Source organism: Salmo salar, chromosome 10 (assembly GCF_965601325.2).
Source record: "Salmo salar chromosome 10, fSalSal1, whole genome shotgun sequence".
NCBI lineage: Eukaryota > Metazoa > Chordata > Actinopteri > Salmoniformes > Salmonidae > Salmo > Salmo salar.
In genome coordinates this window covers 32580841-32704875 of record NC_138300.1, presented here as the reverse complement: position 1 = coordinate 32704875, position 124035 = coordinate 32580841, and the positions used below count along the sequence as shown (strand labels likewise).

At 44.5% G+C, this 124035-nt stretch overlaps 2 protein-coding genes across 2 annotated transcripts; both read left to right on the top strand.

Annotated features, from left to right (window-relative positions):
• Positions 1 to 20861: 20861 nt before the first annotated feature.
• On the top strand, positions 20862 to 33717 carry LOC106560250 (protein NDNF). Its single transcript, XM_014122915.3, has 4 exons — positions 20862 to 21367; positions 27625 to 27828; positions 28542 to 28666; positions 31603 to 33717. The coding sequence occupies exons 2-4, from the start codon at positions 27629 to 27631 to the stop codon at positions 33000 to 33002; spliced, it is 1725 nt and encodes a 574-aa protein (XP_013978390.1). The 5' UTR covers positions 20862 to 21367; positions 27625 to 27628; the 3' UTR covers positions 33003 to 33717.
• A 9084-nt stretch (positions 33718 to 42801) lies between these two features.
• LOC106560247 (PR domain zinc finger protein 5) lies at positions 42802 to 93746 on the top strand. The gene is made up of 16 exons (XM_014122908.3): positions 42802 to 43044; positions 43846 to 43929; positions 46093 to 46215; positions 47405 to 47573; positions 48724 to 48901; positions 49153 to 49251; positions 49382 to 49503; positions 52253 to 52332; positions 54173 to 54257; positions 54406 to 54563; positions 56906 to 56999; positions 60218 to 60378; positions 69479 to 69572; positions 85767 to 85852; positions 91180 to 91284; positions 92671 to 93746. Exons 1-16 carry the CDS (start codon positions 42946 to 42948, stop codon positions 92833 to 92835), a joined length of 1902 nt encoding a protein of 633 aa, XP_013978383.1. The 5' UTR covers positions 42802 to 42945; the 3' UTR covers positions 92836 to 93746.
• Positions 93747 to 124035: the final 30289 nt, after the last annotated feature.

Genomic DNA, 124035 nt, shown 5'->3' with positions numbered 1-124035 from the left:
CTCTTCAGACAGCCGTTACACATGCCAATGATCTTTCCTTGGACATTGTTTATAAGCTTTCTTCGTAAATGTGTTTTTAAGTTTCTTATTTAACATCAGTTTGCAGTGTGGACATGTTACAATGCCTTTTCTTGACTTGCCAAGTATGTTGGGACCAGGTGATTTCATTATTGTAAATATTATGTGTAGGCTGTGTAGACTCGCTGTGTAACTGGGAATGGCATCAACGATACACACTTATAGTCAGCCAACCATAAGGCATACATTGAAGAAACACAGAAAATCAACATTCAAATCGATTACATAACGGTACATGTAAACCTAAGCTTACTGCTCAAGTAGGCAAATTTGTCCATAAGATTCCCTCATTGTGAGCAATTAGCTAGCTCACGTGCAAATGGGTGCTAATTAACATCGGTGTGTTAGTTACATTTTAGTCATTTAGCAGACGCTCTTATCCAGAGCGACTTACAGTAGTGAATGCATACATTTCATAATTTTTTTAATATTTTTTTTGTACTGGCCCCCCGTGGGAATCAAACCCACAACCCTGGCATTGCACACACCATGCTGGCGTTGCAAACACCATGCTCTACCAACTTAGCCACAGGGAAGACAGTTGGTCATATAAAACTATATCACTGCACTGGTATAGCATGAATATTACAAAGTACATTATGCATAATGACAGTCTCACTTACTTCCATGGTTTATAGTTTTATCCATGTAGGTTATGTTCGATTAAGATTTGCTTTTGTTGACGTTGATACCTTCGACGTTTACCTCAATTTGGGTGATCTTGAACTTGGACACCGGAAGGGTTCGGGTTAAACAGTGATAGACATTTGGGTGAGAACTAAACCAAAAATCTGACATTGTTTTTCCATTGGACTTTGGTTGTGCTTTTAGATGGTTGAAATTACACCAACTTTTGGCTGTCTTTATGAGTGGGTGAATATAGGTTGTAATCTCATTGATCAACGTCTCAACCAAATATTGCCCAATTATCCACGTTGAAATGATGTGGTGTGTGCAGTGGGATTCCCCCTGGGTGCAGCCAGTCATCCTTAGGAGGGTGCGGTCCACACCCCAAAATCACTTGGAATGTACAGTTCCAGTTACACTACAACACTACCAGGTTGTTATCTGATCAGTCGCTACTATTCATAGGCTCATACTTTTTATTCATTATGTTGGTAAATGCTGCAATAGTAACAAATCGTCTTATATTTTTGGGTGTATTTGACAATTATTCAGTAGACATCCAGTGACTTCCTGTTGGCAGCTCTTCAACAACAATGTTTTTTTGAACTTTATATCTAAATTCTGAAAAGGGTGAGTTGTGTAACCATGCTGCTGTGCTGCCAGTGCTGCAGTGTTTCTACTGAGTGTGTCCTCCTGTGGCCTAGACAAGAGGCAGAGTAGGAAGTCAAGCTCTCCTCCACTTGTCTCTCGCTCACTCACTTTCCGTGGCTGTGTTTACAATACACATACCATGCCTCTGGCTGCTGAGCTCTAGATTCAGTAAAAAGGCCTGGAATAGACTGTGTATGTGTGTGTATGTGTGTGTGTGTAGGGGCGTGTATGTGATTGTGAATCCAAACTTTGGGCTATGTTTATGTCTGCCGTCCCCTGGGGATACCACTGACATGCTGCTTCCTTATTGGATAATAAGATGAAGTCGAACGCTGACACACCGCGCTCTTATTGCATAATGAGAGGAAGTTAGACTCTATGACATTCACTCTTCACTCTTGTCTTCTTTCATCTGGCTTCAATTGTGGCATTTTGTCTTCTTCCTCCCCGTGATTGAAAGAGCTTTTTAGAGAGAAGGAGAACGGGAAAGATATACTTTTAGAAACAATGAACCCCTCATGTCACCAGAACGTCCAGTGATGTTTATCTGTGTGTATCTGAGCATCTTAAAGTGGCTCAATGCCACAGACTCTAAAAGAAAAGCCAAACCTTCCAAGGAAAGTCCCAGCCACAAGTTCGATTGTTGACAACCAGAGATACTGTATATAAAAACTGTTATTCCAACAGAGCGGGCTCTTCCACATAGTGCATGTTCATTTACAGGTGGCTTTCATGAGAGCGGTATTTACTAGAAGACAAGTTGTGTTCAGATAAGGCTTACTTACTGCTACAGCTATAGGATGCTTGATCACATTCTCTATTTCCTCTCTCTATCATCTTCCCCTCCCTCTGTCCTTACCTTGAACTGCGACCCTGTTTCTTCTCTCCCACTCTCTGCTCTGCCAAACTAGTCTCTTCAGGAATGATCAACTTTATCAGTTTTACTTCTTTGGCAACTCTGTGACAATACATTTTGCTAATGTCTTTGAATGACTGGATGAAGAAGTAGTGACAGTTGGACATCAGAGTTCAGCCATTATGCCTCTTCCTTCCCTGGTCCCTGTTGTTCTGTGACAACACAACAGGACAACAGGAAGGGGGAACTATGAATGGCGAAAGCTGTTTACACATCAACTGTTGCCATGGCACAAGCTCTGTCCAGAGTTAATGATTAGCTGAGATGTGTAGCGGAGTCAAAGATATTTATAATTAACTCAAGATAGTTAATCTGTGTTTTCAATGGGAACAAATTAAGTCATGGATTACAGGCAACATCTGCATCGAGCCAAAGGCTAGAGCTGCCGCTTTCAGGGAGCGGGACACTAATCCGGACTCTTATAAGAAATCACGCTATGCCCTCAGACGAACCATCAAACAAGCAAAGCGTCATACAGGATTACGATTGAATCCTACTACACCGGCTCTGACGCTCGTCGGATGTGGCAGGGCTTGAAAACTATTACGGACTACAAAGGGAAACCCAGACGTGAGCTGCCCAGTGACGCGAGCCTACCAGATGAGCTAAATGCCTTTTATGCTCGCTTCGAGGCAAGCAACACTGAAGCATGCACGAGAGCACCAGCTGTTCTGGATGACTGTGTGTTAACGCTCTCTGTAGCCGATGTGAGCAAGACCTCGTGAAGAGGGCACGACAAAACCTTTTCCCCCTCAAGAGACTGAAAAGATTTGGCATGGGTCCCCAGATCCTCAAAAAGTTATACAGCTGCACCATCGAGAGCATCCTGACCGGTTGCATCACCGCCTGGTATGGCAACTGCACGGCATCTGACCGTAAGGCGCTACAGAGTGTAGTGCGTATGGCCCAGTATATCACTGGGGCCAAGCTTCCTGCCATCCAGGACCTTTAAAATAGGCGGTGTCAGAGGAAAGCCCATAAAATTGTCAGAGACTCCAGCCACCCAAGTCATAGACTGTTTTCTCTGCTACCGCACGGCAAGCGGTACCGGAGCGCCAAGTCTAGGACCAAAAGGCTCCTTAACAGCTTTTACCCCCAAGCCATAAGACTGCTGAACAATTAATCAAATGGCAACCGGAATATTTACATTGACACCCCCCCATTTGTTTGTACACTGCTGCTACTCGCTGTTTATTATCTATGCATAGTCCCTTCACCCCTACCTACATGTACAAATTACCTCAACTAATCTATACCCCCACACACTGACTCGGTACCAGAACCCCCATTATTGTTATTTTATTGTGTTACTTTTTATAATTTTTTTACTTTAGTTAATCTGGTAAATATTTTAACTCTTCTTGAACTGCACTGTTGGGCTAGGGCACTTTTTCTCAATTTCCGCCTGAATGACGTGCCCAAAGTAAGCTGCCTGTTGCTCAGGCCCTGAAGCCAGGATATGCATATAATTGGTACCATTGAAAATAAAACACTTTGAAGTTTGTAGAAATCTTAAAATAATGTAGGAGAATATAACACAATAGATATGGTAGGAGAAATACCAAAGAAAAACCAACCAATTTTTTTTTTGACAGACCATTCTCTTAAAATGGCAAGTATAAATCTTCTTAAGGCTAGGGGGCAGTATTCGGAAGTTCGGATGACTGACGTGCCCAAAGTAAACTGCCTGTTACTCAGGCCCAGAAGCTAAGATATGCATATAATTGGTACCATTGGATAGAAAACACTCTGAAGTTTCTAAAACTGTTAAAGTAATGTCTGTGAGTATAACAGAACTGATATGGCAGGCGAAAACCTGAGGAGAATCCATCCGGAAATGTGTTTTTTTGAGGTCACATGCCATTCCAATGCTTGTCTATGGGATATTCAAATGAATTCCTCCCAGATTGCAGTTCCTATGGCTTCCACTAGATGTCAATAGTCTTTAGAAAGGGTTTCAGGCTTGTTTTTTGAAAAATGAGTTAGTAGTTGTAGTTTTTCAAGGTGGCTCTCATTTGGACTGTAGTCTTGTGGTGCGTGTGGATGAGGGCGCACACTTCGTTATTTATCTCCGGTATTGAACATACTACATTCAGTCTTAAATTGAATCATTTATTTACATATTAGGATACCTAAGGATTGATTAGAAACGTTGTTTGACTTGTTTGGACGAAGTTTACCAGTAACTTTTGGGATTCCTTTGTCCGCATGTTGAACGAGTGGAACGGGTGGATTTACTGAATCAAACGCGCTAACTAAACTGACTTTTTTGGGATATAAAGGACTTCATCGAACAAAACGACCATTTGTTGTGTAGCTGGGACCCTTGGGATTGCAAACAGAGGAAGATCTTCAAAGGTAAGTGATTTATTTTATTGCTATTTCTGATTTTTGTGATGCCTCTGCTGGTTTGGAAAATGTTTTTAATGCTGGTGTATGCGGGACGCTGTCCTCAGATAATCGCATGGTATGCTTTCGCCGTAAAGCCTTTTTGAAATTGGACAAAGCGGTTGGATTAACAAGAAGTTAAGCTTTTAAACGATTTAAGACACTTGTATTTTCATGAATGTTTAATATTACGATTTTTGTATTTAGAATTTTGCACACTTTAACAATGTTTTTAATTACAATTGGCTATAGGTAGTATAATGCTAAAATGTGTCTAATAGTTTACTGGAATGTGCTTGGAATGCTTTTGTCAGTGGGTGTGTGTGAAAATGAGATACACTATATATACAAAACTATGTGGACACCCCTTCAAATTAGTGGATTTGGTTTTTTCAGCCACACCAAAAACACACAAGTGTATTTTTTTTATACGACAAGGACATGAGGGGAAACAGAGGGTTAAATACACAAGTAATTAATGGGATTGGAAACAGGTGTGATGGAAGACAAGACAAAACCAATGGAAAATGAAAAACTGATCAATGATGGCTAGAAGACTGGTGACGTCGACCGTCGAGCACCACCCGTGCAAGGAGGGGCATCGACTTCGGCAGAAGTCGTGACAGTACCCCCCCGACGCGCGGCTCCAGCAGCGCGTCGACACCGGCCTCAGGGACGACCCGGAGGACGAGGTGCAGGGCGATCCGGATGGAGACGATGGAACTCTCGCAGGGAAGGATCTAACACATCCTCCACCGGAACCCAGCATCTCTCCTCCGGACCATACCCCTCCCAGTCCACGAGGTACTGAAGGCCCCTCGCCCGACGTCTCGAATCCAGGATGGATCGAACGGAGTACGCCGGGGCCCCCTCAATGTCCAGAGGGGGCGGAGGAATCTCCCGCACCTCATTCTCCTGGAGCGGATCAGCCACCACCAGACTGAGGAGAGACACATGGAACGAGGAGTTAATGCGGTAATTGGGGGGAAGCTTTAACCTATAACATACCTTGTTCACTCTCCTCAGGACTTTAAACGGCCCCACAAACCGCGGACTCAGATTCCGGCAGGGCAGGCGGAGGGTCAGGTTTCTGGTCGAGAGCCAGACCCTGTCCCCAGGTGCGAACACCGGGGCCTCACTGCGGTGACGGTCTGCGCCAATTTTCTGGCGTCGAACGGCGCGCTGAAGGTCGACGTGAGCGGCGTCCCAGGTCTCCTCCGCACGCCGGAACCAATAGTCCACCGCAGGAGCCTCGGTCTGACTCTGATGCCAAGGGCTGATACCCCAACACACACAAAAAGCGAGAGAGGTTAGTGGAGGAGTGGCGGAGCGAATTCTGAGCTATCTCTGCCCAGGGCACGAACGCTGCCCACTCCCCCGGCCGGTCCTGGCAATAAGACCTCAGAAACCTACCCACATCCTGGTTAACTATCGCCAGTTTTTGTACAGCGCGACTCAGACCAGAGCATACCGGACCTATTCTCTCTCCTTTCCCCGATTTCTACCGCAGGCTCTGGACATTTACACCTGGATCTTGCAGCTAACTAGCTGCTACCTGAGTGACTATTGGCAACGTCGGTCACGGAATTAACACACATTATTACGGAGCTAGCCAGCTAGCCAGCTGAAGAGTTCCGTCAGCCACTCCTGGGCTATTCCTGAGCTAGCCAGCTGAAGTGTCTCCTGGGCTACAACTCACCTATCCTGACCCGTTTTACTGCCGATGCGGAGCCCCATCGGGTCTTCACGACTGGACCACCGACGTTATCTGCCCGAGGGAGTTATCCAACTGGCCCCTCCGTCGCGACGTAACCTGATCGCCCATCTGCGGCCCGCTAATCGTTAGCTGTCTTTTCGGCTGCGATCTGAATAGGTCTATCGGACACTTTTCTTGGGCCACTATAACTAACTATTTTGCCAACTTGGACTGGTCCCCCCTTCCACACGGAACCCCACTAACCCACAGACGGAAACGCACGAGGTGGCTAAAAACAGACCTCCCTCCCATCTTCCACCAGCTTGCTACCTATGGCCCGGCTAGCTGTCTGAATCTCACTGGACCCTTTGATCACTCGGCTAAGCATGCCTCTCCTTAATGTCAATATGCCTTCTCCATTGCTGTTCTGGTTAGTGTTTATTGGCTTATTTCACTGTAGAGCCTCTAGCCCTGCTCATTATACCTTATCCAACCTCTCAGTTCCTCCACCCACACATGCTATGACATCTTCTGGTTTCAATGATGTTTCTAGAGACAATATCTCTCTCATAATCACTAAATGCCTAGGTTTACCTCCTCTGTACTCACATCCCACCATACCTTTGTCTGTACATTATACCTTGAAGCTATTTTTATCGCCCCCAGAAACCTGCTCCTTTTTCTCTCTATTCTGGACGTCACAGACGACCAATTCTTATAGCTTTTAGTCGTACCCTCATACTTATTCTTCTCTGCTCCTCTGGGGATGTAGAGGTGAATCCAGGCCCTGCAGTGCCTGGCTCCACTCCTACTCCCCAGGCGCTCTCTTTTGATGACTTCTGTAACCGTAATAACCTTGGTTTCATGCATGTTAACATTAGAAGCCTCCTCCCTAAGTTTGTTTTATTCACTGCTTTAGCACACTCTGCCAACCCGGATGTCCTAGCTGTGTCTGAATCTTGGCTTAGGAAGTCCACCAAAAACTCTGAAATCTTCATCCCTAACTACAACGTTTTCAGACAAGATAGAACGACCAAGGGGGGCGGTGTTGCAATCTACTGCAGAGATAGCCTGCAGAGTTCTGTCCTGCTATCCAGGTCTGTACCCAAGCAGTTTGAACTTCTACTTTTAAAAATCCACCTCTCCAAAAACAAGTCTCTCACCGTTGCCGCCTGCTATAGACCCCCCTCGGCCCCTAGTTGTGCTCTGGACACCATATGTGAACTGATTGCCCCCCATCTATCTTCAGAGCTCGTGCTACTAGGTGACCTAAACTGGGACATGCTTAACACCCCAGCCATCCTACAGTCCAAGCTTGATGCCCTCAATCTCACACAAATTATTAATGAACCCACCAGGTACAACCCCAAAGCCGCAAACACTGGCACCCTCATAGATATCATCCTGACCAACGTGCCCTCTAAATACACCTCTGCTGTTTTCAACCAAGATCTCAGCGATCACTGCCTCATTGCCTGCACCCGTAATGGGTCAGCGGTCAAACGACCTCCACTCATCACTGTCAAACGCTCCCTGAAACATTTCAACGAGCAAGCCTTTCTAATCGACCTGGCCCTGGTATCCTGGAAGGATATTGACCTCATCCCGTCAGTAGAGGATGGCTGGTTATTTTTTTTAAATGCCTTCCTCTCCATCTTAAATAAGCATGCCCCTTTCAAGAAATTTAGAACCAGGAACAGATATAGCCCTTGGTTCTCCCCAGACCTGACTGCCCTTAACCAACACAAAAATATCCTGTGGCGTTCTGCATTAGCATCGAACTGCCCCCGCGATATGCAACTTTTTAGGGAAGTTAGAAACCAATACACACAGGCAGTTAGAAACGCCAAGGCTAGCTTTTTCAAACAGAAATTCGCTTCGTGCAACTCCAACTCTAAAAAGTTCTGGGACATTGTAAAGTCCATGGAGAATAAGAACACCTCCTCCCAACTGCCCACTGCACTGAGGATAGGAAACTCTGTCACCACCGATAAGCCCACTATAATTGAGAATTTCAACAAGCATTTTTCTACGGCTGGCCATGCTTTCCACCTAACTACCCCTACTGCATTCAACAGCACTGCACCCCCCACAGCTACTCGCCCAAGCCTCCCCCATTTCTCCTTCTCCCAAATCCATTCAGCTGATGTTCTGAAAGAGCTGCAAAATCTGGACCCCTACAAATCAGCTGGGCTTGACAATCTGGACCATTTCTTTCTAAAATTATCTGCCGAAATTATTGCAACCCCTATTACTAGCCTGTTCAACCTCTCTTTCGTGTCGTCTGAGATTCCCATAGATTGGAAAGCAGCTGCTGTCATCCCCCTCTTCAAAGGAGGTGACACTCTTGACCCAAATTGCTACAGACCTATATCCATCCTACCCTGCCTTTCTAAGGTCTTCGAAAGCCAAGTTAACAAACAGATTACCGACCATTTCGAATCCCACCGCACCCTCTCCGCTATGCAATCTGGTTTCAGAGCTGGTCATGGGTGCACCTCAGCCACGCTCAAGGTCCTAAACGACATCGTAACCGCCATCGATAAGAAACAATACTGTGCTGCCGTATTCATTAACCTGGCCAAAGCTTTTGACTTTGTTAATCACCACATCCTCATCGGCAGACTCAGTAGCCTTGGTTTCTCAAACGATTGCGTCGCCTGGTTCACCAACTACTTCTCTGACAGAGTTCAGTGTGTCAAATCGGAGGGCCTACTGTCTGGACCTCTGGCAGTCTCTATGGGGGTACCACAGGGTTCAATTCTTGGGCCAACTCTTTTCTCTGTATACATAAATGATGTCGCTCTTGCTGCTGGTGAATCTCTGATCCACCTCTACGCAGACGACACCATTCTGTACACTTCTGGCCCTTCTTTGGACACTGTGTTAACAACCCTCCAGATGAGCTTCAATGCCATTCAACTCTCCTTCCGTGGTCTCCAACTGCTCCTAAACACAAGTAAAACTAAATGCATGCTCTTCAACCGATCGCTGCCTGCACCTGCCCGCCTGTCCAGCATCACTTCTCTGGACGGTTCTAGCTTAGAATTTGTGGACAACTACAGGTACCTAGGTGTCTGGTTAGCCTCTATGGGCTAGGTGGGACGCTGGCGTCCCACCTACGTAACAGCCACTTGCAGCCTGTGGTGCGATTTTCAAAATCTTCAAAATCCTATTACTTCAATTTCTCAAACATATGACTATTTTACAGCTATTTAAAGACAAGACTCTCGTTAATCTAACCACACTGTCAGATTTCAAAAAGGCTTTACAACGAAAGCAAAACATTAGATTATGTCAGCAGAGTACCAAGCCAGAAATAATCAGACACCCATTTTTCAAGCCAGCATATAATGTCACCAAAACCCAGAAGACAGCTAAATGCAGCACTCACCTTTGATGATCTTCATCAGATGACAACCCTAGGACATTATGTTATACAATACATGCATGTTTTGTTCAATCAAGTTCATATTTATATCAAAAACCAGCTTTTTACATTAGCATGTGACGTTCAGAACTAGCATACCCCCCGCAAACTTCCGGGGAATTCGCTAACATTTTACTAAATTACTCACGATAAACGTTCACAAAAAGCATAACAATTATTTTAAGAATTATAGATACATTACTCCTCTATGCACTCGATATGTCCGATTTTAAAATAGCTTTTTGGTGAAAGCACATTTTGCAATATTCTAAGTACATAGCCCGGCATCACGGGCTCGCTATTTAGACACCCGGCAAGTTTAGCACTCACCATAATCATATTTACTATTATAAAAGTTTGATTACCTTTTGTTGTCTTCGTCAGAATGCACTCCCAGGACGTCTACTTCAATAACAAATGTTGGTTTGGTCCAAAATAATCCATCGTTATATCCGAATAGCGGCGTTTTGTTCGTGCGTTCCAGACACTATCCGAAATGGTAAAGAAGTGTCGCGCGCATGGCGCAATTCGTGACAATAAAATTCTAAATATTCCATTACCGTACTTCGAAGCATGTCAACCGCTGTTTAAAATCAATTTTTACGCCATTTTTCTCGTAGAAAAGCGATAATATTCCGACAGGGAATCTCCTTTTCGGCAAACAGAGGAAAAAATCACAAAGGCGGGGGCGGTCGGGTCACGCGCATAAGCCCAGAGTCCCTTGATCGGCCACTTGAGAAAGGCGATAATGTGTTTCAGCCTGGGGCTGGAATGACGACATTCTGTTTTTTCCCGGGCTCTGAGCGCCTATGGACGACGTGGGAAGTGTCACGTTAGAGCAGAGATCCTTAGTAAAAGATAGAGATGGAAAAGAAGTTCAAGAAATGGTCAGACAGGCCACTTCCTGTAAAGGAATCTCTCAGGTTTTGACCTGCCATTTGAGTTCTGTTATACTCACAGACACCATTCAAACAGTTTTAGAAACTTTAGGGTGTTTTCTATCCATATGTAATAAGTATATGCATATTCTAGTTACTGGGTAGGAGTGGTAACCAGATTAAATCGGGTATGTTTTTTATCCAGCCGTGTCAATACTGCCCCTAGCCCTAACAGGTTAGACTGTAAACTCTCCTTCCAGACTCACATCAGTCATCTCCAATCCAAAGTGAAATCTCGAATTGGCTTCCTATTTCGCAACAAAGCATCCTTCACTCATGCTGCCAAACATACCCTCGTAAAACTGACCATCCTACCAATCCTCGACTTCGGCGATGTCATTTACAAAATAGCTTCCAATACCCTACTCAACAAGCTGGATGCAGTCTATCACAGTGCCATCCGTTTTGTCACCAAAGCCCCATATACTACCCACCACTGCGACCTGTACGCTCTCGTTGGCTGGCCTTCGCTTCATAATCGTCGCCAAACACATTGGCTCCAGGTCATCTACAAGACCCTGCTAGGTAAAGTCCCCCCTTATCTCCGCTCACTGGTCACCATAGCAGCACCCACCTGTAGCACGCGCTCCAGCAGGTATATCTCTCTGGTCACCCCTAAAGCCAACTCCTCCTTTGGTCGTCTCTCCTTCCAGTTCTCTGCTGCCAATGACTGGAACGAACTACAAAAATCTCTGAAACTGGAAACACTTATCTCCCTCACTAGCTTTAAGCACCAGCTGTCAGAGCAGCTCACAGATCACTGCACCTGTACATAGCCCATCTATAATTTAGCCCAAACTACTACCTCTTCCCCTACTGTATTTATTTATTTTATTTATTTTGCTCCTTTGCACCATATTATTTATATTTTATCTCTGAACTTTCTTCAAACTACAAATCTACCATTCCAGTGTTTTTCTTGCTATACTTTATTTACTTTGCCACCATGGCATTTGTTTGCCTTTACCTCCCTTATCTCACATCATTTGCTCACATTGTATATAATCTTATTTCTTTTTATATATATTTTTTTTGTTCTTTTTTTTTCTTCTACTGCATCATTGATTGTATGTTGTTTTACTCCATGTGTAACTCTGTGTTTTTGTATGTTGTCGAACTGCTTTGCTTTATCTTGGCCAGGTCGCAATTGTAAATGAGAACTTGTTCTCAACTTGCCTACCTGGTTAAATAAAGGTGAAATAAATAAAAAATAACTCTCTCCACCTGCCCGTTACATTCAGGGTGAAAGCCCGAGGTAAGGCTGACCGAGACCCCCAGGTGTTCCATGAACGCCTTCCAGACCCTTGACGTGAACTGGGGACCCCAATCAGACACTATATCCTCAGGCACCCCGTAGTGCCGAAAAACATGTGTAAACAGAGCCTTCGCAGTCTGTTGGGCCGTAGGGAGACCGGGCAAAGGGAGGAGACAACAGGACTTAGAAAAACAATCCACAACGACCAGGATCGTGGTGTTACCTTGTGAAGGTGGAAGATCGGTGATAAAATCCACCGACAAATGTGACCACGGCTGTTGTGGAACGGGTAAGGGTTGTAACTTACCTCTGGGTAGGTGTCTTGGAGCCTTGCACTGGGCGCACACTGAGCAGGAGGAAACATAAACCCTCACGTCCTTAGCTAAGGATGGCCACCAGTACCTCCCAGTAAAATAGCGCATAGTCCGCCCAATCCCAGGATGACCAGAGGAGGGTGACGTGTGAGCCCAGTAGATCAATCGGTCGCGGACAGCAGACGGAACGTACAGACACCCAGATGGACACTGAGGGGGAGTGGGCTCTGCACGTGACGCCTCTCAATGTCCGCGTCCAGCTCCCCTACTACCGGTGCCACTAAACACGAGGCTGGGATTATGGGAGTGGGATCCATGGACCGCTCCTCTGTCTCATACAGCCGGGACAGGGCGTCTGCCTTAACGTTCTGGGAACCTGGTCTGTAAGAGAAGGTAAACACAAAACGGATGAAAAACATGGCCCACCTTGCCTGGCGAGGGTTCAGTCTCCTCGCCTCCTGGATGTACTCCAGATTGCGGTGGTCAGTCCAGATGAGAAAAGGGTGTTTAGCCCCCTCAAGCCAATGTCTTCACACCTTCAAAGCCTTGATGACAGCTAACAGCTCCCGGTCCCCCACATCATAGTTTCGCTCCGCCGGGCTGAGCTTCTTAGAGAAGAAGGAACAGGGGCGGAGCTTAGGTGGCGTACCCGAACGCTGAGAGAGCACAGCTCCTATCCCAGCCTCCAACGCGTCCACCTCCACTATGAATTGCAAAGATGGATCTGGATGAGCCAACACAGGAACTGAGATAAACAGAGCCTTCAGTTTCCTAAAAGCCCTGTCCACCCCAGCCGACCACTGCAAGCGCACCGGACCCCCCTTCAGCAGTGAGGTAATGGGAGCAGCCACCTGACCAAAACCCCAGATAAACCTCCGGTAGTAATTGGCAAACCCTAAAAATCGCTGTACCTCCTTCACTGTGATGGGAGTCAGCCAATTACGCACGGCTGCAATACGGTCAACCTCCATCTCCACTCCTGACGTGGATAGGCGATACCCTAAGAAGGAGACGGACTGTTGAAAGAACAGGCATTTCTCAGCCTTGAAATACAGGTCATGCTCCAACAGGCGACCAAGCACTTTGCGCACCAGGGACACATGCTTGGCGCGTGTAGCGGAGTAAATCAGAATGTCATCGATATACACCACTATCCCCTGCCCGTGCACGTCCCTGAAAATGTCGTCTACAAACGATTGGAAGACTGATGGAGCATTCTTCAACCCGTACGGCATGACGAGGCACTCATAATGACCTGAGGTGGTACTAAATGTTGCCTTCCACTCGTCTCCATCTCGGATACGCACCAGATTGTACGCACTCCGGAGATCCAGTTTAGTGAAGAAGCGCGCCCAGTGTATTAACTCAATCGCCGGGGCGATCAGGGGTAGCGGGTAACTGTACCCCTCCATGATTTTATTGAGACCTCGATCATCAATGCATGGGCGCAGACCTCCATCCTTCTTCTTCACAAAAAAGAAACTCGAGATGGGTGAAATGGAGGGCCGAATGTACCCCTGACGCAGGGATTCAGAGACATATGTCTCCATAGCCACCGTCTCCGCTTGCGACAGGGATACACGTGACTCTTGGGAAGTGCAGCATCTACCATGAGATTTATTGCACAATCCCCCTGTCAATGGGGTGGTAATTGAGTCGCCTTCCTTTTACAGAAGGCGAAAGCCAAATCGGAATATTCAGGGGGGAATGCACACGGTGGAAACCTGGTCTGAAATTTCCACCGTAGTAGCACCAACGGAAACCCCTACACACCTACCTGAGCACTCTCGCGGCCACCCCGTGAGAGCCCTCTGTGGCCAAGAAAAAGTGGGGTTATGACTAGTTAACCAAGGTAGGCCCAGCACTACGGCATACGCAGGAGTGTCAATAAGGAAAATAAAATAAAAATCCTTGTGACCCCCCTGCGTCACCATACTCAAAGGAGCTGTGACCTCCTTGATCAACCCTGACCCTAATGGTCAACTATCTAAGGTGACCATTAGTCAATCACCACCTTCCGGAGACACCTGAAACCCCACCTCTTTAAGGAATACCTGGGATAGGATAAAGTAATCCTTCTAACCACTGGATATCATAAGGTGAATGCACCAATTTGTAAGTTGCTCTGGATAAGAGCGTCTGCTAAATGAAGTAAATGTAAATGTAAATGTGTGCATGGGGAAAGGCACATCCAAGGGTACAATAGGGATCCCTAAACTATTAGCAAAAGCTTGATCAATGAAATTCCCAGCCGCGCCTGAATCTACTAGCGCCTTATGCTGGGAACGCAGGGAAAAATCAGGAAAAGTAACAGACACAAATATATGTGCAACAGAGGGCTCTGGATGAGAATGGTGCCTACTCACCTGGGGTGGCGCCAGAGCGCCCTGCCTGCTACCGCGATTCCCAGAAGAACCTACCCGGCACCGACCAACAGTGTGCCCTCTGCGGCGACCGATGGTGCACGAGCGGGAACCCCCTCCGGTCTCCCTGTGCACCCTCTCTCCCGGCTCCCTGGGTATAGGAGAGGGGGTGCGGGAGGATGAGCCACCAGACCCCGATCTGGACGTCCGCAAGCAGCCAGCAAGTTGTCCAGCCGGATGGACAGATCCATCAGCTGGTCGAAGGTGGTGTCTCTGCAAGCCAGCTCCCGACGGACGTCCTCACGCAGACTGCAGCGATAATGGTCGATCAGGGCCCCGTGATTCCATCCCGCACCGGCTGCCAGGGTCCTGAACTCCAAAGCAAAATCCTGGACGCTCCTCGTCTCCTGCCTCAGATGGTAGAGAAGCTCACCCGCCGCTCTGCCCTCGGGTGGGTGGTCGAAGACTGCCCGGAAACGGCGAATGAACTCCTCATAACGGTCCAACGCCGCCTCTCCTCCGTCACACACAGCGCTGGCCCATTCCAGGGCTCTCCCGGTGAGGCACGAGACGAGGGCGAAACTCTTCTTGCGGTCTGATGGAACTGGGTGGACCGTGGCCAGATAAAGGTCTAATTGGAGGCGGAAACCCTGGCAGCCGGCAGTATTTCCATCATACCCCTAAGGCATGGATATTCAGATTCCACCGGGTTCAGGTTGAGAAGAGGCGTGCAGTATAGACCCCGCCCGGTTGGGCTGGTGGAGGCGCTGGAAGAACTCCCTGTCTCTCCCAGCGGTCCATCTTCTGGACAACGCGATCCATGGTGGCGCACAGATGGTGAAGCTTCTTCGCTTGCTCCTGGACGCGCTCCTCCACCTCCATGTCCGGGGTATCCTCTCCTGCTGACTTCAATATGTGGGTCGGTGATTCTGTCACATTCGTGTATGTAGGTAGCAGGGAAGTCAGACGCAGGAGAAATCAAGTTGGTTAATATGGAGTATTTAATGAAAAACAAACTCCAAAACCAAAGTACAAAATAAAATGGGTAAAGGATACCCGTCGCACACCGATACACAAACCCACGTAACATAACATACAAACAATCACCGACAAGGACATGAGGGGAAACAGAGGGTTAAATACACAAGTAATTAATGGGATTGGAAACAGGTGTGATGGAAGACAAGACAAAACCAATGGAAAATGAAAAACTGATCAATGATGGCTAGAAGACCGGTGACGTCGACTGCCGCGCACCACCCATGCAAGGAGGGGCATCGACTTCGGCAGAAGTCGTGACATGCGACCTGGCCAAGCAGTTCAACACATACAACAACACAGAGTTACACATGGAGTAAAACAAACATACAGTCAATAATACAGTACAAAAATAAGTCTATATACAATGTGAGCAAATGAGGTGAGATAAGGGAGGTAGAGGCAAAAAAGGCCATGGTGGCAAAGTAAATACAATATAGCAAGTAAAACACTGGAATGGTAGATTTGTAGTGGAAGAAAGTGTCAAGTAGAAATAGAAATAATAGGGTGCAAAGGAGCAAAATAAATAAATAAATAAATAAATAAATACAGTAGGGGAAGAGGTAGTTGTTTGGGCTAAATTATAGATGGGCTATGTACAGGTGCAGTGATCTGTGCGCTGCTCTGACAGTTGGTGCTTAAAGCTAGTGAGGGAGATAAGTGTTTCCAGTTTCAGAGATTTTTGTAGTTCGTTCCAGTCATTGGCAGCAGAGAACTGGAAGGAGAGACGGCCAAAGGAGGAATTGGCTTTGGAGGTGACCAGAGAGATATACCTGCTGGAGTGCGTGCTACAGTTGGGTGCTGCTATGGTGACCAGTGAGCTGAGATAAGGTGGGACTTTACCTAGCAGGGTCTTGTAGATGACCTGGAGCCAGTGGGTTTGGCGACGAGTATGAAGCGAGGGCCAGCCAACGAGAGCGTACAGGTCGCAGTGGTGGGTAGTATATGGGGCTTTGTTGACAAAACGGATGGCACTGTGATAGACTGCATCCAGTTTATTGAGTAGGGTATTGGAGGCTATTTTGTAAATGACATCGCTGAAGTAAAGGATCGGTAGGATGGTCAGTTTTACGAGGGTATGTTTGGCAGCATGAGTGAAGGATGCTTTGTTGCGAAATAGGAAGCCAATTCTAGATTTAACTTTGAATTGGAGATGTTTGATGTGAGTCTGGAAGGAGAGCTTACAGTCTAACCAGACACATAGGTATTTGTAGTTGTCCACATATTCTAAGTCAGAACCGTCCAGAGTAGTGATGCTGGATGGGCGGGCAGGTGCGGGCAGCGATCGGTTGAAGAGCATGCATTTAGTTTTACTTGTATTTAAGAGCAGTTGGAGGCCACGGAAGGAGAGTTGTATGGCATTGAAGCTCATCTGGAGGGTTGTTAACACAGTGTCCAAAGAAGGGCCAGAAGTATACAGAATGGTGTCGTCTGCGTAGAGGTGGATCAGAGACTCACCAGCAGCAAGAGCGACATCATTGATGTATACAGAGAAAAGAGTTGGCCCAAGAATTGAACCCTGTCACACCCCCATAGAGACTGCCAGAGGCCCAGACAACAGGCCCTCCGATTTGACACATTAAACTCTATCAGAGAAGTAGTTGGTGAACCAGGCGAGGCAATCATTTGAGAAACCAAGGCTATTGAGTCTGCCGATGAGGATATAAAATATATAAAGTATAAAATTGAGCACACAGATATGCAATCTCCACAGACAAACATTTGCAGTAGAATGGCCTTACTGAAGAGCTCAGTGACTTTCAACGTGGCACCATCATAGGATGCCCCCTTTCCAACAAGTCAGTTCGTCAAGTTTCTGCCATGTTTGATCTGCCCTGGTCAACTGTAAGTGCTGTTATTGTGAAGTGGAAATGTCTAAGAGCAACAGCAGCTCAGCCATGAAGTGGTAGGCCACACAAGCTCACAGAACGGGACCGCCGAGTGCTGAAATGCGTAGCACGTACAAATCGTCTGTCCTCGGTTGCAACACTCACCACCGAATTCCAAACTGCCTCTGGAAGTAACGTCAGCACAAGAACTGTTAGTCTGGAGCTTCATGAAATGGGTTTCCATGGCCGAGCAACCACACACAAGCCTAAGATCACCATGTGCAATGTCAAGTGTCGGCTGGAGTGGTGTAAAGCTTGCCGCCATTGGACTCTGGAGTAGTGGAAACGTGTTCTCTGGAGTGATGAATCCCGCCTCACTATCTGGCCGTCCGACGGACGTGCTTTGAACTTTGTGGCAACAGTTTGGGGAAGGCCCTTTCCTGTTTCAGCATTACAATGCCTCCATGCACAATGGGGGGTCCATACATAAATGGTTTGTCGAGATTGGTTTGGAAGAACTTGACTGGCTGCACAGGTCCCTGACCTCAACCCCATCGAACACCTTTGGGATGAATTGGAACGCCGACTGCAAGCCAGGCCTAATTGCCCAACATCAGTGCCCGACCTCACTAATGCTCTTGTGGCTGAAAGCAAGTTCACGCAGCAATGTTCCAACATCTAGTGGAAAGCCTTTTACAGAAGAGGGGAGGCTGTTATAGCAGCAAAGGGGGGACCAACTCCATATTAATGCCCATGATTTTGGAATGTGATGTTCGACGAGCATGTGTCTACATACTTTTGGTACTGTAGTGTACGTCTCTGCCCTGCCATGTGCTGAATTACCATGGAGAGAATTAAGCCATGAACATTTTTCACCTCATTAACCTCCTCCAGTCCTTCCCCCATTGGTAGTAAATTATCCCTAGTGTGGATGCGTTTCAAATACTGTACTTTGGCATGTAAATAGCCCCCCAAAAATCTGGGTGTTTTGTGAGAGTTAGAGGAAGAGAAAAAGTGTGTTTGAGTGTGTCCCTCCTCAGAGTGGATTCATTCCCACAGCTCTGTGGTGTAGTTGAGAGCAGATGGAATTTGGCATATATTTTAATCTAAAAAACACAAGAGTCACAGCACAGCAGTCTAATCACCGTCAGAGCCATGTATGTGTGTGTACGAGTGTGTGTGTGTGTGTGTGTGTGCGTGTGCGTGCGTGTGTGTGTGTGTGTGTGTGTGTGTGTGTGTGTGTGTAAGAGAGAGAGAAATAAGGTCAGAAAGACAGGGGTCTGGAGCTCTACATCTAGTTCAACACAGGATCTACAGGCTCAAGACAGTCCAGACCATGCGCAGAGCCATGAGTGGACATGACCTACCACTGTGGCACCATGGTCCTGGGCCGAATGACTCAAACCCATTAAACCCTGTGCGCTGACTAGACCACATAGTCATGGCGGCAGCCCTGTGCCTGGAGAACCGTTAACTTACAGTGGACATAACAAGACCCAAGTTCATAAACGTCGTGTTCTTTTTGCTTCTCCCTGGAAATATTATTGATATTCATAGTCTCTGAGCAGTCATAGAAAGTCCCTCGGTAATTCACCAGCCAGCGCGATAACCAGTGTAGGCTGGTTTGAGCGGATTTACTTCTCCAGAATGAACACTGACGCTAGATGATGCTGTTGTACCAAGGCTTCTCACTCAATAGTATTTTCTGTTACTTATGGATGTTTTTTACTGGCTAAAAGTAAGATAACATAAAGGCGAATGAATATGCTTAGGGAAAGGGGCATGTCTAGTCAGTTGTACAACTGAATGTGTCTTCCGCATCTAACCCAACCCTTCGGAATCAGAGAGGCTGCCATAATCGACATCCACGTCTTCGGCGCCTGGGGAACAGTGGGTTAACTGCCTTGCTCTGGGGCAGAACGACAGATTTTTACCTTGTCAGCTCAGGGATTCGATTAAGTTCAAAGCGTAGGGCATAATGCACAATTACGAAGTTTGTACTCTTAATTGGCTGAAACAATATCTAATAGATAGAACAGGCTAAATATTGAATTACCCTGTATTCAATTATATGATTAGGCTAGAGGTCAGACTGGAAAGGTTAGGCGCTCTTTTTAAACAGTGTTATAACATTGCCATGCTCTCTCCTATCCAACGTTGCTTTCCTCTCCCTATCCCCCTTTAATAATGTATCCCTTTATATAGCCTATGCATCATTGCTACACTTGTTCCTGCTCATGAGTCAAGGGATTGGGGGTAATGAAACAACTGTTTAAAACGGTAACTTGAAGCTCCCATCTATATCCTTTAGGGCAGGGATAACGGCATCGTTTTAATCCGGCTACCCATCATAGCTCAGCAGCCCCATCAAGTCATAAATTCCGTGCAATTCAAATAAGCAACATAATTTTGTCAATGGCCCTTATCTTGGATAATTATTTACTTCCCTGAGTTACCGCCCGGGAACAGACAAAAACATCCCTGTCCCACCGGCGTTTTCACACATTTAAACAGAATAACTTTGAGCAACAAAAACACATTGGACCCAGTGAAATTAGTTTCGGGTAAACACTACGGACAAACGAGAGCAACCAGGAGAACTCACTCTTTATTTTACACATGAATTACGCACGGCAGATAAAGCAATAAAATGGTTCAGCTACCATGACAAAACTAGCCCACACACAGATCATGTAACCCCGAGGTTTGCGTGAATTTGAAAAGGGTGGTACCCAAGCGTGCCCGTTTTCACGACGTAAACAGCTCCCAACAAGAGAACTATGAGGGGATCCCCGCGCTTAAACAAACGGAGGCGAAGACACGATATTTATGAGTTGTTTTGCTTTGCGGAACAGACACCTCTGTAAAGTACTTCGAATCAGTTCAACCTTAGTGCTCACATTTCAGGGATATTACCTTTGATTGAAAAAAGTTGTAAAAGTAATATTTTGAATTAATATATATATTTTGTAAATGTATAATGTAGGCTAAAACGTGTGTATGCCTAATTGCGATCAATTGTATATACATTAGGTCTATACTTCCCACTGGGCATAGACTTCAGTTCAACGTCTAGTTTTACATTTGGTTGAGTTGTCACCAAACCTAAATTCAACGTGAAATCAACAAAACATTTCACCATGTCATTGGATTTAGGTTAAAAGTTGGTTGAAAAAAAGACAACATTTCCTTATATTGATTACTTTTTTCAAATCCAATCAGTTTTCCACACTGATTCAACCTCACCACGTCGATTTTTTTTGTTGTTGTTGAAATGAGATGGAAATGACGTTGATTCTGCCATTTTTTGCACAGTGGATTGTCTATGGCTATAGCACTTCAAAGTAGTCCTAAAGGTGCTTTTGAAATACAGGTTTTTCATTCATAAAGTGATGTCAGTTTGAGTCCGTGTCTGTGATAGGTCCGTTGCTGGTTCTGCCTGGTCTCTGGTTGTTTTTTTACTTGTTGGGGCTGTGGTGTCCAGGGGGAGGAGTGGGCCGGTTCTCGGAGTGCTCCTAGGGAAGCGCATAGACAGAAGTTCGCATCAGTTTGTCTTCCAATTCAGTCGGTCCAATCTCAATAGCAGCCACACGGCAGGGACGGACGCGCTGCCAGAACTCAGGATACCCAGACAAGGTTCAATCCTCCAGAACTGCCAACACGCACCACAGCTGTAGTCCGATTATCACCACACCAGAACTGACTCGAGGAATCTATCGAACACTGAAAGGACACATTTATTGTATTTTTTGTTTGATTTAGTTTTTTTATTGTGTTGGTCACAGAAGTGTTGAGTTGGTTGAGAGAACGTTCCAAATTGTTTTATCATCCCTAAATCTGAAAGGTAAGACGGAGGCTCATTCACAAAACATTGTATATTTAGGCTATCCATATGATCACTGCTTTATATACATATTCCATGAAGTGAACTTATGATAAACCACATCGATAAAAAACTGTTCTATAAAGCAATAAGCTTGCGCTTTTGTAGCCTATTAAGTCTAAATGGTTTGTGGAGCGCTTTTTGGAGAGACCGTTCCATAAAAAAGAAAAACAGAGAGGGACTCTCCGAATAAAGAACGCTTGCCTTTGAAACGTCTGCCAGATAGAGGGGAAGGGGTTTTGTGGTTTACAACTCCGGGAAGTTAAGGATTTCAAAACACATTTCAATCAAGCCTGGGCTCGCATGCTCTTTTAATTTGGTTCCCTTAGTTTGGCTGTATTTCACAAGGCACGATGAATGTCGCGTGAAAAGTATGAACCTTTGAGGGAGTTGAAAAGGACACGCGGAAGGCAGTGTCCGCGCACTCGGGGTTCTGAGTCTGAGGAACCCTGCTTTGTGCCCATAACGGAGTTCCCATGCTCTCAGGGGTGACGGAGCACCCTCTAAACCCGCCAGACCCAATTCATCAATATGCGTTCTCGCCCCCTTCTATAGTACGTGGCATACGTTCTCTTCACTGGCCCTTTTTTATAGTGGTGCTGCGGATGAACATGACACAAATTTTGGGAAAATGTTAGACTGGCCTGGGGCGTCAGATTTACAATAGGAGAGTTTTCGTTTTACCAATGAGCAAGCCCGTGCACCTGCAAGTAGCCTACCGCTATCCTGCTCTGATTCCTCACCCACACACCCTCTCACATTTGGGGAGCCTACACAAAATCCCCTCTTAAAATCAGGACAAAGTGCTATTGAAATGTATGAAAAGTAGTAAACATAATTTTTTGTTGCATTTTTACAAAGTTACTTACTAATTTGTCTCTCGCGATGTTTTTAGACAGGCTACTATCTTATTGTAGATAATAACATGTATTTGAGTTGAAAAAAATATATATTATTGATAAAAAGTGTTATTCGTTTAAAAAATATATTTGTAGCCTATATAAAATATAGGCAATATATACTGTGAATTTGAATAACTGTATTTAGAAGCAGAGAGAAGCCACACTGCCACCCGTACTTTCTCAGGAGAATGAATAATGAACAAAAGTATGAAAATGGGAAGGTCTGTGTTGCATACCGTAACTAAACCGTGATTTGCATATGAAAACTCTGGGCTGAAAGAATTCCGCCAGTGTTGCTACAGCCATTTATGCCTCCGGAGAAGTGACGGGCTGCAGTGTATATACAGTCTCCTCATTGCCTTTGCTTTGTGCGGACCGCTGGAGTGGGATGTCACGTCCAGAGTCGTTGCTGGAAGATTAAGGCCATAGCGACAGGTTTTTATTCCCTTCCTTAAATTATTCATCATATCCACACCCTCTCCCAGTGTCCAGGACATTCACTCTGCAAAGCCCTCATTATGCCTCCTCAGATGGACACAAGCAGAGACAGTGCCATCAGACTGGTGGCCGTCTCTCTCCTGAAGAAGGGGTCTGTGCTCTCTGTCCAGCGGATACGTGATTGACTCATTTTCCATGATGCTGGTCTGTGCCCTTATCGTTGATATGCTGATTGGCAGAGAGTGGACGATTTCTTTCCCATTGTGCTTTTTTTGGGCTAATCTTGTGTGATCTGCCCTTCATTCCGATGACAGCAATGAATTGCACATCAGTCAGAGCTGCACCCCTAATTTGAATGGCTCATTTGTAGCGCAGTAATATAAACTGCCCCTGCGACCTGACATGCTCCACCATGCATCATTCCAGGATGCAGTGCTAACTGCAGGCCTCACTCAGAAATGGACCATAAAACAGAGAGACAGAGAGCGAAAGGCAAGGATGGAAAATACAGTAGACTACCCTTTCTGAACATGCTATTTTGCCAGGAGCAGCAGCATAGTCTTTGTGGGCTGATGATGATGTAGATGGTTTAGAGACAGAATGTGAGTGATAATGTAGATTTATACACACTCTGGGTGAGAGGAATTTGACAGTTTAGAAGACACATGCAAATAAACTCTCATTCTGCGCAGACAAAAGTTCTGCTCCTGGACAGAGGCCCTAAACCACAGTCTCTACCAATTCATTAATGAGCTGTTTGGCTCTCCTAGAGCACCAGACCTGCTCTGGGTTTGGCTGTCCATCAGCATGGGCCCAGGTTATGTGTGATTGGTTCCATCTCAGGCTCTGAGCCCTCAGCCCTGCCTGCCTGTATGTATCCCCAATGCCCCGGTTGGCACTGAAGTGACAGCACATCAGTGATGGAGTCTGCTACTGAAGACCTACTGACCATAAATCTGCCTTCAGAGAGGTTTTAAAAAAACACACAGCGGCTCCAGGTCCTGTGAGCCCTGCCAGGCGTCTCTTTGGGAGGAATCCCAAATGTCTCTTTATTTGTGTTGAAATTAGTGTCTTTTTCCCTCCCGTCCTGCTAATGAGCTCCATGTGGGAGCAGGCAGGAGGTTCACCCGTCCTAACAGAGAGACATGGAGCTGGGGCCGGCAGGCTGGAGGGAAGATGGAGCTGCAGGACTGGGGTTGGGGTTGGGGTTGGGGTTGGGGCTGAGGCTGCAGAAGGAGGGAGGCAGGGCGACCCAAAGAACACATTGGAGGGATGGAGAGATGGAGGGGGGATGTGGCAGTGTAAGGGGTGCCTAGTATACACACTTGCAGGCGCGCATGGCCGTACAGACACAGGCAGGCAAGCACACAGACATGCACACGCACAATCTTCCTTTACATACACATGCTTATACATTCACATGTGAGCACATTCATATACACATGCACGCAGAGGTCCTCACACACACTCCACATGGTTCTTTTATGTTGGACAGTTGGAGGGTAGGACTACTGTAGTGCCCTGTGAATGACAGGTGTAAGCTGCTCTGTTGTGCATACATGTTCGCTGTCACTCAGAAATGGCTCTATACACAGATTATATGTGCTAGTCATCAGTGTGTGCTGGCTTCACATTGACTGACTGCTGGAATCCCAGCTCAATCACGCACACTGACTCACCAACTGGTATCAAACAGCACACACACCAATGACCACAACAAACACCTACACCCTACAACCAAACTGACCATTCACGGGATGACTTCTTCAACATCTCAGTTGTTTGATGTATGGATTGATTGAGTATATGGTTGATTGATTAGTTGATGAGATTATTCTTCACTTTGCTTTAATCTTAGTTGATGCATTTATATGAACTAGATGATTTGGTGCTATTCCAACGACTATCCACCTGGGAGGTGATAGTATAGTTAGTGTATTGTGTTAATATTGTTATCTGGCTGAATTGTCATTCACGTAGTTCTGTTAAAGGCATGATAAAGGCACAGAGTGAACACTGCATGGTTCATGTTGTTGTTGCCATATAGGAATTCAGGTGGAACTAACTGTCATTGTAAAGTCATATCATTTAGGTGGTTATTACATAGTTATTACTACAGGTTATACAGTTAAATTGTGACAGACATACTTATATTTCTATCATTAATTATTCTTTCTGCATAAGCTGTTCAGTATTATTCACTATGAAGAAAAACAATGCACAATACAGTATTTGAGTACATTGAGACATCAAGTTGTTTATGATGAAGTGATGTTATTATGTGGCTCAGTTGCTAGGCTTGTGGGTTCGATTCCCATGGGGGACCAGTACGAAAAAGTATGAAAATGTATGCACTCACTACTGTAAGTTGCTCTGGATAAGAGCGTCTACTAAAATGGAAAAGTCATGAATAGACCATTTCAGTTTTCACATAGAAATAAGTTGCATTTGCAAAGTATTTGAAGAAACTGGAAAACATATACCAAGCAAGTATTTTTATATTCAACAAGTATGATCAGATTAACTGTTTTGTACATTATCAGACTCAAGTTACAAATACTGGTAAACACTCAAATAGGCTTACATTTAGTCCAATTTTATTCACAAAAGTAGTGTATTGTATTAGCGGACAGATATAGACGTCTTCAGCGCGGGCAATATTTGTTTTTTCTCCCCCCTTGGCAAAAGAATCGCAGCACCCCCACCCCCAAACTACTTTCCGCGGCTATGCACAACTTCACATTTATTATGCATTAGGCTTTTTTCTTTAATGACCAACAGTGTTTCAAGTTTTGAACAAAGTTCCAGTCAGAGTGAAACTGAAAAATAAATGAATATATAAATAAATAAAAAACGTCAGCAAAACAAAGTCGGCTCTGCCTTCAAATTATCCTCCCCCAAATTACGATCATACATTCTCCCTCACTCTAATTAAACATTAGGCTTTATTTGTTCCAGATGCAGCTTTTTTGAAGTTTTATTTTGGTAAAGAGAGCTAACTCCATGGCCTGAGCAGTCTCATGCATTCACAACCATTCCAGATTCCAGCCTGTCTGTGCTGCTCCACACAACCACATGGCCCAGACATTAGCACAGTCAAATCCAACTATATTAATGTGAAGGTGTCATCTTTCAGCAGTGGCTCATACATGGGATCTGAGTCTGGATGGAGGAACGTAGCATTTAGTGGTAACACTTCTCAGACTTGGGATACTGCAGCACTTTGACCAACTCTAACCAAAGCCATTGGTTTGAATCAGTATTACCACACGCGGTGGGCAAGTTGCTTACATTGGAAACAGCACATCAAGTGCATGTTGGGTTATGCTAAATATGTTGGCAAGCAAATCTGATGGACGATACCACACTAACCATTGAGAGAGCACATATCCCATATCGGATTACATCAGTCTGATAGTGTCATTGCGTGGGCTTAGTGCAGAAGGGACTGGGAGAGTCTTCTGGGAGCCTCTGTTCTGTGTATTGGGGTTCCTGTAGAGCTCTGTACATACCACCTCAGCGCTGTCTTGAGTATTAATAGACATTTCTTTGTTCCGCCCAACACGCTTCTGAAATGGAATGAGACAAGCTGAGGAGCTAAGGATCTCCTCTCTGTGAGTCAAACCTCAAAGTACCACTTAGAAGGCTTTCCTCCGCCTCTCTGAAGTCTGACAGGATGATGGGAGGCTCAGCTCAGGCACGAGGGGAGATGGATACACTGACATGAGCTGTCGAGGGCTTTTCTCTGTATTGTGTTTTAAAAGGAAGATAATGTAGTAATGAAGCCATGTTTGTAGCATGGAAGCATGACCAGCTTTGGGTTCTCTGGTTTGACTTATGTCTCTCCAGAGGGAGGGAGGAGAGGAAGGAGAGAATGTCTGTTTGACAAGGACAGAAAGAGGGTGGGATAGAGATTACTGTACATGTGTGTGCGAGAGAAGAAAAAAAAGATGAGCTATATTTGTGGGGAAAAAATACATGGAGAGCTAGGGTGGAAGACAAAGACAGAGAGAGAAAAGGAGGACAAGGAAGAGCGAGAGAGAGAGGGAAGAGGGGTCATTAAAAGGACACACTCTCACTTGCAGTAAATGGCAGTAAAGTATCTGGCTAATCTGCCATCATTACCCTGATTAAATCAGCCGGGATTTGGCTTTCCCATCAGCTGCAATCAATGTGGTCAAATCAATAGACAGAGGATATCTCTGTGTTCCTGAGCCTCAGTAAGCTGCATAGACCCATGTACTGAGCCACATCCCATAGCTGTTAGAGATATCTACTGAACAGTACACTGTAGCTACCAGTGCCAATCTTTCCTCCTCTTCTATCCCCTTAAATGTAGTTTCTTTGACCTTGGGGAACCATTCTCACACTAGCCACTGTCTTTATCTTCTCCCTCTTTCTTGTCCAAAGTGTCTTCTCTCTTTTTGTCTGCCTTCCACTCTCTTTTTGCAAGAGATGGGGCATCTATCTCTCCATCTCTGTCTCTCACTTTCCTCTCTTTGGCAGCGTGTTACTGGTTTCCCTTCCATTCTGTGACTTAACAGGCAAAATTGGAAACACATTTTCAAGTTCTTCTTCCACGTATTGATTGAAAGATTTCCAATATTCACTACACTCTTAAAAAAAGTTGCCATCTAGAACCTAAAAGGGTTATTCGGCTGTCCCCATAGGAGAACCCTTTAAAGAACCCTTTTGGTTCCAGGTGGAACCCTTTTCAGTTCCATGTAGAACCCTTTACAAAAGAGTTCTACCTGAAATCAAAAAGGGTTCTGCTATGGGGACAGCCGAAGAACCCTTTTGGAACCCTTTTTTCTAAGAGGGTACTTTGGCGTTTCTAACTGTTCTGACATTCCTGCATTACTATTTTGTGTGTTACAGGAGGATGAGGCTGTGCTTGGGACCTCAGCGCTGGCCTCTGGGCCTGGCTCTGGTGCTGGGGGTTGTAGTTGGCCAGAAGCTGCCCACGCGAGATGAGGGCCTGTTCCAGATGCAGATCAGAGACAAGACCCTGTTTCATGATTCCTCCGTCATCCCAGACGGCGCCGAGATCAGTGGATACTTGTTCAGGGACACACCTAAAAGGTAACGATTCCAGGTCTATAGCAATATGCAAGATGACGTTTATTGCCATAAGTTTTGTCCTGGAGGCAGAACTGAGCGATTTCCCTGTAGATAAGCCAGCTACAAAGTCAAAATTGGCTTTGTAAAAATTCAACAAAGCTTTTTGGTGTTCATTTAAGGTTATGGTTAGGCATTAGGGTTAGCAGTGTGGTTAAAGTTAGGGTTAAGGTTAGGGTTAGGTTTAAAATCAGATTGTATGACTTTGTGGCTGTGCTAGCTGGTGACCTCCAGAACAAGATTCATGACAAAAAACACTAACCTACTATAAATACAGCCATCACTATCAACAACCATTACCAACATGTAGGTCTACTGCTCCAAACATCTACATGTACTGTATGTCTTATCCTACCAAATACATGAGACCAGGTTGTGTTTGATCGAAAACAAACAGCGCTGTAGCCTTCCCATACTAAATAGCACTGTAGGCTCTGTATGATGACTTACTGTAAGTGGATGCATTGGGAATATGGAATACATTGTAATGGATACCAGGATGAGGAAATGCATTATAGATGAGAAAGAGATGTTCAAGTAATTGAGATAATGTCTGCTAAAAGAGACTCAGGTCATTAGCACTCGGAGACAACCATAAAGTGACCATAGATGATTTCAGTAGTTAAACCTGTAGTTAACCCTATCATTTACCTGGGCACTACTTCTTGTTCATGCAGGTACTACTTTGTGGTGGAGGAGGACAACACCCCGCTGTCTGTGACGGTGACACCATGTGATGCTCCTCTGGAGTGGAAGCTCACCCTGCAGGAGCTGCCTGATGAGGCCAGCGGAGAAGGATCAGGTAAACACCAATTAGACTATATATACAAAAGTATGTGAACACCCCTTAAAATTAGTGGATTCGGCTATTTCAGCCACACCTGTTGTTGACTGGTGTATAAAATTGAGCACACAGCCATGCAATCTTCATTGATGAACATTGGCAGTAGACTTTCAACATGGCACCGGCATAGGATGCCACCTTTCCAAGTCAGTTCTTCAAATTTCTGCCATGCTAGAGCTGCCCCGGTCAACTGTAAGTGCTGTTATTGTGAAGTGGAAAAGTATAGGAGCAAAAACTGCTCAGCCGCGAAGTGGTAGGCCGCACAAGCTCACAGAATGGGACCGCCGAGTGCTGAAGTGCATAGTGCGTAAAAATCGTCTGTCCTCAGTTGCAACACTCACTACTGAGTTCCAAACTGCCTCTGGAAGCAACGTCAGCACAATAACTGTTTGTCGGGAGCTTCATGAAATGGGTTTCCATGGCTGAGCAGCCGCACACAAGACTAAGATCACCTTGTGCAATGCCAAGGGTCGACTGGAGTGGTGTAAAGCTCACCACCATTGGACTCTGGAGCAGTGGAAACTCGTTCTCTGGAGTGATGAATCATGCTTCACCATCTGGCAGTCCTGATGGACGAATCTGGGGTTGGCGGATGCCAGGAGAACGCTACCTGCCCCAATGCAAAGTGCCAACTTTAAAGTTTGGTGGAGGAGGAATAATGGTCTTGGGCTGGTTTTCATGGTTCGGGCTTGGCCCCGTAGTTCCAGTGAAGGAAAATCTTAACGCTACAGCATACAATGACATTCTAGACGATTCTATGCTTCCAACTTTGTAGCAACAGTTTGGGAAAGGGCCTTTCCTGTTTCAGCATGACAATGCCCCCGTGTACAAAGCGAGGTCCATACAGAAGTGGTTTGTCGAGATCGGTGTGGAAGAACTTGACTGGCCTGCACAGAGCCATGACCTCTATCCCATCGAACACCTCTAACCCATCAGTGCCCGACCTCACTAATGCTTTTGTGGCTGAATGGAAACAAGTCCCTGCAGCAATGTTCCAAGATCTAGTAGAATGCCTACCCAGAAGAGTGGAGGCTGTTATAGCAGCATAGGGGGGGACCAACTCCATATTAATGCCCATGATTTTGGAATGAGATGTTCAATGAGCAGGTGTCCACATACCTTTGGTAATGTAGTGTATATGGGAATTCACATAGATATGATTTATGGAACTATTCGCTAATGTAAATGGGACTATTACAATGTAATTAAGTTGTAAAACGTGCAATATATGATTAAGGTACAACAAATACATAAACAATAATTTCAGAAGTATATCAGGATCAACAATAACTAACATTAACATTTGATTGATGTGGTTTTGAATAAAATTGGAAAGACACTCTACATTTTGTTGTGTTTGGGCAGCGTTGGTGGTCTGCTTTTTTGGTGTGGTTGTGGTATGGTTATTAACTTACACAGTGTATGAACTGACCACACTTGATGTCTGGATTGACCACACCTGATTTCTGTAGTCTGTGAAAAGAGCACAGAGCTCTGAGTAGAACAGACTGCCCTTGGCTGATTGGTTGGCTGGTTGGCTCATTGGCTGGTTGGCTGGTTGGTTGGCTGGCAGACAAATACAGTGTATAAGTAAAGAGTTTAGAATGTGATTAAGCCTTCTACATTAATCCCCCATAAACATCTTTAGATAGCTAGGTACAATAATCCCCTTGTCCACTACTGACATATACTCCTTTTGCCCTTCAAATTGAATACTCCCCCCCCTCTCTCACTCTCTCTCTCTCTCTCTCTCTCTCTCTCTCTCTCTCTCTCTCTCTCTATCTCTCTCCTCTCATTCACACACATTCAGACACTCTCTCTCTCTCTCCCTCCCCTCTCATTCACACACACTCGGACTCTCTCTCTCTCTCTCTCTCTCTCTCTCTCTCTCTCTCCCTCCCCTCTCATTCACACACACTCGGACTCTCGCTCTCTCTCTCTCTCTCTCCCTCCCCTCTCATTCACACACTCGGACTCTCTCTCTCTCTCTCTCTCTCTCTCTCTCTCTTTCTCCCTCCCCTCTCATTCACACACACTCGGACTCTCTCTCTCCATCTGGACAGTGTTTTTGAAACACAAAAATGTGATCAACTCCCTCAAGCCCAGTCCCATTAGAGCACATACATGGACTGCAGTGGTGGTTTTAGAGTGTACATATGTGAGGGTGTGAAAGTACATGTGTACACGTGTATGACTATATGCATGCACATGTGTCTCTGCCAATTAATAAATGGGCTTTTTGCCTGATACTGACTACTTTTTTGATGTTCACTGTCCTAATATATTACAGAATAGAGACTAAATACTGTAACACAGTAATGTGCTACATGTGCTACACATGGCATCTTAACATAGACCAAGGAACCATTCACATATAGGTAGAAGGCGATGTGTGTGCACGAGTTTCCAGTGAACACTGTAAATATACAAATGCACAACTTCTCTATCTATTCATTTGTTTACTCCTCTGTTTGCTGAATGTCTCAGGCTCAGATTGGATCTTTTAGCATTTCTTTAGAACACCGTTGAGCCCACTCTCTGGATGACAAAGATAATATTATGGTTCTAAGCACAACTGAAATAAGGAAGGGCCAAGTGAATATTGGCCTGTGATCTTTTGGGATGTTTAGAGATGTTTAGAGTGAAAGCATGGCTGCTGGTTTGTGAGGGGCTAATTGTCTGCCTCGGAGAGAGCTTCACCATGACTTCACTAGGATCAACACTTTAAATGGGTAATTATTTACCACCTATGGAAATTATTTTACTTCAGGGCCAAACATAAAAAACAAAAACATTAGGGGATGTTAGAAAAACATATCTCAGGAGAGGATGTGGTTGCTGTGATATGAAAAGAAGTAATGTTAAGTCTTCCTGTGTCTCTGTGTGCTTTCCAGGTAAGCCGGAGCCCCTGGACCAGCAGAAGCAGCAGCAGGTGACAGTGGATGAGGGCACAGAGCTCTTCTCCTACAAGGGGAATGATGTGGAGTCTTACGTGGCTACCAGCTCTCCCTCCGGCCTCTACCAACTGGAGATGCTCTCCACAGAGAAGGACAGCAACTTCAAGGTGTACGCCACCACCACCCCAGAGTCTGACCAGCCCTACCCCGAGCTGCCCTACGATCCCCGGGTGGACGTCACCGCCCTGGGCCGGACCACTGTCACTCTGGCCTGGAAGCCCACCCCCACGGGCGTTCTGATGGGCCAGCCCGTCCAGTACTGTGTGGTCATCAACAAGGAGCACAACTTCAAAAGTCTGTGTGCTGCCGAGGCTAAGATCAGCGCTGACGATGCCTTCATGGCCGTTCCAAAGCCAGGCCGGGACTTCAGCCCCTTTGACTTTGCCCACTTTGGCTTTGTCCGCTCAGACAATGACTTTAACAAGGACCGAGGTCTCACCAGCAACAAGATCTCCCGCTCCTACACAGCCAAGCCCAAGGCCTCGGACATACAAAAAGTCTGCATCGGCAACAAGAACATCTTCACCGTGTCGGACCTGAAGCCGGACACTCAGTACTACTTTGACGTATTTGCTGTGAACTCTGCCACCAACACCAGCACCGCCTATGTGGGCACGTTCGCCCGCACTAAGGAGGAGGCTCGGCAGAAAACAGTGGAGCTGAAGGATGGCAAGGTATCTGATGTCTTCATCAAGAGGAAGGGCAGTAAGTTCCTACGCTTCGCCCCGGTCTCCTCTCATCAGAGTGTGACTCTGTTCGTGCACGCCTGTCTGGACTCTGTCCAGGTGCAGGTGAGGCGTGACGGCAAGTTGCTGCTCTCCCAGAATGTGGAAGGGGTACGACAGTTCCAGCTGCGAGGGAAGCCTAAGGCCAAGTACCTGATCCGTCTGCGAGGCAGCAGGAAGGGAGCGTCCACCCTGAAGGTGCTGGCCACCACAAAGCCCAGCAGCAAGCAGCCCTTCCCCTCGCTTCCAGAGGACACGCGCATCAAGGCTTTTGACAAGCTGCGTACCTGCTCCACTGCCACTGTGGCCTGGCTGGGAACGCAGGACCGCAACAAGTACTGTGTCTACAAAAAAGAGGTGGCCGAGAGCTATGGCGAGGAGCAGCGGCGGCGTGAGCAGAACCAGTGTGCCGGGCCCGAGACACGGAGGAAGTCAGAGAAGGTCCTCTGCAAGTACTTCCACAGCCCCAACCTGCAGAAGGCCGTTACCACGGAAACCATCACAGGGCTGGAGCCGGGCAAGACCTACCTGCTGGACGTTTATGTTGTGGGCCACAGCGGTCACTCAGTCAAATACCAGAGCAAACTGGTGAAAACAAGGAAATACTGCTAAAAGACTGCATAGAATAAATCTATTATAAATATATATATTAAAAAAGTTTTATTTAACTCTAAGTGATATTCTACTAAGGAGTGAATACAGACTGACTACTCACACAGCTGATGGGCCTGTGGCAGAGACTGAACTGTTTGTAGAGAGAGATATCAACCTGTATATTTATGTTTACATTTCATTGTTGGCACGTTTTTGGGCGATCCATAGCGAGGTGCTCTGTCGCCTTTGCTTGGGGACCTAGCATCTCGTTGCCAACAGGGAGACCTCCAAGCGTCAGAAAAGAGACTGTTTCATCTTGTGTGTTTCTTTGTTGCTGCATGACTCTTGCGTTTGTCAAAATGGTTTGTTCCTTCAGTTTCAATTCACGTTGACCTGCAGAGATACAATAGCTACCGGCCTTGTATAGTTCTCTCAGTGCATTATTCACATTTAGGATAGTTTTAAATTATTTTATACTTCTTTGCCTCTTTTGGTTTGATTGTTTGATTTATTGGTGATGATGACTATTACATTTATGAAGAAATAATTCAAAATCTATGAGGAAATTGTCGTTGTGGAGACATTCCCTTGTGCATCTCAGCCAGGGTGCGCTCTAGAGCCCGTCTGTAAATGTGTTCTGTGCTGGAGGTCTGTGTTATCACTGTGTTTGTCACATGTACAGATTTGTCCTGCCAATATTCATGTACATAAACACTAAATATAGAACAAGTAATCCCTGTGTCACCCTGGGTGTCATGTTCTTCTGTGGGCTAGTTAACATCACATAGATAGACGCAGGGTGTCAGACAGCAGTGTATCAGCAGAAAGGAGGGTATATAGTGTTTATAGATTTTACATTAGTCCTGCGGTATGTCCTTGTAAGCATAACATGATCATTGACATAAACGATTACTGACATGTAAGAACATTTTAGTATGGACATAATGCATCAGATTAATGGGACTGACGGAGTGAATTATTTGGAGGAACGTATTTGAATGATGGTAAATGTTGTTATATTGCCAGTGTCAAAAGTTATAAAAGGTACAGGTGTAGGATCGTAATTTGATCAACCTGTTGCCGGAGAACTTTCCTGCAATGCAGTGTATTTGAAGTTTAAAAAGGCTTCTGTAGTTTGTAATTTCCACTTAGAAATTTCAGACTTGATTTTCCCTTACAATTTTTTTTATCAGCCCCTACAAAAATGTCCATTAATTATAATCCACATAATAATTTTGTATTTATTTTATTTCACCTTTATTTAACCAGGTAGGCCAGTTGAGAACAAGTTCTCATTTACAACTGCGACCTGGCCATGATAAAGCAAAGCAGTGCGACAAAAACAACAACAAAGAGTTACACATGGGATAAACAAACGTACAGTCAATAACACAATAGGAAATCTGTATACAGTGTGCAAAGTAAGGAAGTAAGGCAATAAATAGGCCATAGTTTATCTGTTGTTAAACTGTCTCAAATTAAGACCCTACATCTGTAGTGTCTACACAGGTACAATGTAGAACTTATGTCACATTAGTGTCTGCAATCGTTTAGTTTTCATGTGTTTTACGATATAGGGTAACACAGTTTTAACCACACTTACAGTATACTTGCCACATGTAAGAGACGAATAGGAGTTCAACATGCACTGACTGACACAGACCTGATTCCACACACATCCACACGTTTTAATTAAGAATGGTCACAAGTGAGTGGAGAAATCGTCTCTGTTGTGGCCAAGTCAAACAGCTGTTCCTTGTGAGTCTCCATGTTTCCATCACAACCTGATCCTGAGCAGCAACGCTCCGATTCACTACCACAACTCCCTGTCAATCAAACGACCTCATTCAGAGGAAGCGCGGGGGAGGCTCCACCTGGCTTACATTAACCTGCTGTTGCCCTGGAATAATGTGGAGGAGCTCCCAGAGAGCTGTGGGAATGTCATGGACAGGCCTGTAAACTCCTACTAATAAAGCCAGTAGGTAGGGACTGCTAGAGCTATGCTCTGGGGGTCAACACAGTCATGAATAAGGTCTGAATGGGAGTAGATGGGTTTTTAATGAAGCCAAGGCACTCCTTCATTCTTTCTGTACTAGTCACTCAGGAGGTATAAGCCTGAAACAAATATAAACCCTCACACTTTGTTCTTGATATACACACAGATACATGCAGGCACAAACCACAAAGTAAGATACACAGGCACATGCAGGCACAAACCACAAAGTAAGACACACAGACACATGCAGGCACAAACCACAAAGTAAGACACACAGACACATGCAGGCACAAACCACAAAGTAAGACACACAGACACATGCACGCACAAACCACAAAGTAAGACACACAGACACATGCAGGCACAAACCACAAAGTAAGACACACAGACACATGCAGGCACAAACCACAAAGTAAGACACACAGACACATGCAGGCACAAACCACAAAGTAAGACACACAGACACATGCAGGCACAAACCACAAAGTAAGACACACAGACACATGCAGGCACAAACCACAAAGTAAGACACACAGACACATGCAGGCACAAACCACAAAGTAAGACACACAGACACATGCAGGCACAAACCACAAAGTAAGACACACAGACACATGCACGCACAAACCACAAAGTAAGACACACAGACACATGCACGCACAAACCACAAAGTAAGACACACAGACACATGCAGGCACAAACCACAAAGTAAGACACACAGAAAAGCCTCTGTTCTGGAGCTCACCCTCTGGTGGGCTGTGTGTGTTTGTTTTCTAACACGGTAATGATCGTGGAGCTTTGATCTGTGCGTTACGTATATATACAGCTGAATGAAGAGTGGAGACAGACATCCATGACCCTGCAGGAGTGGTGGAATGGCGAGACTTGTTCGCCAGAGACCCAGCTTTGATCACTGGCCAGGGTTAGCATGACTCGCCTGCCCCTCAAATTCACTATGCTGGTATGGGAAGTTTGCTTGTCCAGTGTGAACCATCGCAAACTGCTCTGGAGCAACAGTCAGAGTAACGACCACCGGACTGCTAGTTGAGCACAAATGCAGCAGGGACAGACACTATAATATATTGTCAGAGCCACAATTGCTATGGGATGTATTATGCTAGATGTACAGTGCATCCTGCTACTGACCTCAGAGCTCAGTGACACTTGGAAAGAGTTTGTGAGGAAGAAACAGTCGCTAGTGTGGCAGGCATGCATACAGGCCCAGAGAGACAGACACCCATGCACCACACACGTACATAGACACACTAACACACAGCCTCTGTTCATGACACTCTCATGAGATTTGAAAGTAAAGAAGACCACAGAGCGCATCTCAGAGATGATAATCCCTTTGGCAGAGAAAGCAGTGAAACGGTAGACACTGATGACTATCACACACTTTGTGGAGCAGAATGAGGCTAAGGCACCTTGGCTACTATGGGAAAAAAAGATGTGGACGGAGTATGGATTTAGTCAGACATTTCAGCTCCACACAACCTTCATCTACAAACCCCAGCTGAAGGACTCAACCAACGTGGCTGCTGTGATAATACACTAACACTGAATTCACTGTTTAACTGCCAGTAATTTACCATCTAGGAGTGTGTGTGTGTTTTAGTGTGTCTATGTATGTGTGCAATGTGTACTAAGTCTATGTTGGTTTTGTGTATACGTATGAATGCACATGATTTTTCCTTGTTGTGTATGATTGTGTGTGTGTGTGTGATTGTAATACACGAACATGAAAGGCAACATGTGAATGTATACGCTTATTACAGTATGAATGCCCTGTCCCCAGTAGGACCCTCGTAGGGGTGGTCCCTCAGTTCTCTGGTGCTCATAAAATCACTCCTAAGTGCCTGTAATTTCTCACGCTTCATCAGTACTGTAATCTCTGTAGACTCCCTCAGAAGAACATGCTATAACAGGGTACATTGGGGACCAGGGGCTGGCAAACAAAAACATCATTAATCCAGTGACCTCGTAGCTGCAGGAACTGGTTTGCTGGCTGTTTGATGACAGACTTGAAATAGGGGGTTGGGCTGGTGGGGGGACTGGGGAGGGTTGTGAAACAGGAAACAAAAGGTGGCCTGGTCCCTAAACCTACAGTATCAGGTTTAGGTATTTCAACAAATGCACAGACATTTGGAAAATCCTGTATGGAACCATTTGTGTGTTTGCCAAACTGAGGTTTCCCTGTAGTGAAAATATTTACTTAGAAAAAAAGAAACTCTGAAAGTATTTATTTCAGTGCAATCCTCTGCCATGTCCTAAATGTGGGTTATGTGCTTTTTGGCACTCTGAGGCACCATTGGCAGCACAGTGAGCGAATGGTTGGATCCAAAGTTCCATGGCTCAATACTCTTTGGGTTCTAAGTCCTGGTCCTGTTGTCGTGTTAGTGATCCTCTGGTCTTTTTATGAACCTTTTTAATGGTCTGATACAGGGTCTGATATGGCCTTGTTTCTGATCTAACCTGAATATAACCTGAATCTAACAGATAAATGAAATGTTGTTGCCACCTACTGAATAAGGTACATCAACATAAGACCTAATGAAAAGCTCAGGAAAATATTTCTGATTGTGTGTGTGGTCACTGGTCAACAGTATGAGACCAGGATTGGTCTGGATCACCTGGGGGTAGTCAAGCTGAGTGAAAGTTAATGGGGTAGGGGGTCTATAGAGGGTATGGGGGAGAAAGAGGTCATGGCCTTTAATCGTCTCGGTCCTGACTCCCCAGACCATGGTGCTGACAGGGAGGTCAGGAGGGGACAGGAGGGGTAGGGGGGCTGGGGGCACACAACGACCGTCTCAGTCCTCTTGTCACGTCATCCAATAGGTCCACCTAGACTTCCTACTGGCACTTCCATAGGCCTGTTCTTATATAATGTCAATGGGTCTTAGAGCACCGCTGGAACATGACACAAGGCTACTGGTTAGACAACCTCTAATACAAAGGTGAACTGAGAAACAAATACACAAACAGACGAGGAGAAACAGATAAGAATTTGAAAGAATATGAAGATGAGTTACTTCAAGTCTGGTGTGATACAGAAATAAAGGACAATTTCCAGTCTGTCTAGGCCTAGCCTCCTACTAGAATATACTGTGAGAAAAAAAAGTGTTGTAATAACAAATTAAAAAGGTTTGGTCTCTTTAAAAAGAGAAATCTACATAAATAAGACACAGTTTAAATGGAACATGGAACGCAGAGCCATAATGCTGAAGGAAGTCATTATGATAAGCAAGAGTTACAAACACTGTAAACAACACTATCACAATGCGGACACAATGCTGATTAGAAAGAAAGGAGATTTGTTCAAGGTCTGCATCCAACAACATACACAGTCCTTCAGACAGTCAATACACACAAACAGACACAGTGTACCTGAATACTTGATAACACTAATCTCTGTTGTGCAGGGTGAAAGTCAACCAATCGAGGTGGGTGATGTATTTCTCCCTCATTAATGGTCAGAGATTGAGTTTGAAAGGACGCATAATGTATTTTTGTACACTCTCTCATCCAGCATTCACGTGTGAAGTTACTAAGACTGTGTGAAGTCCTCCTGCAAAGATGGTTTCTAAATACATAAAGGTATACTTTTTAGTTAATTCATCATACTCTGACATAGATAGGAAGATCGCAAGGCTGCTGGCCCACACGGCATCCCAAGCCGCGTTCTCAGAGCATGTGCAGGCCAGCTGGTTGGAGTGTTTACGGACATATTCAATCTCTCCCTATCCCAGTTTGTTGTCCCCCACTTGCTTCAAGATGCCCACCAGGGTTCCTGTACCCAAGAAAGCGAAATAAATGACTATCGCCCTGTAATAGTCACTTCTGTTATCATGAAGTGCTATGAGAGGCTAGTTAAGGTTCATATCACCTCCACCTTACCCGACAAACTAGACCCACTACAATTTGCATACCGCCCCAACAGATAAACGGATGACGCAATCGCCATTGCACTGCATACTGCCCTATCCCATCTGGACAAGAGGAATACCTATGTAAGAATGCTGTTCATCGACTACAGCTCAGCCTTCAACACCATAGTGTCCTCCAAGCACATCACTAAGCTCGGGGCCCTAGGTCTGTACACTGCCCTGTGCAACTGGGTTCTGGACTTCCTGACGGGCCGACCCAAGCTGGTGAAGGTAGGCAACAACACCTCCACTATTCTGATCCTCAACACGGGGGCCCCACAAGGGTGCGTGCTCAGCCCCCTCCTGTACTCCCTGTTCACCCACGACTGCGTGGCCACACACGTCTCCAATTCAATCATCAAGTTTGCAGACAACACAACAGTGGTAGGCCAGATTATCAAAAACGACGAGACAGCTTACAGGGAGGAGGTGAGGGCCCTGGCAGAGAGGTGCCAGGAAAATAACCTCTCCCTCAACGTCAACAAAACAAAGGAGCTGATCGTGGACTTCAGGAGACAGCAGAAAGGGCACGCCCCCATCCACATCGACGGGGCCGCAGTGGAGAGAGTGAAAATCTTCAAGTTTCTCTGCGTGCGCATCACTGACAACAGTGCCTCTTCAATCTCAGGAGGCTGAAGAAATTTGTCTTGGGCCCCCAAGGAATGGCCTGTTCCCCCTGCTACCATCTAGAAGCTGGAGACAGTACAGGTGAATCAAAGCTAGGACTGAGAGACTGAAAAACTGCTTCTATCTCCTGGCCATCAGACTGTTAAATAGTCTCCACTAGCCAGCCTCCACCCAGTACCCTGCCCTGAACTTTAATCACTGTTACTAGCTGGCTACCACCTAGTACTAAACCCTACACCTTAGAGATTGCTGCCCTATGTACATAGTCATTGAATACTGTCACTTTAATAATGTTTACATCATGTTTTACCCAGTTCATATGCACATAATGTATCCTAGTCAAGGCTCATCCTATATAACTAATGCTATACACACCTTTACTATTCATATACTGTCCATAATGCCATCATATACCTATATATATTTTTATATTCCGGACTCTGACATTGCTCGTCCTGATGTTTCTTAATTCTTAATTCCTTTCTTAAAATGTTTTGTGTATGTCTGTATTGTTTTGTATTGTTAGGTATAATTGCAATGTTGGAGCTAGAAACACAAGCATTTTGCTGAACCTGCGATAACATCTACAAAATATGTGTACACGACCAATACAATTTGATTTGATTTGAGGTTAGGAGGTATATGAGATCTTCAACAAAAAAAGTGCAATCCCACTGGATAAAAACTGGTTTAATCAACATTGTTTCTAAATAATTTCAACAAAAACATTTAATGTGATGATGTTGAATCAATGTGGAAAACTGAATTTTGTATTTTTTCACCCAACTTTTAACCTAAATCCAATGATATGGTGAATGTTGGGGGGGATTTCACGTTGAATTCACATTATTTGACAACTCAACCAAATGTAAATCTAAACCAAATGTTGAACTGTTCCCAGTGGAATATGTTTAGCTAAGGATAGCAAGGTCATCATATTCTTGTGCACATGCACGCACACACACTTGCACATACAGAAGCAATAAAGGGAATATGGGGGCAGCAATTGGATCAGAGTACCATAGTTCCTTGAGAAGTTATTTTAAAGTAGTGGAAACACAATTGCTGATTTTGCTCAGTGTTGGCCCTACAGCAGTAACTGATATTATACACCCACCATGAGTGGGTTCCTACTGTTAGACCAACACTTTTAGCTTCTATCATAAGCGGTTCATAAAACTGTCATTATAACTGTCACAGCGGCATGACCCAAACCATACCCAGGTAAGCTAGTTTGGTAGAGGTACAGTAGGTCAACCCAATTAGCCTAGCAGAAGTGTATGTGATGCGTCAAAGGAGTGCAAAAGGGGGTCCATTTCCTGTAGTCCACAATCAGCCCCTTTGTCTTGCTGATGCTAATGTGGAGGTTGTTGTCCCTTCACCACACTGCCAGGTCACTGACATCCTCCTTAAAGGCTGTCTCATCTGCATCTGTGATCAGGCCTACCACCGACGTGTCGACAGCAAACTTAATGATGGTGTTGGCGTCGTGTGTGGACACGCAGTCATTCCTTTTGTCCAGGTGGGAGAAGGCAGTGTGGAGAGCAATAGAGATTGCGTCATCTGTGGATCTGTTGGGGCAGTATGTGAATTGAAGAGGGTCCAGGATGTCTGGGATGATGGTTTTAATGTGAGCCATGACCAGCCTTTCAAAGCATTTTATGGCTACATATGTGAGTGCTATGGGGCGATAGTCATTTAGACAGGTTACCTTGGCGTTCTTGGGCACAGGGACTATGGTGGTCTGCTTGAAACATGTAGGTATTACAGACTGGGTCAGGGAGAAGTTGAAAATGTCTGTGAAGACACTTGCCAACTGGTCAGCACATGCTCTGAATACGCGTCCTGGTAATCCGCAAATCTTAACCTATTTAAAGGTTTTACTCACATCGGCAATGGAGAGCGAGATCACACAGTTGTCCGGAACAGCTGGTGCTCTAATGCATGGTTCAGTGTCGCTGCCATCAGCTGCCATGACTGTTTATGACAGTATGTTATATAATTATCTGAATTAATCATAGATAAAAGCAATGTTATGGTGGAAATGTAATAAAGCTTTCAACTAGTCCTGTCAAATAGGCATACATTACACTGTTTATATATATATATATATATATATATATATATATATATATATATATATACACTACCGTTCAAAAGTTTGGGGTCACTTAGAAATGTCCTTGTTTTTTAAAGAAAAGCACATTTGTTGTCCATTAAAATAACATCAAATTGATCAGAAATAGTGTAGACATTGTTAATGTTGTAAATGACTATTGTAGCTGGAAACGGCAGATTTGTAATGGAATATCTACATAGAGGCCCATTATCAGCAACCATCACTCTTGTGTTCCAATGGCACGTTGTGTTAGCTAATCCAAGTATATCATTTTAAAAGGCTAATTGATCATTAGAAAACCCTTCTGCAATTATGTTAGCACAGATGAAAACTGTTGTCCTGATTAAAGAAGCAATAAAACTGGCCTTCTTTAGACTAGTTGAGTATCTGGAGCATTAGCATTTGTGGATTTGATTACCGGCTCAAAATGGCCAGAAACAAAGAACTTTCTTCTGAAACTCGTCAGTCTATTCTTGTTCTGAGAAATGAAGGCTATTCCATGTGAGAAATTGCCAAGAAACTGAAGCTCTCGTACAACGCTGTGTACTACTCCTTTCACAGAACAGCGCAAGCTGGCTCTAACCAGAATAGAAAGAGGAGTGGGAGGCCCCGGTGCACAACTGAACAAGAGGACAAGTACATTAGAGTGTCTAGATTGAGAAACAGACGCCTCACAAGTCCGCAAAACACCAGTCTCAACGTCAACAGTGAAGAGGCGACTCCGGGATGCTGGCCTTCTAGGCAGAGTTCCTCTGTCCAGTGTCGGTGTTCTTTTGCCCATCTTAATCTTTTCTTTTTATTGGCCTAGAAGGCTCTGCTTAGAAGGTCAGTATCGAGCAGTCGCCTCTTCACTGTTGACGTTGAGACTGGTGCTTTTCTTTCAAAAACAAGGACATTTCTAAGTGACCCCAAACTTTTGAACGGTAGTGTATATATACATAGGCACATTGAAGATATAAAAATAAATAAATAAAAATAAGAAGAACCAAAGTAAAGACCTGATCAACTTTAGATTTGCATATGTTTGTGGTTACTGTTAGTCATCCAAAGTTAGAGGACAGAGGGACTTCAAAGTGCATGAGCATCCTTCACAAAATATGTAGCTTCTGGTAACAAACTTTGAACCAATCAGGACGCCTGCTAGTCTTGCAGCAAGAGTGGAAATTTAACCTGGACCGAATTACAGAGAACACCCCGCTGCAAACTCTCGTGTCTGTGCGAAAACAGACAATAGTCATTACTTTCCCCGCTGGCATAGTTTCTAATGATCACATTAGGGATCCGTTCAGAGCAATGACAATGTTGGGAATGTATGTGCCAGATAGATTTGCTTTGAAATCGTCTAATGTCCAGGATGGAATCGGGCTTTACACGGCGAGACGAGTGAAAAAGGTTTGTTTTTTTGGACAGGACAATTTTGTATGTTTTGGGCATGAAGAAACGTACCAACGTGCAAAACCCATTCGGTGAATGGGAGAATTTCTGTTCGTGTTTTGGGATCTTTTTACGAGTCGCTCCCAAAATCTCAAGCCATAGCCTACTTTAATGCTGCTCTGAGGTGCAGTGCCACGTAGATACTGTAACTAGCTCACTCCATAACAATGTTCACTTAGATCTCAACTCTCGTGTGTTACACAGTAACACGTGTTGATACATATTGAACACTTACTAATTTACGTTTCCTATGCTGTCATTTAACTTGCATACTCAAAATGTACACTATTGTAACCAAGTTAACAATGTTACAAACAATGGTGGTTGAAAATGGTGCAAACAATGTTTTTTACTGAAAGTTATTAAACACTGCAAATGACCAGGTTACCAAACGTTATTCATTAGGCAATCTCACATTGGTCAAAACTTTGAACATGAAGGCTTCATTCATGAGGAGCACATCTTGACCACACCCCCTCTTGTAGGGTGTTTGAACTAGGCTACTACAACTAGTGGGTCCAAAGTGAAACGCATAGGATGGATTCATGAACAATACTATTTATTATAATACTATAGTCCTATACTGTTTTACAATGTTTACTACTACATTATTTTTGGCATCTATTCCATCGCACAATTTATATCTGATTGCCTTCACATAGCCCCTGACAATTCTGGAAAATACCTCCAGTAAAAAAGAAAGACAAGAAAATGAATATCTTGTATCCTCAAATTCTGACAACGTGTGTTTTCTACAAGGGGGAAAAGTTTGGCCCTTTTGCTGGAGAGAAGAAACTACCGAGTGAGCTGGATGAGAGCACAGACACCAGACTGATGTGGGAGGTGATACTAAAACAGACTACCTACACTCCTTTAACTCTGCAGTCACAGCACAGCATGTTTCTCCTCATAAGCACAATAAATGGATGCTAAATGAGTATACTTTTATATAATACAATAAATAATATTTATTTCCATTGTAGGCCTACTATTGAAATGAAAGGGTAAATAGTTGAATTCTGTGGCAGTTCAGATACAGCACAGGTGATGCTTAATTGGAGCTTCTAGTTTGATGCACATACACTTGTTGACTGTAGAGTCTTGTTTTTGTAATGAATCTTGGTTTGGCAAACTCCACCCGCATTGTGTGCCTTTGTTATTCAAAGTGCAATTATGTTTTATCCCCATCATGAGGTTTTGAATTTATTTGAGATAAGGGACAGTTTTAATTAATTTTAATTTCAGATCAGTGAGATGATGTTTATTTTCTGTGTAGTTAAAAGTACAAGTAATTGATTATATGTCAGCCATAAAGAATTCAGGTGTGGTCTGAAATTGTACACTGAACAAAAATATAAATGCAACATTTAAAGTGCTGGTTTCATGAGCTGAAATAAAAGATCCCATAAATGTTCTATATGCACAAAAAGCTTATTTCTCTCAAATTCTGTGCACAATTTTGTTTACATCCTTGTTAGTGAGTATTTCTCCTTTGCTAAGATAATCCATCCACCTGACAGGTGTGGCATATCAAGAAGCTGATTAAACAGCATGATAATTACATAGGTGCACCTTGTGCTGGGATCAATAAAAGGCCACTCTAAAATGTGTAGTTTTGTCGCAGAACACAATGCCACAGATGTCACACGTTTTGAGGGAGCGTGCAATTGGCATGCTGACTGCAGGAATGTCCACCAGAGCTGTTGCCAGAGAATGTAATGTTAATTTCTCTACCATAATCTACCTCCAACGTCATTTTAGAGAATTTGGCAGTATGTCCAACCAGCCTCACAACCGCAGACCATGTGTAACTAGGCCAGCACAGGACCTCCACATCTGGCTTCTTCACCTGCCTGATGGTCTCAGATGAGCAACCCGGACAGCTGATGAAACTGTGGTTTTGCACAACCGAATCTACAAACTGTCAGTTGTCCTCACCAGGGTCATGACCTCACTGCAGTTCGGCATCGTAACCAACTTCAGTGGGCAAATGCTCACCTTTGATGGCCACTGGCACTCTGGAGAAGTGTGCTCTTCACGGTTGAATCCCGGTTTCAACTGTACCGGGCAGATGGCGTCGTGTGGGCGAGTGTTTGCTGATGTCAATGTTGTAAACATAGTGCCCCATGGTGGCGGTGGGGTTATGGTATGGGCAGGCATAAGCTACGGAAAACTAACACAATTGCATTTTATCGATGGCAATTTGAATACACAGAGATACTGTGATGAGATCCTGAGGCCTATTGTCGTGCCGTTAATCCATCGTCATCACCTCATGTTTCAGCATGATAATGCATGGCCCCATGTCGCAAGGATCTGTACACAATTCCTGGAAGCTGAAAAAGTTCCAGTTCTTCCATGGCCTGCATACTCACCAGACATGGCACCCATTGAAGTGTTTGGGATGCTCTGGATCGAAGTCTACGACAGCGTGTTCCAGTTCCCACCAATATCCAGCAACTTCGCACAGCCACTGGAGAGGAGTGGGACAACATTCCACAGGCCACAATCAACAGCCTGATAAACTCTATGTGAAGGAGATGTGTCGTGCTGCTTGAGGCAAATGGTAGTCACACCAGATACTGACTGGTTTTCTGATCTACGCCCCTACCCTTTTTTAAGGTATCTGTGACCAACAGATGCATATCTGTATTCCCAGTCATGTGAAATCCATAGACTAGTGCCTAATATTTTTTTTTTAATTGACTGATTTCCTTATATGAACTGTAACTCAGTAACATCTTTGAAATTGTTGCATGTTGCATTTTATATTTTTCTCAGTGTAGTATAATCATCTAGTAATCTATAACTGTCATGTTATATTGGATAGAACCACATTGTTTTATATTACAGGGTTTTTCATGGCAACTGTGATTTAGTTTGTAAACAGCATCTCCAGATGAACACAAAGCTAGATCAAGAAGCTAGGTCTGTATGGAAGTGAGATGTTAATTCCAGCCAACAGTATTTCATGTCCTTGATAGGCATGTCTGTTTTCCGTTTCAGGTCCGAGGTAATAAAGGCGATGTGCTCTATGTTTTGGATGCCAGTAACCCTCGCTATGCCAACTGGCTGCGTTTTGTCCATCAGGCGCCATCACAAGAGGAGAAGAACCTGGCAGCAATCCAGGTACAGCCCCACGCTGAAGATAGTAACACCTTCAGACATATCTACAGGGAGAGACACAGATACAGCTGGGTATCAGCACATATCTCTGAGAGAGAAGGGGAGAGAGAGAGAAATAAAGAGAGAGAAGATGGACATCAGAGAGAAAGACTAGAAGAGAAGCGAGGGAAAGTTAGTGAGAGTGAGTTGAGATGGGTAGTGAGAGTGAAATGAAGGGGAATGTGGATTTTTTTGTTTTGTCTGCCGTGCAGACAGCTTGTAAGATTGCACCATGTGTTACTGATCAAGCCTGCCATATCAGAAGTAGATGTGATGGTGGTTCTGTCTGATGACTGTATGAGATGAGGCGTCTTTCACAGCTGTAAGTAACTCTCTCTCAAAGTGTCTGAACTTCTTATGAAAATCTTCTCTAGTGCTTTGTGCATCCCTTACATTAAAATGTAACAAAACATGTCAGTCTGTGATTAAGATCAGATGAATTATATCCATAAACCCACAAACACATACAACCCATACACAATCAGATCTATTGGCCAAAGTCGTGAACACACACACACACACACACACACACACACACACACACACACACACACACACACACACACACACACACACACACACACACACACACACACACACACACACACACACACACATAAGTCAGGGCTTGGCCTGGGACATCTCAGCTAGAGGAAAAAGAAAAACCGTGGTAGAAGGGAAGTAGAACAGAACCTGTGATCTTCTGGCTGACTTTCTGTCATTAATGCCAGAGTGCTAAAGTGATCACTTTTTCAAAGGTCATTCATGTGTGTTAGAGCTCTGTGTTACATCAAAAGTTTCATTTATTGTGTTTCTCTGTTAAATTAATATAAATGTGTATTTATAAATGCCTTAGCCAAAAGAAAATGACGCTTTGATTTGATTAGACCGTGACCTTTAGGATGTGGAAGTTAATGACGACATGTTTAGGAGTTGGAGTGTTTGACCTTCGACCTTAATCAAGCCTCAGCAGACGAATGTCTAGGTTTATTGAGTTCAACCTTCAGCTACCCCTTTTTTCCTGTGTGTGTGTGTGTGTGTGTGTGTGTGTGTGTGTGTGTGTGTGTGTGTGTGTGTGTGTGTGTGTGTGTGTGTGTGTGTGTGTGTGTGTGTGTGGGGGGGGGGGGGGGGGATTATGGTTCTGATCTCTCAGGACGGAGAGAATATATTCTACCTGGCAGTGGACGACATTGAGACAGACACAGAGCTGCTGATAGGCTACCTGGACAGTGATATGGAGGAAGAGTCAGAGGAGGAGGAAGAGGAAATCATCAAATATGAAGATGAAAACAGCAAAGATGCCAAACATCTCGTTGAAATGGGTAAATGCCTAACAAAGTTTTACCTAAACCTTCATAAACAGTGTTTTGTCAGTCCAACTGTTTATGCTTGAAGTGTGTAATGCTTGCACACAGCTTATACTCACACATAGCTGATACTTGATACTCACACATAGCTGATACTCACACACAGCTGATACTCACACACAGCTGATACTCACACAAAGCTGATACTCACACATAGCTGATACTTGATACTCACACATAGCTGATACTCACACACAGCTGATACTCACACACAGCTGATACTCACACAAAGCTGATACTCACACACAGCTGATACTCACACATAGCTGATACTCACACACAGCTGATACTCACACACAGCTGATACTCACACAAAGCTGATACTCACACACAGCTGATACTCACACAAAGCTGATACTCACACACAGCTGATACTCACACAAAGCTGATACTCACACACAGCTGATACTTGATACTCACACATAGCTGATACTCACACACAGCTGATACTCACACACAGCTGATACTCACACACAGCTGATACTCACACACAGCTGATACTCACACACAGCTGATACTCACACACAGCTTATACTCACACACAGCTTATACTCACACATAGCCGATAATTGATACTCACACACAGCTGATACTCACACACAGCTTATACTCACACACAGCTTATACTCACGCACAGCTGATACTCACACACAGCTGATAATTGATACTCACACACAGCTGATACTCACGCACAGCTTATACTCACACACAGCTTATACTCACGCACAGCTGATACTCACACACAGCTGATAATTGATACTCACACACAGCTGATACTCACGCACAGCTGATACTTGATACTCACACACAGCTTATACTCACACACAGCTTATACTCACACACAGCTGATACTCACGCACAGCTGATACTTGATACTCACACACAGCTGATACTCACACACAGCTTATACTCACACACAGCTGATACTCACACACAGCTGATACTTGATGCTCACACACAGCTGATACTCACACACAGCTGATACTTGATGCTCACACACAGCTGATACTCACACACAGCTGGTACTCACACACAGCTGGTACTCACACACAACTGATACGGCTACATGTGTGTGTAATGTGTAATAATGACTGTATGTGTGCAGAGCTGGTGATCAAGAAGGAGGACCACCCGTGCCTGCTGTGTGAGAGCAGCTTCCCTAGCGAGGAGATCCTAGCAGCCCACCTCCAGAGCCTGCACCAGAGACCCAGTACTGAGGAGAAAGAGTACAAGTGCAGGAACTGTGGCAAGAAGTTCCCCATCAAACAAGCCCTGCAGCGCCAGTGTGTAGCCTACATCATCTCTCTACTCTACTTACCTGACACTCTATTGAGTTCCACAGAAGTATGCTACCAAGTGGATCATATAGTGGAACTGATAGATTTGCACACACGCAGTACATTTTCTTACACCTGAAACAGCCTCTTTATTCGTTTCCTGGTATAGGACACCTGGAAATGTAGTAGTATTGCTGTTCATATCTTTATAGCCTACTCCTATCTGACTCTGTATACCTCCTTCATTTTGCCCTCAGTGTTCTGCACTGTGCAGAGACCCTGGGTCCTTCAGGAGACTCTTCCAGAGCACACCACCAGTGTTCCCTCTGCTACATCACCTTCAGCTCAGAGTCCAGGTAGGCTTACATAACTAGATACGAACATACACACTAGCATAATATATATACAGGGGCTGCCATCTGTTCCTGTCTGAGTTCCTGTGTATTTGAGTGACTGTGTCTGTATTTTCTGTGTGTGTGTGTGTAGTTATGACCAGCACAAGGAGGCGTGTAGAGGAGACGCCAGGTTCATCTGTAAGGCTGAGAGTTGTGGGAAGAGGTTCAAGAGCAAAGACTCTCTGAAGAAACACAAAGGGAACGTCCACACAGGTTGGTCTCCGTCTCACAGACATGTATACAGACACATAGTCCACACTGGTGATGAAGTAAACTCAGCAAAAAAAGAAACGTCCCTTTTTCAGCACCCTGTCTTTTAAAGATAATTCGTAAAAATCCAAATAACTTCACAGATCTTCATTGTAAAGGGTTTAAACACTGTTTCCCATGCTTGTTCAATGAACCATAAATAATTAATGAACATGCACCTGTGGGACGGTCGTTAAGACACTAACAGCTTACAGACGGTAGGCAATTAAGGTCACAGTTATGAAAACTTAGGACACTAAAGAGGCCTTTCTACTGACTCTGAAGAAGAAGAAAAAAGAAAGATGCCCTGGGTCCCTGCTCATCAGCGTGAACGTGCCTTAGGCATGCTGCAAGGAGGCATGAGGACTGCAGATGTGACCAGGGCAATAAATTGCAATGTCCGTACTGTGAGACGCCTAAGACAGCGCTACAGGGAGACAGGACGGACAGCTGATTGTCCTCACAGTGGCAGACCACGTGTAACAACACCTGCACAGGATCGGTACATCCGAACATCACACCTGCGGGACAGGTACAGGATGGCAACAACAACTGCCCGAGTTACACCAGGAATGCACATTCCCTCCATCACTGTCTGCAATAGGCTGAGAGAGGCTGGACTGAGGGCTTGTAGCCCTGTTGTAAGGCAGTTCCTCACCAGACATCACTGGCAACAACGTCGCCTATGGGCACAAATCCATTGTTGCTGGACCAGACAGGACTGGCAAAAAGGGCTCTTCACTGACGAGTCACGGTTTTGTCTCACCAGGGGTGATGGTCGGATTCACGTTTATCGTCGAAGGAATGAATGTTACACCGAGGCCTGTACTCTGGGGCGGGATCGATTTGGAGGTGTAGGGTTCGTCATGGTCTGGGGCATTGTGTCACAGCATCATCGGATTGAGCTTGTTGTCATTGCAGGCAATCTGAACGCTGTGCGTTACAGGGAAGACATCCTCCTCCCTCATGTGGTACCCTTCCTGCAGGCTCATCCTGACATGACCCTCCAGCATGACAATGCCACCAGCCATACTGCTCGTTCTGTGCGTGATTTCCTGCAAGACAGGAATGTCAGGTTTCTGCCATGGCCAGCGAAGTGCCCGGATCTCAATTCCATTGAGCACGTCTGGGACCTGTTGGATCGGAGGGTGAGGGCTAGGGCCATTCCCCCCAGAAATGTCTGGGAACTTGCAGGTGCCTTGGTGGAAGAGTGGTGTAACATCTCACAGCAAGAACTGGCAAGTCTGGTGCAGTCCATGAGGAGGAGATGCACTGCAGTACTTAGTGCAGCTGGTGGCCACACCAGATACTGACTGTTACTTTTGATTTTGACCCCCCCTTTGTTCAGGGACACATTATTCCATTTCTGTTAGTCACATGTCTGTGGAACTTGTTCAGTTTATGTCTCAGGTTTTGAATCTTGTTATGGTCATACAAATATTTACACATGTTAAGTTCTCTGAAAATCAACGCAGTTGACAGTGAGAGGACGTTTCTTTTTTTGCTGAGTTTTGAAACAAGTATCTGCCTTGATCTTTTAGCAGTCTGGTCAGTATAGGAGTGTGTAGGTGAGGGGGATGTGATGTAGGCTCTATAAATGGGGCACACATGACTCGTAAATAAATGGGTCGTCCCATCAATTCTGTGCTTTTTGAGAAGTGTAACTTGGTCCAAAGAAACATTTGATTTCACAAAATGTTAACATTGTTATAAAGAGCACATGGTTATCCTAATAAAACATGTGTTTTCCCATTTCGAGGTTAAATTAAATGAATTACAAAAGTAAGTGCCTATTAAATGCCAAATAAAGTAACGGGGTTGATCGTAACAGGGTGAACCTTAAATCAACTATGAGTCCCGTCGTGACTGGGGGAATGGAAGCTTGTTGTGTGCAACAGGCAGTGGCAATTGAATGCAAGCTTCACAAAATATATATAAACAATTTATATTTAAAACATTTCTAGCCTGTGCGTAACATGGTTGACGTGTTATGCTCGACCTGCTCAGTTTTACTCCACAAAACACCAGAAAATGGCCGAACAGAGTAGAACCAGCTCACCTGCTTTTACACTATAATTTTCAATGTTTCTTACATTTTTCTTTTTTTAAATGAAAAGTTTTACCATATTAAATTGAGAGTTCGGTTCACGTAACAGGGTTGACTTTAAAATGAGGGACAGATGTAAATTAATCCCTAATCACATGAAATAAATAATCATCTTCAGAAATTAATTTGTCTAAGCAACAAAATAACTAGGGATTTACAATCATGGTGGGAACTTGGAGAAATGTTGGGGTTAAGTGGGTTAGAATCTTCCTAGAAGTCACAGAGGGTGCATGGAGGGACATAGAAATTCAAAATGTTGTTGAAATTATGTGGAAACAACGTTGATTTAACCAATGTGTGGGCAGTAGATGCAGACAGCCTTCATTAGTGACCCTGTCATGTTTATGTTACATCTTGGTTGCCCCCGACAGTCAGAAGAGAACATACATCTGGTAATTAAACTTTGACCTCAAGTGATTATCTGATAGAATGTGTGTATTTTCTTCCGATGGAATTGGCTTTGCCATGAGGTGAGTGATTATGCTGTTCACTAACATGTGGAATGCCCTAACCATTGTTGCTATTGCTAGCCACCACATCATCACAATGTAGATTGAGGCATGAAGAGCAGGATTGGTAACTCTGCTTGTCCAATCATTGTTTCAGGAAGTTCCAGGCGGAAACTCATGTGCACCATCTGCAACAGGAAATGTTCCTCCTTACTGAACCTCCAGGAACATCGCAAGGTCAGGCTCCTACCTACTACCTCACTGTCTCACCTTTTCACTGCCTCTGTTTTACATGTATTCCTAGACACGTTTTGATCCTTCAGAGATCTGGAAGGACTGGATAGGTGTAAGGTGTATGTTGTAATGGCTCCCAGTCCACTTAGCCCTCTGGTGTCTGGGGCCAGGGGCGTGTGGTTGGTTTCAACTGGCCATGTCTGTTCCTTTAAGCTCTATTTCCACCATATCCCTCCATCTCTTTTTGTTCCATTCCTTTGTTCCTGTCCCTTAATCCCACGCTCTGTCTCCTGTCTCACTCTTCTTCTCTCTCAGTAGGAGGTTGGCTTTATGTTCAAGATGTTACATTTTCAGACCGTGTGACAGTAGAGAAAGGTTGGTTTTTATTTCACAAGCTCATCCCCACAGACTCTCATGAAACTTAAGAGGCATGGTGAGTAGACAATAAGGCTTTAACCGTGGCGGCAGGATTCTACCTCTCAGAGATGGACCCTGAAAAATGACAGAACCACAGGACCATTATATTATATTACTTTTAGAGATTAATGGAGGTAAGGTATTTCTATCACAAACTAACTCACAGTGAAGCATCTTTATATGCTTGAAGTGAATTATCTTGGAGAGTATATTTGCAGTGAGTTATTTGATTGTCTTGCAATTGGTTTCGCTTCCCATCCAAATGAGTATTTTATATTTATGACCCGTGAACCCAGCTGGTGTTTGGGTGAGGTTTCATGTTCCCTGTCAACTTTGATCCAATAGATTAATCAGAAGACATTAATCCACTCTAATGAACTGAACAGGGTCATAAGAGATTCATAATGAACACACTTCATCAGCAAAGGTTGTGTTACTGTTAATCACTTAGACGTTTTTAGATAGTTCTGGAACAGATCAACCAACCAACCTATCAGTCAATCAATCAGGTTTTTCTTATCTCCAAACTTCCACCCAATGTATTTGAAAAGGGAGAGTACATTGCCCTATTCTGACCTTTTCATGCTGCCAGTGCCAGTCCTATCAATTCTATATATGGCACATGTGAACTTGAAAAAGGTTTAAGCAAGCTTTTCTGTATTACTGATGCTCAAATCATCAGTCTTTGTCTGTGAGAGAGGCTCTTTCCTCATTGACAGTAGACACCGAAAATGTGTATTGATACAGGGAGATTTGTGTCAGTTGCCACCCGAATTCAATCAATGCTTCATTCTTCTCTTGTATGAAGTAGTTTATTTAGTCATACTTACACAGCTCATATGTTACAGATGTCATTGGAACAGTCATGTGCTGAGGTTCAAAAGACATGAAGCAAAGAAAGAGAAAACATTGTTGGGCCAAAGTTCTATAGAACAGAAGACTTGTCACAGCTGAGCGAGAGACAGACACTTCAGAACCCAGCATTATGATTCGCACAAGAGCACTCAAACTTAGCATAATGATATGTTTGCACAAAAGCTACTTAAACCAGTCATTATTAGAATTAGCCTGGACTGCTCAATCTTTGAAGCTCTGAGCAGAGGAGCAATTCAATCTTAGCATATTGTAGCATTAGGCAGAACAGCTATCAAATGTGCTATTATTCAAATCATGCTGAGAGCAGGAGAAGGATTCAAACTTTTCAGCAGTTTAATTATATTTCTGTGTGCAGACGTAGTTGAGCAAGAAGTGAAAGAGTGTGTGTATGTGTGTCTGTGAATACTCCTCTGCCTGCAAGTGTGGAAAAGGTTACACATCAAGGTCATACATTGTCATTTACAGAACACAGCGTGCAGCGAAATCCACGATGTCTGTCTCTTACATAACCCCCTGTATCTGGTCTGTTGGCTAATTTATGTATCTCCAGGTACATGAGATATTCGACTGTGCTGCCTGCGACAAGAAATTCATCTCGACCAATCAGCTCAAGCGCCACATGATCACTCACTCAGGTAAGACAGCACACACACACACACACACACACACACACACACACACACACACACACACACACACACACACACACACACACACACACACACACACACACACACACACACACACACACTGTATACTCTCTCTCTCTCTGTTCCTGGTTAGAGAAACGTCCGTATACCTGTGAGATCTGCAATCGTTCGTTCAAGCGTCTGGACCAGGTGACGGCCCATAAGATCATCCACAGTGAGGAAAAGCCCTACAAGTGTAAGCTGTGTGGGAAGGAGTTTTCCCACAGGAACGTCTACAAGAACCACAAGAAGGTGAGCAGGGAACGGGGAGGGTCAGAAAGCTGTAGTCTCTTTTCAGAATAAAAGGTGGATGTGACAGATTTAAATGGGTGGTTTTTAATATGCAAGTTTTACTGATGGAGATAATGCTGAAACTTAACAAGCACATACATACACAAACTAACATACAAGCATACTCTCACTGCTTCAGAGCTAACATTGTTAGACGTCTCTTCAGTTTTTATTGGGTTTCTGTGGCGTCTGTGGCCTGTCTCCCCCTGAAGACTCCCATGTTTACTTAAGGGAACAGGGTGTCACTCAGACAGACATGTGGGGGGCAAAGCGGGGTACACATAAACAAATGTACTTTGAACCTTAGCCACTCAAACTACTTGTCTTCATCAAGTCATCATACCAAATCAGCCATGGAGCCTAACCCTAACCCTAACCCTAACCCAAACCCTAACCCTAACCCAAACCCCAATGCTTACACATCTGATCCCACATCAACACAGAGACAGGAGACAGCGCTCAGATTGAACCAAGAGAAGAGATGGAGGGGAGGTTTAGAGGGAGTGAGAGAATAGATGAGATATACAGTGCATTCAGAAAGTATTCAGAGCCCTTGACTTTTTCCCCATTTTGTAATGTTACAGCTTTATTCTAAAACGGATTAAATTATTTTTTCCCCTCATCAATCTACACACAATACCCCATAATGACAAAGTGAAAACAGGTTTTTAGAAATTTGTGCAAAATGATTTACAATAAAAAACAGAAATACTAATTTAACAATTCAGACCCTTTGCTATGAGACTCGATATTGAGCTCAGGTGCATCCTGTTTCCATTGATCATCCTTGAGATGTTTCTACAACTTGATTGGAGTCCACCTGTGGTAAATTCAATTGATTGGACAGGATTTGGAAAGGCACGCACCTGTCTATATAAGGTCCCACAAAACCAAGCCATGAGGTCGAAGGAATTGTCCGTAGAGACAGATTATGTCGAGGCACAGATCTGGGGAAGGGTACCAGAAAATGTCTGCTGCATTGAAGGTCCCTAAGAACACAGTGGCCTCCATCGTTCTTAAATGGAAGAAGTTTGGACCCACAAAGAAACTTCCAAGTGCTGGCTGTCCGGCCAAACTGAGCAATCGGGGGAGAAGGGCCTTGGTCAGGGAGGGGACCAAGAACCCGATGGTCACTCTGACAGAGCTCTAGAGTTCCTATGTGGAGATGGGAGAACCTTCCAGAAGGACACCACTCTCTGCAGCCCTCCACCAATCAGGCCTTTATGGTAGAGTGGCCAGACGGAAGCCACTCCTCAGTAAAAGGCACATGACAGCCGCTTGGAGTTAGCCAAAAGGCACCTAAAGGACACTCAGACCATGAGAAACAAGATTCTCTGGTTTGATGAAACCAAGATGAAACTCTTTGGCCTGAATGCCAAGCGTTAAGTCTGGAGGAAACCTGGCACCATCCCTATCGTGGTGGCAGCATCATGCTGTATTGATGTTTTTCAGTGGCAGGGACTGGGAGACTAGTCAGAATCGAGGGAAAGATGAACGGGGGCAAAGTACAGAGAGATACTTGATGTAAACCTACTCCAAAGTGCTCAGGACCTCAGACTGGGGTGAAGATTCACCTTCCAACATGACAACAACCCTAAGCACACAGCCAAGACAACACAGGAGTGGCTTCGGGACAAGTTTCTGAATGTCCTTGAGTGGCCCAGCCAGAGCCCGGACTTGAACCTGATCGAACATCTCTGAAGAGACCTGAAAATTACTCTCCCCATCCAACCTGACAGAGCTAGAGAGGATCTGCAGATAAGAATGGGGGAAACTTCCCAAATACAGGTGTACCAAGCTTGTAGCATCATACCCAAGAAGACTCAAGGCTGTAATCACTGACAAAGGTGCTTTAACAAAGGATGAGTAAAGGGTCTGAATACTTCTGTAAATTCGATATTTCCGTTTTTTATTTGTGTTACATTTGCAAAAAAATTGCTTTGTCATTATGGGGTATTATGTGAGGGATGAGGGAAAAAATAATTTCATCAATTTTAGAATAAGGCTATAATGTACCAAAATTTGGAAAAAATCAAGGGGTCTGAATACTTTCCAAATGCAGTGTATTTAGGGGGTGTCAGGGCCACACATTAGCTCTGTTAGCTGTTCTCACGAACTGACTGCATCATTAAATACTTATTTACTCTATATTAGTCAATTAAATAGAAAGGAAAGAAGGTGTATGTTTTGATGGTCAGCTAACTGGTATGTTTATACCAAGATATGTAGAGAGGGGTAGTCAGAGGTAGTTTTCAGTGATGCTGTGTACCTTAACCGTAAATGCTGTCCTGTTCTTTCTCCAGACTCACTCAGAGGAGAGGCCGTTCCAGTGTGAGGAGTGCAAGGCCCTGTTCCGCACCCCCTTCTCTTTACAGCGCCACCTGCTCATCCACAACAGTAAGTATGAGTTTGTTTGTGTGTGTATCTCTGTGTGAGACTGTACGGACAAACGGACGGACGGACGGACACAGTGGTCCTCCTAGTCCTGAGTGTCACAGACAGACAGACAGACAGACAGACAGACAGACAGACAGACAGACAGACAGACAGACAGACAGACAGACAGACAGACAGACAGACAGACAGACAGACAGACAGACAGACAGACAGACACAGACAGACAGACACAGTGGTCCTCCTAGTCCTGAGTGTCATAGCCAGACAGACAGACACAGTGGTCCTCCTAGTCCTGAGTGTCATAGCCAGACAGACAGACACAGTGGTCCTCCTAGTCCTGAGTGTCATAGCCAGACAGACACAGTGGTCCTCCTAGTCCTGAGTGTCATAGCCAGACAGACACAGTGGTCCTCCTAGTCCTGAGTGTCATAGCCAGACAGACACAGTGGTCCTCCTAGTCCTGAGTGTCATAGCCAGACAGACACAGTGGTCATTGAGGACTGAGGAGCCCTACAGACAGTTGGTCTTGGCAGGATGGAGTCCTGCATGGTCTCCCAGTCTAGACTGATGACACAGAGATTGTGAAGCTCAAGGCATTTCCTGCTTGTGTCTCTGGAGACAGATCACTATTCACACAAATCACTAGGATACTGGGCCATGAGGCTGAGACTGGTATTATGTATCGTGTGTGCGTGCGTGCGTGCGTGCGTGCGTGCGTGCGTGCGTGCGTGTGTGTGTGTGTGTGTGTGTGTGTGTGTGTGTGTGTGTGTGTGTGTGTGTGTGTGTGTGTGTGTGTGTGAAGAGAATAAGAGAAACAGCATGTGGGAAGAAAGTATGGTAAAGTCTGGGGAGCCAGGCCCAGCCAATCAGAATTCGTTTTTCCCCACAAAAGGCCTTTATTACAGACAGAAATACTCGGTTTCATCAGCTGTCCAGGTGGCTGGTCTCAGATGATCCCGCAGGTGAAGAAGCCGGACATGGAGGTCCTGGGCTGGCATGGTTACATGTGGTTATGAGGCCAGTTCGACATACTGCCAAATTCTATTAAACAATGTTAGAGACGGTTTATGGTAGAGAAATGAACATTAAATGATCTGGCAACATCCCTGGTGGACAGTCCTGCAGTCAGCATGCCAATTGCACGCTATTGTGTTGTGTGACAAAATTGCACATTTTAGAATGGCCTTTTATTGTCCCCAGCACAAGGTGCGCACCTGTGTAATGATCATGCTGTTTTATTAGCATATTGATATGCCACACCTGTCAGGTGGATTATCTTGGCAAAGGAGAAATGCTCACTAACAGGGACGTAAACAAATTTGTAAACAACATTTGAGAGAAATAAGCTTTTTGTGCATATGGAACATTTCTGGGATCTTTTACTTCAGCTCATGAAACATAGGATCAACACATCACATGTTGTTTATATTTTTGTTCAGTATATACCGTAAATTCCCGACTATAAGCCGCAACTTTTTTCCCACGCTTTGAACCTTCGCGGCTTAAACAATGACGCGGCTAATATATGGATTTTTCCCGCTTTCAATTTTCTTTTCTCCAAAAAAACACATTCTGTGACGTGCTCAGTTTTTTGGCGGCATGAAGCTTTCATTAGACCAATGAAATTGCCGAACGGGTTAAGGTCAAATTACTTTTTTGTTTACTGTTTAGATTAAATCGAGCGCTCTCAAATTTCCCATCATTCTGTTTACGGTAGTCATTTTGTCACCCTCATCATGGCAAAGACACGGAGAAATGCATATGATGCAGCTTTCAAGTTGAAGGCGATTGATCTGGTTGTTGGAAAAGGAAATAGAGCTGCTGCATGGGAGCTTGGTCTTAATGAGTCGATGATAAGACGTTGGAAACAGCAGCGTGAGGAATTGACTCAGTGCAAAAAGACAACTAAAGCTTACTGCTAATTTTTTATTTTTTGTTACAAGCCGTGTTTCGTTAAAGCCTATTTATTTTTGTTACAAGCCGTGTTTCGTTAAAGCCTGTGTAAAGTTAATTTGTTTCAATGTACCGGTAGGCACCTGCGGCTTATTTATGTTCAAAAGAATTTTTTTTTTTTAAATTCATTGGGTGCGGCTTATATTCAGGTGCGCTTAATAGTCCGGAAATTACGGTATACGGAGAGAAAGAGACTAAATCTCTGTGTATTTGTTTGTGTGTTTATGTGATGTCTCTGTCCACTTATGAAGAACAGCTATCATATCATTTTCACTTGAAATAAAGATTACACCTTTAAGTAGGGTCAAATGTCACTCAGTCGTAAGCCCTCAGTGTGTGTGTGTGTTTGAGTATCCGTGTGTGTCCACGTGTTTCTGAAGGCTTTATTGAATGAACAATAGCCCTTCATCTCTTCTCATAATCAATCATGTTTGTGAATGACTTAAAACCTCAGCATTAATGAAGCCAGTATTTAAAGGAATCCCTGACATGAATATTCATGGAGGGAAGGTTTTTATTGGACCACTAGAGCGTTAATGGACACAGGCGTCTACTTGTGTCCCACTTTATTGTTCTGACCATCATGTTCGTTGTTCGTAATGGGAGAATTAACACACGTCTGGAGCCAATGCTCACCCTGCCAAGCAAACACACACTATCCAAACCACTGATCCCCCTGTAAAGCACTTCTCAACAATAGCATCTGTTGTATGGAGTCACTGAGTTAAGGCGTGAGGAATAACATCATGCTGTAGTTTATATGGCTCTGGTTGGGAACAGCTGAGAGTTCTGCTTTTGTTTAATGTCAGAGTGATGTCTGGTGTTTTTTACGTTTTTAAATGAATGAATCATTTAAGTGCTGGTTGCTATTTTTTGTATTTTATTGCTGTTAAATAAGAGACCCATTCAAAGAGCAGGCAGCTGTGTATGTTCAGCGTCCGTCTGTTTCTGTCCTCTCCTGCAATCTGTGTTACTAGGGAAGGATTCAAAATGAGTGTCATTTTAGAAAAAGGTAAACAAATAAGTACTGTCCAGAACATTTGAAAATAACATTGTGGGGAGCAGCAGCGTAACACACAGTGTTCTTTAGCCCATACAATTATCCTGTAGAAATAGTTCTCAGTCCTACTGTGAGGGATAGTTCTGCTTTTAGAAGCAGAATAATGGATCCATCTCTTTCTTCTCCCTAGAAAATAAGAGGGTGCAGAAAAGAGACTATTGGAAAGTGTCTCTTTCTTTACTGTCATCTTTTGTCACTTCTCCAGGTGAGAGGACATTTAAGTGTGACCAATGTGATGCCACCTTCAAGAGAAAAGACACGCTCAACGTGCACATCCAGGTGGTGCACGACGGACACAAGAAGTACAAGTGTGACCTGTGTGAGAAGGCCTTCGTCACCCCCTCTGTTCTCAAGAGCCACAAGAAGGTGAGTTCAGCAATCACAGCCAGTCTGACACACTGTAGAGCAGTCCAGACATTGTCAATCTTTCCCAGAGAAAATCCTCTTTCAAATAATTATCCTCTGTGTGTGTGTGTGTGTGTGTGCGCGCTTAAAAAAAAAAAAGAATTATATGTATGAATGTCCTTCAAAAGTTAAATGAAAGTATAGGAAATTGAGATTGCTGTTCTTGTTATCTCTCTTAGGAACTAGGCTACAGTATATAGTCATCCTCCACCGTTGTTCCCCATGCAGCCCAGGAATCATCCGGTCTCTGTTTGTAAATGACACATGGCATTTAGTCCATTAGCTCCACAGGGTTTCAAAGCACAGGACAGATCCCAGAGCAGATTACCAGCCTCAATATAACATTGTCCGCTTTAAGAACTGTTTCTTGCCACAGAAAGACTAAAACATAATATGGCCTTAGTACAGTAGGACTGAAGACAGACAGGCACATGAGTTGTCTCTCTCCGGTCGGCCGATGTTCAGAAACTGTGGACTTCTGAGAGAGAGCTCTGCTCTGGCAGTGATTAAAGACAGGTGGCTGAGCCCAAGAGACCTGGCTGGGACTGAACACTGGGTGTCCCAAATGGCACCCTTTGTCCTATATAGTGCACTACTTTTGGCCAGGCCCTGGTCAAAAGTAGTGCACTATATAGGAAATAGGGTGCCGTTTCAGACGGGAAAGACACTGAGTACATGGTGCACTGTGTTGTACTACACTGTAGAGAGCACAGTCTTTATCCTCCATTTTCTATTCTGCTCATGACAGGAGAGTAAGGATTGTCTTGTTCCTGTCATCTGAGTTTCTTTTCCTCCAGGTGCTGTCGGAGTGTCCTCCACTGACAGGTTGATCTGAACATCAACAGTAATGATGTGTTTCTCTGGCAGCCCTAGTTTAGTCTTCCTCTCAGAACATCCTGCAATTGGCGTAAACATTATTCTTGAAGTCAGAGTTGTGTATAGGGGAGACCGGGGACAATTGTAAAATGTTTTGTATTTTAGGCCAGTCATTTTTTGATATAAGAAACATACATATGTCTCCTAATCGTTCATACTCTTTATAGGTCTGTACATGAAGCAGTCAGATAACAATAGTAGATTTTAATCTGAAAAGTCCAGACGTTACATTTGCCCCTTGCCAAGGGCTGGGGCCAAATGTAACACCTAAAAAATAAACCCCAAAAATCACTTCACTTCAAAAACATTCATGTTTATGAATTATCATAGACATATGTAATGATTTTGCAAGAAATATTATTATTTCTATTTACGTAACCAATATTTACAGTAACACCCCTGTTTGTGCATGGCCATTGGGTTCCTCTCAAAACATTTGAATAGTTTGATGGTGCTCAGTGATATCTGTTTACAACTTCTTTGGCACTCTACAGGAACCCAAGGCTAAAGTTAGTTTTTGTATAATGAATGTGTAATTCATACAATCCTAAGTAAAAAAAAATGTAAAAAGCATAATTTGGCTGCTTGGCTCAGGTTCATTTTAACACTGCGTTACAATTGCCCCCAACCCAGCAGCCATGACAACACCTCATGTGCCTAGCAAGAGACAACAATAGTGACACATGTCAATCATGTCAATGTTTAGTCAACATACAGTATAGTGATACAAATTATGCTAGTTTGAATTCTTGAACATTAATGCTCAGGACAGTAAAAGAAAAATACAGCTGGTCGAAAAAACTAAAACAAACATTTGCTGATAAAGGTGCACATAGTGAGAGCAGGGAGAGAACCTGAATGGCATGTAATGATAGACTTTCATCACTCTAGCTTGTTTCTGTGGAGAAATTCAAGGTTTAACATTTGCCCCCTGTCTCCCCTACATGGAGCATGTGTTTTCTCGCTCTGTGAACCATCAGATCCTCCTCTCCACCCTCAGGGCTGGGCGTCTCAGGCTCTGCACACTCTTGGATTGCATCCTACCTGGCAGGCTGCTCCTACCAGGTGACATGGAGAGGATCTGTGTCTGCACCACGTAGTCTCCTCACTACTGGTGTCCCCCAGGGCTCTTGGTCATTTCCTTTTCTCTCTCTACACCAAGTCCCTCGGCTCTGTCATATCCTCACATGGTCTCTCCTATCACTGCTATGCGGATGACACTCAACTACTTTTCTCCTTCCCCCTTCTGACACCCAGGTGACGACACGCATCCCTGCGTGCCTGGCAGATATTCAACTTGAATGTCGGCCCACCACCTCAAGCTCAACCTCGACAAGACGGAGCTGCTCTTCTTTCTGGGAAAGGACCTGCCAGCTCAAAGACCTCTCCATCACAGTTGACAACTCCACAGTGTCACCCTTCCAGAGTGCAAAGATCCTTGGCGTGGCCCTGGACAACACCCTGTCGTTCTCTGTAAACATCAAAGCAGTGACTCGCTCCTGCAGGTACAACATCCGTAGAGTACAACCTTTCCTCACACAGGAAGTGACGCAGGTCCTAATCCAGGCACTTGTCATCTCCCGTCTGGACTACTGCAACACGCTGGGCTCCCCGCTTGTGCCATCTGTCACGTCCTGATCAGTAATAGGGGTTATTTGTTATTGTAATTTGATCAGGACGTGGCAGGGGGTGTTTGTTTTATGTGGTTCGGGCTATGTATTTAGGTAGAGGGGTGTTTGGTTTATGTGGTTTGGGGTTTGTTAGTCTATGTTCTATGTTAATGTATTTCTATGTTCTGTCTAGTCTATTGTAGTTCTTTGTTTAGTTAATTGGGGTTGGACCTTCAATTGGAGGCAGCTGGTTATCGTTGCCTCTGATTGAAGGTCCTATAATTAGGAGTTTGTTTGTCATGGGATTTTGTGGGAGATTGTTTCTTGTTTTGCGTTATGCCTGACGAGACTGTCTAGTTCGTTTGTTTTTGTATACGTTGTATGTGTTTTCCTTCTTCACTCAATAAAAAGAAGATGAGTATACATTTTCCCGCTGTGTTTTGGTCTACACCCTACGACACCCGTGACAGAATCTCCCACCAAACACGGACCAAGCAGCGGAGGAGGGAGCTGCAACAGAGCCCAGTGAAATCATGGACATGGAGGAAATTCTGGACGGGGCTGGACCATGGCACCAGGTCGCCCACCGGAGGAGATAGAGGCAGCCAAGGTGGAGCGGCGCCGGTATGAAGCTTTGTACGCGCCGATGGGGAAGCACGAGAGGCACCCCCAATAAAAAAATTTGGGGGGCACACGGGTAGTTTAGCTGGGCCAAGGGTGAGCCCTAAGCCAGCTCCCCGTGCTTATTATGGGAAGCATTTGGAGTGGAGAGCGCCGGAGTATGCGGTAGTGCGCACGATCTCGCCCATGCGCACGCACAATCCGGTTCGAGCGATCCCAGCCCCTCGCAGGTGCCGTGCTGGAGTGGGCATCCAGCCTGGAAGGAGGATGCCTGCTCAGCGCATCTGGCCACCAGTGCGCCTCCTAGGCCCAGGCTACCCTACGCCTGCTATGCACGGCAACCATCAGGCCTCTTCACAGCCCAGTTCGCCCTGTACCAGCACTCCGCTCGTGCAGGGCTGCTATTTCCATCCAGCCAGGACGGGTTGTGCAAGAGGTGCGCTCCAGACCTCCAGTGCTTACCCATGTCCCGGTGTATCCAGTTCCTGCTTCTCGTGCTGACCCTGAGGTGCGTAGTCTGGCGTCTCCTAAACCAGCACCAGGCTTCCAGTGCGTCAGCCCAGTCCAACTGGTCCTGTTCCTGCTCCCGGCACTAGCCCTGAGGTGCATGTCCCCAGTATGGTACATCCACTACCAGCCCCACGCATCAGGCTTTCAGTGCGTCAGCCCAGTCCCGAGCTTCCGACGAAAGTACCTCGTCCAGAGTGTCCGGCAACAGTGCCTCGTCCAGAGTTTCCGGCAACAGTGCCTCGTCCAGAGTGTCCGGCAACAGTGCCTCGTCCAGAGTGTCCGGCAACAGTGCCTCGTCCAGAGTGTCCGGCAACAGTGCCTCGTCCAGAGTTTCCGGCAACAGTGCCTCGTCCAGAGTGTCCGGCAACAGTGCCTCGTCCAGAGTGTCCGGCAACAGTGCCTCGTCCAGAGTGTCCGGCAACAGTGCCTCGTCCAGACTGTCCGGCAACCAGGAGAGACGGCCCACTGTCCGCAACCAGGAGAGACGGCCCACTGTCCGCAACCAGGAGAGACGCCCTACGGTCCGGAGCTCCCAGAGTCGCCCTACGGTCCGGAGCTCCCAGAGTCGCCCTACGGTCCGGAGCTCCCAGAGTCGCCCTACGGTCCGGAGCTCCCAGAGTCGCCATACAGTCCGGGGTTGACGGAGAGGGACATCGCTGTAGAGACGTTATGTGAGTGGAGTGAGCCAGGGGTGGAGCGGGGTCTGCGTCCAGCTCCTGAGCCACCTCCTGAGGGGGGAGTATTGGGGAAAGGGGGGGTGTTGCAGGAGCACCGTCGGTGACAGTGGCCACCCTCCCTTCCCTCCCATGTAGTTTTGGGATTTATTTTGTTTTGGGGGTTATTTTGGGTTATTTGTGTGAGGTGCATCCGGGGTCTGCAGTACCGGTATATTATTTTTGTTTTGTGTGTGAAGAAATGACAGCGGTGTCAGCCAAGTTATTAATGTCACATCCATATTACAAGGATGGTTTAATGATTACGTCTAACCCCAATACCTTGAAAAGTTTTGTTTTGGAACATTATGTTCCATAGGGAAAACTATATGAAGCCTTTTAGGAAGTAAGAATACCAGTGATATTTCTCCTTGTCCTACAAACAACAAACCAAACAATTGTACATTGAGGCATCTGGAAGACATCTGTCCGTGTGTGTGAGAGAGGGAGAATGAAGGAAAGGGCTTATGTAACATAACGCCGGTGGCGTGGGATGCAGGGGGTGATGGGGGATGGAGAGAAGAGGAGGATAGAAAGGGGGTACTCCTGTCTATATTGTTGTACTGCTGTTTAAACTGTCACTCAGCATTTGAGCATCTTATACTTGTGTTTATTCTGTGGAATTGACATCAGGCCAGCAGCAGAATTCACAACATACCTACCTTTCAGCAGAGAGTAAGAAAGAGAGGGAGTGAAGGAGAATGAAGGAGGAAAGAAAGAGGGTGAGAACATTTAGGCTTGCTGGGGGGGTGCAGCACGCTCCTCTCTTTGTACACATTCTCCTTTGTGCGTACATATAGTGCCTCCCAGTCTGGAGCTCAGAGAAAAGACTGACCTGAGTGTGTTTGAGAAGCAAGGGGAGAAAGCAGGATGAGAGGGAGGAGGAGAGGAATGCAAGCAGAGCAGATCTATCTGGTCTCCATCCTGCCCCTCACCCTCCTGGCTCTTTGACTCTAATGAGAGGCCTGCATTGTTTGGATTCTTTAATCCAGCTTCCAGGAGAAAGACTTCAATGAAACCACTAGTCAGCCTGTAGGGTTCCCATGTAGAGCCTGTAGAATTCTCATTGGAGAGCCTGTATTATTATTTGACCCTGCTGGTCATCTATTAACATCTTGGCCATGTTATAATCTCCACCCCTCATAGCCAGGTTCCTCTCTAGGTTTCTTAGGTTCTGGCCTTTCTAGGGAGTTCTTCCTAGCCACTGTGCTTCTACACCTGCATTGCTTGCTGTTTGGGGTTTTAGGCTGGGTTTCTGTACAGCACTTTGTGACATCAGCTGATGTAAGAAGGACTTTGTAAATACATTTGATTGATTTAGTTATTGATTGTAGAGTTCAGAGCCTGTATAGTTCTCATTGGAGAGCCTGTAGAGTTAGGAGCCTGTATAGTTCTCATTGGAGAGCCTGTAGAGTTCAGAGCCTGCATAGTTCTCATTGGAGAGCCTGTAGAGTTCAGAGCCTGTATAGTTCTCATTGGAGAGCCTGTAGAGTTCTCATTGGAGAGCTGCAGAGTTCAGAGCCTGTATAGTTCTCATTGGAGAGCCTGTAGAGTTCAGAGCCTGTATAGTTCTCATTGGAGAGCCTGTACAGTTCAGAGCCTGTATAGTTCTCATTGGAGAGCCTGTAGAGTTCTTATTGGAGAGCCTGTATAGTTGTCATTGGAGAGCCTATAGAGTTCAGAGCCTGTATAGTTGTCATTGGAGAGCCTATAGAGTTCAGAGCTTGTATAGTTCTCATTGGAGAGCCTGTAGAATTCAGAGCCTGTATAGTTCTCATTGGAGAGCCTGTATAGTTCTCATTGGAGAGCTGTAGAGTTCAGAGCCTGCATAGTTCTCATTGGAGAGCCTGTACAGTTCAGAGCCTGTATAGTTCTCATTGGAGAGCCTGTATAGTTCTCATTGGAGAGCCTGTATAGTTCTCATTGGAGAGCTGTAGAGTTCAGAGCCTACATAGTTCTCATTGGAGAGCCTGTACAGTTCAGAGCCTGTATAGTTCTCATTGGAGAGCCTGTAGAGTTCAGAGCCTGCATAGTTCTCATTGGAGAGCCTATAGAGTTCAGAGCCTGTATAGTTCTCATTGGAGAGCTGTAGAGTTCAGAGCCTGTTGTCGTGTCTTTGGCTATGCCGGATTAAGTGATATGACATGCTAACTTATAAAATTATTTCTCTGTAATTAATATTACCTGATTAAGCTAATCATGTAAATGTAATTAACTAGAAAGTCGGGGCACCACGGAAGAACGTTTATAGAGCCGTTATCTTCCGAATAAACTCTTAAAATACTTTGTAATATTTTACATCGATAGCAGTCAATATTAACCCTTGTCTTATTTTCAGTCTCATAATGAAAGTTGTAAATTCTTGGCTATCTTCACGAACCCTGGCTAACAAGTTGAATCAGCAAAACAAAATTGGGTTTAATTATTTATTTACTAAATACCTAAACTAATCACACAGAATTACATATACACAGAATACAAATGATGTCATACAGAAAACGTCCTGGTGGACGGAACCTGTATCATGGCTGGTTACACAAAGGAAAGGGGGTTGGGCTTGAATGAAAGAGCGGGAAGATTTAGGAACAGAGAAACAGCAGCTAGGCTATCGTAAATACATTATCTTATGCATTCTAAATTACCGCCCATTTGGAAAAGGAAAATGCAATAAATATTTACTCTGAGCTGCGCTTCGGTAGATTGGTCGTAGATGCTGGCCGGGTTGGCCAACAGATCTTCCTGTAAACTCTTAAGAATGTCTCTGGTGGTAAATTGGATACGTGGTGGTATCTTCGTCCGTCTGTTAGACTGGATCCGTCGTCCGTCCTTTCCTAGCCCACGTCTACAGCGGCTAGGAAGTATCACTTCTGTAGTGAATAAGCTCAAAGTTCATACCATTCGTACCATAGCTCACGCCGAGGTTGGCTTAGTTGACATGTGTGTCCTTCTAACGTAGAGGCTGCAGACCTCCCGTACTGGAACCACCTGGTTATCTTTTCGTCAAAGGCTTATATAGTGGAGAGGGGGGAAGGATGTGTTTCATCGTTTATAACCCCTCCTCTTCACAGGGGTGGGCCACTGATCAAGCAGGGCACTTTCCTTATGAAAACCCAATTCTCTCATTTGGAAGCTAAAATTACATTTAATCTCCTAACAAACAATTTCAATATCAAACATTTCAATTGCATAACAATTCCATGTTACTCTGATAACTAGAGAGTGTATACTTTCTCAGGTACCGTTTATGTCGTCCTGTCATCAGTCATAATGTCTCAGATGACAAGCGAACTGACATACATACTCATTACGTTATCAAGCATATTTCCAACTGGTTTTATTACCAAAATATGGTTCCTTTCCCCATTTGTTTGATGTTCCCAGACTCTCTATATTTAACAGGACAGCAGTCCTTCAGTAGGGTCAGTAAGAGAGGGGAAGGGAGAAAGGTATTTATGGGGGGGGTCATAAACCTTACCCACAGGCCAACGTCATGACACTGTATAGTTCTCATTGGAGAGCCTGTAGAGTTCAAAGCCTGTAGAGTTCCCATTGAAGAGCCTGTTGAATTCAGAACCTATAGAGTTTAATTGGAGACCTGTAGAGTTCAGAGCCTTTTGAGTTCCCATTGGAGAGCTGTAGAGCTCAGAGCCTATAGAGTTCTTATTGGAGAGCTGTAGAGTTCAGAGCCTGTATAGTTCTCATTGGAGAGCTGTAGAGTTCAGAGCCTATAGAATTCCCATTGGAGAGCCTGTAGAATTCAGAGCCTGTATAGTTCCCATTGGAGAGCCTGTATAGTTCTCATTGGAGAGCTGTAGAGTTCAGAGCCTGCATAGTTCTCATTGGAGAGCCTGTAGAGTTCAGAGCCTGCATAGTTCTCATTGGAGAGCCTGTATAGTTCAGAGCCTGTATAGTTCTTATTGGAGAGCCTGTATAGTTCCCATTGGAGAGCTGTAGAGCTCAGAGCCTATAGAGTTCTTATTGGAGAGCTGTAGAGTTCAGAGCCTGTATAGTTCTCATTGGAGAGCTGTAGAGCTCAGAGCCTATAGAGTTCTTATTGGAGAGCTGTAGAGTTCAGAGCCTGTATAGTTCTCATTGAAGAGCTGTAGAGTTCAGAGCCTATAGAGTTCCCATTGGAGAGCCTGTAGAATTCAGAGCCTGTATAGTTCCCATTGGAGAGCTGTTGAGTTCCCATTGGAGAGCTGTAGAGTTCCCATTGGAGAGCCTGTTGAATTCAGAACCTATAGAGTTCAGAGCCTTTTGAGTTCCCATTGGAGAGCTGTAGAGTTCCCATGAACACCAGTGTCTAGCAGCAGTGTGGTCTGGTTTTTCAGTGGGGTAGATGCTCCCAGTGCTGAACAGGGTCTCTGGTTAAATGACTGACATCAAATATTTGTCAGAAGACCACCCTTGAATTCACCCTGCATACGGTCGACTTTGTCTTTTTTGTTGTTGTTGACAATATACAGTACATTAAACAACTTTGATCATTTATCCAACACTTTATTAAAAATACTTTGTAAATGGTATATAACCATGGGGCATTTAACTGGACTTTAAGAGCTTCTCTGTTTAGTATCCAAGTGTATTAGCAGTGCTCATAGTATCCAAGTGATGGGTATGCTCTACCAGTGATCACTGTGTGCTCTGTAATGAGGCAAAGTTGTACCACTTCATGTTCCAATTGTCTTTCCTAAATACAAACAATATGTTTTCTGATCTTTTCCATACCAGACGCACACAGGGGAAAAGGAGAAGATCTGCCCATATTGTGGACAGAAGTTTGCCAGCAATGGAACTTTGAGGGTTCACATCCGCAGCCATACAGGTCAGTAGGCCTTCCATAACCGGTCATTTGGACAATTTCAACTATATTGTCCTAATAGTTTGGTTAAATTCATCAACTGTCATTGAACGTCACAAACTGTAAAACGGTGTGAGATCGACCAATCCAGTCTACCAGATCCACCCTACCAGCCCGCTAGCCTGCTCCCCAGAGCCCAGAATGGTAACAGTGTCCCAGAGTGTATGTTCATTAAACCGCCTTGAACTGGAGAGCTACACATTCCTGTGTGTTTCCTTACCAACAGACTAGTGCACAGACCTGGCACAGTCACACACTCCTTCCATCTACCCCTCCCTCCCTCCCTTTCTTTTTATTTCTCTACTTCTACTTGTCTTTTTGGCTCTTGCCTCTCTCCCACTTAGACTCTCCCCTGTCTTTCCCCACCGATCTTTCCTGTTCTCTCCCCTGTCTTTCCCCATTGATCTTTCCTGTTCTCTCCACTGTCTTTCCCCACCTATTCTTCCTTTTCTCTCTCCCCTGTCTTTCCCCACCTATCCTTCCTTTTCTCTCTCCCCTGTCTTTCCCCACCTAGCCTTCCTTTTCTCTCTCCCGTCTTTCCCCACCTATCCTTCCTTTTCTCTCTCCCCTGTCTTTCTCCACCTAGCCTTCCTTTTCTCTCTCCCCTGTCTTTCCCCGCCTATCCTCCCTATTCTCTCTCCTCTGTCTTTCCCCACCTATCTTTCCTGTTCTTGTCACGTCCTGACCCTAGTAAGATGTCATTTTCTATAGTAGAGTAGGTCAGGGCGTGACAGGGGGTGTTTTGTGTTTTTCTATGTTTTCTATTTCTATGTTTAAGTTCTAGTTTTTATATTTCTATGTTGGGTTTGTTTGGGTTAATCTCCAATTGGAGGCAGCTGATCCTCGTTGCCTCTGATTGGAGATCATATTTAAGTAGGGTTTTTTTCTCTTCCTGTTTTGTGGGTTATTATCTTTTGAGTAGTGTTTGTTTCTCTCTGCGTCACGGTTTGTTGTTTTTGTATGTTCAGTTATTTAGTGTATTGCATTACGTTTCACGAATAAATACAAATGTGGAACTACAAACACGCTGCATTTTGGTCCGATCCTTCAGACAGCCGTGACAGAATAACCCACCATAAAAGGACCAAGCAGCGTGGGAGAGAATGGACCTGGGAGGAAGTTCTGGACGGCAAGGGATCCTGGACATGGGAGGAGATCCAGGCTGGATGGGATCGCCTTCCATGGGAACAGGTGGAGGCAGCGAGAGCAGAGCGATGACGAGAGGAGCCACGATACCAACGGCGAGGCAAGTGCGAGAGGCAGCCCCCAATTTTTTTTTGGGGGGGGGCACACGGGGAGATTGGCAGAGTCAGGTTGGAGACCTGAGCCAACTCCCTGTGCTTACCGTGGGGGGCGAGTGACCGAGCAAGCACCAAGTTATGCTGAGATACGCACTGTGTCGCAAGTGCGCAGCTACAGCCCGGTGCGCTCGGTGCAAGCTCCTCACAGGTGCCGTGCTAGAGGTGGCATTCAGCCAGGAAGGAGTATGCCTGCTCAGTGTTCCTGGTCTCCGGTGCGTTTTCTCGGCCCTGGTTATCCTGTGCCAGCTCTACGCACGGTAACCCCAGTTCGCCAATACAAACCTGTGCGACCTGTCACAACGCCTCGCGCTTGTCGGGCTACGGAGGTTATCCAGCCAGGACGGGTTGTGCCAGCCATAAGCTCCAGATCTCCAGTGTGCCTCCATGACCCAGTCTACCCTGTGCCTGCTCTGTGCACCTGGCCTCCGGCGATGCTCTCCAGTCCGGAGCCTCCAGGGACGTTCCCTAGTCCAGAACTCCCAGCGACGTTCCCCAGTCCGGTGAGACCTATTCCAGCTCCACGAAGGAAGCCTCCAGCGACGTTCCCTAGTCCAGGACTCCCAGAGACGTTCCCTAGTCCAGGACTCCCAGCGACGTTTCCTAGTCCGGTGAGACCTATTCCAGCTCCACGAATGAAGCCTCCAGTGATGATCTATGGCCCGAAGCCTGTAGAGAGGATCCATGGCACGAAGCCTTCAGTGATGATCCATGGCACGGAACCTCCTGAGACGGCCCGCAGTCCGGAACCTCCTGAGACGGCCCGCAGCCCGGAACCTCCTGAGACGGCGGCCCGCAGCCCGGAACCTCCTGAGACGGCGGCCCGCAGCCCGGAACCTCCTGAGACGGCGGCCCGCAGCCCGGAACCTCCTGAGACGGCGGGCCCGCAGCCCGGAACCTCCTGAGACGGCGGGCCCGCAGCCCGGAACCTCCTGAGACGGCGGGCCCGCAGCCCGGAACCTCCTGAGACGGCGGGCCCGCAGCCCGGAACCTCCTGAGACGGCGGGCCCGCAGCCCGGAACCTCCTGAGACGGCGGCCCGCAGCCCGGAACCTCCTGAGACGGCGGCCCGCAGCCCGGAACCTCCAGCGATGATCTACAGTCCGGTTCCTCCTCCGAAGATCCACGGTTCGGTGGTACTAGAGCAGAGGGATCAGCGGGTGGAGCGGGGAGTACGCCCAGAACCGGAGCCGCCTCCTATGCTGGAGGTTAAGGTTATGTGGACTGCATTTGAGCCGCCATAGACAATTATCACCCTCCCTACCCTCCCTTTTGTTTTGTGGTGTTTTTTTGTTGGTTTGTTGCATTCGGAGTCTGCACCTTTGGGGGGGGGGTACTGTCACGTCCTGTCCCTAGTAAGATGTCATTTTCTATAGTAGAGTAGGTCAGGGCGTGACAGGGGGTGTTTTGTGTTTTTCTATGTTTTCTATTTCTATGTTTAAGTTCTAGTTTTTATATTTCTATGTTGGGGTTGTTTGGGTTAATCTCCAATTGGAGGCAGCTGATCCTCGTTGCCTCTGATTTGAGATCATATTTAAGTCGTTTTTTTTTCTCTTCCTGTTTTGTGGGTTATTATCTTTTGAATAGTGTTTGTTTCTCTCTGCGTCACGGTTTGTTGTTTTTGTATATTCAGTTATTTAGTGTATTGCATTACATTTCACGAATAAATAAAAATGTGGAACTACAAACACGCTGCATTTTGGTCCGATCCTTCAGACAGCCGTGACAGTTCTCCTCTTGTCTTCCCTGTATGTGAGATTGAATCCTCACTCCAGTCATGCCACATACATGCTCTCAGGCTACGTAGCTCCCAACAAACAATGGTGATTTCCCTTCCCCAATCCCCTTAATCTCTAGAATGTGTTTGCAGCTTTTTAGTACAAAAGATTTTCCATGGGCTTTTCTGCCATTGAGATCCAAAGCACACACATCACTAGTGCATCAATCACTATCACGACCATCACTACTACCACTGACCACCATCCAATTTAATGAATTATGTCCCATCTTCCAGTCATATCTACCTAATCAGGGCTCTATGATTAAGCAATCAAATGCCTTTTGACTGTTTTTATAATGTGCTAATTTATCTATAACTAAATATCTATTAACCTAATGCCTATTCCTACTTATTTAGGTAAGGATTTAGTCTGAAACCATTTCATTGCTAGCTCAGTTCTACTCACCCTCTCTATAGGTTCCAAAGGCACAAAATAAAGAGTGTGTGTGTGTATTTGGTGTGTGTGTGGAACATGGATGAGGCTGTTTGTATTTATATAGAATAAACAAAAGAGCGGGGCTGTGGGGGAATGCAGCGGGAGGGGTGGGAGCGGAGGGGACACCTCAAAGAAAGAAAAGAGGAAGGAGAGAAGAGAGAGAAGACCACTCCAAGAAAGCATACAGCGGGATGACCCTTGACCCTGACTGGCTGTAACTCTGTCCTCTCTTTCTATAGCCCAGAACTCACTTGCCCAAGCTTTTGTTGTTTCTTGTGTAAAGAAAGTTTAGGAAAAGTGTGTTATTCCCATAAAAAAAACCTCAACAAGGCTAATTTTGTTCTCTCACATTGAGGAGTTATTTGTTGGACATACATACTGTTCTTTCCAGAACAGCTTTGAAGTGTTCGTTAGTGTAGCATTATGCATGAAATATACAGGGAATGCATAGTGTGGGCTTACAAGTGATGCTGTATGAACTGAACCAGTAGTGGGCGTATTTTAATTAGGGTAGAGATTTTAATTGGGGTAATTGGGGTAGAGGAAGACAGAGGCATGACTAGTGCATGTCTATTTGGCTTTGTTAAGTACAGTTAAAAAGGAAGGACACTTATCATGTTCTGTAAGACAAACTGTGTAAAAAAACAAGACATTTATGAAAGACTTGTGTTGTCTCTGTACACTACTAGGTGTCGTTTTGTTCATGTGGCTGCTAGTTCTGTAAATAAACCTTTAACGTGGCATCTCTCCCTGTCAATCATCTCCTTAAAGGAAGCCCCCAGCTGAGGTTAAAGGCCTGTATGTTGACAGCCTCTCTGGATGGTACTAAGTTAAAGCCTGGTATCCTTTGTTTTACCAGTGTCCCTTCACAGGAACATCACAGCTTCACTTATTTACCTGATAAACAATAAACACACTGGATACTTTGCAAGGTTTTGTCACAGCAGGTTTTTTCCCCCGGGAGCAGTTATCACTGCACACTGGTAATCACTGTTTCACTGGACACTGGTAATCACTGTTTCACTGGACACTGGTAATCACTGTTTCACTGGACACTGGTAATCACTGTTTCACTGGACACTGGTAATCACTGTTTCACTGGACACTGGTAATCACTGTTTCACTGGACACTGGTCATCACAGAATTGCAAAAAATATTTTGGAGAGGTTATGTATAAATTCTAATAATTGAATTTATAGCACACTTTGAATTGAAAAACCATCGAAGTGCTCCATTGAATGCGCTAATAGTATGGCCTGTTTATGAGGAAATGAATGGCCATCCCATTAATTTTGGATGTTGTTTGGCTAACACATAGTAACATGGAATTTAGCTGTTGATTGATTCACAAGCATTATTCCAGGCAGACAGAGCGGGTGGGACACTTCTCCCCAGAGTACTGCTGGTGATGTCATGGGCATCCAGGGGACCTCCTCCACCAAACTCCATGTCTGAAAGTCCCAATCAGAAATCCTTCCATTCTAAATTGAAAAGTGGAAGGGGGTGGGGACATTACAGGTGACTCCAGAGAAAATTAAGTATTAATTCACCAGATGATTCATCTTGGCATAAAACTGGTGTAAATGCAAATGAGCATAAATAGATAATTGGTCAGTGTGACTGAGTTTTCTACAGTGTGCAGTGATGTTATATGGTAGTCCTGGGGTTGACCAAGGTGCTTACGCCAAAAGAAATGTTTACAAAACCCAGTGGCCTGAGTGTTACTGACATCATAGCAAATGTCATAGTTTAACGCTCGCAAATTGTCACTTATGGAATTACCCAGTTCAACTATTTAGTGTCTCTAAACAGAGAAGTTCTTTGTGAGATTTTATATTTTGGATTACGTTTCTGGAATTGTAACATTTAGGGTTCCAAATGTATGATTGGCTCAACCTACGTACATTAAAATGGTGAACTTTACAGTTATTGGTTAAACATAGAGATTAATTAGTAGTTTAGTTTTAAAAAATCTGTGTCCTCTGTGCAAGATACAAGAGAAGTAAAATGTTTGAGTCATTCCACCCATGATCCATCCCTCTGCATGATGTGTGTAAAGATATGGTACTGTATGTCATTATAAAGACAGTGAAGCAGATGTCTTGAGTTTCCCTCTGAGAGTCCAGACCAGAGTGAGGAGTGGCTCTGTGTCTTCTGGACTGAAAACGATGGATAATTCTACGGGAAATGTACTCTGCTGGAGACCAGTGTCTTGACAGTTGTTAAGTATGCAGTAGTGTCTCTGGTCACAACATGCAGTTCAAATGTACATCTGGCAGACCTCTGCAAAACACTGAAGGACCACTTATTTATGTCTGTTTGTCTCTGTGTTTTTGTCAGCCTGTAGGGACATGATGTCATGTTGATATCTGAGGTCCCCTGGTTATAATAGTACAGTCTGTCCCAGAGACAAGTTTCTCTCCTCATCTCCTCCTCTCTTAAGGCCTAAGGAGGATAGTTTCCACAGAAAAAGTTAAATGGTGAGGGTAGTTTTAAGGTATGGATCATTGTGGTGTGTGGTAGAGCCGAGGGCAGAGCGTGAAGTTCTGTGATACAGGTACTCTCACATGGGCCAGTTTAAGAGAAATGTTTGAGGAAGTAGAGCAGTCTTTGGGGGCCCTGGCCATAATGGCAAGGCCAAGTGTAAAGTTGTTGAGTGTTTCTGGGGCTGATCAAAGGCAAATTGCTTATCGGATAAAACAGATCGATATCACATTACCTCAGTGGCCCCTGCTGGCATGCAGAGAGAGAGAGGGGCCGGGGAGCGCCAGTGTCTTGTTGGACTGGAGGAAGCCAGGAATACATTTCTGATGGACAGCGATAATGTCTTTCAGACTAGGGCCTGGAGCTACAAAGCGTTCTCCGTAACACGAACGCTGTGTGGCAGACATGCGACGAGCAAGACCATCTGCTTACCAGACACACACACACACACACACACACACACACACACACACACACACACACACACACACACACACACACACACACACACACACACACACACACACACACACAGGCACACTGTTAGGGGTGCCAAACGGATCGATTAGCAGACAAGGGGTGTAAGGAGCACAGTGGGGGGTGGGTGGCAGAGAGACACCCAGGGTCACAGAGAGATGGTGTCCCATTTCAGCGCATACTAAATCAATTACCATCTCCACCACACAGATCCCAGCCTCACCACATAATCCCCAACAATCTAGATAATAAGTGAATGGTTTCCAGTTACATTAGTGTTCAACTGAAAGGACATAGCGCCTCTCATATGAACCATGCCACCTCAAGGAAATGATTCCTGAAATGATCGCTATTGGTTCTGGTCCATGTTTGTATCCTGTAAAGGATTGAGCTGATCTTTTCGGGGGTATTCTGGTCATCAGGCATGTGTTAGAGAGAGCTGGTCTGGTTTGGTGTGAGTGGTGCCAAAGGGTTGGGGTTGTGTGTCAGTCAACTGTGGAAGGAGGATAATGTTACTGAACATTTACGTAAGTTTGATCATAGTGACCACATTGTACCCTGCTGTTAACAATGGTGAGGACTAATGCTCCGTTTGCAGAGTGGGGTGTCTGTACAGTATATCAGTTTATACTCAGCCGCTCCTCTGCCCCTACTGAGAGGGATGCGCTGCAAGCCGCAGAGCAGAGGCAGTCAGAGCACACTACCACACTGTATCAACCATATTAGAACACACGCCTTCTCCAGGGCTCCCCAAGGAAAGGACCAGCCTTAACCTGATACCCCACTATGCTACATAACAGACAGATTCTCTCTCCTCTGTGAGAGATGGCTCGTCTGGGATTCTGATTTTCCTGTTTGTCAACAAAGGCATCCTAGAGGCTGAAATTGAGCAGAACAGGGATTTATTCGGAGGTTGTGATTTTGAGCTGTCCTCTCTGCTCATGTTTCTGAATGTGTGATCATTCCACACTTTACATGAGGCCTGTTGTTAACCCTTTACAAGCTATATGTTGGATGGATAAGACAGGACGGTCTGGTGTGCCCATTCTACCTCTGTGGCCACTCCTGGTTTATGGGGTTTTGGGTCTCCCGAGCGGCGCAGTGGTCTAAGGCATTCAGTGCCAGAGGCGTCAATACAGACACCCTGGTTTGAATCCAGGCTGTATCACAACCGGCTGTGATTGGGAGTCCCATAGGGCGATGCACAATTGCCCAGCATCGTCCGGGTTTGGCCGGTGTAGGCCGTCATTATAAATAAGAATTTGTTCTTAACTGACTTGCCTAGTTAAATAAAGGTTAAATTAAAAAAAAGAACATTTATAAGGACAGCAAAGTGATAGCTAGCCTGGTTTTAATAAAAATGTACTGGGTTGGAAGAAATGGGCAGACACACAGACACAAATGAAAACAAACCAGTAAAATCCCACCCTTGAGTTAGAGGAGACTTAAACAGATTTGACACTCTGAAACATGACAAATATATATTTTTTCCTCCCAGAAAATGAGTGAATCTGTAAAAGATGCAGACTTGCTGGCTAGTCCACTCCCAATGAAGTCTGGTAATGGAAGACCGACAGCAATAGTGTTTAACCCAAAACCACATCATTTCGTACAGCACAAGGTGGATGTGAATGGCATTCACCTGGAAGCTCAGTTTAAAACCGGTCTAAGTTGTGTCTGTGGTGAAATAGACCCAAACAGAGCTAAATGTTTGTTATGGGTGATATTTCTCTGCTGTGTACTCTTTCTCTCTCTCGGGTGGTTGTGGTTCCTCTGATTGAATAAGCATCCCTGCATGTTAACTCTCCGTCTCCCTGGGACACTCAGCTCATTAACCTTATTACATACAAGAGCAAAATATCTCCCCCATCAATTCCTCCTCTATCTGATTAAAGAAACTCTCTTTTTCTCTTTGACAATTAGTCACTAAAGAGAGATTATGCTACAACAAAGTGAATGAGAAATTAGATTTTGGTACCCGCAAGGACACACACACACAGAGTAATCTGTATCCCTCTTAAGGCAGTGTTTTATTAAGTTACCATTTAGCTGTTTCACGTCTCCCCCTGGATCTGCTCCATTAACACCAGCAGGAGCAGCTCTTGTTCAGAAGGGACTCATTCTGTCCAAAATACCCTGATTCCATTACCCCAGAAATGAGCCAAATTTCACTGTCTTTAGTTTCATACCTTGGTGTTTCCTTGTGTTACCTGGTCGTGACTGTTGAGGTGTAGTTAACAATAACTTACTGTGAGCCTCTGTGAAAGGAATATTCTGCCTCTGACTTCAATAGTTCAGAACCAGTAACATAGCTGTGGTGGAACCCCAAAATACTTCTTTACATGTATTGTACTGTATTTTCCTTTGGAACGGTTATTTTCGTTGCGGTTATATGGGTTACCTCATCTTCCATATATAGGTTGGTAATCAGTGCTGGTAATCAGTGCTGGTTGTGCTATCTGGGCTGAGGATCAGCTCTGGGGTAAATACATCCACGTGTCTGCTGGCTCTTTGACTGACAGCCTGTCACATCATCTTTGCCATCTTACGGAGCGTGCTCAGATAGGAACTCAGGGAGTTAGGCTGGCCTGCCTTTGATCCATTGGGCCCAGGCTCAGCTCAGCTACACTGGGCCAGGCCAGCTTGTGTATGGGTTGTAGGGATGTGACAAATGGATAATTTTTCTTTACGTTTAAACAGGATTTAAAAATATATTTTTACTATTAAAACGATAAGAAAATGTCATAAAATAAGGGTGACCCGGGATGAAAGGACACTATATATAGAAAGGTATGTGGACACCCCTTCTAAATTAGTGGATTCGGCTATTTCAGCCACACCCATTGCTGACAGGTGTTTAAAATCGAGCACGCAGCCATGCAATCTCCATAGATAAACATTGGCAGTAGAATGGCCGTACTGAAGAGCTCAGTGACTTTCAATGTGGCACCATCATATGATGCCACCTTTCCAGCAAGTCAGTTCGTCTAATTTCTGCCCTATTAGAGCTGCCCCTGTCAACTGTAAGTGCCGTTATTGTGAAGTGGAAATGTCTAGGAGCAACAACTGCTCAGCCGCAAAGTGGAAGGCCACACAAGCTCACAGAATGGGACCGCCGAGTGCTGAAGCGCGTAGGGCGTAAGAATTGTCTGTCCACGGTTGCAACACTCACTACCGAGTTCCAAACGGCCTATGGAAGCAACGTCAGCACAATAACTGTTTGTCAGGAGCTTCATGAAATGGGTTTCCATTGCTGAGCAGCCGCACACAAGCCTAAGATCACCATTCGCAATGCCAAGTGTCGGCTGGAGTGGTGTGGAAACACTTTCTCTGGAGTGGTGAATCATGCTTCACCATCTGGCAGCTCTGATGGACGAATCTGAGTTTGGCGGATTCCAGGAGAACACTACCTGCCCCAATGGATAGTGCCAACTGTAAAGTTTGGTGGAGGAGGAATAATGGTCTGGGGCTGTTTTTCATGGTTCGGGCTAGGCCATTTAGTTCCAGTGAAGGGAAATCTTAACACTACAGCATATAATGTCCACATACTTTTGGTCATGTAGTGTTACACGTTCCTAATGTGGAGGAAAACCTCCCTGCAAAAAACTGCCCAGTCTGACAATGTTTCACCGAGTTATCAACAAAAAGGGGTTTCGAGCGATGTAAGTTTAAAAAAAAATGAACTGGAAGTGTTTTTCAGTTGTAGAGTTGGGTTTAGTTGTTTAAGGTTCGAAACATACAGTATGTAATTTTCTTAACCTATCTAGTGACTAAATGGCAGCACAGGTATCAAGTATCATGCTAGCTAGCCTTGGGTGTCAGCCTGAGAGAAGTTACAGGAGAGAAGGGTGGGACGAAAGTAACACAATATAAACCGATGATCTGTAATAAAATAAATACAATTTAAGCACAGGCCATTGTCTCCTCTAGTTCATATTGCTTTTATAATGTTAGCTAAATATCAACAAGTGAGTGTTTTGGAAAATTACACATGCAACAATTTCAAATATTTTACTGAGTTACAGTTCATATAAGGAAATCAGTCAATCTATGGATTTAATATGACTGGGCAGGGGTGCGTAATGACCTGTGTAATGATCATGCTGTTTAATCAGCTTCTTGATATGCCTTGAAGGGCATAGGCCCACCCACTTGTCAGACAGGCCCACCCACTGGGGAGCCAGGCCCAGCCAATCAGAATGAGTTTTTCCCCACAAAAGGGCTTTATTACAGACATAAATACTCCTCAGCACCCCCCTACCCCCACTCAGACGATCCCGAAGGTGAAGAAGCTGGGCTGGCATGATTACACGTGGTCTGTGTTTGAGGCCGGTTGGACGTACTGCCAAATTCTCTAAAACAACGTTGGAGAGAACTGAACATTCAATTATCTGGCAACAGCTCTGGTGGACATTCCTGCAGTCAGCATGCCAATTGCACGCTCCCTCAACACTTGAGACATTTGTGGCATTGTGTTGTGTGACAAAACTACACATTTTAGAGTGGCTTTTTATTGATCCCAGCACAGGGTGCACCTATGTAATTATCATGCTGCTTAATCAGCTTCTTGATATGCCATACCTGTCAGGTGGATGGATTATCTTAGCTAAGGAGAAATGCTCAGTGGGGTCGTGCATTAAAATGCTTAAACATGAGGTGATTTACAGTTGGACGCAATCGGTGTACGAGTCTTAAGACATCTGGAATCTGCTTCGTTGGTGCAAAAATGGGCAGGTGAAATTTTGTCCCGAAGACAACCGTTAATTCACATTGACTCGTGTTCCTTCCATTTGTTATGTGCATTACCGACTCACAACAAAAAAGAAACCTAGCCAACTTCTCCCTACATTCTCTTTTCCCTCCGTTACGTGTCTCTCACTCAATTTCGATTTGACCGCTCCCTCTACACGCATGGGTGCTGCGTACACAAGCTCTATAGGGCTACAGAAATGACTGTCTATAAAAACCAATCTAATTGATGGGATACGCAAACCAAACTGTAGACAAGCAGCATTCCTTGCCAAATCATTCCACCTTTATCAGAAATTCAAACTGGACTGTTTGATTGAAGTATGGAATTATGTGTTCCAACCACAAGCTGCAGTTTTGGAATAATAGATGACTCGTCTATTTTAGTATTTTTTTGCAAACTGCTAGTGTGCCATTTAGAATAGGTTAGAACGTAGGTAGATTCCAGACTGAAATATGCAACAGAAACATGGTTTTGATGAAGACAAATAGCATATTCATTAGTCTAGGGGCCTACTTTGTTTCATGTTTAACAAAAGCTTAAGCTCACAAATCAAACACAGGGCAAAAGAAAACACATGCGGGTATCACCTGGTAGAAAAGTGAAGAATTTTTACTTTCTAATGTTAACTAATTAACATTTAATGAAATTGTATTTGTCACATGCTTCTTAAGCAACAGGTGTAGACTAACAGTGAAATGCCCATCAATGCAGAGAGAAAAATAGAAAAATAATAACACAAGGAATTAATACACAATGAGAAACGATAACTTGGCTATGTACACAAGGTACCAGTAACGAGTCAATGTGCAAGGGTATGAGGTAGATAGGTACATATATAAACTCAGCAAAAAAAGAAACGTCCTCTCACAGTCAACTGCATTTATTTTCAGCAAACTTAACATGTGTAAATATTTGTATGAACATAAGATTCAACAACTGAGACATAAACTGAACAAGTTCCACAGACATGTGACTAACAGAAATTGAATAATGTGTCCCTGAACAAAGGGGGGGTCAACATCAAAAGTAACAGTCAGTATCTGGTGTGGCCACCAGCTGCACTAAGTACTGCAGTGCATCTCCTCCTCATGGACTGCACCAGATTTGGCAGTTATTTCTGTGAGATGTTACCCCACTCTTCCACAAAGGCACCTGCAAGTTCCCGGACATTTCCGGGGGGAATGGCCCTAGCCCTCACCCTCCGATCCAACAGGTCCCAGATGTGCTCAATGGGATTGAGATCCGGGCTCTTCGCTGGCCATGACAGAATACTGACATTCCTGTCTTGCAGGAAATCACGCACAGAACGAGCAGTATGGCTGGTGGCATTGTCATGCTGGAGGGTCATGTCAGGATGAGCATGCAGGAAGGGTACCACATGAGAGAGGAGGATGTCTTCCCTGTAACGCACAGCGTTGAGATTGACAACAAGCTCAGTCCGATAATGCTGTGACACAATGCCCCAGAGCATGACGAACCCTACACCTCCAAATCGATCCTGCTCCAGAGTACAGGCCTCAGTGTAACGCTAATTTCTTCGACGATAAACGCGAATCCGACCATCACCCCTGGTGAGACAAAACCGCGACTCGTCAGTGAAGAGCCCTTTTTGCCAGTCCTGTCTGGTCCAGCGACGGTGGGTTTGTGCCCATAGGCGACGTTGTTGCCAGTGATGTCTGGTGAGGAACTGCCTTACAACAGGCCTACATGCCCTCAGTCCAGCCTCTCTCAGCCTATTGCAGACAGTCTGAGCACCGATGGAGGGATTGTGTGTTCCTGGTGTAACTCGGGCAGTTGTTGTTGCCATCCTGTACCTGTCCCGCAGGTGTGATGTTCGGATGTACAGATCCTGTGCAGGTGTTGTTACACGTGGTCTGCCACTGCGAGGATGATCAGCTGTCCGTCCTGTCTCCCTGTAGCGCTGTCTTAGGCGTCTCACAGTACGGACATTGCAATTTATTGCCCTGGCCGCATCTGCAGTCCTCATGCCTCCTTGCAGTATGCCTAAGGCACATTCACGCAGATGAGCAGGGACCCTGGGCCTTTTTCTTTTGTTGTTTTTCAGAGTCAGTAGAAAGGCCTCTTTAGTGTCCTAAGTTGTCATAACTGTGACCTAATTGCCTACCGTCTGTAAGCTGTTAGTGTCTTAACGACCGTTCCACAGGTGCATGTTCATTAATTGTTTATGGTTCATTGAACAATCATGGGAAACAGTGTTTAAACCCTTTACAATGAAGATCTGTGAAGTTATTTGGATTTTTACGAATTATCTTTGAAAGACAGGGTCCTGAAGAGTTTGGATATGGGTAAAGTGACTAGTCAACAGGATAGATAATAAGCAGTAGCAGCAGCGTATGTGATGAGTCAAAAGAGTGAATGCCAAAGGGGTCAATGCAGAAAGTCTAGGTAGCTATTTGGTTAACTATTTAGCAGTCTTATGACCTGGGGGTAGAAGCTGTTCAGGGTCCTGTTGGTTCCAGACTTGGTGCATCGGTACTACTTACCATGCGGTAGCAGAGAGAACAGTCTATGACTTGGGCGCCTGGAGTCTTTGACAATTTTTAAGGCCTTCCTCTGACACCGCCTGGTATAGAGGTCCTGGATGTCAGAGAGCTCGGCCCCAGTGATGTACTGGGCCGTATGCGCTACCCTCTGTAGCGCGTTACAGTTGGATGCCAAGCAGTTGGCATACCAGGCGGTGATGCAGCCAGTCAAGATGCTCTCTATGGTGTAGCTGTAGAACTTTTTGAGGATCTGAGGATCCATGACAAATCTGTTCAGCCTCCTCGGGGGAAGAGATGTTGTTGTGCCTTCTTCACGGCTGTGTTGGTGTGTGTGGACCATGTTAATTCCTTAGTGATGTGGACACTATGTCTCAACTCCCATTATGTAGTGAATAACACCCTGTTGAAACAGGAGTAAATGGTGAAAAGCGATATTGATGAGAAAGACGCACCTGTTTCAGTAGCGCAAGTCGCATGTCAAATGGAGCTTGCAGTCCTCCATTTAGCAAATTACCTTGAAACTATAGTAGGCCATTGACATTGGCTGCATATCAACTATAGTAGGCCATTGACATTGGCTGCTTATCAACTATAGTAGGCCATTGACATTGGCTGCATATCAACTATAGTAGGCCATTGACATTGGCTGCATATCAACTATAGTAGGCCATTGACATTGGCTGCTTATCAACTATAGTAGGCCATTGACATTGGCTGCTTATCAACTATAGTAGGCCAATGACATTGGCTGCATATCAACTATAGTAGGCCACAGACATTGGCTGCTTATCAACTATAGTAGGCCACTGACATTGGCTGCTTATCAACTATAGTAGGCCATTGACATTGGCTGCATATCAACTATAGTAGGCCACAGACATTGGCTGCTTATCAACTATGGTAGGCCACAGACATTGGCTGCTTATCAACTATAGTAGGCCACAGACATTGGCTGCTTATCAACTATAGTAGGCCACTGACATTGGCTGCTTATCAACTATAGTAGGCCATTGACATTGGCTGCATATCAACTATAGTAGGCCATTGACATTGGCTGCTTATCAACTATAGTAGGCCACTGACATTGGCTGCTTATCAACTGCAATCATTCCTGTAATCAGCGCTTTTTTCCCCACATTTTAATGACGATGATTTGTGGAACGCTTTATATCCGTGGCAAATTATTTGAAAGATACATCCACGTTTCCTAACGTTACACCATTGTTGCGTTAGGTTGGCCTATATGTTACATTTTTCCCCTTTATGATGATGATCGGGACCTGTTAGTGGTAGTTTTGTGATAACGACAATGTGATTTAAATTTTGAATTTTTTTCTTAACGTTAACGATTCAATTTGGTTTAAATGTTTTAACGTTCACACCCCTAATGGATTGTAGTGTGTCCTTACTCTTTGACTCTGGTCTTTCATGTGACAAGCGGTACTACTGATTGTGGGGGCTTTTCTCACATGACTAATAATAATACTTTTCTCAGATTAAACTCTAGGCAGATGTGTGTTACATTTATTAAGATAAAGTGGTATTTTACTAAATCTGATTCTGAGAAGGCATGTGGGGGTTCTGTTAGCTTTGCTTCATCATTGGACGATGAGGGTCTTCTCAGAACACATCTACATTAAAATAACCTCGACCCCAAACCTGAGACCCATAGAATCCCATCGTCGTTAGTTCCTGTGAGGACCTACATCCGGGAGAAGAAGAGTTTCCCTGCATGGAGGAGCATCAGAAACACATCAGAGGCAGCATGGCTGAAGGCTTTTCAACCAGATTTATGCTCTAGCTAGCAGGAGGCTCAGTGGCAGAGTGCAGTGTAGTGCATCGGGGCAGGGCTGGCATAAGCATGTAGACCTCAGCTCTCTCGGTGGTGCTGCATAAGAGCTGGAGGCCCTGCTCTGTATGTGGCCGGCCGCAGCACAACACCTTAGTTTTTCTCCCTCCCTTTCTTCATACCTCCAATTCTTCTTTTAAGATCTGCTCTATTTGGGGTGTGAATATTTATGTAAATTCGATATTTCTGTATTTAATTTTCAATACATTTGCAAAAATGTCTAAAAACATGTTTTCACTTTGTCGTTATGGGGTGTTGTAGATGGGTGAGAAAAAATATTTAATTAATTTTGAATTCAGTCTGTAACAACAAAATGTGGAATAACTCAAGGGGTATGAATACTTTCTTAAGGCACTGTATGTACTGTATGTCTAATGTTTGATCATCATATAGTATTTTGTGTTTCAAAGAGTTTGAAGTGTGTAGTGTGTAGTGAGTAGTGTGTAGACAAATGTATGTCTTAACTACTTATCTTAACTACTTAAAAGCATATGTACACTGTCTTTGTAGTATGCTCTGGGTCATTTTTTTGTTTCCTTCTCTCTGATGTGTGTTGATCCTTCTGTTTTCTCCGTAGGTGAGCGCCCATACCAGTGCCCCTACTGTGACAAAGCATTCAGCAAGAATGATGGTCTGAAGATGCACATCCGCACACACACTCGGGTAAGTCTCCACACCCACTCCTCCCACACTCCCCCCTCTTTTTGTTCCAGGAACAGTTTGAGGTGTTGGTGTTATCCTGCCCACATGGAAATTATTGTATTTCCCTCGTCCTCCCGACAGCACTGTGTGTGTGTGTGTGTGTGTGTGTGTGTGTGTGTGTGTGTGTGTGTGTGTGTGTGTGTGTGTGTGTGTGTGTGTGTGTGTGTGTGTGGTGTGTGTGTGTGTGTGTGGTCGCATATGTATGTCTTTATGTATGTGAGTAAAAGAAAACTGTCATGAAAGCCAGGGAATAGCAGTAACATTTTGGAGCTGTTTTCGTTGACGGGGGTTTTTAACCTCTAAACCAGCTGGCCATTAGGAAATAACTTCTGACCACAACATGATTTATGATCTATTCAATAAGTCACATGAAATATCCTGAAGCATACTTTTCTCTTTTTATAGATGTAGGAAAATCTGCACACGCTACTGTTTTTGTGTGTGTGTGTGTGTGTGTATGTTGAGTATTTCCTGACATACCAACTCCTAGGTTTCCATAAAGTCTTATCTCTCCATCTCCAGTACTATGCTTTGGTTGATGTGCTCAGTGCTCAGCCAAGCTGTAGAACGTAACACACCCAGGAATAGAGGTTCACACACCTCTGTTAGGCCGCCAAGCAGGGAGGGAGCAAGAGAGGAGTCCTGTCTTGCCAGTCATGGTCTAGCTCTGCAGACATGAATGCTGAAGGTCTTTTTTCCAGTGTGGTGATGCCAGGACCCTCACTTAGGCTGCTCCCACAGTGAATTTCTTTATGACTGGGGAGGATAATGAAGACTACTTAGAGCTGTAGATGGTAGACTAGAATACATCCACATCTCATATCAATCTCATGCAGTCTTATTGAAAGACAGTCATTGGGTTCCTGAATGTATATGAGCGGAGAACATGACAGGTATCGTTGGTGTTGATATGATGAGCAGGTACAGTGCATTTGCAAAGTATTCAGACCCCTTGACTTTTTCCACATTTTGTTACGTTACGGCCTAATTCTAAAATGGATTCAATTGTTTTTTTCCCTCATCAATCTACACACAATACCTCATAATGACAAAGCAAATAAAAAAAACTTAATACACATTTACATAAGTATTCAGATCCTTTACTCAGTACTTTGTTGAAGCACCTTTGGCAGCGATTACAGCCTAGAGTCTTCTTGTGTATGACACTACAAGCTTGGCACACCTGTATTTGGGGATTTTCTTCCATTCTTCTCTGCAGATCCTCTCAAGCTCTGTCAGGTTGGATGAGGAGCGTTGCTGTACAGCTATTTTCATGTCTCTCCAGAGATGTTTGATCGGGTTCAAGTCCGGGCTCTGGCTGGGCCACGCAAGGACATTCAGAGACTTGTCCCGAAGCCACTCCTGCGTTGTCTTGGCTGTGTGCTTTGGGTTGTTGTCATGTTGGAAGGTGAACCATTGCCTCAGTCTGAGGTCCTGAGCGCTCTGGAGCAGGGTTTCATCATGGATCTCTCTGTACTTTGCTCTGTTTATCTTTCCCTCGATCCTGACTAGTCTCCCAGTCCCCGTCGCTGAAAAACATCTCCACAGTATGATGCTGCCACCACCATGCTTCACCGTAGAGTTGGTGCCAGGTTTCCTCCAGACGAGACGCTTGGCATTCAATCTTGATTTCATCAGACCAGAGAATCTTGTTTCTCATGGTCTGTGAGTCCTTTAGGTGCCTTTTGTCAAACTCCAAGCGGCCTGTCATGTGCCTTTTACTGAGGAGTGGCTTCAGTCTGGCCACTCAACCATAAAGGCCTGATTTGGTGGAGTGCTGTTGAGATGGATTTCCTTATGAAACGTTCTCCCATCTCCACAGAGGAACTCTAGAGCTCTGTCAGAGTGACCATCGGGTTCTTGGTCCCCTCCCTGAGCAAGGCCCTTCTCCCCTGATTGCTCAGTTTGGCGTCTTGGTGGTTCCAAACTTCTTACATTTAAGAATGATGGGGGCCACTGTGTTCTTGGGGACCTTCAATGCTGCAGACATTTTTTGGCACCCTTCCCCAGATCTGTGCCTCGACACAACCCTGTCTTGGAGCTCTACGGACAATTCCTTCGACCTCATGGCTTGGTTTTTGCTCTGATATGCACTGTCAACTGTGGGACCTTATATAGACAGGTGTGTGCCTTTCCAAATCATGTCCAGTCAATTGAATTTACCACAGTTGGACTCCAATCAAGTTGTAGAAACATCTCAAGGATGATCAATGGAAACAGGATGCACCTGAGCTCAATATCGAGTCTCATAGCAAAGGGTCTGAATATTTATATAAATACTTTTCTTTTGTATTTACATTTTTTGGGGGAAAAACCTGCTTTCGCTTTGTCATTTTGGGGTATTGTGTGTAGATAGATTTATTTTTATATTTTTTTCAATTTAAGAATAAGAATGTAACTTAACAAAATGTGGAAAAAGGGAAGGTATCTGAATACTTTTCGAATGCACTGTACGTGTGACCTGACTCAGAGCTCAGTGTTGTAAGAGGAAGGGCATGGTCACACTGGTCTCTCATGAGGTCATTTCCTGCCTGTGCCTCTGCACTACTTCTCTACCCACTGATGTTCTCCACCACTTCACAGCTTTCCATGAGCTATGTGTGTTGAAGTGTGTGTTTGTGTTTGTGGTTATAGCCATATGGGGCTGTATATTCATATATACAGTATTTATTTATGACTTTTAACATGATCATTAATTCATATGGGTATGGCCTGAGGGTTTTGTTGACATGTTTCAAGTACATTTCCTGTTTGCTCAAGCACAAACCATTTCATTGCACCTTATGAACCTGAGCTGCAGGTACAGTATAAAGCTTCTGGCCTGAAACGGTACAGTGGAAACAGGCAGCTGGCGGGACCGGGAAACTCCTATCAGTTCCAATTCTCTAGAGAGGACTTGATGAAACGTTAATGTTTGAATTGAGACATGGCTTTGTGTGTTCCCGGCTCTGTCTTTGCTCAGTGTACGGTGACTGCAGTAGTGAAATATGGGCTGAGCTGTGATACACAGCAGAGAGCTGGACGATGACATCACTACTCAGCAGAACAATGCCATTTGGCTGAAGGAGCTCCAGCTCAGTGTTAATGTATAGTTTAGAGATGGATCCATTTAGAGTTGTGTGTTTATCCCACATCCCAAACCATCTGCAACAATGAGAATACATGTGATTCCTATAAAGCTGCTGACATGTTGCCTGGTCAGAGATTTTTATTAATCTCTTTAAGGTTCTGTGATGTGACAAGAGTGATCTGACTGAAAACACACTGATTAACATTCCACTGGTTCTCTCTGTGGGGTTGCCTGTTCGGTTTTGTTTGACTTTGGCCTAGAGTTCTGATAGTTCCAACATAATCTTCCAAGCACTTCTGTTTTCAGTTTGAAAACCTCTAAAAGGGTTTTACTGTAATACTTTTCCATTGGTCAGTTTCAGCTGGCTCCTATTGATCCAGTATAGCAGTCTCTGATTGGTTAATCACAGCATTAAGTGATCGGACCAGTTGAAATGGGTATTAGCAATATGGTAGGTGCTCCGCTTTGCCCTCTGGTAGGCTAGGTGAATTATCATCATATAGCTAATACCTCTCCAATCCTTTCAGAGCTATACGAAGTGCCTAGTGGTATAGGGGCAAGGGTTTCATTTTGTATTGGGTAACAGAAGATGAGGACATCCCATGTGGCCATGTTGGTTTAGAGATGACCATTGACCACACGTTTGATATGAAATGTGATCCTCCTGCCTCTCTCAGAGTAAATAAACAGAGCTTTATCCCTCCATTCATAACCCTGCTGACTCCTGAGGGGCCAGATTCAGAGGTGAGCCAGTCAGAGGGTCAGGTCAAAGGTCACTAGGGTGGACAGCTGCTGAAGAGCAGAGGTCACCAGGTACAGATGTTAGATGTTACTGGGGCCACAGTGATGCATTCTGCGTCTTCCACATCACCCCTCTACATCCATGTGTTTCCTAAACTCTGAACTTTAACCCTTTTTGGGGTTTTTGTATGTCATTCAGGGGGGAAGATTTCCCCAAAGTGGGAAAGTGATGCTTTATTAGAAAAGCAATACCTGTTAAACTAGCCGATTTTACTGGTGGTTTACAATACACAGACTGTCAATAATGTTCTGGTTTGACCTCCACGCCCAAGTTTCTCACACACCCCCATATACTCTGTTAGGCGTCTCTATTTTTCTTTCTCACTCACACACACAAACATACTCATGCAGACATGTGCATTGAACCTGATCTGTACCTCCTTTTGTGTCCTGTGTCTCTGGGCACTAACTGTGTCCCGCCCACATGATAGCCCTTTTCCCAGGACCCTAACTTCCTGCATTCACCTCGTACCCTTGACGACTGATCCATAAATGGGTAGAAATTTCGCTATCAGTGAGTCTTGTCAAAGACTGACACCCAAACAAGAAGTCTTGCTATATGTCTGTGCTTATTATTTAACTCTAACTAAGCTTTCAAGTGTCAAAAATATTTCCCAGACACACACCTAGATTGAGAACACACACACACACACACACACACACACAGTAACACACCCACAGAGCGATAACTGCTTTTGAGTGACACCCAGACAGGCCTCTGAAAGGCACAGAGGAAATGTTCTTTGGTAAACTGATGAGGTGTGGAGACAGGAGTGATATTCTACAGCCCGTGTGAGCCAGTGCACTGATATATGTTCAAAGGGCTTTTCTGTGCCATGTTTTGCTTACGCTTTAGAGGATCCATGTGTTCCTTAGGGATCCATGTGTTCCTTAGGGATCCATGTGTTCCTTAGGGATTCAAAAATCAAAAAGATGTGTTCCTACGCTGGTCATTTCTTCCCTACTGCAGGGGCTGTACAACCTCTCATTTCATATCTTCATAAACTCACTGGGGAGCGGCGGGGTGTGAAGTGAGAGGATATGAAAGTGTGTGTGTGTTGGTACTTTTTTGGGATGCTAAATGTTATCCAGGTTTCTTCCATGTGTGAGAGAGTTCATTTGTGTTTCAGTATTTGTGTACAGTATACAGCAGGGGTAGGCAGCTAGATTCAGATGTTCAAATACAGTAATTTCATTGAGACACGATCACATATTTTTTTGGTACTTGGGAACAGATTTCCAAAATTAAACTCCTTTTTAGCTGAATCCTTGGTGATTTTACAGTTTATAAAAATAAACATTTGCAGGCCAGTTTTGGCCCGCGGGCCACCTGTTGCCGACCCCTGGTATACAGATTAGCTGTGTGTTGAGAGGTGATCTGTCTGTAAAGTGTGTGTTTGTCTGTGTGTCCCTGCAGGAGAAGCCATATAAATGCAGTGAGTGTAACAAGGCCTTCAGTCAGAAGAGAGGTCTGGACGAACACATGAGGACCCACACCGGAGAGAAACCCTTCCAGTGTGATGTGAGTCTCAAACCACCTTATTCTGGACTCTAACCCTAACCATAACTCCAAGTGGTGTGTGTGTGTGTGTGTGTCCGTGTGTGTGTGTGTGTGTGTGTCCGTGTGTGTGTCCGTGTGTGTGCGTATGTTTATGTCCATATATGTCACAGTATGTGTGTGCTGATGCTCTGCTCAGCCAGACTGTGGCACGTGGCCAGATGTGGGCTAAAACTCAATATGAGTAAGATAAAGATCTCTCTCCTCTGGAGAGGCATAGTCGGCTGATCTCAAGTAAACACAGTGAGAGGATCAGAGGATCAAAGGATCAGAGGATCAGAGGGAGAAATGACCCTCTGTTTATAATACCACAGGAGTAATAATGATTCTCAGAGAGAGAGAGGAACACGCGACCATGGATCCTGATGATGCTCTGGAAGAAACTTTTAAGTCGAGTTAAAGTTTCTGGATCCTCCTCACTTTCCTCTAACCATGTCTAGAAGTTGAAAACATCTTTCCTTCCACTGTTTTTATTTTGTTTCATGGAAGAACCACACTTGTGTCTTTTTAAGTTAAGAGAGTTTTAAATCCTTAAGCCAATCAAATTGGCTGTTTCCTTAACCCTCAGAACTGTCTGACATGACGGGTCCTTTAAGCTCAAAATGGCTGGGTTAGCACTAGGGGTTTTGGGAAACGAAGGCTATCTCAGTTAAGGCCATTTCTTTATTGTAATAATTTCCTGGCCATGTTGGAATTCAGTTGATGAAATTCTTTGTTGATTCAGTATTAAATGTATTGAGCGCTATTTTTCTTTGGTATCTCCAGCCATCTATGTGTGATGATGTGTATCACAAATTTGATTAAACCGGGTTGATGACGTAATCACAGAAACACACACACACTCGGTCACAGAAAGCCGTAGATTCTCTGCAGGTGGACTTTAGGGTACTTCTCCATGGTTTGTATTTTGAATGGAGAATACAGTATTTGAGTGTGAAGAAGACATGCTGGGAGCCTGAGTCCATGTGGGGAACTGCTGTGCTCATGCCAATGCAGGATTAATATGATTGATAGTTTGACATGGAGTCATTTGTAGGGTGTAAAATGTATCATTTGTGATGGATGTTTAGTTTAATTTATTTCCTCCTTGCTTTACTGGGAAAATATGATTTCTGCCTTGAAGCCTTCTCTCATGTAATTGGTTCAATTAGCTGGCTGTACCCATAATAGGGATTTGATAGCTTAATATTCCTCTGCAGCATAGTCCTTTAGTTTAGGACTAAATTCATTCAATATGATCCGCCAGAGACCTACTAAAACAGAGATTTGTATGTACCGTATTTTAGGTGTGATAATTCCCATCTCTAACAGAGCTAACTAACACACTTCTCTTTCCTCTGCTCTCTGTAGGTGTGTGATCTGTCGTTCAGTCTGAAGAAGATGCTGAGCAGGCACAAGCTGACCCACAACCCCAACAGGCCCATGGCAGAGTGCTCGCTGTGCCATAAGAAGTTCACCAGGAATGACTACCTCAAAGTACACATGGAGAACGTTCATGGAGAGACCGAGGGCTAAGGAACCCATCTATATCAGACAGTTTACTAAAGATAAAGATACAGTATACCATATTTACAATGTTATACACTTGCTAGGCATTTCATATGTAGCAATAAGCAGTGTTTTTTGCTATTAAATACTGTATTTGCAAATGCAGAATATGGAAAAGATACATTTAAATATTGAAACAAATCCTGTACGTATGAATTATGGAGTATGAACATTAGATATTAAATTCACAGGGGTTTTTGGATGAGGCACAAGACCCACACAGTTCTGATCTGCTTCCAAACTGCCCTTATCTCCCTGTTTGTAGTTTACATTCAATTTCATTTTGATATGAAAGTTTGGGATTGACATTTCCAGACAATGCAGCACAATACAATAACTAGCCTAGCTCAAAAAGTCTCTATCCCACTGTCTGCATCTAGGTTCCCACCTCGTGCCAACCATACAGTGCCTTTGCCACCTCTGCTGAGGTGTCTTAGTCTGCCACAACTATTGTGACCAGGTAAAAACTTTCCAAAGAGTTTCCAAGCCAAAGATGTTTACCAAACACAGCCAGCCTACTCCCTTCCTCCAGCCCACACATTGCCTGGAAATGCATTTCATTACCGTTGTCAAAGTTACTGTTACGGTTTGTCAAAAGAAGAATGTTTTTTATGGTTATTTCATATTCTGAGGGACCAAGTAGTTTCTTTGTGTTTACACTCCTGTTTTTGTAATCCTGTATGTTAAATGGGAAATGTATTTAATGGATGGTGCAGTTATGTTTGTTTCTCTGTAGATTTTATATGACCAGACCATAGCCTTCCTGTATTCCACAGACTGTTACACATTCCCTCTCTTTTACTATTCATCTCAAACTGTGAATAATTCACATCACACTTCCATGTTTTTACTTCATAAAAACCTCATTACCTACAAAACAGACATTTACTCTGTTCATTCTAAGTGTGAGTTGGTTAACTGTTGACGTTGGGGTATTTCGGAAACGCTTTGGAGTTGGTTAAAATGGTTGACTTTGTTGTTGTTAATTTAACCCTTATTCTTGGGTTGGCTGGGAGTCTGCTGGGAACCTGAGGTAATTGAAGTGTTTTTTTCAGAGGCCACAGTCATCACACCACCTGATCTAAAGCCACCCACTAAAGAGTCTCTCTGATGTTTGCTCTACTCTCTGCTCTCTCTATAAAGGGACTCACTCTGACTCATTTCTCAAACTCATCCACTGCTGATGCTCCTGAAGGGCTCAACAGCATTGGTTTGTAGCGTTTACTGAGTCTGTGAGAATCTCCTGAATGGCAGTTGGATGCTTGAGCTGGAAGTCTCTCTAAACTTGTCATCAAATAGGCTGCGGTGCTGTTGGAGTGGCTATAAATCCTGTCATGTTTGACATTCAGTCTCCTCGAAATCACACTCCGGTTTATAAAACCAATAGTCGGTATGTCTATTTTCTGTGTTTGGGTGCTAGTTTATGTGGATATGGTGTAAAATCAATCAATATATCAATGTAGAAAACTAGTAACACTTATCCCCCCAGAGACTGATTAGGCCTATGCTGCTTTTGCTTTGCTAAACTCATGGGAGATCATGGATATGGAATGAGACACATGTGCCTCTACAGGCGCATCTCCACCACTCACACACCCAGTGTCCCTGAGGACTGTGGCGGCTGGCTGCTCTGCAGTGTTCTCAAATCAGATGTGGCCATGTTAACCTCTACTCCCTCTGGAACTGGTTTCACCACATGGTCGTCCAGGCAGGGAGTGGCTCAGGCTGCACACAGGGCCCTGGCCCACGCTCCCCACTGGTCCAGCTGTGCCCGCCGCCTGTGCCCGCCGCCTGTGCCCGCTGCCTGCTCTTAGTGGTCAGGCCTCAGGGCCGCGCTGACGCTCTCAAACACAGTGGCATTTTAAAAAAAAACATCCAAACAAAGTATAGATGCTTTTTTCAACCGTGGAATAGTCCTTTCCTTCTACACCTCAACGCAGAGGGTTAATGGCTCTAAAAGATGTTGGCTATTCCCTTTTCTTGGGACAGCCCCCACCGCCACATACAGAGCATGCACACCGGGGCTCCCAGCGACTCAATGTGTTTCTAATTGCATGTTTTTACTGGAAGCCCGAGTTTCCTGCTGTTCCTCCCCATCTGAATATGGCCAGACTGGGACCAGACCAGCGTCCACCCACTGCTCCCCGCACCAGTCAGCCACGCCCACCGCCCTGCTGCACCGCCATGGAGTGTCATTACCACGCCAGCCGGGGTTTATGGCAAAACCACAGTCATGTTGGGAATGACACGGACAAAGTTGTCTCAACACTGTGTTTGGCCGCTGTTGCCGTGGTAACAGATAGTCTGGAACACTTCCGTGACCAGGGGAATGCACAGTTGGTGGGTGCCCTGCGTGAAGGGTGCCATCCATGGGCATTTTATATGTATAGGGAGGGTGTGCGGGTCTATTCTGGGTGTCCGTTCCAACATTCCTGGACATTCCTTTAAAGCTGAGGGCCTGCGTCCATGGAAACCAAGGGAGTGGTACTCATGGGTAGCAACAAACCCTTATGACCAAAACCACTTAGAGGTCAAGAATTTGACAGTGAGTAACACAACACCAGCAGAAAAAAGAGTAATAGAAAAATGTAGTAAAGATAATTGAAAGTTATAGGTGGAGAGAGATGGAGAGAATAAAAAACAGGTTGAAGTTAAAGAACAGATTGGAAGTGAAACATCTCTGGTTTTACCTCAGAGCCTCTGCTGGTTTAAGAAAGCACTGCAGCAATACAAACTCATCACACTAGTATGAATCTGTCCTTGTTGTGCGTGTACGTGCATGCGTGCGTGTGTATGTGCTTGCGCATTTGCTTGTAATCCAAATCCTCTAACATAATTCAGCCCAGTATCACAAGCATGTTGCATTTCAGTGATGGTCTTGAAAAGCCTTCAGTTTAAAAGGAGGATGCAGAGAACTGAGATACATTAACAATTATTTTCCTGCAAATAACCTGTGAGAAAGGAATAGGGGTTTCTCACATTGTTTGAGAAGATGCAGATTGGAGGGCAGATATTGTGTCCTTATTCTTTACCCTGTATCTGCCAGGATGTGATTTGAACAAATTGTCTCAGACTCCAGGCTGAAGCTGGGGCCCGTGAGAAACGCAATGAATGTGACAATGTACAGAGAACAAATCTGAACAGGCATTGTCCCAAAACAGAATGTTAAAGTTCAAGAATTTCAGCTTATATACAACTGTTTCCCCTGTTCTGTCACATATTATGTTCCTTCTGAGCAGTAACTGTATTTGAGGCCTGGGTTATACACAGGCTCTAACCAATATCTGGCAAATGTGTTGAGGTTTCTCTTGATCCAACAAACTCTTCCCCTCTTTTTCTCACAGTGGAGAGAGGGAGATGATGAAAGAGGAGAATTGGACAGAGGCAGGATGAGAGAAAAGCAAAATACCACAGAAAACCTGGATGTTGATAATGAATGTTGGGAGAGTAAAAGGCATCAGTCAGTAAGTCCACCTCTATAGCCCCAGTGGTCTTCAGTCCTGTCATCAGGTGCATTGAGTCTGCCTTCACCGTGCAGTGTCATTAGTGACCACAGCCCTGTCTGCACCTTACAGGCGGTTGACTGGGAGACACTTGGGAAATGTAGTCAAGCACACTACTGACTTGCCTAGTTAGTTAAAGGATAAATAAAAAAATTACAAACAATTATACCTAAAGAAAAGGAAAATCTCCACTAACTCAACTCTATTCATTTTACACTAACAAAGACATATGTGTCCTTCAAGATAAGATCTTTGTGGAGAAAACTACATACAGTATATAGATAAAATGACAAGGGTTCAGACATCACATAACACGATTTAAGTTTCTCCATCCAAAATGTCCTTAACAACAAATCCACTACTTGAACAGAAGATCCTATCAAATTCTGACCGGTTGCCAAGGTTCGTTGTAGCTCAGGAAACTAGAAACAAATGTCAAGAGCCGCCGCATAATCTAATTCAACGCGTTCTTTAATTCATTTTGAATGCTGCTGCTGTGTAGTGGATGGCTCTCCTCTCTAAACCAGAGCCATCTTTCAGGAATCCCCTTCTTATTCCCTTTCCACCGAGGTTCACTCATAGCTGTTCTGGGATTTATCGCTAGGTGATTGGTGATGACAGAGATGTCTTCAATGGTCTAGTCAAAACATTTGTGTGAACGTGGTGAGAGATCCACCATATTTCTTCTCTTTTGCTTTGGTCAGACAGTTACTCGTCAATTTACCTTCCTCTTCCCTCTCCTTCATTCTTCCCTCTCTCTTTCTTTCTGTTTCTCTGCCCTCCCAAAACCGCCTTTTAAGGTTTGGCTACATTGAAATGCCCAACACAAATCTCCTAAGAACACACACAGAGACATACACTGAGGCCCTTGGGCTCACTCACTCATACAGACATGCACAATAGCACTGGTAAATATAGTCCTTGACTGACTCGCACCATTTGTGCCTTGATACATGATCAACACAGGAGCGAGCGCACAAACAAATAAATACATGTCATGTTGTGTAGTAAACTACACATATAGGGTTGTTGTTGTTTGAGAGTGGCAGGAACGAAAATGTAGAGAGTTGTATGTTAACACTGACAATGCTGTAGTTGTCCCTTTGCAGGAGGAAGTTCTCTTTTTCGGTTTGTTTTTGTGTTTGAAAGTTAGCTGGTTTCCCAGAATCCCACGTGTGAGATTTACTTAACACCAGACTGAAGGTTTGTTTCAGAGCAGAGAGAAGCGACCCTGGGATACACACCTTTCATGTGGTGATTTACCCTGTGCTGAAAACACACACACACACACACACAGAGACGCTGAGAATGGCCTCCAGTGTCTCTGTTCTTTATGCGTGGCTATGTGAGGTGAGACAGGGTCTCTGTCTGAGCTCTTTACATTAGGCATGCTGAACCTGCTACTCCCAAACCACACACAGGCAGACACATACGCACACTGAATGGTAATTCCCCCAGCATACAGGGACATCGTGCAAGGGGAGTGACTCTGCTGTCAGAATGAACACCTGCCTGGGCCATCTTTCACAGGAAGTTATTGGTCAAACAAATGTAATGGATCCAGTGTTCCTGTCTTGTTGTTTGAGCCATTTAACTGTGACCGTATCTGTCTAACATATTCAAACACAGTTCTCACACGATTCACATAAACATAAATGCACACACACACTCGTGCAGACACGCACAAACACACAAACACACAAACACGCGGTAACAGCTACTGTGGAGTGGAGACAGATGAGCAAGGCCGAGGTCCTGCTTCATAAAAGATGCCTCACTCCCACACACATTGTGGCTTCAGTGCTTTGCAAACACAGCCTGCCTCTGTTGCACTGAGAGCTGCTTGTCTAAACACACACAGTGCTGTTTATTCTGGGGACGTCAAGGGGGACATGACATTATGACGCCAGTATCGTCACATCAGATGTGAGTTGGCTGCCCCATACTCAATATTCTACTTTAGCCGCCATATTGAATTTGGGGCCAAATCCATGTTGGCCCCTGGACATAATTTAAAGACTATGAACTAAAGATGCCAAACCAACTGAGAGACTTTCAACAGTAAATGGCTGGCACCTGTTTATTACACTCCAACTAAAGATAACAGTACTGCAAAAGACAGCACTATAACAGTACTACAAAAGACAACACTATAAGAGTACTACAAAAGACAGAACTATAACAATACTACAAAAGACAGCACTATAACAGTACAACAAAAGACAACATTATAACAGTACTACAAAAGACAACACTATAACAGGAATACAAAAGACAGCACTATAACAGTACTACCAAAGACAACACTATAACAGTACTACAAAGACAGCACTATAACAGTACTACAAAATACATCACTATAACAGTACTACAAAAGACAGCACTATAACAGTACTACAAAAGACAGCACTATAACAGTACTACAAAAGACAGCCCTATAACAGTACTACAAAAGACATCACTATAACAGTACTATGAAAGCCAGCACTATAACAGTACAGTAGAAAGGTAATTCTCTCACAGTACATTGACAAGGTCAAAAAACAGCAGCAGCACACATGAATGAGATCAGATAGTGCTCTCCCTTACTGCCTCTGTTACTTCCATAGTGAGCAGGATTCATGAGACAGAGACAGAGAGAGAGGCTGACCTGGGGACAGAGTGGCCGGGCCCCTCGCACAACCATCCATTATCCCCTTGTTATAAATACAAACTTTGTCCACACTCATCAACTGGAAGAAGATGTGGAAAATATCAAGCTTCTGTGTACTACAAACCACAGTCAATAGCTGATAGCATCATGTGAATCATGTTGGCAAGGAAGGAAAGAATGACACACAACAGAGCACAATGAAGGGTTTAAATACAGACAAAAACATGAAACAGCTACTGTTGTTTGTGTTCATCAGACGACAACATTGAATCTGAAAACAAATGAAAGACGCCCTGATTCCATCCTCAGGTTTCAGCGGTTGTGACTGAGACCATCTATGTCCTTGAGATAGTCTTTGATGAGGTGGTGTAGACCAGGGCTCTGACCGTTTATGTCTATGTCCTTGAGATAGTCTTTGATGAGGTGGTGTATACCAGGGCTCTGTGTCTAAACCACAAACTTCACTCGCTCTGCTTCAATAACTCACAATGGTGTGTTTGTAGGACTTTCTGCTTGTTTCTCCCCGTGAATGTGGGCAACCCATATATTTAACCTCTGCAGCAAACCTTTACAATCGCTGATCTCACATCTCTCTATCCCGCCACTCAGTTTAAACTGATACCATCACCAGTTTACTCATGTACAACACAACTGTGCACCGTTCACACTGGGCAGCACTATACCACTCGGTAAGAACCATTTTGATCAGAGCCATTTTAAATGGTGTGTTCTTCACGGCCAATGAGCAGCGAGCGCCTCCTCCCAAGCTCCATTAAGCATGAGCATTTATCAGCTCTGAACATCGCTGGCCACAGGTGTGTTCTGACCCACCAACCAGGGCTCCGGGGGGAGGCCAGGCGGCCCACCAACCAGGGCTCCAGGGGGAGGCCGGGCGGCCCACCAACCAGGGCTCCAGGGGGAGGCCGGGCGGCCCACCAACCAGGGCTCCAGGGGGAGGCCGGGCGGCCCACCAACCAAGGCTCCAGGGGGAGGCCGGGCGGCCCACCAACCAGGGCTCCAGGGGGAGGCCGGGCGGCCCACCAACCAGGGCTCCAGGGGGAGGCCGGGCGGCCCACCAACCAAGGCTCCAGGGGGAGGCCGGGCGGCCCACCAACCAGGGCTCCAGGGGGAGGCCGGGCGGCCCACCAACCAAGGCTCGGGGGCGGACCGGCGGCCCACAAACCAGGGCTCCAGGGGGAGGCCGGGCGGCCCACAAACCGCTCCAGGGGGCGGACCGGCGGCCCACCAACCAGGGCTCCAGGGGGAGGCCGGGCGGCCCACAAACCAGGGCTCCAGGGGGAAGCCGGGCGGCCCACCAACCAGGGCTCCAGGGGGAGGCCGGGCGGCCCACAAACCGCTCCAGGGGGCGGACCGGCGGCCCACAAACCAGGGCTCCAGGGGGGAGAGGTAATAGGACAGGGCTGTACAATACAATGCTGTGGCCTCAGGGCTCGGGGCTTGAAGGCCTATATTCTAGGTGGAGTAGTTACACTGAGGATGTATATTGTAGGCTGATGATACAAGATATACTAGATAAGTACATTAAAGAATATCAGCACCCACAATCTAACTTGCAGTTTTCTCATAACCTCACATGTAACTCTGTAAACAATTTCTATGGAGTTAACTTACATAATTCAAAACCCATTCTGATCTATGAATCCTTAGACTAACGAAACAAATTATGTTCAGGTAAACAATTCAATAATCTAATCAAAAACCTTCCATAATGCACTGATATGTTCTACATAGGTGGAGGCTGCATGGTGTTTCCGTTCATTCTTCTGCGTGGAACAACCCACTACTTAACAGAGACTGTTGTGATTTAGAACATTCAGCAAAGAGTTTTCATTTCCAATAAATCTCTCACTCCATAACTTCATAATACGTTTGTTTAAGATGGAGTTGTGTGGCTTTTCAAAGCTGCTGAAAAGTCATAACTTATCCGCTGACATACATATTGTTCTATTTGCGTTCGATACTTTTCATGTGTCCTCGCTGCGTCTAAGATAACTCAACTCTCGATGGCAGTTGAGCACATTTGTTAAAGGATTAACATTAATTTAACAAATTTTCTAAATAGTTTATCATCTTCAAAGCTTTGCCAGTTAGTTTCAGTAGCCTCTTCTCTCGGGCTCTACTGCTGTGGAAGTAAACATGACTTTAAATTGTAGTTTATGCTTATATTACTGAGCTTTAACTCTAAATACCAACATAGCTTTCTTTCCCCCACCTGTTTGGATAATTGAGATGGGCTTCAGAGAGGTCTTGTTTACAGTTGGATCATCATGGAGAGGTGCTGTGTTTAGAACGAAGAGCACGCTCTACCCCAGGTCACCTCCTCTGACGCTTTTGATTCTCCCTCTTTGTTCTGAGATCTGAAATGTGTTACAGTTTGAGTTTCATTAAAAGCGTATCCTGAAAGTGGATCCGTCCCTTTGTACATCAACAGTAACTGTGTACAATCAAACTGGAAGCAGGCTGGCCTCTTCTGGGGGGGATGTTACATCAGTGGTGTGTGTCAGGATCCCAACGTCCTAACATTTCACCCGAAAGTTCTGAAAAGGTTGGAAAACAATAACCTTTTTGAGAAGTCAGGACTTTCTTCAGGTCCTGAATTTGTTTCAATGCTATTTTAAGCTTAAGGGTTAGGTTTAGGGTTGGCGTTAAGGTTAGGGTTAGGGCTAAGGTTTAGGGTTAGGTTAAGGGTTAGGGTTAAGGTTAGGGTTAAGTTAAGGGTTAGGGTTAGGGTTAGGGCTAAGGTTTAGGGTTAGGGTTAGGGTTAAGGTTATGGTTAGGTTAGGGTTCAGGCTAAGGTTTAGGGTTAGGGTTAGGGTTCGGGCTAAGGTTTAGGGTTAGGTTTAGGTTTAGGGCTAAGGTTTAGGGTTAGGTTTAGGGTTAGGGTTAAGGTTAGGGTTAGGGCTAAGGTTTAGGGTTAGGTTTATGGTTAGGTTAAGGATTAGGGTTAGTACTAGGTTTAGGTTTAGGGGCTAGCGAAAATAGGATTTTTAATGTCAAACAGTTTTTACACTCCAAAAAGTCCACTCCAAAAAAAAGTGTGTGTGTGTCTGAGTGCCTAGGAGTCAATCTAGACCAGTGTCACTTTCTTCTGTGAAACAATATCCTAGTCTAACATGGCCTAGTGACTACACATTTATTCAGTGTGCATGACACTGATATTGCTATGTTGTATGTAGGAAAGGTTGGCTTTACTTAGGTTGCAGCCACACCTGTAGAAAGCAAATGGCATTAAAGGGTTGATTCTAAACAACTGTCCTAAACACTTTTTTGGGGTGCAGACCCAGATTTCCCAAAATGCCCTACCTTTGAAGGTGGTGAATAACAGAATGACTTCAATTGACTTGACTGCTGTTGTGGAGGTCTTGGTTTCCCTCTTCACATCACAGGAGCTTCACAACCCACCCATGGGAAAGCAGAGCAAATAAATGGCTATGAGAATGTCTATGTATCAAACACACAGAAGAGCTTCCAGATGTGACATGTCATCATCAAGGACATCCAATGAAGGGGGGATGAGTGACAGGCTCTCAACAGTGGACTGAAACATCACTCAGGCAGAGAGAAAAATAATCGCCTCTTCAATGGCAACCTGTGAGTGTATCTATCAACACAAGGGCATGTTTCAGTGTTTAAGTGCACTGATTGAGTCTGGTATGTGTGTCCTGTTTTGGTAGGTGATAATGTTTATTTTATGGATAACACCAGTGTGCGTGCATGTGTGTGTGTGTGAGGTCCAATTGGAGACCCCTCACTCAGCCCTGTAGCCATGGCACAGAGACTTGCATCTCTTGAAATCACCTTTATGTGGAGTGACTTTTTGCACCGCTGGCGACAATGCAATCCCACTCTTTATTTGAGGGGGAATTCCAACCTGAGTGAAGCGTGCATAAACGGAACATAATTCCATTTTGATGCACTTTTCTCTCTACGCGTATTCTGACCTTGAACTTATGCATGAGAATATCATGCTATTCACCCGCTATTCCTTTGGGGTGGATATCAAAGAAATGAAGGTGTGGTGGAGGTGTGTTTACGAATACGCCCTATTCTGACCGTGACTTAATTCATTCATAATTCCACCTCCTATCAAAGTGTAACAACATACACTACATGACCAAAAGTACATGACTCGTCGAACATCTCATTCCAAAATCATGGGCATTAATATCAAGCTGGTCCCCCCTTTGCTGCTATAACAGCCTCCACTCCTCTGGGAAGGCTTTCCACTAGGCTTTCCATTCAGCCACAAGAGCATTAGTGAGGTTGGGCACTGATGTTGGGCGATTAGGCCTGGCTCGCAGTCGGCGTTCCAATTTATCCCAAAGGTGTCCGATGGGGTTGCGGTCAGGGCTCTGTGCAGGCCAGTCAAGTTCTTACACACAAATCTCGACAAACCATTCTGTATGGACCTCAAGTTGCCACAAAGTTGGAAGCACAGAACTGTCTAGAATGTCATTGTATGCTGTAGCATTAACATTTCCTTTCACTAGAACTAAGGGGCCTGAACCATGAAAACAGCCCCAGACCATTATTCCTTCTCCACCAAACTTTACAGTTGGCACTATGCATTCTGGCAGATATCATTCTCCTGACCTCCATCAAACCCAGATTCGTCTTTTGGACTGCCAGATGGTGAAGCGTGATTCATCACTCCAGAGAATGCGTTTCCACTGCTCCAGAGTCTAATGGCGGCGAGCTTTACACCAGTCCAGCCGATGATTGGCATTGCGCATGGTGATCTTAGGCTTGTGTGTGGCTGCTCGGCCATGGAAACCCATTTCATGAAGCTCCAGATGAACAGTTCTTGTGCTGATGTTGCTTCCAGAGGCAGTTTGCAACTCGGTAGTGAGTGTTGCAACCATGGACAGACAATTTGTGGTAGGTGATAATGTTTGTTTTTATGGATAACACCAGTGTGTGTGTGTGTGTGTGTGTGTGTGTGTGTGTGTGTGTGTGTGTGTGTGTGTGTGTGTGTGTGTGTGTGTGTGTGTGTGTGTGTGTGTGTGTGTGTGTGTGTGTGTGTGTCAGGACAGCCCCGTATCCTGGAGACAGGAGGCCATAACAGTTCAGCCCGGATTTAGCACCATCCTTAAACTATTCTGAAGTAATTATGAGGCACTAAGGTCCCTATTCAGATTTACGCCTTTCCTACGCAGGCCTTTCCGCAGGCCTTTCCTACGCAGGCCTTTCCTACGCAGGCCTTTCCGCAGACCTTTCCTACGCAGGCCTTTCCTACGCAGGCCTTTCCTACGCAGACCTTTCCTACGCAGGCCTTTCCTACGCAGGCCTTTCCTACGCAGACCTTTCCTACGCAGACCTTTCCTACACAGGCCTTTCCTACGCAGGCCTTTCCTACGCAGACCTTTCCTACGCAGACCTTTCCTACGCAGGCCTTTCCTACGCAGGCCTTTCCTACGCAGACCTTTCCTACGCAGACCTTTCCTACGCAGGCCTTTCCTACGCAGGCCTTTCCTACACAGGCCTTTCCTACGCAGGCCTTTCCTACGCAGGCCTTTCCTACGCAGGCCTTTCCTACGCAGACCTTTCCTACACAGGCCTTTCCTACGCAGGCCTTTCCTACGCAGGCCTTTCCTACGCAGGCCTTTCCGCAGGCCTTTCCTACGCAGGCCTTTCCTACGCAGGCCTTTCCGCAGGCCTTTCCTACGCAGGCCTTTCCTACGCAGACCTTTCCTACGCAGACCTTTCCTACGCAGACCTTTCCTACGCAGGCCTTTCCTACACAGGCCTTTCCTACGCAGGCCTTTCCTACGCAGACCTTTCCTACGCAGGCCTTTCCTACACAGGCCTTTCCTACGCAGACCTTTCCTACACAGGCCTTTCCTACGCAGACCTTTCCTACGCAGGCCTTTCCTACGCAGACCTTTCCTACGCAGACCTTTCCTACACAGGCCTTTCCTACGCAGGCCTTTCCTACGCAGACCTTTCCTACGCAGACCTTTCCTACACAGGCCTTTCCTACGCAGACCTTTCCTACACAGGCCTTTCCTACGCAGGCCTTTCCTACGCAGACCTTTCCTACACAGACCTTTCCTACACAGGCCTTTCCTACGCAGGCCTTTCCTACGCAGACCTTTCCTACACAGGCCTTTCCTACACACTTCTCAGTAGTTGGCATTCAGACTTACCTTATGCAGGTGTGTAATGGGCTTTTCAGGTGTGGTTCCATTGTGTGTGCTGAATAAATGTAATTCAACCTCTGAAAACCGTCCCGCTTGCTGGCCAAAAGATTTTCTCATGGAGTTTTCATTCAATAAGGTTTTTAGTACATTTATCTAAAGCCATCTCTTTAAATACAGTATACTTTTCATTTTAATTTTCTCAACAGACTCATTAGAATATATACTGAGTGTTTAAAACATTAGGAACATCTGCTCTGTCCATGACAGACTGACCAGGTGAATCAAATCAAAATCAAATCAAACTGAATCCATGTGAAAGCTATGATCCCTTATTAATGTCACCTGTTAAATCCACTTCAATCTGTGTAGATGAAGGGAAGGAGACAGGTTGAGACAATTTAACCATTGGATTGTGTATGTATGGCCTTCAGAGGGTCAATGGGCAAGACAAAAGATTGAAGTGCCTTTGAACAAGTTATGGTAGTAGGTGCCAGGCGTACCAGTTTGAGTGTGTGAAGAACTGCAACGCTGCTGGGTTTTTCACTCTCAACAGTTTCCCGTGTGTATCAAGAATGGTCCACCTGGGATAGGATAAAGTAATCCTTCTAACCCCCCCCTTAAAAGATTTAGATGCACTATTGTAAAGTGTTTGTTCCACTGGATATTATAGGTGAATGCACCAATTTGTAAGTCGCTCTGGATAAGAGCGTCTGCTAAATGACTAAAATGTAATGTAAAATGTCCACCACCCAATTGACTTCCAGCGAACTTGGAGCCAGCATTCCTGTGGAAAGTTTTTGACACCTTGTAGTCAATGCCTGACAAATTAAGGCTGTTCTAAGGGCAAATGGGGGTGCAACTCAATGTTAGGAAGGTGTTCCTAATGTTTTGTACACTCGGTGTATATCGAGAGAATGGGTTCAGCATAGGGATCAATGAAAGAAAGCCATCTAAATAGATGCATATTCATCTCCTTTGCAGCACCAATTGTAGGCTACTGCACTAAAGTGACAGTTATTATGTATGTTGGTATTATTGACGATGGCTACTGACAGTGGCTAATATTTAATATGATAGAAATTCTTTTTTTTAAATACTGAAAAGTCCAGGCATATAATTAAAACATTCTAGAGTGCATAAATTAACTTGGTAAGTAAGGCACTAATGTCAGTGCTCTCAGGTTTCCATAGAATACAGCCTCGGCTTGGGTCTCCAAATTTCAGCCTCGCAAATTCTGAAGCCATAGGCCTAGAATTACAATTCTGAATAACGACACAGCTATTTCTACTTCACTTTGTGAAAAAGAGGCCGAAATACCTGTCATGTTGACATGTTTTTCCATTTGCTGAAATATGACTAGTTTCACATTGTCTCCAGCAATCATAAGACAGATCTGAAACAATTGTCATTTATATTTACAATTCCCTTATCCAGACAGCTTGCTCATTTAAATAGATCTTATCAAGAGCTCTTATCAATTAGTAAATAACAGTGCATGGTGTAACGATCGTCTGACAGAGGGGACCAAGATGCAGCGTGGTGAGTGTTCATATTGAAGTTTTAATAATACGAAACACTTGAACTTGAAACACTTGAACTTAAGACACAAACGACCACCAACAGTTCTGTCAGGTGCAAACCACACAACAGAAACAACTACCCACAAAAACCCAAAAGAAAAGGCTGCCTAAGTATGGCTCCCAATCAGCGACAACGATGTACAGCTGTCCCTGATTGAGCCATACCAGGCCAAAACAAAGAAATACAAAAACATAGAAAAAGGACATAGAATGCCCACCCTAGTCACACCCTGGCCTAACCAAAATAGAGAATAAAACCCTCTCTATGGCCAGGGCGTGACACATGGATAATGGTGTTATTTCTATCAGGAAAAATACACTATACAGTGCATTCAAACCCCTTCCGTTTTTCCACATTTTGTTACATTTCAGCCTTATTCTAAAAAGGATAACATAATTTTTTTCCTCATCAATCTACACACAATACCCCATAATGACAAAGTGAAAACAGGAAAAAAAACTGAAATACCTTATTTACGTAAGTATTCAGATCCTTTGCTATGAGACTCGAAATTGAGCTCAGGTGCATCCTGCTTCCATTGATCATCCTTGAGATGTTTCTACAACTTGATTGGAGTCCACCTGTGGTATATTCAATTGATTGGACACGATTTGGAAAGGCACACACCTGTCTATATAAGGTGCATGTCAGAGCAAAAACCAAGCCATGAGGTCGAAGGAATTGTCCGTAAAGGGTGCCAAAAAATGTCTGCAGCATTGAAGGTCCCCAAGAACACAGTGGCCTCCATCGTTCTTAAATGGAAGACGTTTGGAACCACCAAGAATCTTCCTAGAGCTGGCCGCCCTGCCAAACTAAGCAATCAGGGGAGAAGGGCCTTTATCAGGGAGGGGACCAAGAACCCGATGGTCACTCTGACAGATCTCTAGAGTTCCTCTGTGGAGATGGAAGAACCTTCCAGAAGGACAACCATCTCTGCAGCACTCCACCAATCAGGCCTTTATGGTAGAGTGGCCAAACGGAAGCCACTCCTCAAAAAAGGCATATGACAGCCTGCTTGGTGTTTGCCAAAAGGCACCTAAAGACTCTGACCATGAGAAACAAGATTCTCTGGTTTGATAAAACCAAGATGAAACTCTTTGGCCTGAATGCCAAGTGTCACGTCTGGAGGAAACCTGGCACCATCCCTACAGTAAAGCATGGTGGTGGCAGCATCAGGCTGTGGGGATGTTTTTCAGCGGCAGGGACTGTGAGACTAGTCAGGATCGAGGAAAAGATGAACAGAGCAAAGAAACCTGCTCCAGAGTGCTCAGGACCTCAGACTGGTGCAAAGTTTCACCTTCCAACAGGACAATGACCCTAAGCACACATCCAAGACAACGCAGGAGTGACTATGGGACAAGTGTCTGAATGTTCTTGCGTGGCCCAGCCAGAGCCCGGACTTGAACCCGATCGAACGTCTCTAGAGACCTGAAAATAGCTGTGCAGCAACACTCCCCATCCAAACTCACAGAGCTTGAGAGGATCTGATCAGAAGAATAGGAGAAACTCCCCAAATACAGGTGTACCAAGCTTGTAGCGTCATACCTAAGAAGACTCGAGGTTGTAATCGCTGCCTAAGGTGCTTCAACAAAGTACTGAGTAAAAGGTTTTTACTTTGTCATTATGGGGTATTGTGTGTAGATTGTTGAGGGGGAAAAAACAATGTAATCAATTTTAGAATAAGGCTGTAACCTAACAAAATGTGGAAAAAGTGAAGGGGTCTGAATACTTTCTGAAGGCACTGTAATGAGAAACTGAAATATCAGTCTTCTGTGATGTATATAAAGTGTAATATTGGGATGCAAACAACATTTTTAATACATTTCATAACCATTTGTGGGAGGTGTATACTTTTGTTTGAAAGTAGATTTGTTTAAGACTACCAAGAAGCACTCTGTGTGACCCTAATTTAACCCACTGCAGTAAAAGGTTAACGAGTCACATAACAGTTTCATTGACTGTGTGTAATAATTGAATAACTTCACCATGCTCCAAGGGATGTCCTTTACCCAGCTACTGATAAGTGTCCTTCTTTGAGAGGCATTGAAAAACCTCCCTGGTCTTTGTGTTTTAATCTGTGTTTGAAATTCACTGCTCGACCAAGGGACCTTACAGATAATTGTATGAGTGGGGTACAGAGATGAGGTAGTCATAAAAAAATCATGGCAGTCCTTTCCTGCAGTCAATGACCAGATGAGAAAAAATAAGAAACCCGTGCCCTCTTTGGCCTCACGGGGGGAATTTTATTAATATTTTCCATAATTTCATAATGAATAAAGATTATTTCAACTCTATATCTGACATGGTACAGGTGGATTATTTTCTTTGGCCCCTAACCATGTGTGTATGGTGTATACTTTTGTTTCAAAGTAGATTTGTTTAAGACTACCAAGAGAAAAACTGATTTAGCCCACTGCAGTAAAATTAAGCACATTTTTACTCCTGCACTTATTTAGGCTTGCCGTAACAAAGGGGTTGAATACTTTTTGACTCAAGACATTTAAGCATTTCATTATTAATTCCTAAAAAATTCTAAAAACATAATTCCATTTTGACATTATAGGTTATTGTGTCTAGGCCAGTGACACAAAATCATAATTTAATACATTTTAAATCCAGGTTGTAACACAATAAAATGTGGAAAAAGTAAATGGGTGTAAATACTTTGAAGTAAATGTGTGCTTTTGAGTAACAGATCTAGCTCTAAGTGGCTCATATGGAATGTGTCATCAGACAGGGGCACTCCAGAGTAAGGAGACTGGAATGTGTAATCAGACAGGAGAACTCCAGAGTAAGGAGACTGGAATGTGTAATCAGACAGGAGAACTCCAGCGTAAGGAGTATGGAATGTGTCATCAGACAGGGGAACTCCAGAGTAAGGAGACTGGAATGTGTAATCAGACAGGAGAACTCCAGAGTAAGGAGACTGGAATGTGTAATCAGACAGGAGAACTCCAGAGTAAGGAGACTGGAATGTGTAATCAGACAGGAGAACTCCAGCGTAAGGAGTATGGAATGTGTAATCAGACAGGAGAACTCCAGAGTAAGGAGACTGGAATGTGTAATCAGACAGGAGAACTCCAGAGTAAGGAGACTGGAATGTGTAATCAGACAGGAGAACTCCAGAGTAAGGAGACTGGAATGTGTAATCAGACAGGAGAACTCCAGAGTAAGGAGACTGGAATGTGTAATCAGACAGGAGAACTCCAGCGTAAGGAGTAGGGCTGCTGAATTCCTGAGCTAAAGAACAGGTCCAGACCAGACAGCCGGTCCCTGTGGTGACACAGCTCCACTGGGGCTCACACACACTGGGGGAGAGGATTAGCACATTACACCTACCCCGGGTACTCAGTCAACCTCCTCAGCCAGCAGGTCAACACCAAGACATACCTCCATTACGGCTCAAAGGGCATTAGGGAAAGGATTAGGGCCAGCAGTTTCATGCTGGGCACAAAGTCACTCTCCCAACAGCCAGGCGGGCAGGCAGGCAGCCATATGTCAGCCAGATGCTGCCGGCCTCACTCCTTTCAAAGAAACAATTAGGGACAATTATTGCAACATATAAATTAATTTCATCCATGATTAAAATGTTTGGTGAAGGGGGGAGCTGGACTGCACTGCCAGGTGGTTGTAATCTTGATGGCAGTCGCAGTGGGACTTTAGAAAGAGAGATGGAGAGAAAGAAAACCTGTCAAGCTGTTTATTCAGGCACTTGTGTGTCGGGTCAAGTGTCCCCCCCTGCCTTTCACGTTCACCCCACCGGCAAAGGCATCTGCCCTCTAGCTAATACTGCTTTAATGGAGGTCATTCATTTTAATAGTGCCTCATTTCAAACTCCAATAGTTAAGGCATGTAGTGCTCTCGTCTGGGTGGTAGTATTGCAGCAGGAGTGAGGGCTAGCTCTCCAAATAAACAGTCCCCCGCGAGCAGCAGGCGTCTCAACCACGCCGTAATCCACCCAGCGGCTCAGTTCACGGTCACAGAGGGGGGAAACGCAGCCCTGCGCCTCTGAGAAATCTAAACCATGTTAGGGAGATGAAAACCACATTTGGGTAAGTGGCAAAGAGTAGGATGACAGGGTGACTGGAGCTCAGAGCACTCACTGGATAACAGAACAATCAAGTGTAATTGTACTTGAAATGTGGAGAACACAGGAGGAACTGCCAAACGAGTCTGTCAGCTGTTTGTCAGACCCCTTCCACCCAGAGTATATTATTACCGTCCACAACTCTATCCGTCTCCAGCAACGCTCACACACAAACACACACACGCAGATAAGAGGGCTGAAGAGACCCCTATAAGTTGGGTGACAGCTGATTTGCGTTCTCATTGAATATCTTTAAAGGCGTTAAAAGAGTACTGCTGTTGATGAGTCATTATGGTGCCAGTAAAGGTGAGACAGGAAAACCATTTAACCTTCAGATGAAGAGTGTCACTGAGGGAGCTGTCAGTCTGTCACTCAGTCTGTACATACAGAAAGAAAGTCGCACACTGTAATTATGTTCCCAAACATTTAATGTAGTTTACGAAGGTTCACTCAGGAAGGCTGGTCTGAATGTTCTTTAAACTTCATCAAGCAGCATAACAAAATTCACTTTGTTTCCTATTCTACTGGCATAGTGGGCATGAATACAAATGTATCATAATCAGCATAGCGTCTCATTCTTCTCTTTGCTATTAGCCATGTGCGGAATGTCATTCACCTATTTACCTTCAGCCTATAAGCACGGCACAATAATGCACATTCCGCAACTTGCTGTTTAACCTATGGACTCAGTCCTGCAATTATCACTTTCCTCCCTCTCAACCAATGGGTGTAAATCTTGGGATGTATTTATATGTCAACTTACCTATGTTCTCGGCCCATCATTGGAACTCCTTTACCCTAGCGGTGGGTTCGATGCCAGCTGCCCAGCAAATGGCTACCTGTCATCAGCATCTGGCTCTGAGGAGCATACCCAAAATGATTTAATAAAATCCCATACTGCATTCTGTCTCTGTTGTTCATTCATTTAAGCCTGTACTCGATTGAAATGGGTATCGCAACCAACGTTTCAGCACGCAGTGCCTTCTTCACTTTCTTTCTTTTTTATAGTTGACTCTCTGTTAGTCAGCACCTCCACAAAACATTTTTGGGTGTGCGTCATCTTATGCCTTTTACTCAGTCTGTACATGCCAAATCCCAGCGGGGCGTCTCTGGCCACAGACGTACGTACACTAACAAAGGACATTTTTTATGTCAGATATCAGATTTATACCGTAAAACATGCCAGGTTCACAGTGAAAAACCAGAATCAGATAAAATAATTACCATTATCAATAGTTGTATGATTATTACAGTCATTTTTCCTGTTATTCTCTGTCTCTAGAGCTCCTCACTTGAAAACGTCTTCCCATGGTTAAGAGTCTCCCGTGCTGCAGGATAATTTATTTTTACTCCTCAGATTAAAGACATCCATCTCTGAGGTGTGTCACTTACCCAGCATACCTTACAGTTTCCTGTCGTCAGTCTGCATAACGTTGATGTATGATCTGTGAAGAGCAGAGTTGTTTTATCTCCCGCGTGGTGACATAGGATGGTCGTTTTATCTCCAGTGCAGGAAGCATGTGATGCTTCTCCATCGCTCCTGGCCTGTCTGCATGTAGAGAGCCTGATGAAAGCACAGGGCCACCTTGCCTGGACAGAACACATCCATCAGACCTACAGGCCCAACGGGGGCACAGCAGAGTCATACTCTGCCCCCGGGAGCACCAAGTGTCCTAGCCAGGTTTAAAGAGGCTTTTTTATCTCACTGATGCTACACACAGACATTCACATACATACTAGTCCACGTAAGCATGGAGGTACGTACCACATATGCACACACAGAGAAATTCACCCTTTGATTACTCACTACTGTATATTTGAATGATCATATGTACACATTCACTCAAACCCCATGTGATGGATGAAGACATTCGTGCCTGTTCAAAGAGGGATTTCCCCACGCACTAGTATGTCTACTACTGTACTCCACTGAGACACAGTGGTTCTACATGTCTACTAGTGTACTCCACTGAGACACAGTGGTTCTACATGTCTACTCCACTGAGACACAGTGGTTCTACATGTCTATTAGTGTACTCCACTGAGACATAGTGGTTCTACATGTCTACTAGTGTACTCCACTGGGACACAGTGGTTCTACATGTCTACTAGTGTACTCCACTGAGACACAGTGGTTCTACATGTCTACTAGTGTACTCCACTGGGACACAGTGGTTCTACATGTCTACTAGTGTACTCCACTGGGACACAGTGGTTCTACATGTCTACTAGTGTACTCCACTGAGACACAGTGGTTCTACATGTCTACTAGTGTACTCCACTGGGACACAGTGGTTCTACATGTCTACTAGTGTACTCCACTGAGACACAGTGGTTCTACATGTCTACTAGTGTACTCCACTGAGACACAGTGGTTCTACATGTCTACTAGTGTACTCCACTGGGACACAGTGGTTCTACATGTCTACTAGTGTACTCCACTGGGATACAGTGGTTCTACATGTCTACTAGTGTACTCCACTGAGACACAGTGGTTCTACATGTCTACTAGTGTACTCCACTGGGACACAGTGGTTCTACATGTCTACTAGTGTACTCCACTGAGACACAGTGGTTCTACATGTCTACTAGTGTACTCCACTGGGACACAGTGGTTCTACATGTCTACTAGTGTACTCCACTGGGACACAGTGGTTCTACATGTCTACTAGTGTACTCCACTGAGACACAGTGGTTCTACATGTCTACTAGTGTACTCCACTGGGACACAGTGGTTCTACATGTCTACTAGTGTACTCCACTGAGACACAGTGGTTCTACATGTCTACTAGTGTACTCCACTGAGACACAGTGGTTCTACATGTCTACTAGTGTACTCCACTGAGACACAGTGGTTCTACATGTCTACTAGTGTACTCCACTGGGACAGAGTGGTTCTACATGTCTACTAGTGTACTCCACTGGGACACACGTCATAAAATGTTGGATGATAGAGAACACAGACAATAAATAGCTATTATTGGATGGGCGGTTGGTTGGTCTATTAAAATTCTGAAGCCAACTGCACACAGACATCACAGTCACAGCATTTCAGTCATATGGTTGACAATGACTTCCTGGGTACATCAATAGAACCAATATGAGACAAAGATGTAGAAATTGTGTTCTCTTACGATCCACTCCATTGGGCCAGTCGTTGAGTGACTAACAGGCTTTGAAGTGGCTTTCCAGGGTTGATGAGGGGCATGTAGGCCAGACACACAAAGGAAATGTTTCAATTTTCACAAACTGACCCTTCATCCTCACCGACAAAAAAGCAACAATGCTGCATCAATTGGTGGACAATTACCCAAGCACTCACAACAGAATTTATTTTAACAAGCATTTTAAGAGTTCCATAAATTATCCTAGGGGTTTGGTGATGCACCTGTCTGTGATCGCTCAATTTTCATTCTCTCTCTCTCCCCCTTTCTTTCTCTCTCTCTCTCTATTAATTTCTCTCCCTCCTCTCTCTCTCCTCCCTCTCCCTTTCTCTCTCTCTTTCTCTCTTCTCTCTCTCTCCTCTCTCTCCTTCTCTCTCTCTCTCCTTCTCTCTCTCCTTCTCTCTCTCCTTCCCTTTCTTTCTCTCTCTGTTAACTGATTGCTTCCACACACTGAAGGAAAAGTCCAGCTGGAGACTGTAAAAATAAACTGTCCATGTTTAAAAATGGGAAGATTAGCCCTTTTTTTAGGTTTGTTTTCATGTTTGTGTCCCTGTGTGTCCAGCCTGGTGAGGTAGAGCAGGTTGAGAACAGAATAGAACAGAAAGAGGAAGGTGCTATGCTCTGCATGCCAGAATGGGAATGTGGAGGAGGAGGGTGGTTTTTGAAGTGAGGAAGAACACTAATTGGCAAGGGAGCGGAGAGAGAAAGAAATACTTGCTGCCAGATCTTTCTGTAAAACACATTCTGTGTTCTGTGTGCTTTGCAGGTCTAGAGTGAGGTGTTGGAGGCCTAGACATGCAGAACCAGGACCCTTCGCAGTCAAGGACCAGCTCCTGATACCACCTTTAGCTTGCAATAAGTGCAGGGTAAACGTTGCTTCCTGCCTTTTTGCATGGCTGGGTTATTCCACGTTTAGTCTGTCTGCTCAGCTTTAATACTGTACCTGTATGTTATTTATTTCTTTTAAGAGTATTGGGCCAGTAACCGAAAGGTCACAATTTCGAATCCCCAAGCCGAGTAGGTGAAAGCTCTGTCGGTGTGCCCTTGAGCAAGGGACTTTCTAATTCTAATTTCTCCAGTAAGTCGATCTGGATAAGAGCGTCTGCTAAATGACTAAAATGTAAATCTACACTGAAGTTATACTAATTTAATTACAGTGCTTCCTTGTTTTACGGGCATGGTTAAACAAAGGATGCTGATTCATTCAAAACGGTGTAATTTATCCCAATCTCAATCTTATTCTTAATCTTTCAACATGTTGATTCAATTCAGGACGACTTGTCTTTATCTGCTCTGTCTTCCCAGTGTAAACAGGTAAACACAGAGAAAGACCTATTTTCATATCCCGTCTCAATGGCCTCCCCTGGTTTCACCTACCATGATGTGTTTGTTGACTGATAAGATGATTTTTCACATGTTCTCAGCTATATTGCACAGCACCGTCTTTAATCACATCTAGTGTACTGTATAATGTATATATTAACGGAGAAACCCATAGGCCCCGCGGATGATAGGTCACGCACGTGACTCGCCGCGGACCCACCTGGAAACAACCTGGGACCCCACTGGGCACGATCAGTCGATGTATGTCGATGAAGCGAGCCTAATTATCCTATATTACTGAATATAAGACAGAATTATACTGCCATATCACTTACATTAACTTCACAGGGACTTGATAAATACTGTGGCAGTTTGTCACCACTTCCGCCGAAGTCGGCTCCTCTCCTTGTTCGGGCGGCTTTCCGTGATCGACGTCACCGGCTTTCTAGCCATCGCCGCTCCATTTTTCATATATCCATTTGTCTTGTTTCCATACACACCTGGTTTTCATTTCCCCAATTAAGCTACTTGTATTTAACCCTCTGTTTCCCATCATGTTTTGTGTGTAATTGTTTCATGTTACGTGGTGTTCGTTTTACGTGCTTTACTTTTATGTTCCGTTTTTTTGAGCGTGTTTGATTTATGTAGTGCTCTCATTTTGGAACTATAATAAAACTGTGCCTGTTCATTATACTCTGCTCTCCTGCACCTGACTTCACCTCCAATACACCTTTTGACACAGTTTAACAACTTTGAAGATTATGTTTTAATGACAGATTCTCAGCAAGGACTTTGTGAATAATTTACCAAGTTCAGCAAGCAGGGCTAAATAGTGTTTGGCTTAATTGAGTTTGTTGGAAGTGTGTTCCTGTATTCTTGCTTTTCAACAGGCTGTCATTTCTCTGTAACACATTATGAAACCCATTACTCTTCACTCATCACTCTGAGAGGAGAAGACTGAAGCATCTGTGAGGGTTAATTACAGTAAGCTCTGTTTAATAAGCAGCATACGTATCATGTGTCTCAGTGTAGACTCTGTAAGTGGAGAGAGGAACCTTCAGAAGCCCTGGAATGCCTGATGTTCATGTATAAATGTATATTAGCACATGCCAACGCTGGAGTGAGGAACTGTTTTACTCTATGTTGCCAAGTAACAATTTTCTTTGGCTGTGATTGGGTCGCCTGTTTAGAATATGACACCGACGTATTGCTTCCAGACAAACTAAAAACACCTTCTTTGCCCGCTTTGAGGATATTACAGTGCCAAGGACTGTGGGCTCTCCTTCTCTGTGGCCGACGTGAGTAAGACATTTAAACGTGTTAACCCTCGCAAGGCTGCCGGCCCAGACGACATCCCTAGCTGCGTCTTCAGCGCGTGCGCAGACCAGCTGGCTGGTGTGTTTACGAACATATTCAATCTCTCCCTATCCCAGTCTGCTGTCCCCACATGCTTCCAGATGGCCATCATTGTTCCTGTACCCAAGAATGCAAAGGTAACTGAACTAAATGACTATTGCCCCGTAGCACTCAGTTCTGTCATCATGAATTGCTTTGCGAGACTAGTCAAGGATCATATCACCTCCACCTTACCTGTCACCCTAGACCCACTTCAATTTGCTCACCGGCCCAATAGGTCCAAAGATGATGCAATCGCCATCACACTGCACACTGGCCTATCCCATCAGGACAAGAGGAATACCTATGTAAGAATGCTGTTCATTGACTATAGCTCAGCATTCAAGACCATAGTACCCTCCAAGCTCACCATTAAGCTTGAGGCCCTGGGTCTCAACCCCGCCCTGTACAATTGGGTCCTGGACTTCCTGACGGGCCGCCCCAGGTGGTGAAGGTAGGAAACAACATCTCCACTTCACTGACCCTCAACACTGGGGCCCCACAAGGGTGCGTGCTCAGCCTCCTCCTGTACTCCCTGTTCACCCATGACTGCGTGGCCACGCACGCCTCCAACTCAATCACAAAGTTTGCAGATGACACAACAGTAGTAGGCTTGATTACCAACAACAATTAGACAGCCTACAGGGAGGAGGTGAGGGCTCTCGGAGTGTGGTGTCAGGAAAATAACCTCTCACTCAACATCAGCAAAGCAAAGGAGATGATCGTGGACTTCAGGAAACAGCAAAAGGAGCACCCCCGATCCACATTGACGGGACAGCAGTGGAGAAGGTGGAAAGTTTTAAGTTTCTCAGCGTACACATCACGGACAAACTGAAATAGTCCACCCACAGAGACAGTGTGGTGAAGAAGGCGCAAAAGAAAAAAATCCAAATTAGAGCATGACAGACGTAGGTTTACCATGTTGAGAAATAAGGTGATTAAAGAAATCAAACAGGCCAAGGCAAACTTTTTTATTAACATAATTGGTGAAGCAAAGGAAAATTCTAAATTGATCTAGGAGAATCTAAAAAAGTTAACCTCTATGGGCTAGGTGGGACGCTTGCAATACATGCATGTTTTGTTCAATCAAGTTCATATTTATATCAAAAAACAGCTTTTTACATTAGCATGTGATGTTCAGAACTAGCATTCCCACCCAAAACTTCCGGTGAATTTACTAAATTACTCATCATAAACATTGACAAAATACATAACAAATATTTTAAGAATTATAGATACAGAACTCCTTTATGCAATCGCTATGTCAGATTTTAAAATAGCTTTTCGGCAAAAGCACATTTTGCAATATTCTGAGTACATAGCTCAGCCATCACAGGCTAGCTATTTAGACACCGGCCAACTTCGGGGCTCACTAAACTCAGAATTACTATTAGAAAAATTATATTACCTTTGCTGTTCTTCGTCAGAATGCACTCCCAGGACTGCTACTTCCACAACAAATGTTGTTTTTGTTCCAAATAATCCATAGTTATGTGCAAATATCCCTGTTTTGTTCGTGCGTTCAGGTCACTATCCAAAGGGTAACGCGCGAGCGCATTTCCAGACCAAAAATGTAAAAATGTTCCATTACCGTACTTAGAAGCATGTCAAACGCTGTTTAAAATACATTTTTATGCTATTCTTCTTGTAAAATAGCGATAATATTCCAACCGGACAATGCCGATTTCTGAAGGCTTTAGAGAGCCAATGGAAGCCTTAGAAAGTGTCACATAACAGCTCAGATACTGTAGTTTCGATAGACAAGCAACAGGACTACAAATTCGCAGAAAGGCCACTTCCTGCTTGGAATCTTCTTAGGTTTTTGCCTGCCATATGAGTTCTGTTATACTCACAGACACCATTCAAACAGTTTTAGAAACTTTAGAGGGTTTTCTATCAAAATATACTAATAATATGCATATTCTCGTTTCTGGGCAAGAGTAGTAACCAGTTTAAATCGGGTACGTTTTTTATCCGGGCGTGAAAATACTGCCTGAGCTCCTGAGTTGGGAAAATCTTGTGCAATAAGTATTTTTGTTAAACAGAAAACCCAAACATATGGCAGCAGATCCACAAGGTCTGCCACGAGAGGTGACTGTATAGTTCCCTTAAGGAAAAGCACCTTTAGTAAATCCGCTTTCTCTGTGAGAGCTTCCCATGTCTGGAATACACTGCCATCAGACACACAAAACTGCACCACATATCACACTTTCACAAAATGCATGAAGACATGGCTAAAGGTCAATCAGATTTGTGAACGTAATCCCTAGCTGTGTATTGCCGCTTTCCATGTTGTCTGTAGCTTGTGAGGTGTAGAAACACTTTGTTGCTTTTATGGATTTTGTCTTGTTGCTTTTTGTGCCATGTTGCTCTGTCTGTATGCTACGTCTTGCTTGTCCTATGTTGCTCTGTCTGTATGCTATGTCTTGCTTGTCCTATGTTGCTCTGCATGTGCTCACTGCTCATTGTCTGTATTGTAATTGTTTTTAATAACCTGCCCAGGGACTGCGGTTGAAAATTAACCGGCTGGCTAAAATCGGCACTTTTACTGAAACGTTGATTAATGTGCACTGTCCCTGTAAAAATAAATAAACTCAAACTCTTCAACCTCAGGAGGCTGAAGAAATGTGGCTTGTCACCTAAAAACCACAAACTTTTACAGATACACAATTGAGAGCATCCTGTTGGATTGTATCGCAGCCTGGTACGGCAACTGCACCACCCACAACCGCAGGGCTCTCTGGAGGGCAAACTACCTGCCCTCCAGGACACTTACACCACCCAATGTCACAGGAAGGCCAAAAAGATCATCAAGGACAACAACCACCCGAGCCACTGCCTGTTCACCCTGCTACCATCCAGAAGGCGAGGTCAGTATCGTAAAGTACTTAAGTAGAAATACTTTAAAGTACTACTTAAGTAGTTTTTTGGGGGTATCTGTACTTTACTATGTATATTTTTTACAACTTTTACTTCACTACATTCCTAAAGAAAATGATATTGTCAAGGTTGTCGTAGGAATGAGCGGACCAAAGTGCAGCGTGTATGTCGATCCACATTTTATTTATACTGTGAAACTATGCAATACATAAATAAACTGAATGACAAAAAAAAAAAAAAACTTGACGCAGAGGTGAAACATACACTACTCAAAATGAATCTCCCACAAACCCAGGTGGGACAAACACCAACTTAAATTTGACCTCCAATTAGAGACAACGATGACCAGCTGCCTCTAATTGGAGATCATCCCAAACACAGCCCAACATAGAAATACAAAACTAGAACAACCCAACATAGAAATACAAAAATAGAACGTAACAACATAGAAAAACTAAACTAGAAAACCCCCGTCACACCCTGACCTACTCTACCATAGAAAATAACAACTTACTATGGTCAGGACGTGACAGATGTACTTTTAACTCCCTACATTTCCCGTGACACCCAAAAGTACTTGTTACATTTTGAATGCTTAGCAGGACAAGAAAATGGTCCAATTCACACTCTTATCAAGAGAATACATGGTCATCCCTACTGCCTCTGATCCGGCAGACTCACTAAATACAAATGCGTCATTTGTAAATTATGTTGGCTGTGTGTTGGAGTTAGCCCCTGGCTATCAGAAAATTAAAAAACAAGAAAATGGTGCCGTCTGCTTTGCTTAATACAAGGAATTTTAAATTATTTATACTTTTACTTTTACCATTGTTACTTAAGTATATTTAATCAATTACATTTACTTTTGATACTTAGGTATATTTAGAACCAAATACTTTTACTCGAGTGGTACTTTACTGGGTAACTTCCACTTTTACTTGAGGAACTTTCTATTAAGTTATCTATACTTTTACCCAAGTATGACAATTGGGTACTTTTTCCAGTACAGGTGCATCAAAGCTGGGACCGAGAGACTGAAAAACAGCTTCTATCTCAAGGCCATCAGACTGTTAAACAGCCATCACTAACAGTGAGGCTGCTGCATACAGACTTGAAATCATTGGCCACTTTAATAAATGGAACAGTAGTCACTTTAATAATGTTTACATATCTTGCATTATTCATTTGACCTTCATTTAGCTAGGCAAGTCAGTTAATTAAGAACAAATTGTTATTTTCAATAACAGCCTAGATTTTTACCTTGCCAACTCAGGGATTTGATCTTGCGGTTACTAGTCCAACACTCTAACCTCTAGGCTACCTGCCGCCCCATCTCATATGTATATACTGTATTCTATACTATCTATTGCATCTTAGCCTATTCCGCTCTGTCATTGCTCATCCATATATTTAGGTATTTGGGTATTTGTTGTGGAATTGTTAGATATTAATTGCTAGATATTGCTGCACTGTTGGAACTAGAAGCAGAAGCATTTCGCTACACTCACAATAACATCTGCTGACCATGTGTATGTGACCAATAACATTTGATTTGATGAGGAGTCAGTACTGCCAAAATAAAGTTCATGTTTCCAGTGCTTTTTTCTGTGGTTTTGATTGCAGTGAGAGAGCATAAGGTCCATACTAATGTCATAGACACAGTGACCTTGGCCCCTGTCACTAAGTCAGACAACGGACAGACTAACAGCATTATTCACTGATGGACAACTTTGTTTTGAAATGTGTTGTTATGGAAAATAGTTAGTTGCAGTTGGAAACCAGGTGCATCTATTTTTCCAACTCTGGTCTGACTTCCCAATCGTTGTCAAGTCACATACAGTACATGTATGCTGCTGTACATTACCAGACCTCCTCTGACACACACATGCAGCTATTGAGAAAGAACTCTAATACATTATTGCTCCTCTTTCAATTCATTGGGTTACACCATAAAACCCTCCACAGAGAGAGATTGCATTTACAAGTGTCGCTGGAGTGTGGAAAAGAGCTTGTGAGATCTATAAATGTATAAAATGTGTGATTTCACTTCAATGCAAAAAAAATCACCCAAGGACCAGCTGTAGATTTGTGAATAAAGAGGGGTTGTAAAACAGAGCTAACTATGAGCAGAGACGATGGGAATCCCACATGTTTATGCACTCTTCATCCCTGAAGCAACTACGTGTGTGTGTGTGCGTGTGCGTGTGCGTGTGTGTTATAATCTCCACCCGGCACAGCCAGAAGAGGACTGGCCACCCCTCATAGCCTGGTTCCTCTCTAGGTTTCTTCCTAGGTTTTGGCCTTTCTAGGGAGTTTTTCCTAGCCACTGTGCTTCTACACCTGTTTGGGGTTTTAGGCTGGGTTTCTGTACAGCACTTTGTGACATCAGCTGATGTAAGAAGGGCTTTATAAATACATGTGATTGATTGATTGAGTGTGTGTGTGTGTGTGTGTGTGTGTGTGTGTGTGTGTGTGTGTGTGTGTGTGTGTGTGTGTGTGTGTGTGTGTGTGTGTGGACGTGCTTAACTATTCTTGTGGGGATCAGAATTCTGAAAAAGAATAGTAAACAAGCAGAAATTTGACCAATTTGGGACATTTTGTTAGTCCCCTACCAGTAAAGGGGGACTTCCCAGGATGACAAAATCACGGAGGCTTTGTAAACTTTGGCAGAGAACGTTTCTTTAGTTAGATGATATCAGAAAGTTGTTTTCCCACTTTCTCTTTTTTATCTGATTATGCATCATTTCCCTTCTGTCATCATGAGAACCGGGGGCAAGCCAAAGAAGTAGTCTTATGCAGCAATGGTAAACATTCCAGCATCAACATTCTACAGAATACTGTATTTCAATTGATGGCTGATATGCAATCTCCTGTCCATGGTAGTTACATACTTGAGGGATTAAGTCTGGCATTTCAGATCTCTCGCCCAGCTAGCCAATTATAAACAAACACCTGGTTTCTGGCGATGGAAATCTCTGTGTGTGGGGCTCTGGGGAATAGCCAGCGACAGTCAGACAGCCTTTATAAACTTCACCAGATGCTTTAAACAGCAAAACTTTGCCCATCAACTTGCCTTAATCACTATGAGATCTGTCACTATGGAAGGCTATGATATAATAGCTCTATGGACCGAAACAATAATCACTGTTATTGAGCGATTTCCCTAAACACAGCGATCCACCAGCCTTAAAAAATGCAGTGTTCTCACAGTCATATGGGACTGAAGTTATATCTGCAGCCTGTTTCAATGTGCTGCGCTGTAGTTTATATATGGGTCAGTTCAGTTCTTAGCTCTGCGCTCTGTTCTCTTCAAGGGGAGAAGAAGGATTTTAGTCCTGAGTGAGAGCCTAAAACTCTGATCTCTAATCTGGGTCTGTTGATTGACATTGTCTTCAGTTGGTTTGTTTGCATAAGGTCCCCCCCCATTGGCGTCTGTCATCCAGTCACGTCTCGTACATCTCATTAAGTTGCCCTCTGTCCTTCTCTGTCTCGCCCCGAGTCAGGGTAAAATATACAAACATAACCTCAGCCCACACACTAACTAAACTCCCACATGCTCTTAAGTCGCAAGCAATAACACTCTCTATAGTTAAGAAACACATAGTTCAAAGTCTGGCAACACCCATGCATGTAACGTAAAGGCACATCCACTTACACTAAACAGCTAAATAGCTGTCTCAATAATACTTCGTTGAGGATTAATGTCTCATTTTCTCTACTTTTAGTATAGACTTTGAAATAGGAGGTCTGAGATACAGTAAAAGGATATATCTAAGTCATGCTACATAGTAGTCTCTGAACTCTGAGAGCAACATACCTCCACTCTACGCCATGCCTCTGTGATATGCTGCTGGATAGGGAATTTCCCAGCGGTCGGTTCTCTTTCAGGTCCTTCAGGTGTTCTAGCAGGGCTCCAGTGTAGGGTCCTCCAGAAGGCTTTGCTGTGTGTCTGTGTGTTGTTTGAGAGAGGTAACGGAGGTTCTGGTTCTGGTGGAGCGTGGAGGGCCTTTGATGAATAACCTAAGCTCCCCAGAGACACTTCCTGGTCCCCTTTCATATGGGTGGTTCATTCATCAAAGATGTTCTGCTCCCAAACTAAGAGACATAAATTATTATGGATGTTTACCTGAAATAAAGGAAGTAACCAGGGGAAAAAAACAGCAGCCTTTCATAGAGGACAACTTTGAACTGTGGTGGCATGATCAAACCCGACCGAACTGGAGCTAGCACTGGGTGAGAAGGAGGATGGATTGGGTTTCATTCAGGAATAATTTAACGCTTCTGGAATGTTTCACGTCAAACACATGGCCTAGGTAGAGCTCTACAGGGGGAGAGTTTTTATTTTACCGCCCCAACACAGCCATGTGTGTTGCCATGCCATCACAGGTTCCCCTGTGCTCTTTTCCCTTATGTCTGTTTC

What these genes read in the sequence shown, in the direction of transcription:
- LOC106560247 (XM_014122908.3), top strand. Translation starts at nt 42,946, where the DNA reads ATGACAATGTTGGGAATGTATGTGCCAGATAGATTTGCTTTGAAATCG. An exon ending in AAACAAGCCCTGCAGCGCCA is followed by an intron (nt 48,902 to 49,152) that starts GTGTGTAGCCTA and finishes TTTTGCCCTCAG; the next exon opens with TGTTCTGCACTGTGCAGAGA. An exon ending in ACCTTCAGCTCAGAGTCCAG is followed by an intron (nt 49,252 to 49,381) that starts GTAGGCTTACAT and finishes GTGTGTGTGTAG; the next exon opens with TTATGACCAGCACAAGGAGG.
- LOC106560250 (XM_014122915.3), top strand. Translation starts at nt 27,629, where the DNA reads ATGAGGCTGTGCTTGGGACCTCAGCGCTGGCCTCTGGGCCTGGCTCTG. An exon ending in TTCAGGGACACACCTAAAAG is followed by an intron (nt 27,829 to 28,541) that starts GTAACGATTCCA and finishes TTGTTCATGCAG; the next exon opens with GTACTACTTTGTGGTGGAGG. An exon ending in GGCCAGCGGAGAAGGATCAG is followed by an intron (nt 28,667 to 31,602) that starts GTAAACACCAAT and finishes TGTGCTTTCCAG; the next exon opens with GTAAGCCGGAGCCCCTGGAC.